The sequence below is a fragment of the Acipenser ruthenus genome, chromosome 25 (genome assembly GCF_902713425.1).
Source record: "Acipenser ruthenus chromosome 25, fAciRut3.2 maternal haplotype, whole genome shotgun sequence".
NCBI lineage: Eukaryota > Metazoa > Chordata > Actinopteri > Acipenseriformes > Acipenseridae > Acipenser > Acipenser ruthenus.
The window spans coordinates 12,544,884-12,689,062 of NC_081213.1; positions in this window are offsets into that span (position 1 = coordinate 12,544,884).

Sequence of the window (144,179 nt, forward strand, 5' to 3'; positions counted from 1 at the left end):
ATCCACACCAACACCAAACACACTCCCTCTCTGCATGTGAACCTCAACACCAAACACACTCCATCTCTACATGTGAACCTCACCAACACCAAACACACTCCCTCTGTGCATGTGAACCTCACCAACACCAAACACACTCCCTCTGTGCATGTGAACCTCACCAACACCAAACACACTCCCTCTGTGCATGTGAACCTCACCAACACCAAACACACTCCCTCTGTGCATGTGAACCCCACCAACGCCCAACACACTCTCTCTCTGCTTGTGATCCACTCCAACACCAAACACACTCCCTCTCTGCATGTGAACCTCACCAACACCAAACACACTCCCTCTCTGCATGTGAACCACACCAACACCAAACACACTCCCTCTCTGCTTGTGAACCACACCAACACCAAACACACTCCCTCTCTGCATGTGAACCTCACCAACACCAAACACACTCCCTCTCTGCATGTGAACCTTCACCAACACCAAACACACTCCCTCTCTCCATGTGAACCTCACCAACACCAAACACACTCCCTCTGTGCATGTGAACCTCAACACCAAACACACTCCCTCTGTGCACGTGATCCACACCAACACCAAACACACTCCCTCTCTGCATGTGAACCACACCAACACCAAACACACTCCCTCTCTGCATGTGAACCTTAACACCAAACAAACTCCATTTCTACATGTGAACCACACCAACGCCAAACACACTCCCTCTCTGCATGTGAACCTCACCAACACCAAACACACTCCCTCTCTGCATGTGAAACTCACCAACACCAAACACACTCCCTCTCTCCATGTGAACCTCACCAACACCAAACACACTCCCTCTGTGCATGTGAACCTCAACACCAAACACACTCCCTCTGTGCACGTGATCCACACCAATACCAAACACACTCCCTCTCTGCATGTGAACCCCACCCAACGCCCAACACACTCCCTCTCTGCATGTGAACCTCACCAAAACCAAACACACTCCCTCGCTGCATGTGAACCTCACCAACACCAAACATACTCCCTCTCTGCATGTGAACCTCACCAACACCAAACACACTCCCTCTCTCCATGTGAACCTCACCAACACGAAACACACTCCCTCTGTGCATGTGAACCTCAACACCAAACACACTCCCTCTGTGCATGTGAACCTCAACACCAAACACACTCCCTCTGTGCATGTGAACCTCACCAACACCAAACACACTCCCTCTGTGCATATGAACCTCACCAACACCAAACACACTCCCTCTGTGCATGTGAACCTCACCAACACCAAACACACTCCCTCTGTGCATGTGAACCTCACCAACACCAAACACACTCCCTCTGTGCATGTGAACCCCACCAACGCCCAACACACTCCCTCTCTGCTTGTGAACCACACCAACACCAAACACACTCCCTCTCTGCATGTGAACCTCACCAACACCAAACACACTCCCTCTCTGCATGTGAACCACACCAACACCAAACACACTCCCTCTCTGCTTGTGAACCACACCAACACCAAACACACTCCCTCTCTGCATGTGAACCTCAACAACACCAAACACACTCCCTCTCTGCATGTGAACCTTCACCAACACCAAACACACTCCCTCTCTCCATGTGAACCTCACCAACACCAAACACACTCCCTCTGTGCATGTGAACCTCAACACCAAACACACTCCCTCTGTGCACGTGATCCACACCAACACCAAACACACTCCCTCTCTGCATGTGAACCACACCAACACCAAACACACTCCCTCTCTGCATGTGAACCTTACCACCAAACAAACTCCATTTCTACATGTGAACCACACCAACGCCAAACACACTCCCTCTCTGCATGTGAACCTCACCAACACCAAACATACTCCCTCTCTGCATGTGAACCTCACCAACACCAAAAACACTCCCTCTCTGCATGTGAAACTCACCAACACCAAACACACTCCCTCTCTCCATGTGAACCTCACCAACACCAAACACACTCCCTCTGTGCATGTGAACCTCAACACCAAACACACTCCCTCTGTGCACGTGATCCACACCAACACCAAACACACTCCCTCTCTGCATGTGAACCCCACCCAACGCCCAACACACTCCCTCTCTGCATGTGAACCTCACCAACACCAAACACACTCCCTCTCTGCATGTGAACCACACCAACACCAAACACACTCCCTCTCTGCCCTTAACACCAAACAAACTCCATCTCTACAATGTGAACCACACCAACGCCAAACACACTCCCTCGCTGCATGTGAACCTCACCAACACCAAACATACTCCCTCTCTGCATGTGAACCTCACCAACACCAAACACACTCCCTCTCTCCATGTGAACCTCACCAACACCAAACACACTCCCTCTGTGCATGTGAACCTCAACACCAAACACACTCCCTCTGTGCATGTGAACCTCACCAACACCAAACACACTCCCTCTGTGCATGTGAACCTCACCAACACCAAACACACTCCCTCTGTGCATGTGAACCCCACCAACGCCCAACACACTCGGTCTCTGCTTGTGAACCACACCAACACCAAACACACTCCCTCTCTGCATGTGAACCTCACCAACACCAAACACACTCCCTCTCTGCATGTGAATCACACCAACACCAAACACACTCCCTCTCTGCTTGTGAAGCACACCAACACCAAACACACTCCCTCTCTGCATGTGAACCTCACCAACACCAAACACACTCCCTCTCTGCATGTGAACCTTCACCAACACCAAACACACTCCCTCTCTCCATGTGAACCTCACCAACACCAAACACACTCCCTCTCTGCATATAAACCCCACCCAACGCCCAACACACTCCCTCTCTGCATGTGAACCTCACCAACGACCAACACACCCTCTCTGCATGTGAACCTCACCAACACCAAACACACTCCCTCTCTGCATGTGAACCTCACCAACACCAAACACACTCCCTCTCTGCATGTGAACCACACCAACATCAAACACACTCCCTCTCTGCATGTGAACCTCACCAACACCAAACACACTCCATCTCTACATGTGAACCTCACCAACACCAAACACACTCCCTCTCGCATGTGAACCGCACCAACACCAAACACAATCCCTCTCTGCATGTGAACCGCACCAACACCAAACACACTCCCTCTCTGCATGTGAACCACACCAACACCAAACACACTCCCTCTCTGCATGTGAACCTCACCAACACCAAACACACTCCCTCTCTCCATGTGAACCTCACCAACACCAAACACACTCCCTCTCTCCATGTGAACCTCACCAACACCAAACACACTCCCTCTCTGCATGTGAACCTCACCAACACCAAACACACTCCCTCTCTGCATGTGAACCTCACCAACACCAAACACACTCCCTCGCATGTGAACCGCACCAACACCAAACACACTCCCTCTCTGCATGTGAACCTTCACCAACACCATACACACTCCCTCTCTCCATGTGAACCTCACCAACACCAAACACACTCCCTCTCTGCATGTGAACCTCACCAACACCAAACACACTCCCTCTCTGCATGTGAACCTCACCAACACCAAACACACTCCCTCTCTGCATGTGAACCTTCACCAACACCAAACACACTCCCTCTCTGCATGTGAACCTCACCAACACCAAACACACTCCCTCTCTGCATGTGAACCTCAACACCAAACACACTCCCTCTGTGCACGTGATCCACACCAACACCAAACACACTCCCTCTCTGCATGTGAACCACACCAACACCAAACACACTCCCTCTCTGCCCTTAACACCAAACAAACTCCATCTCTACAATGTGAACCACACCAACGCCAAACACACTCCCTCTCTGCATGTGAACCTCACCAACACCAAACATACTCCCTCTCTGCATGTGAACCTCACCAACACCAAACACACTCCCTCTCTCCATGTGAACCTCACCAACACCAAACACACTCCCTCTGTGCATGTGAACCTCAACACCAAACACACTCCCTCTGTGCATGTGAACCTTCACCAACACCAAACACACTCCCTCTCTCCATGTGAACCTCACCAACACCAAACACACTCCCTCTGTGCATGTGAACCTCAACACCAAACACACTCCCTCTGTGCACGTGATCCACACCAACACCAAACACACTCCCTCTCTGCATGTGAACCTCAACACCAAACACACTCCATCTCTACATGTGAACCTCACCAACACCAAACACACTCCCTCTGTGCATGTGAACCTCACCAACACCAAACACACTCCCTCTGTGCATGTGAACCTCACCAACACCAAAAACACTCCCTCTGTGCATGTGAACCTCACCAACACCAAACACACTCCCTCTGTGCATGTGAACCCCACCAACGCCCAACACACTCCCTCTCTGCTTGTGATCCACTCCAACACCAAACACACTCCCTCTCTGCATGTGAACCTCACCAACACCAAACACACTCCCTCTCTGCATGTGAACCACACCAACACCAAACACACTCCCTCTCTGCTTGTGAACCACACCAACACCAAACACACTCCCTCTCTGCATGTGAACCTCACCAACACCAAACACACTCCCTCTCTGCATGTGAACCTTCACCAACACCAAACACACTCCCTCTCTCCATGTGAACCTCACCAACACCAAACACACTCCCTCTGTGCATGTGAACCTCAACACCAAACACACTCCCTCTGTGCACGTGATCCACACCAACACCAAACACACTCCCTCTCTGCATGTGAACCACACCAACACCAAACACACTCCCTCTCTGCATGTGAACCTTAACACCAAACAAACTCCATTTCTACATGTGAACCACACCAACGCCAAACACACTCCCTCTCTGCATGTGAACCTCACCAACACCAAACACACTCCCTCTCTGCATGTGAAACTCACCAACACCAAACACACTCCCTCTCTCCATGTGAACCTCACCAACACCAAACACACTCCCTCTGTGCATGTGAACCTCAACACCAAACACACTCCCTCTGTGCACGTGATCCACACCAATACCAAACACACTCCCTCTCTGCATGTGAACCCCACCCAACGCCCAACACACTCCCTCTCTGCATGTGAACCTCACCAAAACCAAACACACTCCCTCGCTGCATGTGAACCTCACCAACACCAAACATACTCCCTCTCTGCATGTGAACCTCACCAACACCAAACACACTCCCTCTCTCCATGTGAACCTCACCAACACGAAACACACTCCCTCTGTGCATGTGAACCTCAACACCAAACACACTCCCTCTGTGCATGTGAACCTCAACACCAAACACACTCCCTCTGTGCATGTGAACCTCACCAACACCAAACACACTCCCTCTGTGCATATGAACCTCACCAACACCAAACACACTCCCTCTGTGCATGTGAACCTCACCAACACCAAACACACTCCCTCTGTGCATGTGAACCTCACCAACACCAAACACACTCCCTCTGTGCATGTGAACCCCACCAACGCCCAACACACTCCCTCTCTGCTTGTGAACCACACCAACACCAAACACACTCCCTCTCTGCATGTGAACCTCACCAACACCAAACACACTCCCTCTCTGCATGTGAACCACACCAACACCAAACACACTCCCTCTCTGCTTGTGAACCACACCAACACCAAACACACTCCCTCTCTGCATGTGAACCTCAACAACACCAAACACACTCCCTCTCTGCATGTGAACCTTCACCAACACCAAACACACTCCCTCTCTCCATGTGAACCTCACCAACACCAAACACACTCCCTCTGTGCATGTGAACCTGAACACCAAACACACTCCCTCTGTGCACGTGATCCACACCAACACCGAACACACTCCCTCTCTGCATGTGAACCACACCAACACCAAACACACTCCCTCTCTGCATGTGAACCTTAACACCAAACAAACTCCATTTCTACATGTGAACCACACCAACGCCAAACACACTCCCTCTCTGCATGTGAACCTCACCAACACCAAACATACTCCCTCTCTGCATGTGAACCTCACCAACACCAAACACACTCCCTCTCTGCATGTGAAACTCACCAACACCAAACACACTCCCTCTCTCCATGTGAACCTCACCAACACCAAACACACTCCCTCTGTGCATGTGAACCTCAACACCAAACACACTCCCTCTGTGCACGTGATCCACACCAACACCAAACACACTCCCTCTCTGCATGTGAACCCCACCCAACGCCCAACACACTCCCTCTCTGCATGTGAACCTCACCAACACCAAACACACTCCCTCGCTGCATGTGAACCTCACCAACACCAAACATACTCCCTCTCTGCATGTGAACCTCACCAACACCAAACACACTCCCTCTCTCCATGTGAACCTCACCAACACCAAACACACTCCCTCTGTGCATGTGAACCTCAACACCAAACACACTCCCTCTGTGCATGTGAACCTCACCAACACCAAACACACTCCCTCTGTGCATGTGAACCTCACCAACACCAAACACACTCCCTCTGTGCATGTGAACCCCACCAACGCCCAACACACTCGGTCTCTGCTTGTGAACCACACCAACACCAAACACACTCCCTCTCTGCATGTGAACCTCACCAACACCAAACACACTCCCTCTCTGCATGTGAACCACACCAACACCAAACACACTCCCTCTCTGCTTGTGAAGCACACCAACACCAAACACACTCCCTCTCTGCATGTGAACCTCACCAACACCAAACACACTCCCTCTCTGCATGTGAACCTTCACCAACACCAAACACACTCCCTCTCTCCATGTGAACCTCACCAACACCAAACACACTCCCTCTCTGCATATAAACCCCACCCAACGCCCAACACACTCCCTCTCTGCATGTGAACCTCACCAACGACCAACACACCCTCTCTGCATGTGAACCTCACCAACACCAAACACACTCCCTCTCTGCATGTGAACCTCACCAACACCAAACACACTCCCTCTCTGCATGTGAACCACACCAACATCAAACACACTCCCTCTCTGCATGTGAACCTCACCAACACCAAACACACTCCATCTCTACATGTGAACCTCACCAACACCAAACACACTCCCTCTCGCATGTGAACCGCACCAACACCAAACACAATCCCTCTCTGCATGTGAACCGCACCAACACCAAACACACTCCCTCTCTGCATGTGAACCACACCAACACCAAACACACTCCCTCTCTGCATGTGAACCTCACCAACACCAAACACACTCCCTCTCTCCATGTGAACCTCACCAACACCAAACATACTCCCTCTCTGCATGTGAACCTCACCAACACCAAACACACTCCCTCTCTGCATGTGAAACTCACCAACACCAAACACACTCCCTCTCTCCATGTGAACCTCACCAACACCAAACACACTCCCTCTGTGCATGTGAACCTCAACACCAAACACACTCCCTCTGTGCACGTGATCCACACCAACACCAAACACACTCCCTCTCTGCATGTGAACCCCACCCAACGCCCAACACACTCCCTCTCTGCATGTGAACCTCACCAACACCAAACACACTCCCTCGCTGCATGTGAACCTCACCAACACCAAACATACTCCCTCTCTGCATGTGAACCTCACCAACACCAAACACACTCCCTCTCTCCATGTGAACCTCACCAACACCAAACACACTCCCTCTGTGCATGTGAACCTCAACACCAAACACACTCCCTCTGTGCATGTGAACCTCACCAACACCAAACACACTCCCTCTGTGCATGTGAACCTCACCAACACCAAACACACTCCCTCTGTGCATGTGAACCCCACCAACGCCCAACACACTCGGTCTCTGCTTGTGAACCACACCAACACCAAACACACTCCCTCTCTGCATGTGAACCTCACCAACACCAAACACACTCCCTCTCTGCATGTGAACCACACCAACACCAAACACACTCCCTCTCTGCTTGTGAAGCACACCAACACCAAACACACTCCCTCTCTGCATGTGAACCTCACCAACACCAAACACACTCCCTCTCTGCATGTGAACCTTCACCAACACCAAACACACTCCCTCTCTCCATGTGAACCTCACCAACACCAAACACACTCCCTCTCTGCATATAAACCCCACCCAACGCCCAACACACTCCCTCTCTGCATGTGAACCTCACCAACGACCAACACACCCTCTCTGCATGTGAACCTCACCAACACCAAACACACTCCCTCTCTGCATGTGAACCTCACCAACACCAAACACACTCCCTCTCTGCATGTGAACCACACCAACATCAAACACACTCCCTCTCTGCATGTGAACCTCACCAACACCAAACACACTCCATCTCTACATGTGAACCTCACCAACACCAAACACACTCCCTCTCGCATGTGAACCGCACCAACACCAAACACAATCCCTCTCTGCATGTGAACCGCACCAACACCAAACACACTCCCTCTCTGCATGTGAACCACACCAACACCAAACACACTCCCTCTCTGCATGTGAACCTCACCAACACCAAACACACTCCCTCTCTCCATGTGAACCTCACCAACACCAAACACACTCCCTCTCTCCATGTGAACCTCACCAACACCAAACACACTCCCTCTCTGCATGTGAACCTCACCAACACCAAACACACTCCCTCTCTGCATGTGAACCTCACCAACACCAAACACACTCCCTCGCATGTGAACCGCACCAACACCAAACACACTCCCTCGCATGTGAACCGCACCAACACCAAACACACTCCCTCTCTGCTTGTGAACCACACCAACACCAAACACACTCCCTCTCTGCATGTGAACCTCACCAACACCAAACACACTCCCTCTCTGCATGTGAACCTTCACCAACACCAAACACACTCCCTCTCTCCATGTGAACCTCACCAACACCAAAGACACTCCCTCTGTGCATGTGAACCTCAACACCAAACACACTCCCTCTGTGCACGTGATCCACACCAACACCAAACACACTCCCTCTCTGCATGTGAACCACACCAACACCAAACACACTCCCTCTCTGCATGTGAACCTCACCAACACCAAACACACTCCCTCTCTGCATGTGAACCTCACCAACACCAAACACACTCCCTCTCTGCATGTGAACCTCACCAACACCAAACACACTCCCTCTCGCATGTGAACCTCACCAACACCAAACACACTCCCTCTCTGCATGTGACCCTCAACACCAAACACACTCCCTCTCTGCATGTGAACCTCACCAACACCAAACACACTCGCTCTCTGCATGTGAACCTCACCAACACCAAACACACTCCCTCTCTCCATGTGAACCTCACCAACACCAAACACACTCCCTCTGTGCATGTGAACCTCAACACCAAACACACTCCCTCTGTGCATGTGAACCTCACCAACACCAAACACACTCCTTCTGTGCATGTGAACCCCACCAACGCCCAACACACTCCCTCTCTGCATGTGAACCTCACCAACACCAAACACACTCCCTCTCTGCATGTGAACCTCACCAACACCAAACACACTCCCTCTCTGCATGTGAACCTCACCAACACCAAACACACTCCCTCTCTGCATGTGAACCTCAACACCAAACACACTCCATCTCTACATGTGAACCACACCAACGCCAAACACACTCCCTCTCTCCATGTGAACCTCACCAACACCAAACACACTCCCTCTGTGCATGTGAACCTCAACACCAAACACACTCCCTCTGTGCATGTGAACCTCACCAACACCAAACACACTCCCTCTGTGCATGTGAACCCCACCAACGCCCAACACACTCCCTCTGTGCATGTGAACACCAACATCAAACACACTCCCTCTCTGCATGTGAACCTCAACACCAAACACACTCCATCTCTACATGTGAATCACACCAACGCCAAACACACTCCCTCTCTGCATGTGAACCACACCAACACCAAACATACTACCTCTCTGCATTTGAACCCCACCAACGACCAACACACTCCCTCTGCATGTGAACCACACCAACGCCAAACACACTCCCTCTCTCCATGTGAACCTCACCAACACCAAACACACTCCCTCTCTGCATGTGAACCTCAACACCAAACACACTCCCTCTGTGCATGTGAACCTCACCAACACCAAACACACTCCCTCTGTGCATGTGAACCCCACCAACGCCCAACACACTCCCTCTGTGCATGTGAACACCAACACCAAACACACTCCCTCTGCGCATGTGAACCTCACCAACACCAAACACACTCCCTCTCTGCATGTTAACCTCACCAACACCAAACACCCTCTCTGCATGTGAACCTCACCAACACCAAACACACTCCCTCTCTGCATGTGAACCTCACCAATGCTAACCACACTCCCTCTCTGCATGTGAACCTCACCAACACCAAACACACTCGCTCTCTGCATGTGAACCTCACCAACACCAAACACACTCCCTCTCTCCATGTGAACCTCACCAACACCAAACACACTCCCTCTGTGCATGTGAACCTCAACACCAAACACACTCCCTCTGTGCATGTGACCCACACCAACACTAAACACACTCCCTCTCTGCATGTGAACCACACCAACACCAAACACTCCCTCTCTGCATGTGAACCTCACCAACACCAAACACTCCCTCTCTGCATGTGAACCTCACCAACACCAAACACACTCCCTCTCTGCATGTGAACCTCAACACCAAACACACTCCATCTCTACATGTGAACCACACCAACGCCAAACACACTCCCTCTCTGCATGTGAACCCCACCAACGGCCAACACACTCCCTCTCTGCATGTGAACCTCACCAACACCAAACACACTCCCTCTCTGCATTTGAACCCCACCAACGACCAACACACTCCCTCTCTGCATGTGAACCTCACCAACACCAAACACACTCCTTCTCTGCATGTGAACCTCACCAACACCAAACACACTCCCTCTCTGCATGTGAACCTCAACACCAAACACACTCCATCTCTACATGTGAACCACACTAACGCCCAACACACTCCCTCTCTGCATGTGAACCTCACCAACACCAACCACACTCCCTCTCTGCAGCATGTGAACCTCACCAACACCAAACATACTCCCTCTCTGCATGTGAACCTCACCAACACCAAACACACTCCCTCTCTCCATGTGAACCTCACCAACACCAAACACACTCCCTCTGTGCATGTGAACCTCAACACCAAACACACTCACTCTGTGCATGTGAACCTCACCAACACCAAACACACTCCCTCTGTGCATGTGAACCCCACCAACGCCCAACACACTCCCTCTGTGCATGTGAACACCAACATCAAACACACTCCCTCTCTGCATGTGAACCTCAACACCAAACACACTCCATCTCTACATGTGAATCACACCAACGCCAAACACACTCCCTCTCTGCATGTGAACCACACCAACACCAAACATACTACCTCTCTGCATTTGAACCCCACCAACGACCAACACACTCCCTCTCTGCATGTGAACCACACCAACGCCAAACACACTCCCTCTACGCATGTGAACCTCACCAACACCAAAACTCCCTCTCTGCATTTGAACCCCACCAACGACCAACACACTCCCTCTCTGCATGTGAACCTCACCAACACCAAACACACTCCCTCTGTGCATGTGAACCTCACCAATCCTAACCACACTCCCTCTGTGCATGTGAACCTCACCAACACCAAACACACTCCCTCTCTGCATGTGAACCTCACCAACACCAAACACACTCCCTCTCTGCATGTGAACATCACCAACACCAAACACACTACCTCTGCGCATGTGAACCTCACCAACAACAAACACACTCCGTCTCTGCATGTGAACCACACCAACACCAAACACACTCCCTCTCTGCATGTGAACCACACCAACACCAAATTCATTCCCTCTCTGCATGTGTACCTAATCAACACCAAACACACTCCCTCTCTGCATGTGAACCTCACCAACACCAAACACACTTCCTCTGCGCATGTGAACCTCACCAACACCAAACACACTCCCTCTCTGCATGTGAACCTCACCAACACCAAACACACTCCCTCTCTGCATGTGAACCTCACCAACACCAAACACACTCCCTCTCGCATGTGAACCTCACCAACACCAAACACACTCCCTCTCTGCATGTGAACCTCAACACCAAACACACTCCCTCTCTGCATGTGAACCTCACCAACACCAAACACACTCGCTCTCTGCATGTGAACCTCACCAACACCAAACACACTCCCTCTCTCCATGTGAACCTCACCAACACCAAACACACTCCCTCTGTGCATGTGAACCTCAACACCAAACACACTCCCTCTGTGCATGTGAACCTCACCAACACCAAACACACTCCTTCTGTGCATGTGAACCCCACCAACGCCCAACACACTCCCTCTCTGCATGTGAACCTCACCAACACCAAACACACTCCCTCTCTGCATGTGAACCTCACCAACACCAAACACACTCCCTCTGTGCATGTGAACCTCAACACCAAACACACTCACTCTGTGCATGTGAACCTCACCAACACCAAACACACTCCCTCTGTGCATGTGAACCCCACCAACGCCCAACACACTCCCTCTGTGCATGTGAACACCAACATCAAACACACTCCCTCTCTGCATGTGAACCTCAACACCAAACACACTCCATCTCTACATGTGAATCACACCAACGCCAAACACACTCCCTCTCTGCATGTGAACCACACCAACACCAAACATACTACCTCTCTGCATTTGAACCCCACCAACGACCAACACACTCCCTCTCTGCATGTGAACCACACCAACGCCAAACACACTCCCTCTACGCATGTGAACCTCACCAACACCAAAACTCCCTCTCTGCATTTGAACCCCACCAACGACCAACACACTCCCTCTCTGCATGTGAACCTCACCAACACCAAACACACTCCCTCTGTGCATGTGAACCTCACTAATCCTAACCACACTCCCTCTGTGCATGTGAACCTCACCAACACCAAACACACTCCCTCTCTGCATGTGAACCTCACCAACACCAAACACACTCCCTCTCTGCATGTGAACATCACCAACACCAAACACACTACCTCTGCGCATGTGAACCTCACCAACAACAAACACACTCCGTCTCTGCATGTGAACCACACCAACACCAAACACACTCCCTCTCTGCATGTGAACCACACCAACACCAAATTCATTCCCTCTCTGCATGTGTACCTAATCAACACCAAACACACTCCCTCTCTGCATGTGAACCTCACCAACACCAAACACACTTCCTCTGCGCATGTGAACCTCACCAACACCAAACACACTCCCTCTCTGCATGTGAACCTCACCAACACCAAACACACTCCCTCTCTGCATGTGAACCTCACCAACACCAAACACACTCCCTCTCGCATGTGAACCTCACCAACACCAAACACACTCCCTCTCTGCATGTGAACCTCAACACCAAACACACTCCCTCTCTGCATGTGAACCTCACCAACACCAAACACACTCGCTCTCTGCATGTGAACCTCACCAACACCAAACACACTCCCTCTCTCCATGTGAACCTCACCAACACCAAACACACTCCCTCTGTGCATGTGAACCTCAACACCAAACACACTCCCTCTGTGCATGTGAACCTCACCAACACCAAACACACTCCTTCTGTGCATGTGAACCCCAACAACGCCCAACACACTCCCTCTCTGCATGTGAACCTTACCAACACCAAACACACTCCCTCTCTGCATGTGAACCTCACCAACACCAAACACACTCCCTCTGTGCATGTGAACCTCAACACCAAACACACTCACTCTGTGCATGTGAACCTCACCAACACCAAACACACTCCCTCTGTGCATGTGAACCCCACCAACGCCCAACACACTCCCTCTGTGCATGTGAACACCAACATCAAACACACTCCCTCTCTGCATGTGAACCTCAACACCAAACACACTCCATCTCTACATGTGAATCACACCAACGCCAAACACACTCCCTCTCTGCATGTGAACCACACCAACACCAAACATACTACCTCTCTGCATTTGAACCCCACCAACGACCAACACACTCCCTCTCTGCATGTGAACCACACCAACGCCAAACACACTCCCTCTACGCATGTGAACCTCACCAACACCAAAACTCCCTCTCTGCATTTGAACCCCACCAACTACCTACACACTCCCTCTCTGCATGTGAACCTCACCAACACCAAACACACTCCCTCTGTGCATGTGAACCTCACCAATGCTAACAACACTCCCTCTGTGCATGTGAACCTCACCAACACCAAACACACTCCCTCTCTGCATGTGAACCTCACCAACACCAAACACACTCCCTCTCTGCATGTGAACATCACCAACACCAAACACACTACCTCTGCGCGTGTGAACCTCACCAACAACAAACACACTCCGTCTCTGCATGTGAACCACACCAACACCAAACACACTCCCTCTCTGCATGTGAACCACACCAACACCAAATTCACTCCCTCTCTGCATGTGTACCTAATCAACACCAAACACACTCCCTCTCTGCATGTGAACCTCACCAACACCAAACACACTTCCTCTGCACATGTGAACCTCACCAACACCAAACACACTCCCTCTCTGCATGTGAACCTCACCAACACCAAACACACTCCCTCTCTGCATGTGAACCTCACCAACACCAAACACACTCCCTCTCGCATGTGAACCTCACCAACACCAAACACACTCCCTCTCTGCATGTGAACCTCAACACCAAACACACTCCCTCTCTGCATGTGAACCTCACCAACACCAAACACACTCGCTCTCTGCATGTGAACCTCACCAACACCAAACACACTCCCTCTCTCCATGTGAACCTCACCAACACCAAACACACTCCCTCTGTGCATGTGAACCTCAACACCAAACACACTCCCTCTGTGCATGTGAACCTCACCAACACCAAACACACTCCTTCTGTGCATGTGAACCCCACCATCGCCCAACACACTCCCTCTCTGCATGTGAACCTCACCAACACCAAACACACTCCCTCTCTGCATGTGAACCTCACCAACACCAAACACACTCCCTCTCTGCATGTGAACCTCACCAACACCAAACCACTCCCTCTCTGCATGTGAACCTCAACACCAAACACACTCCATCTCTACATGTGAACCACACCAACGCCAAACAATCTCCCTCTCTGCATGTGAACCCCACCAACGCCCAACACACTCCCTCTCTGCATGTGAACCTCACCAACACCAAACACACTCCCTCTGTGCATGTGAACCCCACCAACACCAAACACACTCCCTCTCTCCATGTGAACCTCACCAACACCAAACACACTCCCTCTGTGCATGTGAACCCCACCAACGCCCAACACACTCCCTCTGTGCATGTGAACACCAACATCAAACACACTCCCTCTCTGCATGTGAACCTCAACACCAAACACACTCCATCTCTACATGTGAATCACACCAACGCCAAACACACTCCCTCTCTGCATGTGAACCACACCAACACCAAACATACTACCTCTCTGCATTTGAACCCCACCAACGACCAACACACTCCCTCTGCATGTGAACCACACCAACGCCAAACACACTCCCTCTGCGCATGTGAACCTCACCAACACCAAACAAACTCCCTCTCTGCATTTGAACCCCACCAACGACCAACACACTCCCTCTCTGCATGTGAACCTCACCAACACCAAACACACTCCCTCTGTGCATGTGAACCCCACCAACGCCCAACACACTCCCTCTGTGCATGTGAACACCAACACCAAACACACTCCCTCTGCGCATGTGAACCTCACCAACACCAAACACACTCCCTCTGCGCATGTTAACCTCACCAACACCAAACACCCTCTCTGCATGTGAACCTCACCAACACCAAACACACTCCCTCTCTGCATGTGAACCTCACCAATGCTAACCACACTCCCTCTGTGCATGTGAACCTCACCAACACCAAACACACTCCCTCTCTGCATGTGAACCTCACCAACACCAAACACACTCCCTCTCTGCATGTGAACATCACCAACACCAAACACACTACCTCTGCGCATGTGAACCTCACCAACACCAAACACACTCCGTCTCTGCATGTGAACCTCACCAACACCAAACACACTTCCTCTGCGCATGTGAACCTCACCAACACCAAACACACTCCCTCTCTGCATGTGAACCTCACCAACACCAAACACACTCCCTCTCTGCATGTGAACCTCACCAACACCAAACACACTCCCTCTCGCATGTGAACTGCACCAACACCAAACACACTCCCTCTCTGCATGTGAACCAAACCAACACTAAACACACTCCCTCTCTGCATGTGAACCTCACCAACACCAAACACACTCGCACTCTGCATGTGAACCTCACCAACACCAAACACACTCCCTCTCTCCATGTGAACCTCACCAACACCAAACACACTCCCTCTGTGCATGTGAACCTCAACACCAAACACACTCCCTCTGTGCATGTGAACCTCACCAACACCAAACACACTCCTTCTGTGCATGTGAACCCCACCAACTCCCAACACACTCCCTCTCTGCTTGTGATCCACTCCAACACCAAACACACTCCCTCTCTGCATGTGAACCTCACCAACACCAAACACACTCCCTCTCTGCATGTGAACCACACCAACACCAAACACACTCCCTCTCTGCTTGTGAACCACACCAACACCAAACACACTCCCTCTGTGCATGTGAACCTCACCAACACCAAACACACTCCCTCTCTGCATGTGAACCTTCACCAACACCAAACACACTCCCTCTCTCCATGTGAACCTCACCAACACCAAACACACTCCCTCTGTGCATGTGAACCTCAACACCAAACACACTCCCTCTGTGCACGTGATCCACACCAACACCAAACACACTCCCTCTCTGCATGTGAACCACACCAACACCAAACACACTCCCTCTCTGCATGTGAACCTTAACACCAAACAAACTCCATTTCTACATGTGAACCACACCAACGCCAAACACACTCCCTCTCTGCATGTGAACCTCACCAACACCAAACACACTCCCTCTCTGCATGTGAAACTCACCAACACCAAACACACTCCCTCTCTCCATGTGAACCTCACCAACACCAAACACACTCCCTCTGTGCATGTGAACCTCAACACCAAACACACTCCCTCTGTGCACGTGATCCACACCAATACCAAACACACTCCCTCTCTGCATGTGAACCCCACCCAACGCCCAACACACTCCCTCTCTGCATGTGAACCTCACCAAAACCAAACACACTCCCTCGCTGCATGTGAACCTCACCAACACCAAACATACTCCCTCTCTGCATGTGAACCTCACCAACACCAAACACACTCCCTCTCTCCATGTGAACCTCACCAACACGAAACACACTCCCTCTGTGCATGTGAACCTCAACACCAAACACACTCCCTCTGTGCATGTGAACCTCAACACCAAACACACTCCCTCTGTGCATGTGAACCTCACCAACACCAAACACACTCCCTCTCTGCATGTGAACCCCACCCAACGCCAAACACACTCCCTCTCTGCATGTGAACCTCACCAACACCAAACACACTCCCTCGCTGCATGTGAACCTCACCAACACCAAACATACTCCCTCTCTGCATGTGAACCTCACCAACACCAAACACACTCCCTCTCTCCATGTGAACCTCACCAACACCAAACACACTCCCTCTGTGCATGTGAACCTCAACACCAAACACACTCCCTCTGTGCATGTGAACCTCACCAACACCAAACACACTCCCTCTGTGCATGTGAACCTCACCAACACCAAACACACTCCCTCTGTGCATGTGAACCACACCAACACCAAACACACTCCCTCTCTGCATGTGAACCTCACCAACACCAAACACACTCCCTCTCTGCATGTGAACCTTCACCAACACCAAACACACTCCCTCTCCATGAACCTCACCAACACCAAACACACTCCCTCTGTGCATGTGAACCTCAACACCAAACACACTCCCTCTGTGCACGTGATCCACACCAACACCAAACACACTCCCTCTCTGCATGTGAACCACACCAACACCAAACACACTCCCCTCTGCATGTGAACCTTAACACCAAACAAACTCCATTTCTACATGTGAACCACACCAACGCCAAACACACTCCCTCTCTGCATGTGAACCTTACCAACACCAAACACACTCCCTCTCTGCATGTGAACCTCACCAACACCAAACATACTCCCTCTCTGCATGTGAACCTCACCAACACCAAACACACTCCCTCTCTGCATGTGAACCTCACCAACACCAAACACACTCCCTCTCTCCATGTGAACCTCACCAACACCAAACACACTCCCTCTGTGCATGTGAACCTCAACACCAAACACACTCCCTCTGTGCACGTGATCCACACCAACACCAAACACACTCCCTCTCTGCATGTGAACCCCACCCAACGAAAAACACACTCCCTCTCTGCATGTGAACCTCACCAACACCAAACACACTCCCTCGCTGCATGTGAACCTCACCAACACCAAACATACTCCCTCTCTGCATGTGAACCTCACCAACACCAAACACACTCCTTCTCTCCATGTGAACCTCACCAACACCAAACACACTCCCTCTGTGCATGTGAACCTCAACACCAAACACACTCCCTCTGTGCATGTGAACCTCACCAACACCAAACACACTCCCTCTGTGCATGTGAACCTCACCAACACCAAACACACTCCCTCTGTGCATGTGAACCCCACCAACGCCCAACACACTCCCTCTCTGCTTGTGAACCACACCAACACCAAACACACTCCCTCTCTGCATGTGAACCTCACCAACACCAAACACACTCCCTCTCTGCATGTGAACCACACCAACACCAAACACACTCCCTCTCTGCTTGTGAACCACACCAACACCAAACACACTCCCTCTCTGCATGTGAACCTCACCAACACCAAACACACTCCCTCTCTGCATGTGAACCTTCACCAACACCAAACACACTCCCTTTCTCCATGAACCTCACCAACACCAAACACACTCCCTCTGTGCATGTGAACCTCAACACCAAACACACTCCCTCTGTGCACGTGATCCACACCAACACCAAACACACTCCCTCTCTGCATGTGAACCACACCAACACCAAACACACTCCCCTCTGCATGTGAACCTTAACACCAAACAAACTCCATTTCTACATGTGAACCACACCAACGCCAAACACACTCCCTCTCTGCATGTGAACCTCACCAACACCAAACATACTCCCTCTCTGCATGTGAACCTCACCAACACCAAACACACTCCCTCTCTGCATGTGAACCTCACCAACACCAAACATACTCCCTCTCTGCATGTGAACCTCACCAACACCAAACATACTCCCTCTCTGCATGTGAACCTCACCAACACAAAACATTCCCCTCTGCATGTGAACCTCACCAACACCAAACACACTCCCTCTCTGCATGTGAACCTCAACACCAACCACACGCCCTCGCTGCATGTGAACCTCACCAACACCAAACACACTCCCTCTGCGCATGTTAACCTCACCAACACCAAACACCCTCTCTGCATGTGAACCTCACCAACACCAAACACACTCCCTCTCTGCATGTGAACCCCACCAATGCCAAACACACTCCCTCTGCGCATGTGAAACTCACCAACACCAAACACACTCCCTCTCTGCATGTGAACCCCACCAACACCAAACACACTCCCTCTGGCATGTGAACCTCACCAACGCCAAACACACTCCCTCTGTGCATGTGAACCTCACCAACACCAAATACACTCCCTCTGCGCATGTTAACCTCACCAACACCAAACACACTCCCTCTCTGCATGTGAACCTTCACCAACACCATACACACTCCCTCTCTCCATGTGAACCTCACCAACACCAAACACACTCCCTCTCTGCATGTGAACCTCACCAACACCAAACACACTCCCTCTCTGCATGTGAACCTCACCAACACCAAACACACTCCCTCTCTGCATGTGAACCTTCACCAACACCAAACACACTCCCTCTCTCCATGTGAACCTCACCAACACCAAACATACTCCCTCTCTGCATGTGAACCTCACCAACACCAAACACACTCCCTCTGTGCATGTGAACCTCACCAACACCAAACACACTCCCTCTGTGCATGTGAACCTCACCAACACCAAACACACTCCCTCTGTGCATGTGAACCCCACCAACGCCCAACACACTCCCTCTCTGCTTGTGAACCACACCAACACCAAACACACTCCCTCTCTGCATGTGAACCTCACCAACACCAAACACACTCCCTCTCTGCATGTGAACCACACCAACACCAAACACACTCCCTCTCTGCTTGTGAACCACACCAACACCAAACACACTCCCTCTCTGCATGTGAACCTCAACAACACCAAACACACTCCCTCTCTGCATGTGAACCTTCACCAACACCAAACACACTCCCTCTCTCCATGTGAACCTCACCAACACCAAACACACTCCCTCTGTGCATGTGAACCTCAACACCAAACACACTCCCTCTGTGCACGTGATCCACACCAACACCGAACACACTCCCTCTCTGCATGTGAACCACACCAACACCAAACACACTCCCTCTCTGCATGTGAACCTTAACACCAAACAAACTCCATTTCTACATGTGAACCACACCAACGCCAAACACACTCCCTCTCTGCATGTGAACCTCACCAACACCAAACATACTCCCTCTCTGCATGTGAACCTCACCAACACCAAACACACTCCCTCTCTGCATGTGAAACTCACCAACACCAAACACACTCCCTCTCTCCATGTGAACCTCACCAACACCAAACACACTCCCTCTGTGCATGTGAACCTCAACACCAAACACACTCCCTCTGTGCACGTGATCCACACCAACACCAAACACACTCCCTCTCTGCATGTGAACCCCACCCAACGCCCAACACACTCCCTCTCTGCATGTGAACCTCACCAACACCAAACACACTCCCTCGCTGCATGTGAACCTCACCAACACCAAACATACTCCCTCTCTGCATGTGAACCTCACCAACACCAAACACACTCCCTCTCTCCATGTGAACCTCACCAACACCAAACACACTCCCTCTGTGCATGTGAACCTCAACACCAAACACACTCCCTCTGTGCATGTGAACCTCACCAACACCAAACACACTCCCTCTGTGCATGTGAACCTCACCAACACCAAACACACTCCCTCTGTGCATGTGAACCCCACCAACGCCCAACACACTCGGTCTCTGCTTGTGAACCACACCAACACCAAACACACTCCCTCTCTGCATGTGAACCTCACCAACACCAAACACACTCCCTCTCTGCATGTGAACCACACCAACACCAAACACACTCCCTCTCTGCTTGTGAAGCACACCAACACCAAACACACTCCCTCTCTGCATGTGAACCTCACCAACACCAAACACACTCCCTCTCTGCATGTGAACCTTCACCAACACCAAACACACTCCCTCTCTCCATGTGAACCTCACCAACACCAAACACACTCCCTCTCTGCATATAAACCCCACCCAACGCCCAACACACTCCCTCTCTGCATGTGAACCTCACCAACGACCAACACACCCTCTCTGCATGTGAACCTCACCAACACCAAACACACTCCCTCTCTGCATGTGAACCTCACCAACACCAAACACACTCCCTCTCTGCATGTGAACCACACCAACATCAAACACACTCCCTCTCTGCATGTGAACCTCACCAACACCAAACACACTCCATCTCTACATGTGAACCTCACCAACACCAAACACACTCCCTCTCGCATGTGAACCGCACCAACACCAAACACAATCCCTCTCTGCATGTGAACCGCACCAACACCAAACACACTCCCTCTCTGCATGTGAACCTTCACCAACACCAAACACACTCCCTCTCTCCATGTGAACCTCACCAACACCAAAGACACTCCCTCTGTGCATGTGAACCTCAACACCAAACACACTCCCTCTGTGCACGTGATCCACACCAACACCAAACACACTCCCTCTCTGCATGTGAACCACACCAACACCAAACACACTCCCTCTCTGCATGTGAACCTCACCAACACCAAACACACTCCCTCTCTGCATGTGAACCTCACCAACACCAAACACACTCCCTCTCTGCATGTGAACCTCACCAACACCAAACACACTCCCTCTCGCATGTGAACCTCACCAACACCAAACACACTCCCTCTCTGCATGTGACCCTCAACACCAAACACACTCCCTCTCTGCATGTGAACCTCACCAACACCAAACACACTCGCTCTCTGCATGTGAACCTCACCAACACCAAACACACTCCCTCTCTCCATGTGAACCTCACCAACACCAAACACACTCCCTCTGTGCATGTGAACCTCAACACCAAACACACTCCCTCTGTGCATGTGAACCTCACCAACACCAAACACACTCCTTCTGTGCATGTGAACCCCACCAACGCCCAACACACTCCCTCTCTGCATGTGAACCTCACCAACACCAAACACACTCCCTCTCTGCATGTGAACCTCACCAACACCAAACACACTCCCTCTCTGCATGTGAACCTCACCAACACCAAACACACTCCCTCTCTGCATGTGAACCTCAACACCAAACACACTCCATCTCTACATGTGAACCACACCAACGCCAAACACACTCCCTCTCTCCATGTGAACCTCACCAACACCAAACACACTCCCTCTGTGCATGTGAACCTCAACACCAAACACACTCCCTCTGTGCATGTGAACCTCACCAACACCAAACACACTCCCTCTGTGCATGTGAACCCCACCAACGCCCAACACACTCCCTCTGTGCATGTGAACACCAACATCAAACACACTCCCTCTCTGCATGTGAACCTCAACACCAAACACACTCCATCTCTACATGTGAATCACACCAACGCCAAACACACTCCCTCTCTGCATGTGAACCACACCAACACCAAACATACTACCTCTCTGCATTTGAACCCCACCAACGACCAACACACTCCCTCTGCATGTGAACCACACCAACGCCAAACACACTCCCTCTCTCCATGTGAACCTCACCAACACCAAACACACTCCCTCTCTGCATGTGAACCTCAACACCAAACACACTCCCTCTGTGCATGTGAACCTCACCAACACCAAACACACTCCCTCTGTGCATGTGAACCCCACCAACGCCCAACACACTCCCTCTGTGCATGTGAACACCAACACCAAACACACTCCCTCTGCGCATGTGAACCTCACCAACACCAAACACACTCCCTCTCTGCATGTTAACCTCACCAACACCAAACACCCTCTCTGCATGTGAACCTCACCAACACCAAACACACTCCCTCTCTGCATGTGAACCTCACCAATGCTAACCACACTCCCTCTCTGCATGTGAACCTCACCAACACCAAACACACTCGCTCTCTGCATGTGAACCTCACCAACACCAAACACACTCCCTCTCTCCATGTGAACCTCACCAACACCAAACACACTCCCTCTGTGCATGTGAACCTCAACACCAAACACACTCCCTCTGTGCATGTGACCCACACCAACACTAAACACACTCCCTCTCTGCATGTGAACCACACCAACACCAAACACTCCCTCTCTGCATGTGAACCTCACCAACACCAAACACTCCCTCTCTGCATGTGAACCTCACCAACACCAAACACACTCCCTCTCTGCATGTGAACCTCAACACCAAACACACTCCATCTCTACATGTGAACCACACCAACGCCAAACACACTCCCTCTCTGCATGTGAACCCCACCAACGGCCAACACACTCCCTCTCTGCATGTGAACCTCACCAACACCAAACACACTCCCTCTCTGCATTTGAACCCCACCAACGACCAACACACTCCCTCTCTGCATGTGAACCTCACCAACACCAAACACACTCCTTCTCTGCATGTGAACCTCACCAACACCAAACACACTCCCTCTCTGCATGTGAACCTCAACACCAAACACACTCCATCTCTACATGTGAACCACACTAACGCCCAACACACTCCCTCTCTGCATGTGAACCTCACCAACACCAACCACACTCCCTCTCTGCAGCATGTGAACCTCACCAACACCAAACATACTCCCTCTCTGCATGTGAACCTCACCAACACCAAACACACTCCCTCTCTCCATGTGAACCTCACCAACACCAAACACACTCCCTCTGTGCATGTGAACCTCAACACCAAACACACTCACTCTGTGCATGTGAACCTCACCAACACCAAACACACTCCCTCTGTGCATGTGAACCCCACCAACGCCCAACACACTCCCTCTGTGCATGTGAACACCAACATCAAACACACTCCCTCTCTGCATGTGAACCTCAACACCAAACACACTCCATCTCTACATGTGAATCACACCAACGCCAAACACACTCCCTCTCTGCATGTGAACCACACCAACACCAAACATACTACCTCTCTGCATTTGAACCCCACCAACGACCAACACACTCCCTCTCTGCATGTGAACCACACCAACGCCAAACACACTCCCTCTACGCATGTGAACCTCACCAACACCAAAACTCCCTCTCTGCATTTGAACCCCACCAACGACCAACACACTCCCTCTCTGCATGTGAACCTCACCAACACCAAACACACTCCCTCTGTGCATGTGAACCTCACCAATCCTAACCACACTCCCTCTGTGCATGTGAACCTCACCAACACCAAACACACTCCCTCTCTGCATGTGAACCTCACCAACACCAAACACACTCCCTCTCTGCATGTGAACATCACCAACACCAAACACACTACCTCTGCGCATGTGAACCTCACCAACAACAAACACACTCCGTCTCTGCATGTGAACCACACCAACACCAAACACACTCCCTCTCTGCATGTGAACCACACCAACACCAAATTCATTCCCTCTCTGCATGTGTACCTAATCAACACCAAACACACTCCCTCTCTGCATGTGAACCTCACCAACACCAAACACACTTCCTCTGCGCATGTGAACCTCACCAACACCAAACACACTCCCTCTCTGCATGTGAACCTCACCAACACCAAACACACTCCCTCTCTGCATGTGAACCTCACCAACACCAAACACACTCCCTCTCGCATGTGAACCTCACCAACACCAAACACACTCCCTCTCTGCATGTGAACCTCAACACCAAACACACTCCCTCTCTGCATGTGAACCTCACCAACACCAAACACACTCGCTCTCTGCATGTGAACCTCACCAACACCAAACACACTCCCTCTCTCCATGTGAACCTCACCAACACCAAACACACTCCCTCTGTGCATGTGAACCTCAACACCAAACACACTCCCTCTGTGCATGTGAACCTCACCAACACCAAACACACTCCTTCTGTGCATGTGAACCCCACCAACGCCCAACACACTCCCTCTCTGCATGTGAACCTCACCAACACCAAACACACTCCCTCTCTGCATGTGAACCTCACCAACACCAAACACACTCCCTCTGTGCATGTGAACCTCAACACCAAACACACTCACTCTGTGCATGTGAACCTCACCAACACCAAACACACTCCCTCTGTGCATGTGAACCCCACCAACGCCCAACACACTCCCTCTGTGCATGTGAACACCAACATCAAACACACTCCCTCTCTGCATGTGAACCTCAACACCAAACACACTCCATCTCTACATGTGAATCACACCAACGCCAAACACACTCCCTCTCTGCATGTGAACCACACCAACACCAAACATACTACCTCTCTGCATTTGAACCCCACCAACGACCAACACACTCCCTCTCTGCATGTGAACCACACCAACGCCAAACACACTCCCTCTACGCATGTGAACCTCACCAACACCAAAACTCCCTCTCTGCATTTGAACCCCACCAACGACCAACACACTCCCTCTCTGCATGTGAACCTCACCAACACCAAACACACTCCCTCTGTGCATGTGAACCTCACCAATCCTAACCACACTCCCTCTGTGCATGTGAACCTCACCAACACCAAACACACTCCCTCTCTGCATGTGAACCTCACCAACACCAAACACACTCCCTCTCTGCATGTGAACATCACCAACACCAAACACACTACCTCTGCGCATGTGAACCTCACCAACAACAAACACACTCCGTCTCTGCATGTGAACCACACCAACACCAAACACACTCCCTCTCTGCATGTGAACCACACCAACACCAAATTCATTCCCTCTCTGCATGTGTACCTAATCAACACCAAACACACTCCCTCTCTGCATGTGAACCTCACCAACACCAAACACACTTCCTCTGCGCATGTGAACCTCACCAACACCAAACACACTCCCTCTCTGCATGTGAACCTCACCAACACCAAACACACTCCCTCTCTGCATGTGAACCTCACCAACACCAAACACACTCCCTCTCGCATGTGAACCTCACCAACACCAAACACACTCCCTCTCTGCATGTGAACCTCAACACCAAACACACTCCCTCTCTGCATGTGAACCTCACCAACACCAAACACACTCGCTCTCTGCATGTGAACCTCACCAACACCAAACACACTCCCTCTCTCCATGTGAACCTCACCAACACCAAACACACTCCCTCTGTGCATGTGAACCTCAACACCAAACACACTCACTCTGTGCATGTGAACCTCACCAACACCAAACACACTCCCTCTGTGCATGTGAACCCCACCAACGCCCAACACACTCCCTCTGTGCATGTGAACACCAACATCAAACACACTCCCTCTCTGCATGTGAACCTCAACACCAAACACACTCCATCTCTACATGTGAATCACACCAACGCCAAACACACTCCCTCTCTGCATGTGAACCACACCAACACCAAACATACTACCTCTCTGCATTTGAACCCCACCAACGACCAACACACTCCCTCTCTGCATGTGAACCACACCAACGCCAAACACACTCCCTCTACGCATGTGAACCTCACCAACACCAAAACTCCCTCTCTGCATTTGAACCCCACCAACTACCTACACACTCCCTCTCTGCATGTGAACCTCACCAACACCAAACACACTCCCTCTGTGCATGTGAACCTCACCAATGCTAACAACACTCCCTCTGTGCATGTGAACCTCACCAACACCAAACACACTCCCTCTCTGCATGTGAACCTCACCAACACCAAACACACTCCCTCTCTGCATGTGAACATCACCAACACCAAACACACTACCTCTGCGCGTGTGAACCTCACCAACAACAAACACACTCCGTCTCTGCATGTGAACCACACCAACACCAAACACACACCCTCTCTGCATGTGAACCACACCAACACCAAATTCACTCCCTCTCTGCATGTGAACCTAATCAACACCAAACACACTCCCTCTCTGCATGTGAACCTCACCAACACCAAACACACTTCCTCTGCGCATGTGAACCTCACCAACACCAAACACACTCCCTCTCTGCATGTGAACCTCACCAACACCAAACACACTCCCTCTCTGCATGTGAACCTCACCAACACCAAACACACTCCCTCTCGCATGTGAACCTCACCAACACCAAACACACTCCCTCTCTGCATGTGAACCTCAACACCAAACACACTCCCTCTCTGCATGTGAACCTCACCAACACCAAACACACTCGCTCTCTGCATGTGAACCTCACCAACACCAAACACACTCCCTCTCTCCATGTGAACCTCACCAACACCAAACACACTCCCTCTGTGCATGTGAACCTCAACACCAAACACACTCCCTCTGTGCATGTGAACCTCACCAACACCAAACACACTCCTTCTGTGCATGTGAACCCCACCATCGCCCAACACACTCCCTCTCTGCATGTGAACCTCACCAACACCAAACACACTCCCTCTCTGCATGTGAACCTCACCAACACCAAACACACTCCCTCTCTGCATGTGAACCTCACCAACACCAAACCACTCCCTCTCTGCATGTGAACCTCAACACCAAACACACTCCATCTCTACATGTGAACCACACCAACGCCAAACAATCTCCCTCTCTGCATGTGAACCCCACCAACGCCCAACACACTCCCTCTCTGCATGTGAACCTCACCAACACCAAACACACTCCCTCTGTGCATGTGAACCCCACCAACACCAAACACACTCCATCTCTACATGTGAACCACACCAACGCCAAACAATCTCCCTCTCTGCATGTGAACCCCACCAACGCCCAACACACTCCCTCTCTGCATGTGAACCTCACCAACACCAAACACACTCCCTCTGTGCATGTGAACCCCACCAACGCCCAACACACTCCCTCTGTGCATGTGAACACCAACATCAAACACACTCCCTCTCTGCATGTGAACCTCAACACCAAACACACTCCATCTCTACATGTGAATCACACCAACGCCAAACACACTCCCTCTCTGCATGTGAACCACACCAACACCAAACATACTACCTCTCTGCATTTGAACCCCACCAACGACCAACACACTCCCTCTGCATGTGAACCACACCAACGCCAAACACACTCCCTCTGCGCATGTGAACCTCACCAACACCAAACAAACTCCCTCTCTGCATTTGAACCCCACCAACGACCAACACACTCCCTCTCTGCATGTGAACCTCACCAACACCAAACACACTCCCTCTGTGCATGTGAACCCCACCAACGCCCAACACACTCCCTCTGTGCATGTGAACACCAACACCAAACACACTCCCTCTGCGCATGTGAACCTCACCAACACCAAACACCCTCTCTGCATGTGAACCTCACCAACACCAAACACACTCCCTCTCTGCATGTGAACCTCACCAATGCTAACCACACTCCCTCTGTGCATGTGAACCTCACCAACACCAAACACACTCCCTCTCTGCATGTGAACCTCACCAACACCAAACACACTCCCTCTCTGCATGTGAACATCACCAACACCAAACACACTACCTCTGCGCATGTGAACCTCACCAACACCAAACACACTCCGTCTCTGCATGTGAACCTCACCAACACCAAACACACTTCCTCTGCGCATGTGAACCTCACCAACACCAAACACACTCCCTCTCTGCATGTGAACCTCACCAACACCAAACACACTCCCTCTCTGCATGTGAACCTCACCAACACCAAACACACTCCCTCTCGCATGTGAACTGCACCAACACCAAACACACTCCCTCTCTGCATGTGAACCAAACCAACACTAAACACACTCCCTCTCTGCATGTGAACCTCACCAACACCAAACACACTCGCACTCTGCATGTGAACCTCACCAACACCAAACACACTCCCTCTCTCCATGTGAACCTCACCAACACCAAACACACTCCCTCTGTGCATGTGAACCTCAACACCAAACACACTCCCTCTGTGCATGTGAACCTCACCAACACCAAACACACTCCTTCTGTGCATGTGAACCCCACCAACGCCCAACACACTCCCTCTCTGCTTGTGATCCACTCCAACACCAAACACACTCCCTCTCTGCATGTGAACCTCACCAACACCAAACACACTCCCTCTCTGCATGTGAACCACACCAACACCAAACACACTCCCTCTCTGCTTGTGAACCACACCAACACCAAACACACTCCCTCTCTGCATGTGAACCTCACCAACACCAAACACACTCCCTCTCTGCATGTGAACCTTCACCAACACCAAACACACTCCCTCTCTCCATGTGAACCTCACCAACACCAAACACACTCCCTCTGTGCATGTGAACCTCAACACCAAACACACTCCCTCTGTGCACGTGATCCACACCAACACCAAACACACTCCCTCTCTGCATGTGAACCACACCAACACCAAACACACTCCCTCTCTGCATGTGAACCTTAACACCAAACAAACTCCATTTCTACATGTGAACCACACCAACGCCAAACACACTCCCTCTCTGCATGTGAACCTCACCAACACCAAACACACTCCCTCTCTGCATGTGAAACTCACCAACACCAAACACACTCCCTCTCTCCATGTGAACCTCACCAACACCAAACACACTCCCTCTGTGCATGTGAACCTCAACACCAAACACACTCCCTCTGTGCACGTGATCCACACCAATACCAAACACACTCCCTCTCTGCATGTGAACCCCACCCAACGCCCAACACACTCCCTCTCTGCATGTGAACCTCACCAAAACCAAACACACTCCCTCGCTGCATGTGAACCTCACCAACACCAAACATACTCCCTCTCTGCATGTGAACCTCACCAACACCAAACACACTCCCTCTCTCCATGTGAACCTCACCAACACGAAACACACTCCCTCTGTGCATGTGAACCTCAACACCAAACACACTCCCTCTGTGCATGTGAACCTCAACACCAAACACACTCCCTCTGTGCATGTGAACCTCACCAACACCAAACACACTCCCTCTCTGCATGTGAACCCCACCCAACGCCAAACACACTCCCTCTCTGCATGTGAACCTCACCAACACCAAACACACTCCCTCGCTGCATGTGAACCTCACCAACACCAAACATACTCCCTCTCTGCATGTGAACCTCACCAACACCAAACACACTCCCTCTCTCCATGTGAACCTCACCAACACCAAACACACTCCCTCTGTGCATGTGAACCTCAACACCAAACACACTCCCTCTGTGCATGTGAACCTCACCAACACCAAACACACTCCCTCTGTGCATGTGAACCTCACCAACACCAAACACACTCCCTCTGTGCATGTGAACCACACCAACACCAAACACACTCCCTCTCTGCTTGTGAACCACACCAACACCAAACACACTCCCTCTCTGCATGTGAACCTCACCAACACCAAACACACTCCCTCTCTGCATGTGAACCTTCACCAACACCAAACACACTCCCTCTCCATGAACCTCACCAACACCAAACACACTCCCTCTGTGCATGTGAACCTCAACACCAAACACACTCCCTCTGTGCACGTGATCCACACCAACACCAAACACACTCCCTCTCTGCATGTGAACCACACCAACACCAAACACACTCCCCTCTGCATGTGAACCTTAACACCAAACAAACTCCATTTCTACATGTGAACCACACCAACGCCAAACACACTCCCTCTCTGCATGTGAACCTTACCAACACCAAACACACTCCCTCTCTGCATGTGAACCTCACCAACACCAAACATACTCCCTCTCTGCATGTGAACCTCACCAACACCAAACACACTCCCTCTCTGCATGTGAACCTCACCAACACCAAACACACTCCCTCTCTCCATGTGAACCTCACCAACACCAAACACACTCCCTCTGTGCATGTGAACCTCAACACCAAACACACTCCCTCTGTGCACGTGATCCACACCAACACCAAACACACTCCCTCTCTGCATGTGAACCCCACCCAACGCCAAACACACTCCCTCTCTGCATGTGAACCTCACCAACACCAAACACACTCCCTCGCTGCATGTGAACCTCACCAACACCAAACATACTCCCTCTCTGCATGTGAACCTCACCAACACCAAACACACTCCTTCTCTCCATGTGAACCTCACCAACACCAAACACACTCCCTCTGTGCATGTGAACCTCAACACCAAACACACTCCCTCTGTGCATGTGAACCTCACCAACACCAAACACACTCCCTCTCTGCATGTGAACCTCACCAACACCAAACACACTCCCTCTGTGCATGTGAACCCCACCAACGCCCAACACACTCCCTCTCTGCTTGTGAACCACACCAACACCAAACACACTCCCTCTCTGCATGTGAACCTCACCAACACCAAACACACTCCCTCTCTGCATGTGAACCACACCAACACCAAACACACTCCCTCTCTGCTTGTGAACCACACCAACACCAAACACACTCCCTCTCTGCATGTGAACCTCACCAACACCAAACACACTCCCTCTCTGCATGTGAACCTTCACCAACACCAAACACACTCCCTTTCTCCATGAACCTCACCAACACCAAACACACTCCCTCTGTGCATGTGAACCTCAACACCAAACACACTCCCTCTGTGCACGTGATCCACACCAACACCAAACACACTCCCTCTCTGCATGTGAACCACACCAACACCAAACACACTCCCCTCTGCATGTGAACCTTAACACCAAACAAACTCCATTTCTACATGTGAACCACACCAACGCCAAACACACTCCCTCTCTGCATGTGAACCTCACCAACACCAAACATACTCCCTCTCTGCATGTGAACCTCACCAACACCAAACACACTCCCTCTCTGCATGTGAACCTCACCAACACCAAACATACTCCCTCTCTGCATGTGAACCTCACCAACACCAAACATACTCCCTCTCTGCATGTGAACCTCACCAACACAAAACATTCCCCTCTGCATGTGAACCTCACCAACACCAAACACACTCCCTCTCTGCATGTGAACCTCAACACCAACCACACGCCCTCGCTGCATGTGAACCTCACCAACACCAAACACACTCCCTCTGCGCATGTTAACCTCACCAACACCAAACACCCTCTCTGCATGTGAACCTCACCAACACCAAACACACTCCCTCTCTGCATGTGAACCCCACCAATGCCAAACACACTCCCTCTGCGCATGTGAAACTCACCAACACCAAACACACTCCCTCTCTGCATGTGAACCCCACCAACACCAAACACACTCCCTCTGGCATGTGAACCTCACCAACGCCAAACACACTCCCTCTGTGCATGTGAACCTCACCAACACCAAATACACTCCCTCTGCGCATGTTAACCTCACCAACACCAAACACACTCCCTCTCTGCATGTGAACCTTCACCAACACCATACACACTCCCTCTCTCCATGTGAACCTCACCAACACCAAACACACTCCCTCTCTGCATGTGAACCTCACCAACACCAAACACACTCCCTCTCTGCATGTGAACCTCACCAACACCAAACACACTCCCTCTCTGCATGTGAACCTTCACCAACACCAAACACACTCCCTCTCTCCATGTGAACCTCACCAACACCAAACACACTCCCTCTCTGCATGTGAACCTCAACACCAAACACACTCCCTCTGTGCACGTGATCCACACCAACACCAAACACACTCCCTCTCTGCATGTGAACCACACCAACACCAAACACACTCCCTCTCTGCCCTTAACACCAAACAAACTCCATCTCTACAATGTGAACCACACCAACGCCAAACACACTCCCTCTCTGCATGTGAACCTCACCAACACCAAACATACTCCCTCTCTGCATGTGAACCTCACCAACGCCAAACACACTCCCTCTCTGCATGTGAACCTCACCAACACCAAACACACTCCCTCTCTGCATGTGAACCTTCACCAACACCAAACACACTCCCTCTCTGCATGTGAACCTTCACCAACACCAAACACACTCCCTCTCTCCATGTGAACCTCACCAACACCAAACACACTCCCTCTGTGCATGTGAACCTCAACACCAAACACACTCCCTCTGTGCACGTGATCCACACCAACACCAAACACACTCCCTCTCTGCATGTGAACCTCAACACCAAACACACTCCATCTCTACATGTGAACCTCACCAACACCAAACACACTCCCTCTGTGCATGTGAACCTCACCAACACCAAACACACTCCCTCTGTGCATGTGAACCTCACCAACACCAAACACACTCCCTCTGTGCATGTGAACCTCACCAACACCAAACACACTCCCTCTGTGCATGTGAACCCCACCAACGCCCAACACACTCTCTCTCTGCGTGTGATCCACTCCAACAGCAAACACACTCCCTCTCTGCATGTGAACCTCACCAACACCAAACACACTCCCTCTCTGCATGTGAACCACACCAACACCAAACACACTCCCTCTCTGCTTGTGAACCACACCAACACCAAACACACTCCCTCTCTGCATGTGAACCTCACCAACACCAAACACACTCCCTCTCTGCATGTGAACCTTCACCAACACCAAACACACTCCCTCTCTCCATGTGAACCTCACCAACACCAAACACACTCCCTCTGTGCATGTGAACCTCAACACCAAACACACTCCCTCTGTGCACGTGATCCACACCAACACCAAACACACTCCCTCTCTGCATGTGAACCACACCAACACCAAACACACTCCCTCTCTGCATGTGAACCTTAACACCAAACAAACTCCATTTCTACATGTGAACCACACCAACGCCAAACACACTCCCTCTCTGCATGTGAACCTCACCAACACCAAACACACTCCCTCTCTGCATGTGAAACTCACCAACACCAAACACACTCCCTCTCTCCATGTGAACCTCACCAACACCAAACACACTCCCTCTGTGCATGTGAACCTCAACACCAAACACACTCCCTCTGTGCACGTGATCCACACCAATACCAAACACACTCCCTCTCTGCATGTGAACCCCACCCAACGCCCAACACACTCCCTCTCTGCATGTGAACCTCACCAAAACCAAACACACTCCCTCGCTGCATGTGAACCTCACCAACACCAAACATACTCCCTCTCTGCATGTGAACCTCACCAACACCAAACACACTCCCTCTCTCCATGTGAACCTCACCAACACGAAACACACTCCCTCTGTGCATGTGAACCTCAACACCAAACACACTCCCTCTGTGCATGTGAACCTCACCAACACCAAACACACTCCCTCTGTGCATATGAACCTCACCAACACCAAACACACTCCCTCTGTGCATGTGAAACTCACCAACACCAAACACACTCCCTCTGTGCATGTGAACCTCACCAACACCAAACACACTCCCTCTGTGCATGTGAACCCCACCAACGCCCAACACACTCCCTCTCTGCTTGTGAACCACACCAACACCAAACACACTCCCTCTCTGCATGTGAACCTCACCAACACCAAACACACTCCCTCTCTGCATGTGAACCACACCAACACCAAACACACTCCCTCTCTGCTTGTGAACCACACCAACACCAAACACACTCCCTCTCTGCATGTGAACCTCAACAACACCAAACACACTCCCTCTCTGCATGTGAACCTTCACCAACACCAAACACACTCCCTCTCTCCATGTGAACCTCACCAACACCAAACACACTCCCTCTGTGCATGTGAACCTCAACACCAAACACACTCCCTCTGTGCACGTGATCCACACCAACACCAAACACACTCCCTCTCTGCATGTGAACCACACCAACACCAAACACACTCCCTCTCTGCATGTGAACCTTACCACCAAACAAACTCCATTTCTACGTGTGAACCACACCAACGCCAAACACACTCCCTCTCTGCATGTGAACCTCACCAACACCAAACATACTCCCTCTCTGCATGTGAACCTCACCAACACCAAACACACTCCCTCTCTCCATGTGAACCTCACCAACACGAAACACACTCCCTCTGTGCATGTGAACCTCAACACCAAACACACTCCCTCTGTGCATGTGAACCTCACCAACACCAAACACACTCCCTCTGTGCATATGAACCTCACCAACACCAAACACACTCCCTCTGTGCATGTGAACCTCACCAACACCAAACACACTCCCTCTGTGCATGTGAACCTCACCAACACCAAACACACTCCCTCTGTGCATGTGAACCCCACCAACGCCCAACACACTCCCTCTCTGCTTGTGAACCACACCAACACCAAACACACTCCCTCTCTGCATGTGAACCTCACCAACACCAAACACACTCCCTCTCTGCATGTGAACCACACCAACACCAAACACACTCCCTCTCTGCTTGTGAACCACACCAACACCAAACACACTCCCTCTCTGCATGTGAACCTCAACAACACCAAACACACTCCCTCTCTGCATGTGAACCTTCACCAACACCAAACACACTCCCTCTCTCCATGTGAACCTCACCAACACCAAACACACTCCCTCTGTGCATGTGAACCTCAACACCAAACACACTCCCTCTGTGCACGTGATCCACACCAACACCAAACACACTCCCTCTCTGCATGTGAACCACACCAACACCAAACACACTCCCTCTCTGCATGTGAACCTTACCACCAAACAAACTCCATTTCTACATGTGAACCACACCAACGCCAAACACACTCCCTCTCTGCATGTGAACCTCACCAACACCAAACATACTCCCTCTCTGCATGTGAACCTCACCAACACCAAAAACACTCCCTCTCTGCATGTGAAACTCACCAACACCAAACACACTCCCTCTCTCCATGTGAACCTCACCAACACCAAACACACTCCCTCTGTGCATGTGAACCTCAACACCAAACACACTCCCTCTGTGCACGTGATCCACACCAACACCAAACACACTCCCTCTCTGCATGTGAACCCCACCCAACGCCCAACACACTCCCTCTCTGCATGTGAACCTCACCAACACCAAACACACTCCCTCTCTGCATGTGAACCACACCAACACCAAACACACTCCCTCTCTGCCCTTAACACCAAACAAACTCCATCTCTACAATGTGAACCACACCAACGCCAAACACACTCCCTCGCTGCATGTGAACCTCACCAACACCAAACATACTCCCTCTCTGCATGTGAACCTCACCAACACCAAACACACTCCCTCTATCCATGTGAACCTCACCAACACCAAACACACTCCCTCTGTGCATGTGAACCTCAACACCAAACACACTCCCTCTGTGCATGTGAACCTCACCAACACCAAACACACTCCCTCTGTGCATGTGAACCTCACCAACACCAAACACACTCCCTCTGTGCATGTGAACCCCACCAACGCCCAACACACTCGGTCTCTGCTTGTGAACCACACCAACACCAAACACACTCCCTCTCTGCATGTGAACCTCACCAACACCAAACACACTCCCTCTCTGCATGTGAACCACACCAACACCAAACACACTCCCTCTCTGCTTGTGAAGCACACCAACACCAAACACACTCCCTCTCTGCATGTGAACCTCACCAACACCAAACACACTCCCTCTCTGCATGTGAACCTTCACCAACACCAAACACACTCCCTCTCTCCATGTGAACCTCACCAACACCAAACACACTCCCTCTCTGCATATAAACCCCACCCAACGCCCAACACACTCCCTCATGTGAACCTCACCAACGACCAACACACCCTCTCTGCATGTGAACCTCACCAACACCAAACACACTCCCTCTCTGCATGTGAACCTCACCAACACCAAACACACTCCCTCTCTGCATGTGAACCACACCAACATCAAACACACTCCCTCTCTGCATGTGAACCTCACCAACACCAAACACACTCCATCTCTACATGTGAACCTCACCAACACCAAACACACTCCCTCTCGCATGTGAACCGCACCAACACCAAACACAATCCCTCTCTGCATGTGAACCGCACCAACACCAAACACACTCCCTCTCTGCATGTGAACCACACCAACACCAAACACACTCCCTCTCTCCATGTGAACCTCACCAACACCAAACACACTCCCTCTCTCCATGTGAACCTCACCAACACCAAACACACTCCCTCTCTCCATGTGAACCTCACCAACACCAAACACACTCCCTCTCTGCATGTGAACCTCACCAACACCAAACACACTCCCTCTCTGCATGTGAACCTCACCAACACCAAACACACTCCCTCGCATGTGAACCGCACCAACACCAAACACACTCCCTCTCTGCATGTGAACCTTCACCAACACCATACACACTCCCTCTCTCCATGTGAACCTCACCAACACCAAACACACTCCCTCTCTGCATGTGAACCTCACCAACACCAAACACACTCCCTCTCTGCATGTGAACCTCACCAACACCAAACACACTCCCTCTCTGCATGTGAACCTTCACCAACACCAAACACACTCCCTCTCTCCATGTGAACCTCACCAACACCAAACACACTCCCTCTCTGCATGTGAACCTCAACACCAAACACACTCCCTCTGTGCACGTGATCCACACCAACACCAAACACACTCCCTCTCTGCATGTGAACCACACCAACACCAAACACACTCCCTCTCTGCCCTTAACACCAAACAAACTCCATCTCTACAATGTGAACCACACCAACGCCAAACACACTCCCTCTCTGCATGTGAACCTCACCAACACCAAACATACTCCCTCTCTGCATGTGAACCTCACCAACACCAAACACACTCCCTCTCTCCATGTGAACCTCACCAACACCAAACACACTCCCTCTGTGCATGTGAACCTCAACACCAAACACACTCCCTCTGTGCATGTGAACCTTCACCAACACCAAACACACTCCCTCTCTCCATGTGAACCTCACCAACACCAAACACACTCCCTCTGTGCATGTGAACCTCAACACCAAACACACTCCCTCTGTGCACGTGATCCACACCAACACCAAACACACTCCCTCTCTGCATGTGAACCTCAACACCAAACACACTCCATCTCTACATGTGAACCTCACCAACACCAAACACACTCCCTCTGTGCATGTGAACCTCACCAACACCAAACACACTCCCTCTGTGCATGTGAACCTCACCAACACCAAACACACTCCCTCTGTGCATGTGAACCTCACCAACACCAAACACACTCCCTCTGTGCATGTGAACCCCACCAACGCCCAACACACTCCCTCTCTGCTTGTGATCCACTCCAACACCAAACACACTCCCTCTCTGCATGTGAACCTCACCAACACCAAACACACTCCCTCTCTGCATGTGAACCACACCAACACCAAACACACTCCCTCTCTTCTTGTGAACCACACCAACACCAAACACACTCCCTCTCTGCATGTGAACCTCACCAACACCAAACACACTCCCTCTCTGCATGTGAACCTTCACCAACACCAAACACACTCCCTCTCTCCATGTGAACCTCACCAACACCAAACACACTCCCTCTGTGCATGTGAACCTCAACACCAAACACACTCCCTCTGTGCACGTGATCCACACCAACACCAAACACACTCCCTCTCTGCATGTGAACCACACCAACACCAAACACACTCCCTCTCTGCATGTGAACCTTAACACCAAACAAACTCCATTTCTACATGTGAACCACACCAACGCCAAACACACTCCCTCTCTGCATGTGAACCTCACCAACACCAAACACACTCCCTCTCTGCATGTGAAACTCACCAACACCAAACACACTCCCTCTCTCCATGTGAACCTCACCAACACCAAACACACTCCCTCTGTGCATGTGAACCTCAACACCAAACACACTCCCTCTGTGCACGTGATCCACACCAATACCAAACACACTCCCTCTCTGCATGTGAACCCCACCCAACGCCCAACACACTCCCTCTCTGCATGTGAACCTCACCAAAACCAAACACACTCCCTCGCTGCATGTGAACCTCACCAACACCAAACATACTCCCTCTCTGCATGTGAACCTCACCAACACCAAACACACTCCCTCTCTCCATGTGAACCTCACCAACACGAAACACACTCCCTCTGTGCATGTGAACCTCAACACCAAACACACTCCCTCTGTGCATGTGAACCTCAACACCAAACACACTCCCTCTGTGCATGTGAACCTCACCAACACCAAACACACTCCCTCTGTGCATATGAACCTCACCAACACCAAACACACTCCCTCTGTGCATGTGAACCTCACCAACACCAAACACACTCCCTCTGTGCATGTGAACCTCACCAACACCAAACACACTCCCTCTGTGCATGTGAACCCCACCAACGCCCAACACACTCCCTCTCTGCTTGTGAACCACACCAACACCAAACACACTCCCTCTCTGCATGTGAACCTCACCAACACCAAACACACTCCCTCTCTGCATGTGAACCACACCAACACCAAACACACTCCCTCTCTGCTTGTGAACCACACCAACACCAAACACACTCCCTCTCTGCATGTGAACCTCAACAACACCAAACACACTCCCTCTCTGCATGTGAACCTTCACCAACACCAAACACACTCCCTCTCTCCATGTGAACCTCACCAACACCAAACACACTCCCTCTGTGCATGTGAACCTCAACACCAAACACACTCCCTCTGTGCACGTGATCCACACCAACACCGAACACACTCCCTCTCTGCATGTGAACCACACCAACACCAAACACACTCCCTCTCTGCATGTGAACCTTAACACCAAACAAACTCCATTTCTACATGTGAACCACACCAACGCCAAACACACTCCCTCTCTGCATGTGAACCTCACCAACACCAAACATACTCCCTCTCTGCATGTGAACCTCACCAACACCAAACACACTCCCTCTCTGCATGTGAAACTCACCAACACCAAACACACTCCCTCTCTCCATGTGAACCTCACCAACACCAAACACACTCCCTCTGTGCATGTGAACCTCAACACCAAACACACTCCCTCTGTGCACGTGATCCACACCAACACCAAACACACTCCCTCTCTGCATGTGAACCCCACCCAACGCCCAACACACTCCCTCTCTGCATGTGAACCTCACCAAAACCAAACACACTCCCTCGCTGCATGTGAACCTCACCAACACCAAACATACTCCCTCTCTGCATGTGAACCTCACCAACACCAAACACACTCCCTCTCTCCATGTGAACCTCACCAACACGAAACACACTCCCTCTGTGCATGTGAACCTCAACACCAAACACACTCCCTCTGTGCATGTGAACCTCAACACCAAACACACTCCCTCTGTGCATGTGAACCTCACCAACACCAAACACACTCCCTCTGTGCATATGAACCTCACCAACACCAAACACACTCCCTCTGTGCATGTGAACCTCACCAACACCAAACACACTCCCTCTGTGCATGTGAACCTCACCAACACCAAACACACTCCCTCTGTGCATGTGAACCCCACCAACGCCCAACACACTCCCTCTCTGCTTGTGAACCACACCAACACCAAACACACTCCCTCTCTGCATGTGAACCTCACCAACACCAAACACACTCCCTCTCTGCATGTGAACCACACCAACACCAAACACACTCCCTCTCTGCTTGTGAACCACACCAACACCAAACACACTCCCTCTCTGCATGTGAACCTCAACAACACCAAACACACTCCCTCTCTGCATGTGAACCTTCACCAACACCAAACACACTCCCTCTCTCCATGTGAACCTCACCAACACCAAACACACTCCCTCTGTGCATGTGAACCTCAACACCAAACACACTCCCTCTGTGCACGTGATCCACACCAACACCGAACACACTCCCTCTCTGCATGTGAACCACACCAACACCAAACACACTCCCTCTCTGCATGTGAACCTTAACACCAAACAAACTCCATTTCTACATGTGAACCACACCAACGCCAAACACACTCCCTCTCTGCATGTGAACCTCACCAACACCAAACATACTCCCTCTCTGCATGTGAACCTCACCAACACCAAACACACTCCCTCTCTGCATGTGAAACTCACCAACACCAAACACACTCCCTCTCTCCATGTGAACCTCACCAACACCAAACACACTCCCTCTGTGCATGTGAACCTCAACACCAAACACACTCCCTCTGTGCACGTGATCCACACCAACACCAAACACACTCCCTCTCTGCATGTGAACCCCACCCAACGCCCAACACACTCCCTCTCTGCATGTGAACCTCACCAACACCAAACACACTCCCTCGCTGCATGTGAACCTCACCAACACCAAACATACTCCCTCTCTGCATGTGAACCTCACCAACACCAAACACACTCCCTCTCTCCATGTGAACCTCACCAACACCAAACACACTCCCTCTGTGCATGTGAACCTCAACACCAAACACACTCCCTCTGTGCATGTGAACCTCACCAACACCAAACACACTCCCTCTGTGCATGTGAACCTCACCAACACCAAACACACTCCCTCTGTGCATGTGAACCCCACCAACGCCCAACACACTCGGTCTCTGCTTGTGAACCACACCAACACCAAACACACTCCCTCTCTGCATGTGAACCTCACCAACACCAAACACACTCCCTCTCTGCATGTGAACCACACCAACACCAAACACACTCCCTCTCTGCTTGTGAAGCACACCAACACCAAACACACTCCCTCTCTGCATGTGAACCTCACCAACACCAAACACACTCCCTCTCTGCATGTGAACCTTCACCAACACCAAACACACTCCCTCTCTCCATGTGAACCTCACCAACACCAAACACACTCCCTCTCTGCATATAAACCCCACCCAACGCCCAACACACTCCCTCTCTGCATGTGAACCTCACCAACGACCAACACACCCTCTCTGCATGTGAACCTCACCAACACCAAACACACTCCCTCTCTGCATGTGAACCTCACCAACACCAAACACACTCCCTCTCTGCATGTGAACCACACCAACATCAAACACACTCCCTCTCTGCATGTGAACCTCACCAACACCAAACACACTCCATCTCTACATGTGAACCTCACCAACACCAAACACACTCCCTCTCGCATGTGAACCGCACCAACACCAAACACAATCCCTCTCTGCATGTGAACCGCACCAACACCAAACACACTCCCTCTCTGCATGTGAACCACACCAACACCAAACACACTCCCTCTCTGCATGTGAACCTCACCAACACCAAACACACTCCCTCTCTCCATGTGAACCTCACCAACACCAAACACACTCCCTCTCTCCATGTGAACCTCACCAACACCAAATACACTCCCTCTCTGCATGTGAACCTCACCAACACCAAACACACTCCCTCTCTGCATGTGAACCTCACCAACACCAAACACACTCCCTCGCATGTGAACCGCACCAACACCAAACACACTCCCTCGCATGTGAACCGCACCAACACCAAACACACTCCCTCTCTGCTTGTGAACCACACCAACACCAAACACACTCCCTCTCTGCATGTGAACCTCACCAACACCAAACACACTCCCTCTCTGCATGTGAACCTTCACCAACACCAAACACACTCCCTCTCTCCATGTGAACCTCACCAACACCAAAGACACTCCCTCTGTGCATGTGAACCTCAACACCAAACACACTCCCTCTGTGCACGTGATCCACACCAACACCAAACACACTCCCTCTCTGCATGTGAACCACACCAACACCAAACACACTCCCTCTCTGCATGTGAACCTCACCAACACCAAACACACTCCCTCTCTGCATGTGAACCTCACCAACACCAAACACACTCCCTCTCTGCATGTGAACCTCACCAACACCAAACACACTCCCTCTCGCATGTGAACCTCACCAACACCAAACACACTCCCTCTCTGCATGTGACCCTCAACACCAAACACACTCCCTCTCTGCATGTGAACCTCACCAACACCAAACACACTCGCTCTCTGCATGTGAACCTCACCAACACCAAACACACTCCCTCTCTCCATGTGAACCTCACCAACACCAAACACACTCCCTCTGTGCATGTGAACCTCAACACCAAACACACTCCCTCTGTGCATGTGAACCTCACCAACACCAAACACACTCCTTCTGTGCATGTGAACCCCACCAACGCCCAACACACTCCCTCTCTGCATGTGAACCTCACCAACACCAAACACACTCCCTCTCTGCATGTGAACCTCACCAACACCAAACACACTCCCTCTCTGCATGTGAACCTCACCAACACCAAACACACTCCCTCTCTGCATGTGAACCTCAACACCAAACACACTCCATCTCTACATGTGAACCACACCAACGCCAAACACACTCCCTCTCTACATGTGAACCTCACCAACACCAAACACACTCCCTCTGTGCATGTGAACCTCAACACCAAACACACTCCCTCTGTGCATGTGAACCTCACCAACACCAAACACACTCCCTCTGTGCATGTGAACCCCACCAACGCCCAACACACTCCCTCTGTGCATGTGAACACCAACATCAAACACACTCCCTCTCTGCATGTGAACCTCAACACCAAACACACTCCATCTCTACATGTGAATCACACCAACGCCAAACACACTCCCTCTCTGCATGTGAACCACACCAACACCAAACATACTACCTCTCTGCATTTGAACCCCACCAACGACCAACACACTCCCTCTGCATGTGAACCACACCAACGCCAAACACACTCCCTCTCTCCATGTGAACCTCACCAACACCAAACACACTCCCTCTCTGCATGTGAACCTCAACACCAAACACACTCCCTCTGTGCATGTGAACCTCACCAACACCAAACACACTCCCTCTGTGCATGTGAACCCCACCAACGCCCAACACACTCCCTCTGTGCATGTGAACACCAACACCAAACACACTCCCTCTGCGCATGTGAACCTCACCAACACCAAACACACTCCCTCTCTGCATGTTAACCTCACCAACACCAAACACCCTCTCTCCATGTGAACCTCACCAACACCAAACACACTCCCTCTCTGCATGTGAACCTCACCAATGCTAACCACACTCCCTCTCTGCATGTGAACCTCACCAACACCAAACACACTCGCTCTCTGCATGTGAACCTCACCAACACCAAACACACTCCCTCTCTCCATGTGAACCTCACCAACACCAAACACACTCCCTCTGTGCATGTGAACCTCAACACCAAACACACTCCCTCTGTGCATGTGACCCACACCAACACTAAACACACTCCCTCTCTGCATGTGAACCACACCAACACCAAACACTCCCTCTCTGCATGTGAACCTCACCAACACCAAACACTCCCTCTCTGCATGTGAACCTCACCAACACCAAACACACTCCCTCTCTGCATGTGAACCTCAACACCAAACACACTCCATCTCTACATGTGAACCACACCAACGCCAAACACACTCCCTCTCTGCATGTGAACCCCACCAACGGCCAACACACTCCCTCTCTGCATGTGAACCTCACCAACACCAAACACACTCCCTCTCTGCATTTGAACCCCACCAACGACCAACACACTCCCTCTCTGCATGTGAACCTCACCAACACCAAACACACTCCTTCTCTGCATGTGAACCTCACCAACACCAAACACACTCCCTCTCTGCATGTGAACCTCAACACCAAACACACTCCATCTCTACATGTGAACCACACTAACGCCCAACACACTCCCTCTCTGCATGTGAACCTCACCAACACCAACCACACTCCCTCTCTGCAGCATGTGAACCTCACCAACACCAAACACACTCCCTCTCTCCATGTGAACCTCACCAACACCAAACACACTCCCTCTGTGCATGTGAACCTCAACACCAAACACACTCACTCTGTGCATGTGAACCTCACCAACACCAAACACACTCCCTCTGTGCATGTGAACCCCACCAACGCCCAACACACTCCCTCTGTGCATGTGAACACCAACATCAAACACACTCCCTCTCTGCATGTGAACCTCAACACCAAACACACTCCATCTCTACATGTGAATCACACCAACGCCAAACACACTCCCTCTCTGCATGTGAACCACACCAACACCAAACATACTACCTCTCTGCATTTGAACCCCACCAACGACCAACACACTCCCTCTCTGCATGTGAACCACACCAACGCCAAACACACTCCCTCTACGCATGTGAACCTCACCAACACCAAAACTCCCTCTCTGCATTTGAACCCCACCAACGACCAACACACTCCCTCTCTGCATGTGAACCTCACCAACACCAAACACACTCCCTCTGTGCATGTGAACCTCACCAATCCTAACCACACTCCCTCTGTGCATGTGAACCTCACCAACACCAAACACACTCCCTCTCTGCATGTGAACCTCACCAACACCAAACACAATCCCTCTCTGCATGTGAACCGCACCAACACCAAACACACTCCCTCTCTGCATGTGAACCACACCAACACCAAACACACTCCCTCTCTGCATGTGAACCTCACCAACACCAAACACACTCCCTCTCTCCATGTGAACCTCACCAACACCAAACACACTCCCTCTCTCCATGTGAACCTCACCAACACCAAACACACTCCCTCTCTGCATGTGAACCTCACCAACACCAAACACACTCCCTCTCTGCATGTGAACCTCACCAACACCAAACACACTCCCTCGCATGTGAACCGCACCAACACCAAACACACTCCCTCGCATGTGAACCGCACCAACACCAAACACACTCCCTCTCTGCTTGTGAACCACACCAACACCAAACACACTCCCTCTCTGCATGTGAACCTCACCAACACCAAACACACTCCCTCTCTGCATGTGAACCTTCACCAACACCAAACACACTCCCTCTCTCCATGTGAACCTCACCAACACCAAAGACACTCCCTCTGTGCATGTGAACCTCAACACCAAACACACTCCCTCTGTGCACGTGATCCACACCAACACCAAACACACTCCCTCTCTGCATGTGAACCACACCAACACCAAACACACTCCCTCTCTGCATGTGAACCTCACCAACACCAAACACACTCCCTCTCTGCATGTGAACCTCACCAACACCAAACACACTCCCTCTCTGCATGTGAACCTCACCAACACCAAACACACTCCCTCTCGCATGTGAACCTCACCAACACCAAACACACTCCCTCTCTGCATGTGACCCTCAACACCAAACACACTCCCTCTCTGCATGTGAACCTCACCAACACCAAACACACTCGCTCTCTGCATGTGAACCTCACCAACACCAAACACACTCCCTCTCTCCATGTGAACCTCACCAACACCAAACACACTCCCTCTGTGCATGTGAACCTCAACACCAAACACACTCCCTCTGTGCATGTGAACCTCACCAACACCAAACACACTCCTTCTGTGCATGTGAACCCCACCAACGCCCAACACACTCCCTCTCTGCATGTGAACCTCACCAACACCAAACACACTCCCTCTCTGCATGTGAACCTCACCAACACCAAACACACTCCCTCTCTGCATGTGAACCTCACCAACACCAAACACACTCCCTCTCTGCATGTGAACCTCAACACCAAACACACTCCATCTCTACATGTGAACCACACCAACGCCAAACACACTCCCTCTCTACATGTGAACCTCACCAACACCAAACACACTCCCTCTGTGCATGTGAACCTCAACACCAAACACACTCCCTCTGTGCATGTGAACCTCACCAACACCAAACACACTCCCTCTGTGCATGTGAACCCCACCAACGCCCAACACACTCCCTCTGTGCATGTGAACACCAACATCAAACACACTCCCTCTCTGCATGTGAACCTCAACACCAAACACACTCCATCTCTACATGTGAATCACACCAACGCCAAACACACTCCCTCTCTGCATGTGAACCACACCAACACCAAACATACTACCTCTCTGCATTTGAACCCCACCAACGACCAACACACTCCCTCTGCATGTGAACCACACCAACGCCAAACACACTCCCTCTCTCCATGTGAACCTCACCAACACCAAACACACTCCCTCTCTGCATGTGAACCTCAACACCAAACACACTCCCTCTGTGCATGTGAACCTCACCAACACCAAACACACTCCCTCTGTGCATGTGAACCCCACCAACGCCCAACACACTCCCTCTGTGCATGTGAACACCAACACCAAACACACTCCCTCTGCGCATGTGAACCTCACCAACACCAAACACACTCCCTCTCTGCATGTTAACCTCACCAACACCAAACACCCTCTCTCCATGTGAACCTCACCAACACCAAACACACTCCCTCTCTGCATGTGAACCTCACCAATGCTAACCACACTCCCTCTCTGCATGTGAACCTCACCAACACCAAACACACTCGCTCTCTGCATGTGAACCTCACCAACACCAAACACACTCCCTCTCTCCATGTGAACCTCACCAACACCAAACACACTCCCTCTGTGCATGTGAACCTCAACACCAAACACACTCCCTCTGTGCATGTGACCCACACCAACACTAAACACACTCCCTCTCTGCATGTGAACCACACCAACACCAAACACTCCCTCTCTGCATGTGAACCTCACCAACACCAAACACTCCCTCTCTGCATGTGAACCTCACCAACACCAAACACACTCCCTCTCTGCATGTGAACCTCAACACCAAACACACTCCATCTCTACATGTGAACCACACCAACGCCAAACACACTCCCTCTCTGCATGTGAACCCCACCAACGGCCAACACACTCCCTCTCTGCATGTGAACCTCACCAACACCAAACACACTCCCTCTCTGCATTTGAACCCCACCAACGACCAACACACTCCCTCTCTGCATGTGAACCTCACCAACACCAAACACACTCCTTCTCTGCATGTGAACCTCACCAACACCAAACACACTCCCTCTCTGCATGTGAACCTCAACACCAAACACACTCCATCTCTACATGTGAACCACACTAACGCCCAACACACTCCCTCTCTGCATGTGAACCTCACCAACACCAACCACACTCCCTCTCTGCAGCATGTGAACCTCACCAACACCAAACATACTCCCTCTCTGCATGTGAACCTCACCAACACCAAACACACTCCCTCTCTCCATGTGAACCTCACCAACACCAAACACACTCCCTCTGTGCATGTGAACCTCAACACCAAACACACTCACTCTGTGCATGTGAACCTCACCAACACCAAACACACTCCCTCTGTGCATGTGAACCCCACCAACGCCCAACACACTCCCTCTGTGCATGTGAACACCAACATCAAACACACTCCCTCTCTGCATGTGAACCTCAACACCAAACACACTCCATCTCTACATGTGAATCACACCAACGCCAAACACACTCCCTCTCTGCATGTGAACCACACCAACACCAAACATACTACCTCTCTGCATTTGAACCCCACCAACGACCAACACACTCCCTCTCTGCATGTGAACCACACCAACGCCAAACACACTCCCTCTACGCATGTGAACCTCACCAACACCAAAACTCCCTCTCTGCATTTGAACCCCACCAACGACCAACACACTCCCTCTCTGCATGTGAACCTCACCAACACCAAACACACTCCCTCTGTGCATGTGAACCTCACCAATCCTAACCACACTCCCTCTGTGCATGTGAACCTCACCAACACCAAACACACTCCCTCTCTGCATGTGAACCTCACCAACACCAAACACACTCCCTCTCTGCATGTGAACATCACCAACACCAAACACACTACCTCTGCGCATGTGAACCTCACCAACAACAAACACACTCCGTCTCTGCATGTGAACCACACCAACACCAAACACACTCCCTCTCTGCATGTGAACCACACCAACACCAAATTCATTCCCTCTCTGCATGTGTACCTAATCAACACCAAACACACTCCCTCTCTGCATGTGAACCCCACCAACGGCCAACACACTCCCTCTCTGCATGTGAACCTCACCAACACCAAACACACTCCCTCTCTGCATTTGAACCCCACCAACGACCAACACACTCCCTCTCTGCATGTGAACCTCACCAACACCAAACACACTCCTTCTCTGCATGTGAACCTCACCAACACCAAACACACTCCCTCTCTGCATGTGAACCTCAACACCAAACACACTCCATCTCTACATGTGAACCACACTAACGCCCAACACACTCCCTCTCTGCATGTGAACCTCACCAACACCAACCACACTCCCTCTCTGCAGCATGTGAACCTCACCAACACCAAACATACTCCCTCTCTGCATGTGAACCTCACCAACACCAAACACACTCCCTCTCTCCATGTGAACCTCACCAACACCAAACACACTCCCTCTGTGCATGTGAACCTCAACACCAAACACACTCACTCTGTGCATGTGAACCTCACCAACACCAAACACACTCCCTCTGTGCATGTGAACCCCACCAACGCCCAACACACTCCCTCTGTGCATGTGAACACCAACATCAAACACACTCCCTCTCTGCATGTGAACCTCAACACCAAACACACTCCATCTCTACATGTGAATCACACCAACGCCAAACACACTCCCTCTCTGCATGTGAACCACACCAACACCAAACATACTACCTCTCTGCATTTGAACCCCACCAACGACCAACACACTCCCTCTCTGCATGTGAACCACACCAACGCCAAACACACTCCCTCTACGCATGTGAACCTCACCAACACCAAAACTCCCTCTCTGCATTTGAACCCCACCAACGACCAACACACTCCCTCTCTGCATGTGAACCTCACCAACACCAAACACACTCCCTCTGTGCATGTGAACCTCACCAATCCTAACCACACTCCCTCTGTGCATGTGAACCTCACCAACACCAAACACACTCCCTCTCTGCATGTGAACCTCACCAACACCAAACACACTCCCTCTCTGCATGTGAACATCACCAACACCAAACACACTACCTCTGCGCATGTGAACCTCACCAACAACAAACACACTCCGTCTCTGCATGTGAACCACACCAACACCAAACACACTCCCTCTCTGCATGTGAACCTCACCAACACCAAATTCATTCCCTCTCTGCATGTGTACCTAATCAACACCAAACACACTCCCTCTCTGCATGTGAACCTCACCAACACCAAACACACTTCCTCTGCGCATGTGAACCTCACCAACACCAAACACACTCCCTCTCTGCATGTGAACCTCACCAACACCAAACACACTCCCTCTCTGCATGTGAACCTCACCAACACCAAACACACTCCCTCTCGCATGTGAACCTCACCAACACCAAACACACTCCCTCTCTGCATGTGAACCTCAACACCAAACACACTCCCTCTCTGCATGTGAACCACACCAACACCAAACACACTCGCTCTCTGCATGTGAACCTCACCAACACCAAACACACTCCCTCTCTCCATGTGAACCTCACCAACACCAAACACACTCCCTCTGTGCATGTGAACCTCAACACCAAACACACTCCCTCTGTGCATGTGAACCTCACCAACACCAAACACACTCCTTCTGTGCATGTGAACCCCACCAACGCCCAACACACTCCCTCTCTGCATGTGAACCTCACCAACACCAAACACACTCCCTCTCTGCATGTGAACCTCACCAACACCAAACACACTCCCTCTGTGCATGTGAACCTCAACACCAAACACACTCACTCTGTGCATGTGAACCTCACCAACACCAAACACACTCCCTCTGTGCATGTGAACCCCACCAACGCCCAACACACTCCCTCTGTGCATGTGAACACCAACATCAAACACACTCCCTCTCTGCATGTGAACCTCAACACCAAACACACTCCATCTCTACATGTGAATCACACCAACGCCAAACACACTCCCTCTCTGCATGTGAACCACACCAACACCAAACATACTACCTCTCTGCATTTGAACCCCACCAACGACCAACACACTCCCTCTCTGCATGTGAACCACACCAACGCCAAACACACTCCCTCTACGCATGTGAACCTCACCAACACCAAAACTCCCTCTCTGCATTTGAACCCCACCAACGACCAACACACTCCCTCTCTGCATGTGAACCTCACCAACACCAAACACACTCCCTCTGTGCATGTGAACCTCACCAATCCTAACCACACTCCCTCTGTGCATGTGAACCTCACCAACACCAAACACACTCCCTCTCTGCATGTGAACCTCACCAACACCAAACACACTCCCTCTCTGCATGTGAACATCACCAACACCAAACACACTACCTCTGCGCATGTGAACCTCACCAACAACAAACACACTCCGTCTCTGCATGTGAACCACACCAACACCAAACACACTCCCTCTCTGCATGTGAACCACACCAACACCAAATTCATTCCCTCTCTGCATGTGTACCTAATCAACACCAAACACACTCCCTCTCTGCATGTGAACCTCACCAACACCAAACACACTTCCTCTGCGCATGTGAACCTCACCAACACCAAACACACTCCCTCTCTGCATGTGAACCTCACCAACACCAAACACACTCCCTCTCTGCATGTGAACCTCACCAACACCAAACACACTCCCTCTCGCATGTGAACCTCACCAACACCAAACACACTCCCTCTCTGCATGTGAACCTCAACACCAAACACACTCCCTCTCTGCATGTGAACCTCACCAACACCAAACACACTCGCTCTCTGCATGTGAACCTCACCAACACCAAACACACTCCCTCTCTCCATGTGAACCTCACCAACACCAAACACACTCCCTCTGTGCATGTGAACCTCAACACCAAACACACTCCCTCTGTGCATGTGAACCTCACCAACACCAAACACACTCCTTCTGTGCATGTGAACCCCAACAACGCCCAACACACTCCCTCTCTGCATGTGAACCTCACCAACACCAAACACACTCCCTCTCTGCATGTGAACCTCACCAACACCAAACACACTCCCTCTGTGCATGTGAACCTCAACACCAAACACACTCACTCTGTGCATGTGAACCTCACCAACACCAAACACACTCCCTCTGTGCATGTGAACCCCACCAACGCCCAACACACTCCCTCTGTGCATGTGAACACCAACATCAAACACACTCCCTCTCTGCATGTGAACCTCAACACCAAACACACTCCATCTCTACATGTGAATCACACCAACGCCAAACACACTCCCTCTCTGCATGTGAACCACACCAACACCAAACATACTACCTCTCTGCATTTGAACCCCACCAACGACCAACACACTCCCTCTCTGCATGTGAACCACACCAACGCCAAACACACTCCCTCTACGCATGTGAACCTCACCAACACCAAAACTCCCTCTCTGCATTTGAACCCCACCAACTACCTACACACTCCCTCTCTGCATGTGAACCTCACCAACACCAAACACACTCCCTCTGTGCATGTGAACCTCACCAATGCTAACAACACTCCCTCTGTGCATGTGAACCTCACCAACACCAAACACACTCCCTCTCTGCATGTGAACCTCACCAACACCAAACACACTCCCTCTCTGCATGTGAACATCACCAACACCAAACACACTACCTCTGCGCGTGTGAACCTCACCAACAACAAACACACTCCGTCTCTGCATGTGAACCACACCAACACCAAACACACTCCCTCTCTGCATGTGAACCACACCAACACCAAATTCACTCCCTCTCTGCATGTGTACCTAATCAACACCAAACACACTCCCTCTCTGCATGTGAACCTCACCAACACCAAACACACTTCCTCTGCGCATGTGAACCTCACCAACACCAAACACACTCCCTCTCTGCATGTGAACCTCACCAACACCAAACACACTCCCTCTCTGCATGTGAACCTCACCAACACCAAACACACTCCCTCTCGCATGTGAACCTCACCAACACCAAACACACTCCCTCTCTGCATGTGAACCTCAACACCAAACACACTCCCTCTCTGCATGTGAACCTCACCAACACCAAACACACTCGCTCTCTGCATGTGAACCTCACCAACACCAAACACACTCCCTCTCTCCATGTGAACCTCACCAACACCAAACACACTCCCTCTGTGCATGTGAACCTCAACACCAAACACACTCCCTCTGTGCATGTGAACCTCACCAACACCAAACACACTCCTTCTGTGCATGTGAACCCCACCATCGCCCAACACACTCCCTCTCTGCATGTGAACCTCACCAACACCAAACACACTCCCTCTCTGCATGTGAACCTCACCAACACCAAACACACTCCCTCTCTGCATGTGAACCTCACCAACACCAAACCACTCCCTCTCTGCATGTGAACCTCAACACCAAACACACTCCATCTCTACATGTGAACCACACCAACGCCAAACAATCTCCCTCTCTGCATGTGAACCCCACCAACGCCCAACACACTCCCTCTCTGCATGTGAACCTCACCAACACCAAACACACTCCCTCTGTGCATGTGAACCCCACCAACACCAAACACACTCCCTCTCTCCATGTGAACCTCACCAACACCAAACACACTCCCTCTGTGCATGTGAACCCCACCAACGCCCAACACACTCCCTCTGTGCATGTGAACACCAACATCAAACACACTCCCTCTCTGCATGTGAACCTCAACACCAAACACACTCCATCTCTACATGTGAATCACACCAACGCCAAACACACTCCCTCTCTGCATGTGAACCACACCAACACCAAACATACTACCTCTCTGCATTTGAACCCCACCAACGACCAACACACTCCCTCTGCATGTGAACCACACCAACGCCAAACACACTCCCTCTGCGCATGTGAACCTCACCAACACCAAACAAACTCCCTCTCTGCATTTGAACCCCACCAACGACCAACACACTCCCTCTCTGCATGTGAACCTCACCAACACCAAACACACTCCCTCTGTGCATGTGAACCCCACCAACGCCCAACACACTCCCTCTGTGCATGTGAACACCAACACCAAACACACTCCCTCTGCGCATGTGAACCTCACCAACACCAAACACACTCCCTCTGCGCATGTTAACCTCACCAACACCAAACACCCTCTCTGCATGTGAACCTCACCAACACCAAACACACTCCCTCTCTGCATGTGAACCTCACCAATGCTAACCACACTCCCTCTGTGCATGTGAACCTCACCAACACCAAACACACTCCCTCTCTGCATGTGAACCTCACCAACACCAAACACACTCCCTCTCTGCATGTGAACATCACCAACACCAAACACACTACCTCTGCGCATGTGAACCTCACCAACACCAAACACACTCCGTCTCTGCATGTGAACCTCACCAACACCAAACACACTTCCTCTGCGCATGTGAACCTCACCAACACCAAACACACTCCCTCTCTGCATGTGAACCTCACCAACACCAAACACACTCCCTCTCTGCATGTGAACCTCACCAACACCAAACACACTCCCTCTCGCATGTGAACTGCACCAACACCAAACACACTCCCTCTCTGCATGTGAACCAAACCAACACTAAACACACTCCCTCTCTGCATGTGAACCTCACCAACACCAAACACACTCGCACTCTGCATGTGAACCTCACCAACACCAAACACACTCCCTCTCTCCATGTGAACCTCACCAACACCAAACACACTCCCTCTGTGCATGTGAACCTCAACACCAAACACACTCCCTCTGTGCATGTGAACCTCACCAACACCAAACACACTCCTTCTGTGCATGTGAACCCCACCAACGCCCAACACACTCCCTCTCTGCATGTGAACCTCACCAACACCAAACACACTCCCTCTCTGCATGTGAACCTCACCAACACCAAACACACTCCCTCTCTGCATGTGAACCTCACCAACACCAAACCACTCCCTCTCTGCATGTGAACCTCAACACCAAACACACTCCATCTCTACATGTGAACCACACCAACGCCAAACACACTCCCTCTCTGCATGTGAACCCCACCAACGCCCAACACACTCCCTCTCTGCATGTGAACCTCACCAACACCAAACACACTCCCTCTCTGCAGCATGTGAACCTCACCAACACCAAACATACTCCCTCTCTGCATGTGAACCTCACCAACACCAAACACACTCCCTCTCTCCATGTGAACCTCACCAACACCAAACACACTCCCTCTGTGCATGTGAACCTCAACACCAAACACACTCCCTCTGTGCATGTGAACCCCACCAACACCAAACACACTCCCTCTGTGCATGTGAACCCCACCAACGCCCAACACACTCCCTCTGTGCATGTGAACACCAACATCAAACACACTCCCTCTCTGCATGTGAACCTCAACACCAAACACACTCCATCTCTACATGTGAATCACACCAACGCCAAACACACTCCCTCTCTGCATGTGAACCACACCAACACCAAACATACTACCTCTCTGCATTTGAACCCCACCAACGACCAACACACTCCCTCTGCATGTGAACCACACCAACGCCAAACACACTCCCTCTGCGCATGTGAACCTCACCAACACCAAACAAACTCCCTCTCTGCATCTGAACCCCACCAACGACCAACACACTCCCTCTCTGCATGTGAACCTCACCAACACCAAACACACTCCCTCTGTGCATGTGAACACCAACACCAAACACACTCCCTCTGCGCATGTGAACCTCACCAACACCAAACACACTCCCTCTGCGCATGTTAACCTCACCAACACCAAACACCCTCTCTGCATGTGAACCTCACTGTGACGGGGTACTGCCCCGTCTTTATGATCAATGTTGGGACTGGCAGGGAGGGGGTTAAAATTCCTCCCTGCCAGAAAAACATGTGAGAATGTGGCTGGAGCCCTAATTGACTAATCAGTAATTATTGAATAATTGGGCTCCAGCCACAGGGAATAAAAGCCAGGGGAGAGGCCCTGGCTAAGAGAGAGTTGGAGAGAGAGTTGAAGGAGAGTTCTGGAAGGAGAAGAAGAGTGTTTTGTTTGTGCTGTGTTTTTCTGTTCCAGTGAAGGCAACGCCCAGCCTGGAAACTTTATTTTGTAAGTTTTTGTTTTGTGTTTGTATTTTGTGTTTGAAACCGTTTTGTTTGGCCCTTGTGCCTATTTATTTTGTATTTTTGTTTATTAAAAAACTTTATTTTTGAACTTTACACTGTCTCTGAGTCTCAAACCTCGGTCCATCCTGTCACAGTTGGTGTCAGAAACGGGAGAGCGCCACCTGGAGGCTCAGAGCAGTTATTTTTTTTTTTTGATAAATGGGGAAGAAGAGCAGACAGCGGCAAAGGCAGGAGAAGCAGCAGCCGAAGAAATGTAGGCTGCTGCAACAACAGCCACCCCAGCTGGAGGACCCAGCCAGTCTTTTCCCCTGGTGCTCCTGGTGCGGGAAGGAGGATCATCAATGGAGGTCCTGTCCAGATGGGCTACCAGCTGACTGGTGTGGGTACTGTGAGGTGGATGGCCACAACTGGGCAGGATGCCCCCACAATCGGGACCAGGAGCAGCTGCAAACCCCGTCCTCGGCAGCCACCCCACCACTTCCTACATCACCGCCTTCACCACCATCCCAGGAAATATGGGACTGGTTGATGCACCCTGAGGCAGACCTCTCCCACGACCTCCCCATAGTTGTCAACACGCTGTGGCGTCGAGATGGGGGGAGGTGGGAAAAGTGGGAGGAACAGCATCACCCGGCGTCCTTCGCAGAGCTGGCCCTGATGGTCATTAATTACCTGGCGGTAGATATGGGAGACGCCCCAATCATTCCAATAAAGAAGGTGGAGCCGTCGTCCCGAGAGCCAGAGAGGGGTGAGCCATCGTCCCGAGAGCCAGAGAGGGGTGAGCCGCTGTCCCGAGAGCCAGAGAGGGGTGAGCCGCTGTCCCGAGAGCCAGAAGGGGAGGAGCCGCTGTCCCGAGAGCCAGAAGGGGAGGAGCCGCTGTCCCCAGAGCCAGAAGGGGAGGAGCCGCTGTCCCGAGAGCCAGGAGGGGAGGAGCCGCTGTCCCGAGAGCCAGAAGGGGAGGAGCCGCTGTCCCGAGAGCCAGAAGGGGAGGAGCCGCTGTCCCGAGAGCCAGAAGGGGAGGAGCCGCTGTCCCGAGAGCCAGAAGGGGAGGAGCCGCTGTCCCGAGAGCCAGAAGGGGAGGAGCCGCTGTCCCGAGAGCCAGAAGGGATGGAGCCGCTGTCCCGAGAGCCAGAAGGGATGGAGCAGTCGTCCCGAGAGCCAGAGAGGGGTGAGCTGCCGTCCCGAGAGCCAGAAGGGGAGGAGCTGCCGTCCCGAGAGCCAGAAGGGGAGGAGCTGCCGTCCCGAGAGCCAGAAGGGGAGGAGCTGCCGTCCCGAGAGCCAGAAGGGGAGGAGCTGCCGTCCCGAGAGCCAGAATGGGGGCCGCTGCCGTCGCCCAGAGAGGGGGAGCCGCTGCCGTCGCCCAGAGAGGGGGAGCCCGAATGTCCACAGCCCGAGAGGGAGGAGCCCGAACGTCCACAGCCCGAGAGGGAGGAGCCCGAACGTCCACAGCCCGAGAGGGAGGAGCCCGAACGTCCACAGCCCGAGAGGGAGGAGCCCGAACGTCCACAGCCCGAGGGGGAGGAGCCCGAGCGGGAGGAGTCGGTGCGTCCACGGCCCGAGCGGGAGGAGTCGGTGCGTCCACGGCCCGAGCGGGAGGAGTCGGTGCGTCCACGGCCCGAGAAGGGGAAGCCCACAGGCCTAGGGCTGAAGGGACCTGTAGAGGGAGACGAGCTGCTGTTCCCGCCTCCGCCAGCAGAGGGAGACGAGCTGCTGTTCCCGCCTCCGCCAGCAGAGGGAGACGAGCTGCTGTTCCCGCCTCCGCCAGCAGAGGGAGACGAGCTGCTGTTCCCGCCTCCGCCAGCAGAGGGAGACGAGCTGCTGTTCCCGCCTCCGCCAGCAGAGGGAGACGAGCTGCTGTTCCCGCCTCCGCCAGCAGAGGGAGACGAGCTGCTGTTCCCGCCTCCGCCAGCAGAGGGAGACGAGCTGCTGTTCCCGCCTCCGCCAGCAGAGGGAGACGAGCTGCTGTTCCCGCCTCCGCCAGCAGAGGGAGACGAGTTGCTGTTCCCGCCTCCGCCAGCAGAGGGAGACGAGTTGCTGTTTCCGCCTCCGCCACTAGAGGGAGAGGGGCCGCCGTTCCCGCCTCCGCCAGCAGAGGGAGCCGGGCCGCCGTTCCCGCCTCCGCCAGCAGAGGGAGCCGGGCCGCCGTTCCCGCCTCCGCCACCAGAGGGAGCCGGGCCGCCGTTCCCGTCTCCGCCACCAGAGGGAGCCGGGCCGCCGTTCCCGTCTCCGCCACCAGAGGGAGCCGGGCCGCCGTTCCCGTCTCCGCCACCAGAGGGAGCCGGGCCGCCGTTCCCGCCACCAGAGGGAGCCGGGCCGCCGTTCCCGTCTCCACCTCCCGAGGGTCCGCTGCTGCTGCCGTCGCCTCCCGAGGGTCCGCTGCTGCTGCCGTCGCCTCCCGAGGGTCCGCTGCTGCTGCCGTCGCCTCCCGAGGGTCCGCTGCTGCTGCCGTCGCCTGGGGTTGCCAGGGATCCTGCTTCGCCTGGGGTCGCTACACTATGGCCGGAGCCCCACGGAGGGGAGTTGCTGGCCATGAAGAGGGGGAGGGAGGTCAGGAGACCAGCTCCCCCAGCTGCACTTTCGCGGCAAGATAGTGTGTGGCCGGAGCCCCGGAAGAGGGAGCTGCTGGCCACGAAGAATTGGGTGGTGCCAGACGTCCCACCATGGCCACCCCCATGGACACTGTTCTTCCCCCTCTTCCGGGACTGAGACTGAGGGGGGAGGTGGCCATTTAGGCCATGTTGTGCTTGGCACAAGGGGGGGGATATGTGACGGGGTACTGCCCCGTCTTTATGATCAATGTTGGGACTGGCAGGGAGGGGGTTAAAATTCCTCCCTGCCAGAAAAACATGTGAGAATGTGGCTGGAGCCCTAATTGACTAATCAGTAATTATTGAATAATTGGGCTCCAGCCACAGGGAATAAAAGCCAGGGGAGAGGCCCTGGCTAAGAGAGAGTTGGAGAGAGAGTTGAAGGAGAGTTCTGGAAGGAGAAGAAGAGTGTTTTGTTTGTGCTGTGTTTTTCTGTTCCAGTGAAGGCAACGCCCAGCCTGGAAACTTTATTTTGTAAGTTTTTGTTTTGTGTTTGTATTTTGTGTTTGAAACCGTTTTGTTTGGCCCTTGTGCCTATTTATTTTGTATTTTTGTTTATTAAAAAACTTTATTTTTGAACTTTACACTGTCTCTGAGTCTCAAACCTCGGTCCATCCTGTCACACTCACCAACACCAAACACACTCCCTCTCTGCATGTGAACCTCACCAATGCTAACCACACTCCCTCTGTGCATGTGAACCTCACCAACACCAAACACACTCCCTCTCTGCATGTGAACCTCACCAACACCAAACACACTCCCTCTCTGCATGTGAACATCACCAACACCAAACACACTACCTCTGCGCATGTGAACCTCACCAACACCAAACACACTCCGTCTCTGCATGTGAACCACACCAACACCAAATTCACTCCCTCTCTGCATGTGTACCTAATCAACACCAAACACACTCCCTCTCTGCATGTGAACCTCACCAACACCAAACACACTTCCTCTGCGCATGTGAACCTCACCAACACCAAACACACTCCCTCTCTGCATGTGAACCTCACCAACACCAAACACACTCCCTCTCTGCATGTGAACCTCACCAACACCAAACACACTCCCTCTCGCATGTGAACCGCACCAACACCAAACACACTCCCTCTCTGCATGTGAACCACACCAACACTAAACACACTCCCTCTCTGCATGTGAACCTCACCAACACCAAACACACTCGCTCTCTGCATGTGAACCTCACCAACACCAAACACACTCCCTCTCTCCATGTGAACCTCACCAACACCAAACACACTCCCTCTGTGCATGTGAACCTCAACACCAAACACACTCCCTCTGTGCATGTGATCCACACCAACACCAAACACACTCCCTCTCTACATGTGAACCACACCAACGCCAAACACACTCCCTCTCTGCATGTGAACCCCACCAACGCCCAACACACTCCCTCTCTGCATGTGAACCTCACCAACACCAAACACACTCCCTCTCTGCATGTGAACCTCACCAACACCAAACATACTCCCTCTCTGCATGTGAACCTCACCAACACCAAACACACTCCCTCTCTCCATGTGAACCTCACCAACACCAAACACACTCCCTCTCTCCATGTGAACCTCACCAACACCAAACACACTCCCTCTGTGCATGTGAACCTCAACACCAAACACACTCCCTCTGTGCATGTGATCCACACCAACGCCAAACACACTCCCTCTCTGCATGTGAACCCCACCAACGCCCAACACACTCCCTCTCTGCATGTGAACCTCACCAACACCAAACACACTCCCTCTCTGCATGTGAACCTCACCAACACCAAACATACTCCCTCTCTGCATCTGAACCTCACCAACACCAAACACACTCCCTCTCTCCATGTGAACCTCACCAACACCAAACAGACTCCCTCTGTGCATGTGAACCTCACCAACACCAAACACACTCCCTCTCTGCATGTGAACCTCACCAACGCCAAACATACTCCCTCTGCGCATGTGAACCTCACCAACACCAAACACACTCCCTCTCTGCATGTGAACCTCAACACCAAACACACTCCATCTCTACATGTGAACCACACCAAAGCCAAACACACTCCCTCTCTGCATGTGAACCACACCAACACCAAACACACTCCCTCTGTGCATGTGAACCTGACCAACACCAAACACACTCCCTCTCTGCATTTGAACCCCACCAACGACCAACACACTCCCTCTCTGCATGTGAACCTCACCAACACCAAACACACTCCCTCTCTGCATGTGAACCTCACCAACACAAACACACTCCCTCTGTGCATGTGAACCACACCAACATCAAACACACTCCCTCTCTGCATGTGAACCTCACCAACACCAAAAACACTCCCTCTCTGCATGTGAACCTCAACACCAAACACACTCCCTCTGTGCATGTGAACCACACCAACACCAAACACACTCCCTCTGCGCATGTGAACATCACCAACACCAAACACACTACCTCTGCGCATGTGAACCTCACCAACACCAAATTCACTCCCTCTCTACATGTGAACCTCACCAACACCAAACACACTCCCTCTGCGCATGTGAATCTCACCAACACCCAGTCCCTGACCACATTCCGGCGCCTCCTTAAGACTCACCTCTTCAAAGAGCACCTGTAGAACTCCTCTGTTTGTATCCTGGGACACTATCACCCTTCATGTAAATGTGCTTTATTTTGCTCTTATCAGCCCCTATTTTACTGCATTTTAATCCTGTACTTCAGAATACTGTAATCTGCCAAGTGTTTAACCTGTAGTACTTTGTATTTAATCACATCCTGATGTAACTATCACTATTTAATCATATCCTGATGTAACTATCACTATTACCTGCTGTATTATTGAATTGTGGTTTGTCAAACTTGTACTTTACTTGAACAAAAGTTATTGTATTTCTTGCTCTATTGTATTACTTGTATTGTAACGCTTGAAATGTTTTTGCTTACGATTGTAAGTCGCCCTGGATAAGGGCGTCTGCTAAGAAATAAATAATAATAATAATAACACCAAACACACTCCCTCTCTGCATGTGAACCTCACCAACTCCAAACACACTCCCTCTGTGCATGTGAACCTCACCAACACCAAACACACTCCCTCTCTGCATGTGAACCTCACCAACGCCAAACATACTCCCTCTGCGCATGTGAACCTCACCAACACAAAACATTCCCCTCTGCATGTGAACCTCACCAACACCAAACACACTCCCTCTGTGCATGTGAACCTCACCAACACCAAACACTCCTTCTCTGCATGTGAACCTCACCAACACCAAACACACTCCCTCTCTGCATGTGAACCTCAACACCAAACACACTCCATCTCTACATGTGAACCACACCAACGCCAAACACACTCCCTCTCTGCATGTGAACCCCACCAACGCCCAACACACTCCCTCTCTGCATGTGAACCTCACCAACACCAAACACACTCCCTCTCTGCATTTGAACCCCACCAACGACCAACACACTCCCTCTCTGCATGTGAACCTCACCAACACCAAACACACTCCTTCTCTGCATGTGAACCTCACCAACACCAAACACACTCCCTCTCTGCATGTGAACCTCAACACCAAACACACTCCATCTCTACATGTGAACCACACCAAAGCCAAACACACTCCCTCTCTGCATGTGAACCACACCAACGCCCAACACACTCCCTCTCTGCATGTGAACCTCACCAACACCAACCACACTCCCTCTCTGCAGCATGTGAACCTCACCAACACCAAACATACTCCCTCTCTGCATGTGAACCTCACCAACACCAAACACACTCCCTCTCTCCATGTGAACCTCACCAACACCAAACACACTCCCTCTGTGCATGTGAACCTCAACACCAAACACACTCACTCTGTGCATGTGAACCTCACCAACACCAAACACACTCCCTCTGTGCATGTGAACCCCACCAACGCCCAACACACTCCCTCTGTGCATGTGAACACCAACATCAAACACACTCCCTCTCTGCATGTGAACCTCAACACCAAACACACTCCATCTCTACATGTGAATCACACCAACGCCAAACACACTCCCTCTCTGCATGTGAACCACACCAACACCAAACATACTACCTCTCTGCATTTGAACCCCACCAACGACCAACACACTCCCTCTCTGCATGTGAACCACACCAACGCCAAACACACTCCCTCTATGCATGTGAACCTCACCAACACCAAAACTCCCTCTCTGCATTTGAACCCCACCAACGACCAACACACTCCCTCTCTGCATGTGAACCTCACCAACACCAAACACACTCCCTCTGTGCATGTGAACCTCACCAATGCTAACCACACTCCCTCTGTGCATGTGAACCTCACCAACACCAAACACACTCCCTCTCTGCATGTGAACCTCACCAACACCAAACACACTCCCTCTCTGCATGTGAACATCACCAACACCAAACACACTACCTCTGCGCATGTGAACCTCACCAACAACAAACACACTCCGTCTCTGCATGTGAACCACACCAACACCAAACACACTCCCTCTCTGCATGTGAACCACACCAACACCAAATTCACTCCCTCTCTGCATGTGTACCTAATCAACACCAAACACACTCCCTCTCTGCATGTGAACCTCACCAACACCAAACACACTTCCTCTGCGCATGTGAACCTCACCAACACCAAACACACTCCCTCTCTGCATGTGAACCTCACCAACACCAAACACACTCCCTCTCTGCATGTGAACCTCACCAACACCAAACACACTCCCTCTCGCATGTGAACCTCACCAACACCAAACACACTCCCTCTCTGCATGTGAACCTCAACACCAAACACACTCCCTCTATGCATGTGAACCTCACCAACACCAAACACACTCGCTCTCTGCATGTGAACCTCACCAACACCAAACACACTCCCTCTCTCCATGTGAACCTCACCAACACCAAACACACTCCCTCTGTGCATGTGAACCTCAACACCAAACACACTCCCTCTGTGCATGTGAACCTCACCAACTCCAAACACACTCCTTCTGTGCATGTGAACCCCACCAACGCCCAACACACTCCCTCTCTGCATGTGAACCTCACCAACACCAAACACACTCCCTCTCTGCATGTGAACCTCACCAACACCAAACACACTCCCTCTCTCCATGTGAACCTCACCAACACCAAACACACTCCCTCTGTGCATGTGAACCTCAACACCAAACACACTCCCTCTGTGCATGTGAACCCCACCAACACCAAACACACTCCCTCTGTGCATGTGAACCCCACCAACGCCCAACACACTCCCTCTGTGCATGTGAACACCAACATCAAACACACTCCCTCTCTGCATGTGAACCTCAACATCAAACACACTCCATCTCTACATGTGAATCACACCAACGCCAAACACACTCCCTCTCTGCATGTGAACCACACCAACACCAAACTTACTGCCTCTCTGCATTTGAACCCCACCAACGACCAACACACTCCCTCTGCATGTGAACCACACCAACGCCAAACACACTCTCTCTGCGCATGTGAACCTCACCAACACCAAACAAACTCCCTCTCTGCATTTGAACCCCACCAACGACCAACACACTCCCTCTCTGCATGTGAACCTCACCAACACCAAACACACTCCCTCTGTGCATGTGAACCCCACCAACGCCCAACACACTCCCTCTGTGTATGTGAACCTCACCAACACCAAACACACTCCCTCTGCGCATGTTAACCTCACCAACACCAAACACCCTCTCTGCATGTGAACCTCACCAACACCAAACACACTCCCTCTCTGCATGTGAACCTCACCAATGCTAACCACACTCCCTCTGTGCATGTGAACCTCACCAACACCAAACACACTCCCTCTCTGCATGTGAACCTCACCAACACCAAACACACTCCCTCTCTGCATGTGAACATCACCAACACCAAACACACTACCTCTGCGCATGTGAACCTCACCAACACCAAACACACTCCGTCTCTGCATGTGAACCACACCAACACCAAACACACTCCCTCTCTGCATGTGAACCACACCAACACCAAATTCACTCCCTCTCTGCATGTGTACCTAATCAACACCAAACACACTCCCTCTCTGCATGTGAACCTCACCAACACCAAACACACTTCCTCTGCGCATGTGAACCTCACCAACACCAAACACACTCCCTCTCTGCATGTGAACCTCACCAACACCAAACACACTCCCTCTCTGCATGTGAACCTCACCAACACCAAACACACTCCCTCTCGCATGTGAACCGCACCAACACCAAACACACTCCCTCTCTGCATGTGAACCTCACCAACACCAAACACACTCCCTCTGTGCATTTGAACCTCAACACCAAACACACTCCCTCTCTGCATGTGAACCACACCAACACCAAACACTCCCTCTCTGCATGTGAACCTCACCAACACCAAACACTCCCTCTCTGCATGTGAACCTCACCAACACCAAACACACTCCCTCTCTGCATGTGAACCTCAACACCAAACACACTCCATCTCTACATGTGAACCACACCAACGCCAAACACACTCCCTCTCTGCATGTGAACCTCACCAACACCAAACACACTCCCTCTCTGCATGTGAACCTCACCAACACCAAACATACTCCCTCTCTGCATGTGAACCTCACCAACACCAAACACACTCCCTCTCTCCATGTGAACCTCACCAACACCAAACAGACTCCCTCTGTGCATGTGAACCCCACCAACGCCCAACACACTCAATCTGTGCATGTGAACCACACCAACATCAAACACACTCCCTCTCTCGCATGTGAACCGCACCAACACCAAACACACTCCCTCTCTGCATGTGAACCACACCAACACTAAACACACTCCCTCTCTGCATGTGAACCTCACCAACACCAAACACACTCGCTCTCTGCATGTGAACCTCACCAACACCAAACACACTCCCTCTCTCCATGTCAACCTCACCAACACCAAACACACTCCCTCTGTGCATGTGAACCTCAACACCAAACACACTCCCTCTCTGCATGTGAACCACACCAACACCAAACACTCCCTCTCTGCATGTGAACCTCACCAACACCAAACACTCCCTCTCTGCATGTGAACCTCACCAACACCAAACACACTCCCTCTCTGCATGTGAACCTCAACACCAAACACACTCCATCTCTACATGTGAACCACACCAACACCAAACACACTCCCTCTCTGCATGTGAACCTCACCAACACCAAACACACTCCCTCTCTGCATGTGAACCTCACCAACACCAAACATACTCCCTCTCTGCATGTGAACCTCACCAACACCAAACACACTCCCTCTCTCCATGTGAACCTCACCAACACCAAACAGACTCCCTCTGTGCATGTGAACCCCACCAACGCCCAACACACTCCCTCTGTGCATGTGAACCACACCAACATCAAACACACTCCCTCTCTGCATGTGAACCTCACCAACACCAAACACACTCCCTCTCTGCATGTGAACCTCAACACCAAACACACTCCATCTCTACATGTGAACCACACCAAAGCCAAACACACTCCCTCTCTGCATGTGAACCACACCAACACCAAACACACTCCCTCTGTGCATGTGAACCTCACCAACACCAAACACACTCCCTCTCTGCATTTGAACCCCACCAACGACCAACACACTCCCTCTATGCATGTGAACCTCACCAACACAAACACACTCCCTCTGTGCATGTGAACCACACCAACATCAAACACACTCCCTCTCTGCATGTGAACCTCACCAACACCAAACATACTCCCTCTCTGCATGTGAACCTCAACACCAAACACACTCCCTCTGTGCATGTGAACCACACCAACACCAAATACACTCCCTCTGCGCATGTGAACATCACCAACACCAAACACACTACCTCTGCGCATGTGAACCTCACCAACACCAAATTCACTCCCTCTCTACATGTGAACCTCACCAACACCAAACACACTCCCTCTGTGCATTTGAACCTCAACACCAAACACACTCCCTCTCTGCATGTGAACCACACCAACACCAAACACTCCCTCTCTGCATGTGAACCTCACCAACACCAAACACTCCCTCTCTGCATGTGAACCTCACCAACACCAAACACACTCCCTCTCTGCATGTGAACCTCAACACCAAACACACTCCATCTCTACATGTGAACCACACCAACGCCAAACACACTCCCTCTCTGCATGTGAACCTCACCAACACCAAACACACTCCCTCTCTGCATGTGAACCTCACCAACACCAAACATACTCCCTCTCTGCATGTGAACCTCACCAACACCAAACACACTCCCTCTCTCCATGTGAACCTCACCAACACCAAACAGACTCCCTCTGTGCATGTGAACCCCACCAACGCCCAACACACTCAATCTGTGCATGTGAACCACACCAACATCAAACACACTCCCTCTCTCGCATGTGAACCGCACCAACACCAAACACACTCCCTCTCTGCATGTGAACCACACCAACACTAAACACACTCCCTCTCTGCATGTGAACCTCACCAACACCAAACACACTCGCTCTCTGCATGTGAACCTCACCAACACCAAACACACTCCCTCTCTCCATGTCAACCTCACCAACACCAAACACACTCCCTCTGTGCATGTGAACCTCAACACCAAACACACTCCCTCTCTGCATGTGAACCACACCAACACCAAACACTCCCTCTCTGCATGTGAACCTCACCAACACCAAACACTCCCTCTCTGCATGTGAACCTCACCAACACCAAACACACTCCCTCTCTGCATGTGAACCTCAACACCAAACACACTCCATCTCTACATGTGAACCACACCAACGCCAAACACACTCCCTCTCTGCATGTGAACCTCACCAACACCAAACACACTCCCTCTCTGCATGTGAACCTCACCAACACCAAACATACTCCCTCTCTGCATGTGAACCTCACCAACACCAAACACACTCCCTCTCTCCATGTGAACCTCACCAACACCAAACAGACTCCCTCTGTGCATGTGAACCCCACCAACGCCCAACACACTCCCTCTGTGCATGTGAACCACACCAACATCAAACACACTCCCTCTCTGCATGTGAACCTCACCAACACCAAACACACTCCCTCTCTGCATGTGAACCTCAACACCAAACACACTCCATCTCTACATGTGAACCACACCAAAGCCAAACACACTCCCTCTCTGCATGTGAACCACACCAACACCAAACACACTCCCTCTGTGCATGTGAACCTCACCAACACCAAACACACTCCCTCTCTGCATTTGAACCCCACCAACGACCAACACACTCCCTCTATGCATGTGAACCTCACCAACACAAACACACTCCCTCTGTGCATGTGAACCACACCAACATCAAACACACTCCCTCTCTGCATGTGAACCTCACCAACACCAAACATACTCCCTCTCTGCATGTGAACCTCAACACCAAACACACTCCCTCTGTGCATGTGAACCACACCAACACCAAATACACTCCCTCTGCGCATGTGAACATCACCAACACCAAACACACTACCTCTGCGCATGTGAACCTCACCAACACCAAATTCACTCCCTCTCTACATGTGAACCTCACCAACACCAAACACACTCCCTCTGCGCATGTGAATCTCACCAACACCCAGTCCCTGACCACATTCCGGCGCCTCCTTAAGACTCACCTCTTCAAAGAGCACCTGTAGAACTCCTCTGTGTATCCTGGGACACTATCACCCTTCATGTAAATGTGCTTTATTTTGCTCGTATCAGCCCCTATTTTACTGCATTTTAATCCTGTACTTCAGAATACTGTAATCTGCCAAGTGTTTAATCTGTAGTACTTTGTATTTACTCACATCCTGATGTAACTATCACTATTTAATCATATCCTGATGTAACTATCACTATTACCTGCTGTATTATTGAATTGTGGTTTGTCAAACTTGTACTTTACTTGAACAAAAGTTATTGTATTTCTTGCTCTATTGTATTACTTGTATTGTAACGCTTGAAATGTTTTTGCTTACGATTGTAAGTCGCCCTGCATAAGGGCGTCTGCTAAGAAATAAATAATAATAATAATAACACCAAACACACTCCCTCTCTGCATGTGAACCTCACCAACTCCAAACACACTCCCTCTGTGCATGTTAACCTCACCAACACCAAACACACTCCCTCTCTGCATGTGAACCTCACCAACGCCAAACATACTCCCTCTGCGCATGTGAACCTCACCAACACAAAACATTCCCCTATGCATGTGAACCTCACCAACACCAAACACACTCCCTCTGTGAATGTGAACCTCACCAACACCAAACACACTCCCTCTCTGCATGTGAACCTCAACACCAACCACACGCCCTCTCTGCATGTGAACCTCACCAACACCAAACACACTCCCTCTGCGCAGTTTAACCTCACCAACACCAAACACCCTCTCTGCATGTGAACCTCACCAACACCAAACACACTCCCTCTCTGCATGTGAACCTCACCAACACCAAACACACTCCCTCTCTGCATGTGAACCCCACCAATGCCAAACACACTCCCTCTGCGCATGTGAAACTCACCAACACCAAACACACTCCCTCTCTGCATGTGAACCCCACCAACACCAAACACACTTCCTCTGGCATGTGAACCTCACCAACGCCAAACACACTCCCTCTGTGCATGTGAACCTCACCAACACCAAACACACACTCCCTCTGCGCATGTTAACCTCACCAACACCAAACACACTCCCTCTCTGCATGTGAACCTCACCAACACCAAACACACTCCCTCTCTGCATGTGAACCTCACCAACACCAAACACACTCCCACTCTCCATGTGAACCTCACCAACACCAAACACACTCCCTCTGTGCATGTGAACCTCAACACCAAACACTCTCCCTCTGTGCACGTGATCCACACCAACACCAAACACACTTCCTCTCTGCATGTGAACCACACCAACACCAAACACTCCCTCTCTGCATGTGAACCTCACCAACACCAAACACACTCCCTCTCTGCATGTGAACCTCACCAACACCAAACACACTCCCTCTCTGCATGTGAACCCCACCAATGCCAAACACACTCCCTCTGCGCATGTGAAACTCACCAACACCAAACACACTCTCTCTCTGCATGTGAACCACACCTACACCAAACACACTCCCTCTGCGCATGTGAACCTCACCAACACCAAACACACTCCCTCTCTGCATTTGAACCCCACCAACGACCAACACACTCCCTCTCTGCATGTGAACCTCACCAACACCAAACACACTCCCTCTCTGCATGTGAACCTCACCAACACCAAACACACTCCCTCTCTCCATGTGAACCTCACCAACACCCAACACACTCCCTCTGTGCACGTGATCCACACCAACACCAAACACACTCCCTCTCTGCATGTGAACCACACCAACACCAAACACTCCCTCTCTGCATGTGAACCTCACCAACACCAAACATACTCCCTCTCTGCATGTGAACCTCACCAACACCAATCACACTCCCTCTCTGCATGTGAACCCCACCAACACCCAACACACTCCCTCTCTGCATGTGAACCCCACCAACGCCCAACACACTCCCTCTCTGCATGTGAACCTCACCAACACCAAACACACTCCCTCTCTGCATGCGAACCTCACCAACACCAAACATACTCCCTCTCTGCATGTGAACCTCACCAACACCAAACACAGTCGCTCCATGTGAACCTCACCAAAACCAAACACACTCCCTCTGTGCATGTGAACCTCAACACCAAACACACTCCCTCTGTGCATGTGAACCTCACCATCACCAAACACACTCCCTCTGTGCATGTGAACCCCACCAACGCCCAACTCACTCCCACTGAGCATGTGAACCACACCAACATCAAACACACTCCCTCTCGCATGTGAACCTCACCAACACCAAACACACTCCCTCTCTGCATGTGAACCTCAACACCAAACACACTCCATCTCTACATGTGAACCACACCAACGCCAAACACACTCTCTCTCTGCATGTGAACCACACCAACACCAAACACACTCCCTCTGCGCATGTGAACCTCACCAACACCAAACACACTCCCTCTGTGCATTTGAACCCCACCAACGACCAACACACTCCTTCTATGCATGTGAACCTCACCAACACCAAACACACTCCCTCTCTGCATGTGAACCTCAACACCAAACACACTCCATCTCTACATGTGAACCACACCAACGCCAAACACACTCTCTCTCTGCATGTGAACCACACCAACACCAAACACACTCCCTCTGCGCATGTGAACCTCACCAACACCAAACACACTCCCTCTGTGCATTTGAACCCCACCAACGACCAACACACTCCTTCTATGCATGTGAACCTCACCAACACCAAACACACTCCCTCTGTGCATTTGAACCCCACCAACGACCAACACACTCCCTCTCTGCATGTGAACCACACCAACACCAAACACACTCCCTCTCTGCATGTGAACCTCACCAACACCAAACACACTCCCTCTCTGCATGTGAACCTCACCAACACCAAACATACTCCATCTCTACATTTGAACTACACCAACACCAAACACAGTCCCTCCATGTGAACCTCACCAACACCAAACACACTCCCTCTGTGCATGTGAACCCCACCAACGCCCAACTCACTCCCTCTGAGCATGTGAACCACACCAACATCAAACACACTCCCTCTCTGCATGTGATGAACCTCACCAACACCAAACACACTCCCTCTCTGCATGTGAACCTCAACACCAAACACACTCCATCTCTACATGTGAACCACACCAACGCCAAACACACTCTCTCTCTGCATGTGAACCACACCAACACCAAACACACTCCCTCTGCGCATGTGAACCTCACCAACACCAAACACACTCCCTCTGTGCATTTGAACCCCACCAACGACCAACACACTCCTTCTATGCATGTGAACCTCACCAACACCAAACACACTCCCTCTGTGCATTTGAACCCCACCAACGACCAACACACTCCCTCTCTGCATGTGAACCACACCAACACCAAACACACTCCCTCTCTGCATCTGAACCTCACCAACACCAAACACACTCCCTCTCTGCATGTGAACCTCACCAACACCAAACATACTCCATCTCTACATGTGAACTACACCAACACCAAACACAGTCCCTCCATGTGAACCTCACCAACACCAAACACACTCCCTCTGTGCATGTGAACCCCACCAACGCCCAACTCACTCCCTCTGAGCATGTGAACCACACCAACATCAAACACACTCCCTCTCTGCATGTGATGAACCTCACCAACACCAAACACACTCCCTCTCTGCATGTGAACCTCAACACCAAACACACTCCATCTCTACATGTGAACCACACCAACGCCAAACAAACTCTCTCTCTGCATGTGAACCACACCAACACCAAACACACTCCCTCTCTGCATTTGAACCCCACCAACTACCAACACACTCCCTCTCTGCATGTGAACCTCACCAACACCAAACACACTCCCCTCTGCATGTGAACCTCACCAACACCAAACACACTCCCTCTGTGCATGTGAACCACACCAACATCAAACACACTCCCTCTCTGCATGTGAACCTCACCAACACCAAACACACTCCCTCTCTGCATGTGAACCTCAACACCAAACACACTCCATCTCTACATGTGAACCCCACCAACGCCCAACTCACTCCCTCTGAGCATGTGAACCACACCAACATCAAACACACTCCCTCTCTGCATGTGATGAACCTCACCAACACCAAACACACTCCCTCTCTGCATGTGAACCTCAACACCAAACACACTCCATCTCTACATGTGAACCACACCAACGCCAAACACACTCTCTCTCTGCATGTGAACCACACCAACACCAAACACACTCCCTCTGCGCATGTGAACCTCACCAACACCAAACACACTCCCTCTGTGCATTTGAACCCCACCAACGACCAACACACTCCTTCTATGCATGTGAACCTCACCAACACCAAACACACTCCCTCTGTGCATTTGAACCCCACCAACGACCAACACACTCCCTCTCTGCATGTGAACCACACCAACACCAAACACACTCCCTCTCTGCATGTGAACCTCACCAACACCAAACACACTCCCTCTCTGCATGTGAACCTCACCAACACCAAACATACTCCATCTCTACATGTGAACTACACCAACACCAAACACAGTCCCTCCATGTGAACCTCACCAACACCAAACACACTCCCTCTGTGCATGTGAACCCCACCAACGCCCAACTCACTCCCTCTGAGCATGTGAACCACACCAACATCAAACACACTCCCTCTCTGCATGTGATGAACCTCACCAACACCAAACACACTCCCTCTCTGCATGTGAACCTCAACACCAAACACACTCCATCTCTACATGTGAACCACACCAACGCCAAACAAACTCTCTCTCTGCATGTGAACCACACCAACACCAAACACACTCCCTCTCTGCATTTGAACCCCACCAACTACCAACACACTCCCTCTCTGCATGTGAACCTCACCAACACCAAACACACTCCCCTCTGCATGTGAACCTCACCAACACCAAACACACTCCCTCTGTGCATGTGAACCACACCAACATCAAACACACTCCCTCTCTGCATGTGAACCTCACCAACACCAAACACACTCCCTCTCTGCATGTGAACCTCAACACCAAACACACTCCATCTCTACATGTGAACCACACCAACGCCAAACACACTCCCTCTCTGCATGTGAACCACACCAACTCCAAACCACTCCCTCTGCGCATGTGAAAATCACCAACACCAAACACACTACCTCTGCGCATGTGAACCTCACCAACACCAAACACACTCCCTCCATGTGAACCTCACCAACACCAAACACACTCCATCTCTACATGTGAACCACACCAACGCCAAACACACTCTCTCTCTGCATGTGAACCTCACCAACACCAAACACACTCCCTCTGTGCATGTGAACCACACCAACATCAAACACACTCCCTCTCTGCATGTGAACCTCACCAACACCAAACACACTCCCTCTCTGCATGTGAACCTCAACACCAAACACACTCCCTCTCTGCATGTGAACCTCACCAATACCAAACACACTCGCTCTCTGCATGTGAACCTCACCAACACCAAACACACTCCCTCTCTCCATGTGAACCTCACCAACACCAAACACACTCCCTCTGTGCATGTGAACCTCAACACCAACCACACTCCCTCTGTGCATGTGAACCTCACCAACACCAAACACACTCCCTCTGTGCATGTGAACCACACCAACATCAAACACACTCCCTCTCTGCATGTGAACCTCACCAACACCAAACACACTCCCTCTCTGCATGTGAACCTCACCAACACCAAACACACTCCCTCTCTGCATGTGAACCGCACCAACACCAAACACACTCGCTCTCTGCATGTGAACCTCACCAACACCAAACACACTCCCTCTCTGCATGTGAACCTCAACACCAAACACACTCCCTCTCTGCATGTGAACCTCACCAACACCAAACACACTCCCTCTCTCCATGTGAACCTCACCAACACCAAACACACTCCCTCTGTGCATGTGAACCTCAACACCAACCACACTCCCTCTGTGCATGTGAACCTCACCAACACCAAACACACTCCCTCTGTGCATGTGAACCACACCAACATCAAACACACTCCCTCTCTGCATGTGAACCTCACCAACACCAAACACACTCCCTCTCTGCATGTGAACCTCACCAACACCAAACACACTCCCTCTCTGCATGTGAACCGCACCAACACCAAACACACTCGCTCTCTGCATGTGAACCTCACCAACACCAAACACACTCGCTCTCTGCATGTGAACCTCACCAACACCAAACACACTCCCTCTCTCCATGTGAACCTCACCAACACCAAACACACTCCCTCTGTGCATGTGAACCTCACCAACGCCAAACACACTCTCTCTCTGCATGTGAACCACACCAACACCAAACACACTCCCTCTCTGCATTTGAACCCCACCAACGACCAACACACTCCCTCTCTGCATGTGAACCTCAGCAACACCAAACACACTCCCTCTCTGCATGTGAACCTCACCAACACCAAACACACTCCCTCTGTGCATGTGAACCACACCAACATCAAACACACTCCCTCTCTGCATGTGAACCTCACCAACACCAAACACACTCCCTCTCTGCATGTGAACCTCAACACCAAACACACTCCATCTCTACATGTGAACCACACCAACGCCAAACACACTCCCTCTCTGCATGTGAACCACACCAACTCCAAACCACTCCCTCTGCGCATGTGAAAATCACCAACACCAAACACACTACCTCTGCGCATGTGAACCTCACCAACACCAAACACACTCCCTCGTGAACCTCACCAACACCAAACACACTCCCTCTCTGCATTTGAACCCCACCAACGACCAACACACTCCCTCTCTGCATGTGAACCACACCAACACCAAACACACTCCCTCTGCGCATGTGAACCACACCAACATCAAACATACTCCCTCTCTGCATGTGAACCTCACCAACACCAAACACACTCCCTCTCTGCATGTGAACCTCACCAACACCAAACACACTCCCTCTCTGCATGTGAACTTCAACACCAAACACACTCCATCTCTACATGTGAACCACACAAACGCCAAACACACTCTCTCTCTGCATGTGAACCTCACCAACACCAAACACACTCCCTCTGTGCATGTGAACCACACCAACATCAAACACACTCCCTCTCTGCATGTGAACCTCACCAACACCAAACACACTCTCTCTCTGCATGTGAACCTCAACACCAAACACACTCCCTCTCTGCATGTGAACCTCACCAACACCAAACACACTCGCTCTCTGCATGTGAACCTCACCAACACCAAACACACTCCCTCTCTCCATGTGAACCTCACCAACACCAAACACACTCCCTCTGTGCATGTGAACCTCAACACCAACCACACTCCCTCTGTGCATGTGAACCTCACCAACACGAAACACACTCCCTCTGTGCATGTGAACCCCACCAACGCCCAACACACTCCCTCTCTGCATGTGAACCTCACCAACACCAAACACACTCCCTCTCTGCATGTGAACCACACCAACACCAAACACACTCCATCTCTACATGTGAACCTCACCAACACCAAACACACTCCCTCTCTGCATGTGAACCTCAACACCAACCACACTCCCTCTGTGCATGTGAACCTCACCAACACGAAACACACTCCCTCTGTGCATGTGAACCCCACCAACGCCCAACACACTCCCTCTCTGCATGTGAACCTCACCAACACCAAACACACTCCCTCTCTGCATGTGAACCACACCAACATCAAACACACTCCATCTCTACATGTGAACAACACCAACGCCAAACACACTCTCTCTCTGCATGTGAACCACACCAACACCAAACACACTCCCTCTGCGCATGTGAACCTCACCAACACCAAACACACTCCCTCTCTGCATTTGAACCCCACCAACGACCAACACACTCCCTCTCTGCATGTGAACCTCACCAACACCAAACACACTCCCTCTCTGCATGTGAACCTCACCAACACCAAACACACTCCCTCTCTGCATGTGAACCTCACCAACACCAAACATACTCCATCTCTACATGTGAACTACACCAACACCAAACACAGTCCCTCCATGTGAACCTCACCAACACCAAACACACTCCCTCTGTGCATGTGAACCCCACCAACGCCCAACTCACTCCCTCTGAGCATGTGAACCACACCAACATCAAACACACTCCCTCTCTGCATGTGATGAACCTCACCAACACCAAACACACTCCCTCTCTGCATGTGAACCTCAACACCAAACACACTCCATCTCTACATGTGAACCACACCAACGCCAAACACACTCTCTCTCTGCATGTGAACCACACCAACACCAAACACACTCCCTCTGCGCATGTGAACCTCACCAACACCAAACACACTCCCTCTGTGCATTTGAACCCCACCAACGACCAACACACTCCTTCTATGCATGTGAACCTCACCAACACCAAACACACTCCCTCTGTGCATTTGAACCCCACCAACGACCAACACACTCCCTCTCTGCATGTGAACCACACCAACACCAAACACACTCCCTCTCTGCATGTGAACCTCACCAACACCAAACACACTCCCTCTCTGCATGTGAACCTCACCAACACCAAACATACTCCATCTCTACATGTGAACTACACCAACACCAAACACAGTCCCTCCATGTGAACCTCACCAACACCAAACACACTCCCTCTGTGCATGTGAACCCCACCAACGCCCAACTCACTCCCTCTGAGCATGTGAACCACACCAACATCAAACACACTCCCTCTCTGCATGTGATGAACCTCACCAACACCAAACACACTCCCTCTCTGCATGTGAACCTCAACACCAAACACACTCCATCTCTACATGTGAACCACACCAACGCCAAACAAACTCTCTCTCTGCATGTGAACCACACCAACACCAAACACACTCCCTCTCTGCATTTGAACCCCACCAACTACCAACACACTCCCTCTCTGCATGTGAACCTCACCAACACCAAACACACTCCCCTCTGCATGTGAACCTCACCAACACCAAACACACTCCCTCTGTGCATGTGAACCACACCAACATCAAACACACTCCCTCTCTGCATGTGAACCTCACCAACACCAAACACACTCCCTCTCTGCATGTGAACCTCAACACCAAACACACTCCATCTCTACATGTGAACCACACCAACGCCAAACACACTCCCTCTCTGCATGTGAACCACACCAACTCCAAACCACTCCCTCTGCGCATGTGAAAATCACCAACACCAAACACACTACCTCTGCGCATGTGAACCTCACCAACACCAAACACACTCCCTCCATGTGAACCTCACCAACACCAAACACACTCCATCTCTACATGTGAACCACACCAACGCCAAACACACTCTCTCTCTGCATGTGAACCTCACCAACACCAAACACACTCCCTCTGTGCATGTGAACCACACCAACATCAAACACACTCCCTCTCTGCATGTGAACCTCACCAACACCAAACACACTCCCTCTCTGCATGTGAACCTCAACACCAAACACACTCCCTCTCTGCATGTGAACCTCACCAATACCAAACACACTCGCTCTCTGCATGTGAACCTCACCAACACCAAACACACTCCCTCTCTCCATGTGAACCTCACCAACACCAAACACACTCCCTCTGTGCATGTGAACCTCAACACCAACCACACTCCCTCTGTGCATGTGAACCTCACCAACACCAAACACACTCCCTCTGTGCATGTGAACCACACCAACATCAAACACACTCCCTCTCTGCATGTGAACCTCACCAACACCAAACACACTCCCTCTCTGCATGTGAACCTCACCAACACCAAACACACTCCCTCTCTGCATGTGAACCGCACCAACACCAAACACACTCGCTCTCTGCATGTGAACCTCACCAACACCAAACATACTCCCTCTCTGCATGTGAACCTCACCAACACCAATCACACTCCCTCTCTGCATGTGAACCCCACCAACACCCAACACACTCCCTCTCTGCATGTGAACCCCACCAACGCCCAACACACTCCCTCTCTGCATGTGAACCTCACCAACACCAAACACACTCCCTCTCTGCATGCGAACCTCACCAACACCAAACATACTCCCTCTCTGCATGTGAACCTCACCAACACCAAACACAGTCGCTCCATGTGAACCTCACCAAAACCAAACACACTCCCTCTGTGCATGTGAACCTCAACACCAAACACACTCCCTCTGTGCATGTGAACCTCACCATCACCAAACACACTCCCTCTGTGCATGTGAACCCCACCAACGCCCAACTCACTCCCACTGAGCATGTGAACCACACCAACATCAAACACACTCCCTCTCGCATGTGAACCTCACCAACACCAAACACACTCCCTCTCTGCATGTGAACCTCAACACCAAACACACTCCATCTCTACATGTGAACCACACCAACGCCAAACACACTCTCTCTCTGCATGTGAACCACACCAACACCAAACACACTCCCTCTGCGCATGTGAACCTCACCAACACCAAACACACTCCCTCTGTGCATTTGAACCCCACCAACGACCAACACACTCCTTCTATGCATGTGAACCTCACCAACACCAAACACACTCCCTCTCTGCATGTGAACCTCAACACCAAACACACTCCATCTCTACATGTGAACCACACCAACGCCAAACACACTCTCTCTCTGCATGTGAACCACACCAACACCAAACACACTCCCTCTGCGCATGTGAACCTCACCAACACCAAACACACTCCCTCTGTGCATTTGAACCCCACCAACGACCAACACACTCCTTCTATGCATGTGAACCTCACCAACACCAAACACACTCCCTCTGTGCATTTGAACCCCACCAACGACCAACACACTCCCTCTCTGCATGTGAACCACACCAACACCAAACACACTCCCTCTCTGCATGTGAACCTCACCAACACCAAACACACTCCCTCTCTGCATGTGAACCTCACCAACACCAAACATACTCCATCTCTACATGTGAACTACACCAACACCAAACACAGTCCCTCCATGTGAACCTCACCAACACCAAACACACTCCCTCTGTGCATGTGAACCCCACCAACGCCCAACTCACTCCCTCTGAGCATGTGAACCACACCAACATCAAACACACTCCCTCTCTGCATGTGATGAACCTCACCAACACCAAACACACTCCCTCTCTGCATGTGAACCTCAACACCAAACACACTCCATCTCTACATGTGAACCACACCAACGCCAAACACACTCTCTCTCTGCATGTGAACCACACCAACACCAAACACACTCCCTCTGCGCATGTGAACCTCACCAACACCAAACACACTCCCTCTGTGCATTTGAACCCCACCAACGACCAACACACTCCTTCTATGCATGTGAAACTCACCAACACCAAACACACTCCCTCTGTGCATTTGAACCCCACCAACGACCAACACACTCCCTCTCTGCATGTGAACCACACCAACACCAAACACACTCCCTCTCTGCATGTGAACCTCACCAACACCAAACACACTCCCTCTCTGCATGTGAACCTCACCAACACCAAACATACTCCATCTCTACATGTGAACTACACCAACACCAAACACAGTCCCTCCATGTGAACCTCACCAACACCAAACACACTCCCTCTGTGCATGTGAACCCCACCAACGCCCAACTCACTCCCTCTGAGCATGTGAACCACACCAACATCAAACACACTCCCTCTCTGCATGTGATGAACCTCACCAACACCAAACACACTCCCTCTCTGCATGTGAACCTCAACACCAAACACACTCCATCTCTACATGTGAACCACACCAACGCCAAACAAACTCTCTCTCTGCATGTGAACCACACCAACACCAAACACACTCCCTCTCTGCATTTGAACCCCACCAACTACCAACACACTCCCTCTCTGCATGTGAACCTCACCAACACCAAACACACTCCCCTCTGCATGTGAACCTCACCAACACCAAACACACTCCCTCTGTGCATGTGAACCACACCAACATCAAACACACTCCCTCTCTGCATGTGAACCTCACCAACACCAAACACACTCCCTCTCTGCATGTGAACCTCAACACCAAACACACTCCATCTCTACATGTGAACCACACCAACGCCAAACACACTCCCTCTCTGCATGTGAACCACACCAACTCCAAACCACTCCCTCTGCGCATGTGAAAATCACCAACACCAAACACACTACCTCTGCGCATGTGAACCTCACCAACACCAAACACACTCCCTCCATGTGAACCTCACCAACACCAAACACACTCCATCTCTACATGTGAACCACACCAACGCCAAACACACTCTCTCTCTGCATGTGAACCTCACCAACACCAAACACACTCCCTCTGTGCATGTGAACCACACCAACATCAAACACACTCCCTCTCTGCATGTGAACCTCACCAACACCAAACACACTCCCTCTCTGCATGTGAACCTCAACACCAAACACACTCCCTCTCTGCATGTGAACCTCACCAATACCAAACACACTCGCTCTCTGCATGTGAACCTCACCAACACCAAACACACTCCCTCTCTCCATGTGAACCTCACCAACACCAAACACACTCCCTCTGTGCATGTGAACCTCAACACCAACCACACTCCCTCTGTGCATGTGAACCTCACCAACACCAAACACACTCCCTCTGTGCATGTGAACCACACCAACATCAAACACACTCCCTCTCTGCATGTGAACCTCACCAACACCAAACACACTCCCTCTCTGCATGTGAACCTCACCAACACCAAACACACTCCCTCTCTGCATGTGAACCGCACCAACACCAAACACACTCGCTCTCTGCATGTGAACCTCACCAACACCAAACACACTCGCTCTCTGCATGTGAACCTCACCAACACCAAACACACTCCCTCTCTCCATGTGAACCTCACCAACACCAAACACACTCCCTCTGTGCATGTGAACCTCACCAACGCCAAACACACTCTCTCTCTGCATGTGAACCACACCAACACCAAACACACTCCCTCTCTGCATTTGAACCCCACCAACGACCAACACACTCCCTCTCTGCATGTGAACCTCAGCAACACCAAACACACTCCCTCTCTGCATGTGAACCTCACCAACACCAAACACACTCCCTCTGTGCATGTGAACCACACCAACATCAAACACACTCCCTCTCTGCATGTGAACCTCACCAACACCAAACACACTCCCTCTCTGCATGTGAACCTCAACACCAAACACACTCCATCTCTACATGTGAACCACACCAACGCCAAACACACTCCCTCTCTGCATGTGAACCACACCAACTCCAAACCACTCCCTCTGCGCATGTGAAAATCACCAACACCAAACACACTACCTCTGCGCATGTGAACCTCACCAACACCAAACACACTCCCTCGTGAACCTCACCAACACCAAACACACTCCCTCTCTGCATTTGAACCCCACCAACGACCAACACACTCCCTCTCTGCATGTGAACCACACCAACACCAAACACACTCCCTCTGCGCATGTGAACCACACCAACATCAAACATACTCCCTCTCTGCATGTGAACCTCACCAACACCAAACACACTCCCTCTCTGCATGTGAACCTCACCAACACCAAACACACTCCCTCTCTGCATGTGAACTTCAACACCAAACACACTCCATCTCTACATGTGAACCACACAAACGCCAAACACACTCTCTCTCTGCATGTGAACCTCACCAACACCAAACACACTCCCTCTGTGCATGTGAACCACACCAACATCAAACACACTCCCTCTCTGCATGTGAACCTCACCAACACCAAACACACTCTCTCTCTGCATGTGAACCTCAACACCAAACACACTCCCTCTCTGCATGTGAACCTCACCAACACCAAACACACTCGCTCTCTGCATGTGAACCTCACCAACACCAAACACACTCCCTCTCTCCATGTGAACCTCACCAACACCAAACACACTCCCTCTGTGCATGTGAACCTCAACACCAACCACACTCCCTCTGTGCATGTGAACCTCACCAACACGAAACACACTCCCTCTGTGCATGTGAACCCCACCAACGCCCAACACACTCCCTCTCTGCATGTGAACCTCACCAACACCAAACACACTCCCTCTCTGCATGTGAACCACACCAACACCAAACACACTCCATCTCTACATGTGAACCTCACCAACACCAAACACACTCCCTCTCTGCATGTGAACCTCAACACCAACCACACTCCCTCTGTGCATGTGAACCTCACCAACACGAAACACACTCCCTCTGTGCATGTGAACCCCACCAACGCCCAACACACTCCCTCTCTGCATGTGAACCTCACCAACACCAAACACACTCCCTCTCTGCATGTGAACCACACCAACATCAAACACACTCCATCTCTACATGTGAACAACACCAACGCCAAACACACTCTCTCTCTGCATGTGAACCACACCAACACCAAACACACTCCCTCTGCGCATGTGAACCTCACCAACACCAAACACACTCCCTCTCTGCATTTGAACCCCACCAACGACCAACACACTCCCTCTCTGCATGTGAACCTCACCAACACCAAACACACTCCCTCTCTGCATGTGAACCTCACCAACACCAAACACACTCCCTCTCTGCATGTGAACCTCACCAACACCAAACATACTCCATCTCTACATGTGAACCTGTGGCAGTCTGGCTCGCAGTGGTGATGTGGATGACGTCACGGACCAGGAAGTAACTCAAACCAAAACAGTGGATGGGCGGTTGAAGCTGAGTGCTGGTGCACTCAGCGTATTTAATAAACAAAACAAAAACAAAAGATTTAACAAAACACCAAACAAAAGGGCACGAGGGCCGAACGAATAAACAAACAAGTAAGTTTCGTGCTGGATACTCCAGCACGTTTTAGCAATTGTTTTCTTCCTCTCTCTCTCCCGTTCTCCACTCTCGAACACTCCACACCCCGAGTGCATAGTGCTGCTGGTTTATATACTCTGGCCGAGGGATTTAACTAGTTGGTAATTATCTTATTATCCCCCGGCCAGAGTCTGCACGTGTTTGGTAAGGATGCATGACTGTCAGCTAGTTAAATAATCAGTAGCTGATCAGCCATGCATCCTCACGGGGTTTTTAAATATAATAACAAAAGACGCGGCGCTTTTACCCGCGCCGCAAACAAAAATACAAATAATAATAAATAGGGGCGGGACACTCCGCCACACATGCCCCCCCTTGTGCGCAGCACACATGGCCTTTTCGGCCACCTCCCCCCTTAGTCCCCAAAGTCCCGGTCAGCAGTCCCGGCGCAGGAACAGGGGCAGCAACGGGCCAAAGGTGGCGGCCACGGTGGGATGTCCTCCTCCCACCCAAACAGCCGTAGTGTTCCAATGGCCCGCGCACCGGCCAGCTCCTCTGGCCAAAAAATTTTTGGGGGTGGTCTCCAGACCTGCCCCCCCTTCTTCATGGCCGACAGCTCCCCTCCGTGGGGCTCTGGCCACCCTTTCTCCTGCAGCGAAATTGCTGCGGGGGAAGCTGGTCTCCTGACCTCCCCCCCCTTCTTCATGGCTGACAGCTGCCCTTCACGGGGCTCCAGCCACAGTATTTCCTGCCGCGAAAGTGCGGCTGGGGGAGCTGGTCTCCTGACCTCCCCCCCCTTTTCCATGGCTGGCAGCTCCCCTTCGTGGGGCTCTGACCACATGATCTCCGGCCGCGAAAGTGCGGCTGGGGGAGCTGGTCTCCTGACCTCCCCCCCTTTCTTCATGGCCGGCAGCTCCCCTCCGTGGGGCTCCGACCACAGTGTAGTGACCCCAGGCGAAGCAGGATCCCTGGCGACCCCAGGCAAAGCAGGATCCCTGGCGACCCCAGGCGAAGCAGGATCCCTGGCGACCCCAGGCGAAGCAGGATCCCTGGCGACCCCAGGCGAAGCAGGATCCCTGGCGACCCCAGGCGATGTGGAACAGGCAGCCCCAGGCGATGCGAGGCAGGCATCCCTGGGTGGTGCGAGGCAGGGCAGGAGCAGTCCTTCCCATGACGGTGGATGTGGAACCAGCAGGTATTCACCCTCTGCTGGTGGAGGTGGGAGGGGAAAGCAGTCCTCCCACAGCGGCTGAGACGGAACCAGCAGGTATTCACCCTCTGCTGGTGGAGCTGGGAGTGGCAAGCAGTCCTCCCACGGCGGCTGAGGCGGAACCAGCAGGTATTCATCCTCTGCTGGTGGAGGTGGGAGGGGCAAGCAGTCCTCCCACGACGGTTGAGGCAGAACCAGCAGGCATTCATCCTCTGCTGGTGGAGGTGGGAGGGGCAAGCAGTCCTCCCACGACGGTGGAGGCGGAACCAGCAGGCATTCACCCTCTGCTGGTGGAGGTGGGAGGGGCAAGCAGTCCTCCCACGACGGTGGATGTGAAACCAGCAGGCATTCACCCTCTGCTGGTGGAGGTGGCGGAGGCAGAGGCAGCTCTTGCTGCTCTGCTCCTGGTGATGGTGGAGACAGAAGCAGCTCCTGCTGCCCTGCTCCTGGTGGTGGTGGAGACAGAGGCAGCTCCTGCTGCTCTGCTCCTGGTGGTGGTGGAGGCAGAGGCGATGGGGCGGATGCTGGCCACTCAGAGGGAGGCTGTGGCGGTGCTGGCTCCCTCTGCTGTGGCGGCTGGGCTGGTGTGTGCCGTGCTCCCTTCAGCAGCATAAATAGAGGCTGCTGGGGAACACCAGCATCCTGCCCTTCTCCCCCCCAGAAAAATTCAGGGGGTTGAGCCTGTAACTCCTCCCCTTCTGGCTCTTGGGACTGCAGCTTGGGTCCTAAGGCTGTGGAAGCGCAGACTTCCACCTCTTGGGCTATGGACGCACCGACTCCCCCCTCTTTGGGCTGTGGACGCACCGACTCCTCCCTCTTGGGCTGTGGACGCACCGACTCCTCCCTCTTGGGCTGTGGACGCACCGACTCCCCCCTCTTGGGCGTAGGACGTTCGGGCTCCTCCCACTCGGGCGTAGGACGTTCGGGCTCCTCCCACTCGGGCGTAGGACGTTCGGGCTCCTCCCACTCGGGCGTAGGACGTTCGGGCTCCTCCCACTCGGGCGTAGGACGTTCGGGCTCCTCCCCAGGCTGTGGAGGCGAAACCAGCAGGCATTCTCCCTCTGCTGGTGGAGACAGTAGCGATGGCTCCTCTCCCTCTGATGCTGGAGACGGTAGCGATGGCTCCTCTCCCTCTGATGCTGGAGATGGCAGCGATGGCTCCTCTCCCTCTGATGCTGGAGACGGTAGCGATGGCTCCTCTCCCTCTGATGCTGGAGACGGCAGCGATGGCTCCTCTCCCTCTGATGCTGGAGACGGCAGCGATGGCTCCTCTCCCTCTGGCGCTGGAGACGGCAGCGATGGCTCCTCTCCCTCTGGCGCTGGAGACGGCAGCGATGGCTCCTCTCCCTCTGGCGCTGGAGACGGCAGCGATGGCTCCTCTCCCTCTGGCGCTGGAGACGGCAGCGATGGCTCCTCTCCCTCTGGCGCTGGAGACGGCAGCGATGGCTCCTCTCCCTCTGGCGCTGGAGACGGCAGCGATGGCTCCTCTCCCTCTGGCGCTGGAGACGGCAGCGATGGCTCCTCTCCCTCTGGCGCTGGAGACGGCAGCGATGGCTCCTCTCCCTCTGATGCTGGAGATGGCAGCAGCAGAGTCTCTCCCATATCCGCAGCCAGGTAGTTGAACACCATGGCTGCGATGTCTGGGAGGGAAGCTGGGTGGTGTTGCTGTTCCCAGGCCTCCCAGCGCTCCCCATCTCTTGCCCACAGGAGGTTGATCACTGCAGGGAGGGCTTCCTCATAATCCCTCCCCGGCTCCACCAGCCAGTCCCAGACTCCCTCAGAGGAGAGTGCATTCGTCCTCTTTGGAGGATGCAGGTCCTCCCTCACTGGACGCTCTGGCTCCTCTTTCTCCTGCCATGGAGGGGGTTGGTCTGGTGCCACGTGCCCAACCTCACCAACCGCGAAGCACCACTCCTCACCCTTCAGGCAGGTGAGGCAGATATCCAGTGTGGCAAGGTAAGGCTGATGTTGCTGCGCCTCCTGCTGCTGTTGTTGCTGCTGCTGCTGCTTTCTCCTCCGGCTACTTTTCCCCATTTTTAATTTGAAAAAAAAACACGAACAAACAAAAAAAAAACGCACTTTTCAATCCTGGTCCGGCTGTTGGAGGCGTTGTTTATCCCACCGCTGCCACCATATGTGGCAGTCTGGCTCGCAGTGGTGATGTGGATGACGTCACGGACCAGGAAGTAACTCAAACCAAAACAGTGGATGGGCGGTTGAAGCTGAGTGCTGGTGCACTCAGCGTATTTAATAAACAAAACAAAAACAAAAGATTTAACAAAACACCAAACAAAAGGGCACGAGGGCCGAACGAATAAACAAACAAGTAAGTTTCGTGCTGGATACTCCAGCACGTTTTAGCAATTGTTTTCTTCCTCTCTCTCTCCCGTTCTCCACTCTCGAACACTCCACACCCCGAGTGCATAGTGCTGCTGGTTTATATACTCTGGCCGAGGGATTTAACTAGTTGGTAATTATCTTATTATCCCCCGGCCAGAGTCTGCACGTGTTTGGTAAGGATGCATGACTGTCAGCTAGTTAAATAATCAGTAGCTGATCAGCCATGCATCCTCACGGGGTTTTTAAATATAATAACAAAAGACGCGGCGCTTTTACCCGCGCCGCAAACAAAAATACAAATAATAATAAATAGGGGCGGGACACTCCGCCACAGAACCTCACCAACACCAAACACAGTCCCTCCATGTGAACCTCACCAACACCAAACACACTCCCTCTGTGCATGTGAACCCCACCAACGCCCAACTCACTCCCTCTGAGCATGTGAACCACACCAACATCAAACACACTCCCTCTCTGCATGTGATGAACCTCACCAACACCAAACACACTCCCTCTCTGCATGTGAACCTCAACACCAAACACACTCCATCTCTACATGTGAACCACACCAACGCCAAACACACTCTCTCTCTGCATGTGAACCACACCAACACCAAACACACTCCCTCTGCGCATGTGAACCTCACCAACACCAAACACACTCCCTCTGTGCATTTGAACCCCACCAACGACCAACACACTCCTTCTATGCATGTGAACCTCACCAACACCAAACACACTCCCTCTGTGCATTTGAACCCCACCAACGACCAACACACTCCCTCTCTGCATGTGAACCACACCAACACCAAACACACTCCCTCTCTGCATGTGAACCTCACCAACACCAAACACACTCCCTCTCTGCATGTGAACCTCACCAACACCAAACATACTCCATCTCTACATGTGAACTACACCAACACCAAACACAGTCCCTCCATGTGAACCTCACCAACACCAAACACACTCCCTCTGTGCATGTGAACCCCACCAACGCCCAACTCACTCCCTCTGAGCATGTGAACCACACCAACATCAAACACACTCCCTCTCTGCATGTGATGAACCTCACCAACACCAAACACACTCCCTCTCTGCATGTGAACCTCAACACCAAACACACTCCATCTCTACATGTGAACCACACCAACGCCAAACAAACTCTCTCTCTGCATGTGAACCACACCAACACCAAACACACTCCCTCTCTGCATTTGAACCCCACCAACTACCAACACACTCCCTCTCTGCATGTGAACCTCACCAACACCAAACACACTCCCCTCTGCATGTGAACCTCACCAACACCAAACACACTCCCTCTGTGCATGTGAACCACACCAACATCAAACACACTCCCTCTCTGCATGTGAACCTCACCAACACCAAACACACTCCCTCTCTGCATGTGAACCTCAACACCAAACACACTCCATCTCTACATGTGAACCACACCAACGCCAAACACACTCCCTCTCTGCATGTGAACCACACCAACTCCAAACCACTCCCTCTGCGCATGTGAAAATCACCAACACCAAACACACTACCTCTGCGCATGTGAACCTCACCAACACCAAACACACTCCCTCCATGTGAACCTCACCAACACCAAACACACTCCATCTCTACATGTGAACCACACCAACGCCAAACACACTCTCTCTCTGCATGTGAACCTCACCAACACCAAACACACTCCCTCTGTGCATGTGAACCACACCAACATCAAACACACTCCCTCTCTGCATGTGAACCTCACCAACACCAAACACACTCCCTCTCTGCATGTGAACCTCAACACCAAACACACTCCCTCTCTGCATGTGAACCTCACCAATACCAAACACACTCGCTCTCTGCATGTGAACCTCACCAACACCAAACACACTCCCTCTCTCCATGTGAACCTCACCAACACCAAACACACTCCCTCTGTGCATGTGAACCTCAACACCAACCACACTCCCTCTGTGCATGTGAACCTCACCAACACCAAACACACTCCCTCTGTGCATGTGAACCACACCAACATCAAACACACTCCCTCTCTGCATGTGAACCTCACCAACACCAAACACACTCCCTCTCTGCATGTGAACCTCACCAACACCAAACACACTCCCTCTCTGCATGTGAACCGCACCAACACCAAACACACTCGCTCTCTGCATGTGAACCTCACCAACACCAAACACACTCGCTCTCTGCATGTGAACCTCACCAACACCAAACACACTCCCTCTCTCCATGTGAACCTCACCAACACCAAACACACTCCCTCTGTGCATGTGAACCTCACCAACGCCAAACACACTCTCTCTCTGCATGTGAACCACACCAACACCAAACACACTCCCTCTCTGCATTTGAACCCCACCAACGACCAACACACTCCCTCTCTGCATGTGAACCTCAGCAACACCAAACACACTCCCTCTCTGCATGTGAACCTCACCAACACCAAACACACTCCCTCTGTGCATGTGAACCACACCAACATCAAACACACTCCCTCTCTGCATGTGAACCTCACCAACACCAAACACACTCCCTCTCTGCATGTGAACCTCAACACCAAACACACTCCATCTCTACATGTGAACCACACCAACGCCAAACACACTCCCTCTCTGCATGTGAACCACACCAACTCCAAACCACTCCCTCTGCGCATGTGAAAATCACCAACACCAAACACACTACCTCTGCGCATGTGAACCTCACCAACACCAAACACACTCCCTCCATGTGAACCTCACCAACACCAAACACACTCCATCTCTACATGTGAACCACACCAATGCCAAACACACTCTCTCTCTGCATGTGAACCTCACCAACACCAAACACACTCCCTCTGTGCATGTGAACCACACCAACATCAAACACACTCCCTCTCTGCATGTGAACCTCACCAACACCAAACACACTCCCTCTCTGCATGTGAACCTCAACACCAAACACACTCCCTCTCTGCATGTGAACCTCACCAATACCAAACACACTCGCTCTCTGCATGTGAACCTCACCAACACCAAACACACTCCCTCTCTCCATGTGAACCTCACCAACACCAAACACACTCCCTCTGTGCATGTGAACCTCAACACCAACCACACTCCCTCTGTGCATGTGAACCTCACCAACACCAAACACACTCCCTCTGTGCATGTGAACCACACCAACATCAAACACACTCCCTCTCTGCATGTGAACCTCACCAACACCAAACACACTCCCTCTCTGCATGTGAACCTCACCAACACCAAACACACTCCCTCTCTGCATGTGAACCGCACCAACACCAAACACACTCGCTCTCTGCATGTGAACCTCACCAACACCAAACACACTCGCTCTCTGCATGTGAACCTCACCAACACCAAACACACTCCCTCTCTCCATGTGAACCTCACCAACACCAAACACACTCCCTCTGTGCATGTGAACCTCACCAACGCCAAACACACTCTCTCTCTGCATGTGAACCACACCAACACCAAACACACTCCCTCTCTGCATTTGAACCCCACCAACGACCAACACACTCCCTCTCTGCATGTGAACCTCAGCAACACCAAACACACTCCCTCTCTGCATGTGAACCTCACCAACACCAAACACACTCCCTCTGTGCATGTGAACCACACCAACATCAAACACACTCCCTCTCTGCATGTGAACCTCACCAACACCAAACACACTCCCTCTCTGCATGTGAACCTCAACACCAAACACACTCCATCTCTACATGTGAACCACACCAACGCCAAACACACTCCCTCTCTGCATGTGAACCACACCAACTCCAAACCACTCCCTCTGCGCATGTGAAAATCACCAACACCAAACACACTACCTCTGCGCATGTGAACCTCACCAACACCAAACACACTCCCTCGTGAACCTCACCAACACCAAACACACTCCCTCTCTGCATTTGAACCCCACCAACGACCAACACACTCCCTCTCTGCATGTGAACCACACCAACACCAAACACACTCCCTCTGCGCATGTGAACCACACCAACATCAAACATACTCCCTCTCTGCATGTGAACCTCACCAACACCAAACACACTCCCTCTCTGCATGTGAACCTCACCAACACCAAACACACTCCCTCTCTGCATGTGAACTTCAACACCAAACACACTCCATCTCTACATGTGAACCACACAAACGCCAAACACACTCTCTCTCTGCATGTGAACCTCACCAACACCAAACACACTCCCTCTGTGCATGTGAACCACACCAACATCAAACACACTCCCTCTCTGCATGTGAACCTCACCAACACCAAACACACTCTCTCTCTGCATGTGAACCTCAACACCAAACACACTCCCTCTCTGCATGTGAACCTCACCAACACCAAACACACTCGCTCTCTGCATGTGAACCTCACCAACACCAAACACACTCCCTCTCTCCATGTGAACCTCACCAACACCAAACACACTCCCTCTGTGCATGTGAACCTCAACACCAACCACACTCCCTCTGTGCATGTGAACCTCACCAACACGAAACACACTCCCTCTGTGCATGTGAACCCCACCAACGCCCAACACACTCCCTCTCTGCATGTGAACCTCACCAACACCAAACACACTCCCTCTCTGCATGTGAACCACACCAACACCAAACACACTCCATCTCTACATGTGAACCTCACCAACACCAAACACACTCCCTCTCTGCATGTGAACCTCAACACCAACCACACTCCCTCTGTGCATGTGAACCTCACCAACACGAAACACACTCCCTCTGTGCATGTGAACCCCACCAACGCCCAACACACTCCCTCTCTGCATGTGAACCTCACCAACACCAAACACACTCCCTCTCTGCATGTGAACCACACCAACATCAAACACACTCCATCTCTACATGTGAACAACACCAACGCCAAACACACTCTCTCTCTCTGCATGTGAACCACACCAACACCAAACACACTCCCTCTGCGCATGTGAACCTCACCAACACCAAACACACTCCCTCTCTGCATTTGAACCCCACCAACGACCAACACACTCCCTCTCTGCATGTGAACCTCACCAACACCAAACACACTCCCTCTCTGCATGTGAACCTCACCAACACCAAACACACTCCCTCTCTGCATGTGAACCTCAACAACAAACACACTCCATCTCTACATGTGAACCACACCAACGCCAAACACACTCCCTCTCTGCATGTGAACCACACCAACTCCAAACCACTCCTTCTGCGCATGTGAACATCACCAACACCAAACACACTACCTCTGCGCATGTGAACCTCACCAACACCAAACACACTCCCTCGTGAACCTAACCAACACCAAACACACTCCCTCTCTGCATTTGAACCCCACCAACGACCAACACACTCCCTCTCTGCATGTGAACCACACCAACACCAAACACACTCCCTCTCTGCATGTGAACCTCACCAACACCAAACATACTCCCTCTCTGCATGTGAACCTCACCAACACCAAACACACTCCCTCTCTGCATGTGAACCTCACCAACACCAAACATACTCCCTCTCTGCATGTGAACCTCACCAACACCAAACACAGTCCCTCTCTGCATGTGAACCCCACCAACGCCCAACACACTCCCTCTCTGCATGTGAACCTCACCAACACCAAACACACTCCCTCTCTGCATGTGAACCTCACCAACACCAAACATACTCCCTCTCTGCATGTGAACCTCAACAACACCAAACACAGTCCCTCCATGTGAACCTCACCAACACCAAACACACTCCCTCTGTGCATGTGAACCTCAACACCAAACACACTCCCTCTGTGCATGTGAACCTCACCATCACCAAACACACTCCCTCTGTGCATGTGAACCCCACCAACGTCCAACTCACTCCCTCTGAGCATGTGAACCACACCAACATCAAACACACTCTCTCTCTGCATGTGAACCTCACCAACACCAAACACACTCCCTCTCTGCATGTGAGCCTCACCAACACCAAACACACTCCCTCTCTCCATGTGAACCTCACCAACATCAAACACACTCCCTCTGTGCATGTGAACCTCAACACCAACCACACTCCCTCTGTGCATGTGAACCTCACCAACACGAAACACACTCCCTCTGTGCATGTGAACCCCACCAACGTCCAACCCACTCCCTCTGAGCATGTGAACCACACCAACATCAAACACACTCCCTCTCTGCATGTGAACCTCACCAACACCAAACACACTCCCTCTCTGCATGTGAACCTCACCAACACCAAACATACTCCATCTCTACATGTGAACCACACCAACACCAAACACAGTCCCTCCATGTGAACCTCACCACCAAACACACTCCCTCTGTGCATGTGAACCTCAACACCAAACACACTCCCTCTGTGCATGTGAACCTCACCATCACCAAACACACTCCCTCTCTGCATGTGAACCCCACCAACGCCCAACTCACTCCCTCTGAGCATGTGAACCACACCAACATCAAACACACTCCCTCTCTGCATGTGAACCTCAACACCAAACACACTCCCTCCGTGCATGTGAACCTCACCATCACCAAACACACTCCCTCTGTGCATATGAACCTCACCAACACCAAACACACTCCCTCTCTGCATGTGAACCTCACCAACACCAAACACACTCCATCTCTCCATGTGAACCTTACCAACACCAAACACACTCCCTCTGTGCATGTGAACCTCAACATCAAACACACTCCCTCTGTGCATGTGAACCTCACCAACACCAAACACACTCAATCTGTGCATGTGAACCCCACCAACGCCCAACACACTCCCTCTCTGCATGTGAACCACACCATCACCAAACACATTACCTCTGTGCATGTGAACCCCACCAACGCCCAACACACTCCCTCTGTGCATGTGAACCTCACCAACACCAAACACACTCCCTCTGCGCATGTGAACCCCACCAACACCAAACACACTCCCTCTCTGCATGTGAACCTCACCAACACCAAACACACTACCTCTGCGCATGTGAACCTCACCAAAATCAAATTCACTCCCTCTCTGCATGTGAACCTCACCAACGCCAAACACACTCCCTCTCTGCATGTGAACCTCACCAACTCCAAACACACTCCCTCTGTGCATGTGAACCTCACCAACACCAAACACACTCACTCTCTGCATGTGAACCTCACCAACATCAAACACACTCCCTATCTGCATGTGAACCTCACCAACGCCAAACACACTCCCTCTGCGCATGTGAACCCCACCAACACCAAACACACTCCCTCTCTGCATGTGAACCTCACCAACACCAAACACACTACCTCTGCGCATGTGAACCTCACCAAAATCAAACACACTCCCTCTCTGCATGTGAACCTCACCAACACCAAACACACTCCCTCTCTGCATGTGAACCTCACCAACACCAAACACACTCTCTCTGCCCATGTGAACCTCACCAACACCAAACACACTACCTCTGCGCATGTGAACCTCACCAAAATCAAACACACTCCCTCTCTGCAGTGAACCCCACCAACACCAAACACACTCCCTCTCTGCATGTGAACCTCACCAACACCAAACACACTCCCTCTCTCCATGTGAACCTCACCAACACCAAACACACTCCCTCTGTGCATGTGAACCTCAACACCAACCACACTCCCTCTGTGCATGTGAACCTCACCAACACCAAACACACTCCCTCTGTGCATGTGAACCACACCAACATCAAACACACTCCCTCTCTGCATGTGAACCTCACCAACACCAAACACACTCCCTCTCTGCATGTGAACCTCACCAACACCAAACACACTCCCTCTCTGCATGTGAACCGCACCAACACCAAACACACTCGCTCTCTGCATGTGAACCTCACCAACACCAAACACACTCGCTCTCTGCATGTGAACCTCACCAACACCAAACACACTCCCTCTCTCCATGTGAACCTCACCAACACCAAACACACTCCCTCTGTGCATGTGAACCTCACCAACGCCAAACACACTCTCTCTCTGCATGTGAACCACATCAACACCAAACACACTCCCTCTCTGCATTTGAACCCCACCAACGACCAACACACTCCCTCTCTGCATGTGAACCTCAGCAACACCAAACACACTCCCTCTCTGCATGTGAACCTCACCAACACCAAACACACTCCCTCTGTGCATGTGAACCACACCAACATCAAACACACTCCCTCTCTGCATGTGAACCTCACCAACACCAAACACACTCCCTCTCTGCATGTGAACCTCAACACCAAACACACTCCATCTCTACATGTGAACCACACCAACGCCAAACACACTCCCTCTCTGCATGTGAACCACACCAACTCCAAACCACTCCCTCTGCGCATGTGAAAATCACCAACACCAAACACACTACCTCTGCGCATGTGAACCTCACCAACACCAAACACACTCCCTCGTGAACCTCACCAACACCAAACACACTCCCTCTCTGCATTTGAACCCCACCAACGACCAACATACTCCCTCTCTGCATGTGAACCTCACCAACACCAAACACACTCCCTCTCTGCATGTGAACCTCACCAACACCAAACACACTCCCTCTCTGCATGTGAACTTCAACACCAAACACACTCCATCTCTACATGTGAACCACACAAACGCCAAACACACTCGCTCTCTGCATGTGAACCTCACCAACACCAAACACACTCCCTCTCTCCATGTGAACCTCACCAACACCAAACACACTCCCTCTGTGCATGTGAACCTCAACACCAACCACACTCCCTCTGTGCATGTGAACCTCACCAACACGAAACACACTCCCTCTGTGCATGTGAACCCCACCAACGCCCAACACACTCCCTCTCTGCATGTGAACCTCACCAACACCAAACACACTCCCTCTCTGCATGTGAACCACACCAACACCAAACACACTCCATCTCTACATGTGAACCTCACCAACACCAAACACACTCCCTCTCTGCATGTGAACCTCAACACCAACCACACTCCCTCTGTGCATGTGAACCTCACCAACACGAAACACACTCCCTCTGTGCATGTGAACCCCACCAACGCCCAACACACTCCCTCTCTGCATGTGAACCTCACCAACACCAAACACACTCCCTCTCTGCATGTGAACCACACCAACATCAAACACACTCCATCTCTACATGTGAACCACACCAACGCCAAACACACTCTCTCTATGCATGTGAACCACACCAACACCAAACACACTCCCTCTGCGCATGTGAACCTCACCAACACCAAACACACTCCCTCTCTGCATTTGAACCCCACCAACGACCAACACAGTCCCTCTCTGCATGTGAACCTCACCAACACCAAACACACTCCCTCTCTGCATGTGAACCTCACCAACACCAAACACACTCCCTCTCTGCATGTGAACCTCAACACCAAACACACTCCATCTCTACATGTGAACCACACCAACGCCAAACACACTCCCTCTCTGCATGTGAACCACACCAACTCCAAACCACTCCTTCTGCGCATGTGAACATCACCAACACCAAACACACTACCTCTGCGCATGTGAACCTCACCAACACCAAACACACTCCCTCTCTGCATTTGAACCCCACCAACGACCAACACACTCCCTCTCTGCATGTGAACCACACCAACACCAAACACACTCCCTCTCTGCATGTGAACCTCACCAACACCAAACATACTCCCTCTCTGCATGTGAACCTCACCAACACCAAACACACTCCCTCTCTGCATGTGAACCTCACCAACACCAAACATACTCCCTCTCTGCATGTGAACCTCACCAACACCAAACACAGTCCCTCTCTGCATGTGAACCCCACCAACGCCCAACACACTCCCTCTCTGCATGTGAACCTCACCAACACCAAACACACTCCCTCTCTGCATGTGAACCTCACCAACACCAAACATACTCCCTCTCTGCATGTGAACCTCACCAACACCAAACACACTCCCTCTGTGCATGTGAACCTCAACACCAAACACACTCCCTCTGTGCATGTGAACCTCACCATCACCAAACACACTCCCTCTGTGCATGTGAACCCCACCAACGTCCAACTCACTCCCTCTGAGCATGTGAACCACACCAACATCAAACACACTCTCTCTCTGCATGTGAACCTCACCAACACCAAACACACTCCCTCTCTGCATGTGAACCTCACCAACACCAAACACACTCCCTCTCTCCATGTGAACCTCACCAACACCAAACACACTCCCTCTGTGCATGTGAACCTCAACACCAACCACACTCCCTCTGTGCATGTGAACCTCACCAACACGAAACACACTCCCTCTGTGCATGTGAACCCCACCAACGTCCAACTCACTCCCTCTGAGCATGTGAACCACACCAACATCAAACACACTCCCTCTCTGCATGTGAACCTCACCAACACCAAACACACTCCCTCTCTGCATGTGAACCTCACCAACACCAAACATACTCCATCTCTACATGTGAACCACACCAACACCAAACACAGTCCCTCCATGTGAACCTCACCACCAAACACACTCCCTCTGTGCATGTGAACCTCAACACCAAACACACTCCCTCTGTGCATGTGAACCTCACCATCACCAAACACACTCCCTCTGTGCATGTGAACCCCACCAACGCCCAACTCACTCCCTCTGAGCATGTGAACCACACCAACATCAAACACACTCCCTCTCTGCATGTGAACCTCAACACCAAACACACTCCCTCTGTGCATGTGAACCTCACCATCACCAAACACACTCCCTCTGTGCATATGAACCTCACCAACACCAAACACACTCCCTCTCTGCATGTGAACCTCACCAACACCAAACACACTCCATCTCTCCATGTGAACCTTACCAACACCAAACACACTCCCTCTGTGCATGTGAACCTCAACATCAAACACACTCCCTCTGTGCATGTGAACCTCACCAACACCAAACACACTCAATCTGTGCATGTGAACCCCACCAACGCCCAACACACTCCCTCTCTGCATGTGAACCACACCATCACCAAACACATTACCTCTGTGCATGTGAACCCCACCAACGCCCAACAAACTCCCTCTGTGCATGTGAACCTCACCAACACCAAACACACTCCCTCTGCGCATGTGAACCCCACCAACACCAAACACACTCCCTCTCTGCATGTGAACCTCACCAACACCAAACACACTACCTCTGCGCATGTGAACCTCACCAAAATCAAATTCACTCCCTCTCTGCATGTGAACCTCACCAACGCCAAACACACTCCCTCTCTGCATGTGAACCTCACCAACTCCAAACACACTCCCTCTGTGCATGTGAACCTCACCAACACCAAACACACTCACTCTCTGCATGTGAACCTCACCAACATCAAACACACTCCCTATCTGCATGTGAACCTCACCAACGCCAAACACACTCCCTCTGCGCATGTGAACCCCACCAACACCAAACACACTCCCTCTCTGCATGTGAACCTCACCAACACCAAACACACTACCTCTGCGCATGTGAACCTCACCAAAATCAAACACACTCCCTCTCTGCATGTGAACCTCACCAACACCAAACACACTCCCTCTCTGCATGTGAACCTCACCAACACCAAACACACTCTCTCTGCCCATGTGAACCTCACCAACACCAAACACACTACCTCTGCGCATGTGAACCTCACCAAAATCAAACACACTCCCTCTCTGCAGTGAACCCCACCAACACCAAACACACTCCCTCTCTGCATGTGAACCTCACCAACACCAAATTCACTCCCTCTCTGCATGTGAACCTCACCAACACCAAATTCACTCCCTCTCTGCATGTGAACCTAATCAACACCAAACACACTCCCTCTCTGCATGTGAAACTCACCAACACCAAACACATTTCCTCTGCGCATGTGAACCTCACCAACACCAAACACACTCCCTCTCTGCATGTGAACCACACCAACGCCCAACACACTCCCTCTCTGCATGTGAACCTCACCAACACCAACCACACTCCCTCTCTGCAGCATGTGAACCTCACCAACACCAAACATACTCCCTCTCTGCATGTGAACCTCACCAACACCAAACACACTCCCTCTCTCCATGTGAACCTCACCAACACCAAACACACTACCTCTGCGCATGTGAACCTCACCAAAATCAAACACACTCCCTCTCTGCATGTGAACCTCACCAACACCAAACACACTCCCTCTCTGCATGTGAACCTCACCAACACCAAACACACTCTCTCTGCCCATGTGAACCTCACCAACACCAAACACACTACCTCTGCGCATGTGAACCTCACCAAAATCAAACACACTCCCTCTCTGCAGTGAACCCCACCAACACCAAACACACTCCCTCTCTGCATGTGAACCTCACCAACACCAAATTCACTCCCTCTCTGCATGTGAACCTCACCAACACCAAATTCACTCCCTCTCTGCATGTGAACCTAATCAACACCAAACACACTCCCTCTCTGCATGTGAAACTCACCAACACCAAACACATTTCCTCTGCGCATGTGAACCTCACCAACACCAAACACACTCCCTCTCTGCATGTGAACCACACCAACGCCCAACACACTCCCTCTCTGCATGTGAACCTCACCAACACCAACCACACTCCCTCTCTGCAGCATGTGAACCTCACCAACACCAAACATACTCCCTCTCTGCATGTGAACCTCACCAACACCAAACACACTCCCTCTCTCCATGTGAACCTCACCAACACCAAACACACTCCCTCTGTGCATGTGAACCTCAACACCAAACACACTCCCTCTGTGCATGTGAACCTCACCAACACCAAACACACTCCCTCTGTGCATGTGAACCCCACCAACGCCCAACACACTCCCTCTGTGCATGTGAACACCAACATCAAACACACTCCCTCTCTGCATGTGAACCTCAACACCAAACACACTCCATCTCTACATGTGAATCACACCAACGCCAAACACACTCCCTCTCTGCATGTGCTCCTCACCAACACCAAAACTCCCTCTCTGCATTTGAACCCCACCAACGACCAACACACTCCCTCTCTGCATGTGAACCTCACCAACACCAAACACACTCCCTCTGTGCATGTGAACCCCACCAACGCCCAACACACTCCCTCTGTGCATGTGAACACCAACACCAAACACACTCCCTCTCTGCATGTGAACCTCACCAACACCAAACACACTCCCTCTACGCATGTTAACCTCACCAACACCAAACACCCTCTCTGCATGTGAACCTCACCAACACCAAACACACTCCCTCTCTGCATGTGAACCTCACCAATGCTAACCACACTCCCTCTGTGCATGTGAACCTCACCAACACCAAACACACTCCCTCTCTGCATGTGAACCTCACCAACACCAAACACACTCCCTCTCTGCATGTGAACATCACCAACACCAAACACACTACCTCTGCGCATGTGAACCTCACCAACACCAAACACACTCCGTCTCTGCATGTGAACCACACCAACACCAAACACACTCGCTCTCTGCATGTGAACCCCACCAACACCAAATTCACTCCCTCTCTGCATGTGTACCTAATCAACACCAAACACACTCCCTCTCTGCATGTGAACCTCACCAACACCAAACACACTTCCTCTGCGCATGTGAACCTCACCAACACCAAACACACTCCCTCGCATGTGAACCTCACCAACACCAAACACACTCCCTCTCTGCATGTGAACCTCACCAACACCAAACACACTCCCTCTCGCATGTGAACCTCACCAACACCAAACACACTCCCTCTCTGCATGTGACCCTCAACACCAAACACACTCCCTCTCTGCATGTGAACCTCACCAACACCAAACACACTCCCTCTCTGCATGTGAACCTCACCAACACCAAACACACTCCCTCTCTGCATGTGAACCTCACCAACACCAAACACACTCCCTCTCGCATGTGAACCTCACCAACACCAAACACACTCCCTCTCTGCATGTGACCCTGTCACAAAGACGGCCGGAGTGGGTGGTGTCAGACCAGAAGCAGGAAGTAAATAAACAGAGAGATGTGGTTTGTTTAAGCTGAGCGCGTGATCACGCTCAGTATTTAATAATTAACAGCACAGAAAATAAAAGGTTGGAACACAAAAAACACTGGACACGGCACTTTACGCCAAAATAAACACACAGACAAAACGACTGACACTTAACAAACGGTGCACGGAGACAAACAAACACGGTGAGAACAAACACTATTATATTTACTATCTTCACTTTACGTTTACTCCTCTCTCTCTCACCCGTTCTCCTCTTCCGAACACCCAACCACCACTGAGTGAAAATGTGCAATCCCGTGCCTAAATACAAATATACCTTTCTAAATACACGTGAAACACAGACCCGTTTATATCCCGTGTACCAATGACTATACACCAACATTAACATACGCACGCATACATACATACACAGAACACACAAATGCACACAGGGGCGGGGCACTTTGCCACATATACCCCCCCTTGTGCGCAGCACACATGGCCTCAACGGCCACCTCCCCCCTTAAAAATCCAGCAGTCCAGGACAAAGTCTCGGGCTGGGAAGGGAGGCTCCAGTGGGCCCATGGCTGGCCATGCTGTCAGCACCCCTGCCGGTAGTGGCACGGCTGACAGCCTGTTGGTCCTGTCCTGCAGCGAAAAAGCTGCGGGGGCAGGTGGTCCCCCGACCTCCCCCTTCTTCGTAGCCGGCAGCTCCCTCCTGTGGGGCTCCGGCCACAAGAACTCCTGCAGCGAAACTGCTGCTGGGGAAAGTGGTCTCCAGACCTCGTCCCCCTTCGTGGCCGGCAGCTCCCCTTTCTGGGGCTCCGGCCACCGTACTCCCTGCGGAGGTACGGGCAGCAGAGGCAGCTCCTGCTCCTCTGCTCCGGGCGGTGGCGGAGGCAGAGGCAGCTCCAGCTCCTCTGCTCCTGGCGGTGGTGGTGGCGGAGGCAGAGGCAGCTCCTGCTCCTCTGCTCCTTGCGGTGGTGGTGGCGGAGGCAGAGGCAGCTCCTGCTCCTCTGCTCCTGGAGGTGGTGGAGGCAGAGGCAGCTCCTGCTCCTCTGCTCCTGGAGGTGGTGGAGGTAGAGGCAGCTCCAGCTCCTCTGCTCCTGGTGGTGGTGGAGGCAGAGGCAGCTCCAGCTCCTCTGCTCCTGGCGGTGGTGGAACCAGCAGGTATTCACCCTCTGCTGGTGGAGGTGGGAGGGGCCAGCAGTCCTCCCACTGCGGTGGAGGTGGAACCAGCAGGTATTCACCCTCTGCTGGTGGAGGTGGCGGAGGTAGAGGCGATGGGGCTGATGCTGGCCACTCAGAGGGAGGCTGTGGCGGTGCTGGCTCCCTCTGCTGTGGCGGCTGGGCATGTGCGCGCCGTGCTGCCTTCAGCAGCATAGCTAGAGGCTGCTGGGGGACACCAGCATCCTGCCCTTCTCCCCCCCAAAAATTTTCAGGGGGTTGAGCCTGTAACCCCTCCCCTTCTGGCTCTTGGGACGGCACCAGCAGGTATTCACCCTCTGCTGGTGGAGGTGGGACCAGCAGGCATTCTCCCTCTGCTGGCAGCTTGGGTCCTAGGGCTGTGGACGCACCGACTTCCCTCTCTTCGGGCTGTGGACGCACCGACTCCTCCCTTTTGGGCTGTGGACGCCCCGACTCCTCCCTGTTGGGCTGTGGACGCCCCGACTCCTCCCTGTTGGGCTGTGGACGCCCCGACTCCTCCCTGTTGGGCTGTGGACGCCCCGACTCCTCCCTGTTGGGCTGTGGACGCCCCGACTCCTCCCTGTTGGGCTGTGGACGCCCCGACTCCTCCCTGTTGGGCTGTGGACGCACCGACTCCTCCCTGTTGGGCTGTGGACGCACCGACTCCTCCCTTTTGGGCTGTGGACGTTCGGGCTCCCCCCACTCAGGCGTAGGACGTTCGGGCTCCTCCCACTCAGGCGTAGGACGTTCGGGCTCCTCCCACTCAGGCGTAGGACGTTCGGGCTCCTCCCACTCAGGCGTAGGACGTTCGGGCTCCTCCCACTCAGGCGTAGGACATTCGGGCTCCTTCCGCTTGGGGTCCTCCCATTTGGGCTGTGGATGCTCAGGCTCCTCCCATTTGGGCTGTGGAGGCAAAACCAGCAGGCATTCACCCTCTGCTGGTGGAGATGGGGACAGCAGGTACTCACCCTCTGCTGGTGGAGATGGGGACAGCAGGTACTCACCCTCTGCTGGTGGTCCTGCTACCTGGGCTGCTGTTCCATTTATGGTTGCCTCCAGGTAGCTGAGGACAAACTCCACACCTTCCTCCAAGGTGTTTGGGGTGTGTTCCTCCTGATATGCCTCCCATCTCTCACAGTCCATCATCCACAGAGCCCGGACGACCATGGGCAGAGACTGGGCCTCCAGCCCAGCATTCTCCAGGAACCAGCCCCGCAGTTTGATGGCGTCTTCTGCCATTGCCTCTTTTTTTTTTTTTTTTTTTTTTTTTTTTTCTAAACAAAACCCCTCCTGGTCTGACGCTTGGAGGCGCGGTTATCCCACTGCTGACACCACGTGTCACAAAGACGGCCGGAGTGGGTGGTGTCAGACCAGAAGCAGGAAGTAAATAAACAGAGAGATGTGGTTTGTTTAAGCTGAGCGCGTGATCACGCTCAGTATTTAATAATTAACAGCACAGAAAATAAAAGGTTGGAACACAAAAAACACTGGACACGGCACTTTACGCCAAAATAAACACACAGACAAAACGACTGACACTTAACAAACGGTGCACGGAGACAAACAAACACGGTGAGAACAAACACTATTATATTTACTATCTTCACTTTACGTTTACTCCTCTCTCTCTCACCCGTTCTCCTCTTCCGAACACCCAACCACCACTGAGTGAAAATGTGCAATCCCGTGCCTAAATACAAATATACCTTTCTAAATACACGTGAAACACAGACCCGTTTATATCCCGTGTACCAATGACTATACACCAACATTAACATACGCACGCATACATACATACACAGAACACACAAATGCACACAGGGGCGGGGCACTTTGCCACAGACCCTCAACACCAAACACACTCCCTCTCTGCATGTGAACCTCACCAACACCAAACACACTCGCTCTCTGCATGTGAACCTCACCAACACCAAACACACTCCCTCTCTCCATGTGAACCTCACCAACACCAAACACACTCCCTCTGTGCATGTGAACCTCAACACCAAACACACTCCCTCTGTGCATGTGAACCTCACCAACACCAAACACACTCCTTCTGTGCATGTGAACCCCACCAACGCCCAACACACTCAATCTCTGCATGTGAACCTCACCAACACCAAACACACTCCCTCTCTGCATGTGAACCTCACCAACACCAAACACACTCCCTCTCTGCATGTGAACCTCACCAACACCAAACACACTCCCTCTCTGCATGTGAACCTCAACACCAAACACACTCCATCTCTACATGTGAACCACACCAACGCCAAACACACTCCCTCTCTGCATGTGAACCCCACCAACGCCCAACACACTCCCTCTCTGCATGTGAACCTCACCAACACCAAACACACTCCCTCTCTGCAGCATGTGAACCTCACCAACACCAAACATACTCCCTCTCTACATGTGAACCTCACCAACACCAAACACACTCCCTCTCTCCATGTGAACCTCACCAACACCAAACACACTCCCACTGTGCATGTGAACCTCAACACCAAACACACTCCCTCTGTGCATGTGAACCTCACCAACACCAAACACACTCCCTCTGTGCATGTGAACCCCACCAACGCCCAACACACTCCCTCTGTGCATGTGAACACCAACATCAAACACACTCCCTCTCTGCATGTGAACCTCAACACCAAACACACTCCATCTCTACATGTGAATCACACCAACGCCAAACACACTCCCTCTCTGCATGTGAACCACACCAACACCAAACATACTACCTCTCTGCATTTGAACCCCACCAACGACCAACACACTCCCTCTGCATGTGAACCACACCAACGCCAAACACACTCCCTCTCTCCATGTGAACCTCACCAACACCAAACACACTCCCTCTCTGCATGTGAACCTCAACACCAAACACACTCCCTCTCTGCATGTGAACCTCACCAACGCCAAACACACTCCCTCTCTGCATGTGAACCTCACCAACTCCAAACACACTCCCTCTGTGCATGTGAACCTCACCAACACCAAACACACTCACTCTCTGCATGTGAACCTCACCAACATCAAACACACTCCCTATCTGCATGTGAACCTCACCAACGCCAAACACACTCCCTCTGCGCATGTGAACCCCACCAACACCAAACACACTCCCTCTCTGCATGTGAACCTCACCAACACCAAACACACTACCTCTGCGCATGTGAACCTCACCAAAATCAAACACACTCCCTCTCTGCATGTGAACCTCACCAACACCAAACACACTCCCTCTCTGCATGTGAACCTCACCAACACCAAACACACTCTCTCTGCCCATGTGAACCTCACCAACACCAAACACACTACCTCTGCGCATGTGAACCTCACCAAAATCAAACACACTCCCTCTCTGCAGTGAACCCCACCAACACCAAACACACTCCCTCTCTGCATGTGAACCTCACCAACACCAAATTCACTCCCTCTCTGCATGTGAACCTCACCAACACCAAATTCACTCCCTCTCTGCATGTGAACCTAATCAACACCAAACACACTCCCTCTCTGCATGTGAAACTCACCAACACCAAACACATTTCCTCTGCGCATGTGAACCTCACCAACACCAAACACACTCCCTCTCTGCATGTGAACCACACCAACGCCCAACACACTCCCTCTCTGCATGTGAACCTCACCAACACCAACCACACTCCCTCTCTGCAGCATGTGAACCTCACCAACACCAAACATACTCCCTCTCTGCATGTGAACCTCACCAACACCAAACACACTCCCTCTCTCCATGTGAACCTCACCAACACCAAACACACTCCCTCTGTGCATGTGAACCTCAACACCAAACACACTCCCTCTGTGCATGTGAACCTCACCAACACCAAACACACTCCCTCTGTGCATGTGAACCCCACCAACGCCCAACACACTCCCTCTGTGCATGTGAACACCAACATCAAACACACTCCCTCTCTGCATGTGAACCTCAACACCAAACACACTCCATCTCTACATGTGAATCACACCAACGCCAAACACACTCCCTCTCTGCATGTGATCCTCACCAACACCAAAACTCCCTCTCTGCATTTGAACCCCACCAACGACCAACACACTCCCTCTCTGCATGTGAACCTCACCAACACCAAACACACTCCCTCTGTGCATGTGAACCCCACCAACGCCCAACACACTCCCTCTGTGCATGTGAGCACCAACACCAAACACACTCCCTCTCTGCATGTGAACCTCACCAACACCAAACACACTCCCTCTACGCATGTTAACCTCACCAACACCAAACACCCTCTCTGCATGTGAACCTCACCAACACCAAACACACTCCCTCTCTGCATGTGAACCTCACCAATGCTAACCACACTCCCTCTGTGCATGTGAACCTCACCAACACCAAACACACTCCCTCTCTGCATGTGAACCTCACCAACACCAAACACACTCCCTCTCTGCATGTGAACATCACCAACACCAAACACACTACCTCTGCGCATGTGAACCTCACCAACACCAAACACACTCCGTCTCTGCATGTGAACCACACCAACACCAAACACACTCGCTCTCTGCATGTGAACCCCACCAACACCAAATTCACTCCCTCTCTGCATGTGTACCTAATCAACACCAAACACACTCCCTCTCTGCATGTGAACCTCACCAACACCAAACACACTTCCTCTGCGCATGTGAACCTCACCAACACCAAACACACTCCCTCGCATGTGAACCTCACCAACACCAAACACACTCCCTCTCTGCATGTGAACCTCACCAACACCAAACACACTCCCTCTCGCATGTGAACCTCACCAACACCAAACACACTCCCTCTCTGCATGTGACCCTCAACACCAAACACACTCCCTCTCTGCATGTGAACCTCACCAACACCAAACACACTCCCTCTCTGCATGTGAACCTCACCAACACCAAACACACTCCCTCTCTGCATGTGAACCTCACCAACACCAAACACACTCCCTCTCGCATGTGAACCTCACCAACACCAAACACACTCCCTCTCTGCATGTGACCCTCAACACCAAACACACTCCCTCTCTGCATGTGAACCTCACCAACACCAAACACACTCGCTCTCTGCATGTGAACCTCACCAACACCAAACACACTCCCTCTCTCCATGTGAACCTCACCAACACCAAACACACTCCCTCTGTGCATGTGAACCTCAACACCAAACACACTCCCTCTGTGCATGTGAACCTCACCAACACCAAACACACTCCTTCTGTGCATGTGAACCCCACCAACGCCCAACACACTCAATCTCTGCATGTGAACCTCACCAACACCAAACACACTCCCTCTCTGCATGTGAACCTCACCAACACCAAACACACTCCCTCTCTGCATGTGAACCTCACCAACACCAAACACACTCCCTCTCTGCATGTGAACCTCAACACCAAACACACTCCATCTCTACATGTGAACCACACCAACGCCAAACACACTCCCTCTCTGCATGTGAACCCCACCAACGCCCAACACACTCCCTCTCTGCATGTGAACCTCACCAACACCAAACACACTCCCTCTCTGCAGCATGTGAACCTCACCAACACCAAACATACTCCCTCTCTACATGTGAACCTCACCAACACCAAACACACTCCCTCTCTCCATGTGAACCTCACCAACACCAAACACACTCCCACTGTGCATGTGAACCTCAACACCAAACACACTCCCTCTGTGCATGTGAACCTCACCAACACCAAACACACTCCCTCTGTGCATGTGAACCCCACCAACGCCCAACACACTCCCTCTGTGCATGTGAACACCAACATCAAACACACTCCCTCTCTGCATGTGAACCTCAACACCAAACACACTCCATCTCTACATGTGAATCACACCAACGCCAAACACACTCCCTCTCTGCATGTGAACCACACCAACACCAAACATACTACCTCTCTGCATTTGAACCCCACCAACGACCAACACACTCCCTCTGCATGTGAACCACACCAACGCCAAACACACTCCCTCTCTCCATGTGAACCTCACCAACACCAAACACACTCCCTCTCTGCATGTGAACCTCAACACCAAACACACTCCCTCTGTGCATGTGAACCTCACCAACACCAAACACACTCCCTCTGTGCATGTGAACCCCACCAACGCCCAACACACTCCCTCTCTGCATGTGAACACCAACACCAAACACACTCCCTCTGCGCATGTGAACCTCACCAACACCAAACACACTCCCTCTACGCATGTTAACCTCACCAACACCAAACACCCTCTCTGCATGTGAACCTCACCAACACCAAACACACTCCCTCTCTGCATGTGAACCTCACCAATGCTAACCACACTCCCTCTCTGCATGTGAACCTCACCAACACCAAACGCACTCGCTCTCTGCATGTGAACCTCACCAACACCAAACACACTCCCTCTCTCCATGTGAACCTCACCAACACCAAACACACTCCCTCTGTGCATGTGAACCTCAACACCAAACACACTCCCTCTGTGCATGTGATCCACACCAACACCAAACACACTCCCTCTCTGCATGTGAACCACACCAACACCAAACACTCCCTCTCTGCATGTGAAACTCACCAACACCAAACACTCCCTCTCTGCATGTGAACCTCACCAACACCAAACACACTCCCTCTCTGCATGTGAACCTCAACACCAAACACACTCCATCTCTACATGTGAACCACACCAACGCCAAACACACTCCCTCTCTGCATGTGAACCCCACCAACGCCCAACACACTCCCTCTCTGCATGTGAACCTCACCAACACCAAACACACTCCCTCTCTGCATTTGAACCCCACCAACGACCAACACACTCCCTCTCTGCATGTGAACCTCACCAACACCAAACACACTCCTTCTCTGCATGTGAACCTCACCAACACCAAACACACTCCCTCTCTGCATGTGAACCTCAACACCAAACACACTCCATCTCTACATGTGAACCACACCAACGCCAAACACACTCCCTCTCTGCATGTGAACCACACCAACGCCCAACACACTCCCTCTCTGCATGTGAACCTCACCAACACCAACCACACTCCCTCTCTGCAGCATGTGAACCTCACCAAGACCAAGCACACTCCCTCTCTGCATGTGAACCTCACCAACACCAAACACACTCCCTCTCTCCATGTGAACCTCACCAACACCAAACACACTCCCTCTGTGCATGTGAACCTCAACACCAAACACACTCACTCTGTGCATGTGAACCTCACCAACACCAAACACACTCCCTCTGTGCATGTGAACCCCACCAACGCCCAACACACTCCCTCTGTGCATGTGAACACCAACATCAAACACACTCCCTCTCTGCATGTGAACCTCAACACCAAACACACTCCATCTCTACATGTGAATCACACCAACATCAAACACACTCCATCTCTACATGTGAACCACACCAACGCCAAACACACTCTCTCTCTGCATGTGAACCACACCAACACCAAACACACTCCCTCTGCGCATGTGAACCTCACCAACACCAAACACACTCCCTCTCTGCATTTGAACCCCACCAACGACCAACACACTCCCTCTCTGCATGTGAACCTCACCAACACCAAACACACTCCCTCTCTGCATGTGAACCTCACCAACACCAAACACACTCCCTCTCTGCATGTGAACCTCAACACCAAACACACTCCATCTCTACATGTGAACCACACCAACGCCAAACACACTCCCTCTCTGCATGTGAACCACACCAACTCCAAACCACTCCTTCTGCGCATGTGAACATCACCAACACCAAACACACTACCTCTGCGCATGTGAACCTCACCAACACCAAACACACTCCCTCTCTGCATTTGAACCCCACCAACGACCAACACACTCCCTCTCTGCATGTGAACCACACCAACACCAAACACACTCCCTCTCTGCATGTGAACCTCACCAACACCAAACATACTCCCTCTCTGCATGTGAACCTCACCAACACCAAACACACTCCCTCTCTGCATGTGAACCTCACCAACACCAAACATACTCCCTCTCTGCATGTGAACCTCACCAACACCAAACACAGTCCCTCTCTGCATGTGAACCCCACCAACGCCCAACACACTCCCTCTCTGCATGTGAACCTCACCAACACCAAACACACTCCCTCTCTGCATGTGAACCTCACCAACACCAAACATACTCCCTCTCTGCATGTGAACCTCACCAACACCAAACACAGTCCCTCCATGTGAACCTCACCAACACCAAACACACTCCCTCTGTGCATGTGAACCTCAACACCAAACACACTCCCTCTGTGCATGTGAACCTCACCATCACCAAACACACTCCCTCTGTGCATGTGAACCCCACCAACGTCCAACTCACTCCCTCTGAGCATGTGAACCACACCAACATCAAACACACTCTCTCTCTGCATGTGAACCTCACTAACACCAAACACACTCCCTCTCTGCATGTGAACCTCACCAACACCAAACACACTCCCTCTCTCCATGTGAACCTCACCAACACCAAACACACTCCCTCTGTGCATGTGAACCTCAACACCAACCACACTCCCTCTGTGCATGTGAACCTCACCAACACGAAATACACTCCCTCTGTGCATGTGAACCCCACCAACGTCCAACTCACTCCCTCTGAGCATGTGAACCACACCAACATCAAACACACTCCATCTCTGCATGTGAACCTCACCAACACCAAACACACTCCCTCTCTGCATGTGAACCTCACCAACACCAAACATACTCCATCTCTACATGTGAACCACACCAACACCAAACACAGTCCCTCCATGTGAACCTCACCACCAAACACACTCCCTCTGTGCATGTGAACCTCAACACCAAACACACTCCCTCTGTGCATGTGAACCTCACCATCACCAAACACACTCCCTCTGTGCATGTGAACCCCACCAACGCCCAACTCACTCCCTCTGAGCATGTGAACCACACCAACATCAAACACACTCCCTCTCTGCATGTGAACCTCAACACCAAACACACTCCCTCTGTGCATGTGAACCTCACCATCACCAAACACACTCCCTCTGTGCATATGAACCTCACCAACACCAAACACACTCCCTCTCTGCATGTGAACCTCACCAACACCAAACACACTCCATCTCTCCATGTGAACCTTACCAACAGCAAACACACTCCCTCTGTGCATGTGAACCTCAACATCAAACACACTCCCTCTGTGCATGTGAACCTCACCAACACCAAACACACTCAATCTGTGCATGTGAACCCCACCAACGCCCAACACACTCCCTCTCTGCATGTGAACCACACCATCACCAAACACATTACCTCTGTGCATGTGAACCCCACCAACGCCCAACACACTCCCTCTGTGCATGTGAACCTCACCAACACCAAACACACTCCCTCTGCGCATGTGAACCCCACCAACACCAAACACACTCCCTCTCTGCATGTGAACCTCACCAACACCAAACACACTACCTCTGCGCATGTGAACCTCACCAAAATCAAATTCACTCCCTCTCTGCATGTGAACCTCACCAACGCCAAACACACTCCCTCTCTGCATGTGAACCTCACCAACTCCAAACACACTCCCTCTGTGCATGTGAACCTCACCAACACCAAACACACTCACTCTCTGCATGTGAACCTCACCAACATCAAACACACTCCCTATCTGCATGTGAACCTCACCAACGCCAAACACACTCCCTCTGCGCATGTGAACCCCACCAACACCAAACACACTCCCTCTCTGCATGTGAACCTCACCAACACCAAACACACTACCTCTGCGCATGTGAACCTCACCAAAATCAAACACACTCCCTCTCTGCATGTGAACCTCACCAACACCAAACACACTCCCTCTCTGCATGTGAACCTCACCAACACCAAACACACTCTCTCTGCCCATGTGAACCTCACCAACACCAAACACACTACCTCTGCGCATGTGAACCTCACCAAAATCAAACACACTCCCTCTCTGCAGTGAACCCCACCAACACCAAACACACTCCCTCTCTGCATGTGAACCTCACCAACACCAAATTCACTCCCTCTCTGCATGTGAACCTCACCAACACCAAATTCACTCCCTCTCTGCATGTGAACCTAATCAACACCAAACACACTCCCTCTCTGCATGTGAACCTCACCAACACCAAACACATTTCCTCTGCGCATGTGAACCTCACCAACACCAAACACACTCCCTCTCTGCATGTGAACCACACCAACGCCCAACACACTCCCTCTCTGCATGTGAACCTCACCAACACCAACCACACTCCCTCTCTGCAGCATGTGAACCTCACCAACACCAAACATACTCCCTCTCTGCATGTGAACCTCACCAACACCAAACACACTCCCTCTCTGCATGTGAACCTCACCAACACCAAACACACTCCCTCTGTGCATGTGAACCTCAACACCAAACACACTCCATCTCTACATGTGAACCACACCAACGCCAAACACACTCCCTCTCTGCATGTGAACTCCACCAACGCCCAACACACTCCCTCTCTGCATGTGAACCTCACCAACACCAAACACACTCCCTCTCTGCAGCATGTGAACCTCACCAACACCAAACATACTCCCTCTCTACATGTGAACCTCACCAACACCAAACACACTCCCTCTCTCCATGTGAACCTCACCAACACCAAACACACTCCCACTGTGCATGTGAACCTCAACACCAAACACACTCCCTCTGTGCATGTGAACCTCACCAACACCAAACACACTCCCTCTGTGCATGTGAACCCCACCAACGCCCAACACACTCCCTCTGTGCATGTGAACACCAACATCAAACACACTCCCTCTCTGCATGTGAACCTCAACACCAAACACACTCCATCTCTACATGTGAATCACACCAACGCCAAACACACTCCCTCTCTGCATGTGAACCACACCAACACCAAACATACTACCTCTCTGCATTTGAACCCCACCAACGACCAACACACTCCCTCTGCATGTGAACCACACCAACGCCAAACACACTCCCTCTCTCCATGTGAACCTCACCAACACCAAACACACTCCCTCTCTGCATGTGAACCTCAACACCAAACACACTCCCTCTGTGCATGTGAACCTCACCAACACCAAACACACTCCCTCTGTGCATGTGAACCCCACCAACGCCCAACACACTCCCTCTCTGCATGTGAACACCAACACCAAACACACTCCCTCTGCGCATGTGAACCTCACCAACACCAAACACACTCCCTCTACGCATGTTAACCTCACCAACACCAAACACCCTCTCTGCATGTGAACCTCACCAACACCAAACACACTCCCTCTCTGCATGTGAACCTCACCAATGCTAACCACACTCCCTCTCTGCATGTGAACCTCACCAACACCAAACGCACTCGCTCTCTGCATGTGAACCTCACCAACACCAAACACACTCCCTCTCTCCATGTGAACCTCACCAACACCAAACACACTCCCTCTGTGCATGTGAACCTCAACACCAAACACACTCCCTCTGTGCATGTGATCCACACCAACACCAAACACACTCCCTCTCTGCATGTGAACCACACCAACACCAAACACTCCCTCTCTGCATGTGAACCTCACCAACACCAAACACTCCCTCTCTGCATGTGAACCTCACCAACACCAAACACACTCCCTCTCTGCATGTGAACCTCAACACCAAACACACTCCATCTCTACATGTGAACCACACCAACGCCAAACACACTCCCTCTCTGCATGTGAACCCCACCAACGCCCAACACACTCCCTCTCTGCATGTGAACCTCACCAACACCAAACACACTCCCTCTCTGCATTTGAACCCCACCAACGACCAACACACTCCCTCTCTGCATGTGAACCTCACCAACACCAAACACACTCCTTCTCTGCATGTGAACCTCACCAACACCAAACACACTCCCTCTCTGCATGTGAACCTCAACACCAAACACACTCCATCTCTACATGTGAACCACACCAACGCCAAACACACTCCCTCTCTGCATGTGAACCACACCAACGCCCAACACACTCCCTCTCTGCATGTGAACCTCACCAACACCAACCACATTCCCTCTCTGCAGCATGTGAACCTCACCAAGACCAAACACACTCCCTCTCTGCATGTGAACCTCACCAACACCAAACACACTCCCTCTCTCCATGTGAACCTCACCAACACCAAACACACTCCCTCTGTGCATGTGAACCTCAACACCAAACACACTCACTCTGTGCATGTGAACCTCACCAACACCAAACACACTCCCTCTGTGCATGTGAACCCCACCAACGCCCAACACACTCCCTCTGTGCATGTGAACACCAACATCAAACACACTCCCTCTCTGCATGTGAACCTCAACACCAAACACACTCCATCTCTACATGTGAATCACACCAACGCCAAACACACTCCCTCTCTGCATGTGAACCACACCAACACCAAACATACTACCTCTCTGCATTTGAACCCCACCAACGACCAACACACTCCCTCTCTGCATGTGAACCACACCAACGCCAAACACACTCCCTCTGTGCATGTGAACCTCACCAATGCTAACCACACTCCCTCTGTGCATGTGAACCTCACCAACACCAAACACACTCCGTCTCTGCATGTGAACCTCACCAACACCAAACACACTCCCTCTCTGCATGTGAACATCACCAACACCAAACACACTACCTCTGCGCATGTGAACCTCACCAACAACAAACACACTCCGTCTCTGCATGTGAACCACACCAACACCAAACACACTCCCTCTCTGCATGTGAACCACACCAACACCAAATTCACTCCCTCTCTGCATGTGTACCTAATCAACACCAAACACACTCCCTCTCTGCATGTGAACCTCACCAACACCAAATTCACTCCCTCTCTGCATGTGAACCTAATCAACACCAAACACACTCCCTCTCTGCATGTGAACCTCACCAACACCAAACACATTTCCTCTGCGCATGTGAACCTCACCAACACCAAACACACTCCCTCTCTGCATGTGAACCACACCAACGCCCAACACACTCCCTCTCTGCATGTGAACCTCACCAACACCAACCACACTCCCTCTCTGCAGCATGTGAACCTCACCAACACCAAACATACTCCCTCTCTGCATGTGAACCTCACCAACACCAAACACACTCCCTCTCTGCATGTGAACCTCACCAACACCAAACACACTCCCTCTGTGCATGTGAACCTCAACACCAAACACACTCCATCTCTACATGTGAACCACACCAACGCCAAACACACTCCCTCTCTGCATGTGAACCCCACCAACGCCCAACACACTCCCTCTCTGCATGTGAACCTCACCAACACCAAACACACTCCCTCTCTGCAGCATGTGAACCTCACCAACACCAAACATACTCCCTCTCTACATGTGAACCTCACCAACACCAAACACACTCCCTCTCTCCATGTGAACCTCACCAACACCAAACACACTCCCACTGTGCATGTGAACCTCAACACCAAACACACTCCCTCTGTGCATGTGAACCTCACCAACACCAAACACACTCCCTCTGTGCATGTGAACCCCACCAACGCCCAACACACTCCCTCTGTGCATGTGAACACCAACATCAAACACACTCCCTCTCTGCATGTGAACCTCAACACCAAACACACTCCATCTCTACATGTGAATCACACCAACGCCAAACACACTCCCTCTCTGCATGTGAACCACACCAACACCAAACATACTACCTCTCTGCATTTGAACCCCACCAACGACCAACACACTCCCTCTGCATGTGAACCACACCAACGCCAAACACACTCCCTCTCTCCATGTGAACCTCACCAACACCAAACACACTCCCTCTCTGCATGTGAACCTCAACACCAAACACACTCCCTCTGTGCATGTGAACCTCACCAACACCAAACACACTCCCTCTGTGCATGTGAACCCCACCAACGCCCAACACACTCCCTCTCTGCATGTGAACACCAACACCAAACACACTCCCTCTGCGCATGTGAACCTCACCAACACCAAACACACTCCCTCTACGCATGTTAACCTCACCAACACCAAACACCCTCTCTGCATGTGAACCTCACCAACACCAAACACACTCCCTCTCTGCATGTGAACCTCACCAATGCTAACCACACTCCCTCTCTGCATGTGAACCTCACCAACACCAAACGCACTCGCTCTCTGCATGTGAACCTCACCAACACCAAACACACTCCCTCTCTCCATGTGAACCTCACCAACACCAAACACACTCCCTCTGTGCATGTGAACCTCAACACCAAACACACTCCCTCTGTGCATGTGATCCACACCAACACCAAACACACTCCCTCTCTGCATGTGAACCACACCAACACCAAACACTCCCTCTCTGCATGTGAACCTCACCAACACCAAACACTCCCTCTCTGCATGTGAACCTCACCAACACCAAACACACTCCCTCTCTGCATGTGAACCTCAACACCAAACACACTCCATCTCTACATGTGAACCACACCAACGCCAAACACACTCCCTCTCTGCATGTGAACCCCACCAACGCCCAACACACTCCCTCTCTGCATGTGAACCTCACCAACACCAAACACACTCCCTCTCTGCATTTGAACCCCACCAACGACCAACACACTCCCTCTCTGCATGTGAACCTCACCAACACCAAACACACTCCTTCTCTGCATGTGAACCTCACCAACACCAAACACACTCCCTCTCTGCATGTGAACCTCAACACCAAACACACTCCATCTCTACATGTGAACCACACCAACGCCAAACACACTCCCTCTCTGCATGTGAACCACACCAACGCCCAACACACTCCCTCTCTGCATGTGAACCTCACCAACACCAACCACACTCCCTCTCTGCAGCATGTGAACCTCACCAAGACCAAACACACTCCCTCTCTGCATGTGAACCTCACCAACACCAAACACACTCCCTCTCTCCATGTGAACCTCACCAACACCAAACACACTCCCTCTGTGCATGTGAACCTCAACACCAAACACACTCACTCTGTGCATGTGAACCTCACCAACACCAAACACACTCCCTCTGTGCATGTGAACCCCACCAACGCCCAACACACTCCCTCTGTGCATGTGAACACCAACATCAAACACACTCCCTCTCTGCATGTGAACCTCAACACCAAACACACTCCATCTCTACATGTGAATCACACCAACGCCAAACACACTCCCTCTCTGCATGTGAACCACACCAACACCAAACATACTACCTCTCTGCATTTGAACCCCACCAACGACCAACACACTCCCTCTCTGCATGTGAACCACACCAACGCCAAACACACTCCCTCTGTGCATGTGAACCTCACCAATGCTAACCACACTCCCTCTGTGCATGTGAACCTCACCAACACCAAACACACTCCGTCTCTGCATGTGAACCTCACCAACACCAAACACACTCCCTCTCTGCATGTGAACATCACCAACACCAAACACACTACCTCTGCGCATGTGAACCTCACCAACAACAAACACACTCCGTCTCTGCATGTGAACCACACCAACACCAAACACACTCCCTCTCTGCATGTGAACCACACCAACACCAAATTCACTCCCTCTCTGCATGTGTACCTAATCAACACCAAACACACTCCCTCTCTGCATGTGAACCTCACCAACACCAAACACACTTCCTCTGCGCATGTGAACCTCACCAACACCAAACACACTCCCTCTCTGCATGTGAACCTCACCAACACCAAACACACTCCCTCTCTGCATGTGAACCTCACCAACACCAAACACACTCCCTCTCGCATGTGAACCTCACCAACACCAAACACACTCCCTCTCTGCATGTGAACCTCAACACCAAACACACTCCCTCTCTGCATGTGAACCTCACCAACACCAAACACACTCGCTCTCTGCATGTGAACCTCACCAACACCAAACACACTCCCTCTCTCCATGTGAACCTCACCAACACCAAACACACTCCCTCTGTGCATGTGAACCTCAACACCAAACACACTCCCTCTGTGCATGTGAACCTCACCAACACCAAACACACTCCTTCTGTGCATGTGAACCCAACCAACGCCCAACACACTCCCTCTCTGCATGTGAACCTCACCAACACCAAACACACTCCCTCTCTGCATGTGAACCTCACCAACACCAAACACACTCCCTCTCTGCATGTGAACCTCACCAACACCAAACCACTCCCTCTCTGCATGTGAACCTCAACACCAAACACACTCCATCTCTACATGTGAACCACACCAACGCCAAACAATCTCCCTCTCTGCATGTGAACCCCACCAACGCCCAACACACTCCCTCTCTGCATGTGAACCTCACCAACACCAAACACACTCCCTCTCTGCAGCATTTGAACCTCACCAACACCAAACATACTCCCTCTCTGCATGTGAACCTCACCAACACCAAACACACTCCCTCCCTCCATGTGAACCTCACCAACACCAAACACACTCCCTCTGTGCATGTGAACCCCACCAACGCCCAACACACTCCATCTGTGCATGTGAACACCAACATCAAACACACTCCCTCTCTGCATGTGAACCTCAACACCAAACACACTCCATCTCTACATGTGAATCACACCAACGCCAAACACACTCCCTCTCTGCATGTGAACCACACCAACACCAAACATACTACCTCTCTGCATTTGAACCCCACCAACGACCAACACACTCCCTGTGCATGTGAACCACACCAACGCCAAACACACTCCCTCTGCGCATGTGAACCTCACCAACACCAAACAAACTCCCTCTCTGCATTTGAACCCCACCAACGACCCACACACTCCCTCTCTGCATGTGAACCTCACCAACACCAAACACACTCCCTCTGTGCATGTGAACCCCACCAACGCCCAACACACTCCCTCTGTGCATGTGAACACCAACACCAAACACACTCCCTCTGCGCATGTGAACTTCACCAACACCAAACACACTCCCTCTGCGCATGTTAACCTCACCAACACCAAACACCCTCTCTGCATGTGAACCTCACCAACACCAAACACACTCCCTCTCTGCATGTGAACCTCACCAATGCTAACCACACTCCCTCTGTGCATGTGAACCTCACCAACACCAAACACACTCCCTCTCTGCATGTGAACCTCACCAACACCAAACACACTCCCTCTCTGCATGTGAACATCACCAACACCAAACACACTACCTCTGCGCATGTGAACCTCACCAACACCAAACACACTCCGTCTCTGCATGTGAACCACACCAACACCAAACACACTCCCTCTCTGCATGTGAACCACACCAACACCATATTCACTCCCTCTCTGCATGTGTACCTAATCAACACCAAACACACTCCCTCTCTGCATGTGAACCTCACCAACACCAAACACACTTCCTCTGCGCATGTGAACCTCACCAACACCAAACACACTCCCTCTCTGCATGTGAACCTCACCAACACCAAACACACTCCCTCTCTGCATGTGAACCTCACCAACACCAAACACACTCCCTCTCGCATGTGAACCGCACCAACACCAAACACACTCCCTCTCTGCATGTGAACCAAACCAACACTAAACACACTCCCTCTCTGCATGTGAACCTCACCAACACCAAACACACTCGCTCTCTGCATGTGAACCTCACCAACACCAAACACACTCCCTCTCTCCATGTGAACCTCACCAACACCAAACACACTCCCTCTGTGCATGTGAACCTCAACACCAAACACACTCCCTCTGTGCATGTGAACCTCACCAACACCAAACACACTCCTTCGTGCATGTGAACCCCACCAACGCCCAACACACTCCCTCTCTGCATGTGAACCTCACCAACACCAGACACACTCCCTCTCTGCATGTGAACCTCACCAACACCAAACACACTCCCTCTCTGCATGTGAACCTCACCAACACCAAACCACTCCCTCTCTGCATGTGAACCTCAACACCAAACACACTCCATCTCTACATGTGAACCACACCAACGCCAAACACACTCCCTCTCTGCATGTGAACCCCACCAACGCCCAACACACTCCCTCTCTGCATGTGAACCTCACCAACACCAAACACACTCCCTCTCTGCAGCATGTGAACCTCACCAACACCAAACATACTCCCTCTCTGCATGTGAACCTCACCAACACCAAACACACTCCCTCTCTCCATGTGAACCTCACCAACACCAAACACACTCCCTCTGTGCATGTGAACCTCAACACCAAACACACTCCCTCTGTGCATGTGAACCCCACCAACACCAAACACACTCCCTCTGTGCATGTGAACCCCACCAACGCCCAACACACTCCCTCTGTGCATGTGAACACCAACATCAAACACACTCCCTCTCTGCATGTGAACCTCAACACCAAACACACTCCATCTCTACATGTGAATCACACCAACGCCAAACACACTCCCTCTCTGCATGTGAACCACACCAACACCAAACATACTACCTCTCTGCATTTGAACCCCACCAACGACCAACACACTCCCTCTGCATGTGAACCACACCAACGCCAAACACACTCCCTCTGCGCATGTGAACCTCACCAACACCAAACAAACTCCCTCTCTGCATTTGAACCCCACCAACGACCAACACACTCCCTCTCTGCATGTGAACCTCACCAACACCAAACACACTCCCTCTGTGCATGTGAACCCCACCAACGCCCAACACACTCCCTCTGTGCATGTGAACACCAACACCAAACACACTCCCTCTGCGCATGTGAACCTCACCAACACCAAACACACTCCCTCTGCGCATGTTAACCTCACCAACACCAAACACCCTCTCTGCATGTGAACCTCACCAACACCAAACACACTCCCTCTCTGCATGTGAACCTCACCAATGCTAACCACACTCCCTCTGTGCATGTGAACCTCACCAACACCAAACACACTCCCTCTCTGCATGTGAACCTCACCAACACCAAACACACTCCCTCTCTGCATGTGAACATCACCAACACCAAACACACTACCTCTGCGCATGTGAACCTCACCAACACCAAACACACTCCGTCTCTGCATGTGAACCACACCAACACCAAACACACTCCCTCTCTGCATGTGAACCACACCAACACCAAATTCACTCCCTCTCTGCATGTGTACCTAATCAACACCAAACACACTCCCTCTCTGCATGTGAACCTCACAAACACCAAACACACTTCCTCTGCGCATGTGAACCTCACCAACACCAAACACACTCCCTCTCTGCATGTGAACCTCACCAACACCAAACACACTCCCTCTCTGCATGTGAACCTCACCAACACCAAACACACTCCCTCTCGCATGTGAACCGCACCAACACCAAACACACTCCCTCTCTGCATGTGAACCACACCAACACTAAACACACTCCCTCTCTGCATGTGAACCTCACCAACACCAAACACACTCGCTCTCTGCATGTGAACCTCACCAACACCAAACACACTCCCTCTCTCCATGTGAACCTCACCAACACCAAACACACTCCCTCTGTGCATGTGAACCTCAACACCAAACACACTCCCTCTGTGCATGTGATCCACACCAACACCAAACACACTCCCTCTCTGCATGTGAACCACACCAACACCAAACACTCCCTCTCTGCATGTGAACCTCACCAACACCAAACACTCCCTCTCTGCATGTGAACCTCACCAACACCAAACACACTCCCTCTCTGCATGTGACCTCAACACCAAACACACTCCATCTCTACATGTGAACCACACCAACGCCAAACACACTCCCTCTCTGCATGTGAACCCCACCAATGCCCAACACACTCCCTCTCTGCATGTGAACCTCACCAACACCAAACACACTCCCTCTCTGCATGTGAACCTCACCAACACCAAACATACTCCCTCTCTGCATGTGAACCTCACCAACACCAAACACACTCCCTCTCTCCATGTGAACCTCACCAACACCAAACAGACTCCCTCCGTGCATGTGAACCTCACCAACACCAAACACACTCCCTCTCTGCATGTGAACCACACCAACACCAAATTCACTCCCTCTCTGCATGTGTACCTAATCAACACCAAACACACTCCCTCTCTGCATGTGAACCTCACCAACACCAAACACACTTCCTCTGCGCATGTGAACCTCACCAACACCAAACACACTCCCTCTCTGCATGTGAACCTCACCAACACCAAACACACTCCCTCTCACATGTGAACCGCACCAACACCAAACACACTCCCTCTCTGCATGTGAACCACACCAACACTAAACACACTCCCTCTCTGCATGTGAACCTCACCAACACCAAACACACTCGCTCTCTGCATGTGAACCTCACCAACACCAAACACACTCCCTCTCTCCATGTGAACCTCACCATCACCAAACACACTCCTTCTGTGCATGTGAACCTCAACACCAAACACACTCCCTCTCTGCATGTGAACCACACCAACACCAAACACTCCCTCTCTGCATGTGAACCTCACCAACACCAAACACTCCCTCTCTGCATGTGAACCTCACCAACACCAAACACACTCCCTCTCTGCATGTGAACCTCACCAACACCAAACACACTCCCTCTCTGCATGTGAACCTCACCAACACCAAACCACTCCCTCTCTGCATGTGAACCTCAACACCAAACACACTCCATCTCTACATGTGAACCACACCAACGCCAAACACACTCCCTCTCTGCATGTGAACCCCACCAACGCCCAACACACTCCCTCTCTGCATGTGAACCTCACCAACACCAAACACACTCCCTCTCTGCAGCATGTGAACCTCACCAACACCAAACATACTCCCTCTCTGCATGTGAACCTCACCAACACCAAACACACTCCCTCTCTCCATGTGAACCTCACCAACACCAAACACACTCCCTCTGTGCATGTGAACCTCAACACCAAACACACTCCCTCTGTGCATGTGAACCCCACCAACACCAAACACACTCCCTCTGTGCATGTGAACCCCACCAACGCCCAACACACTCCCTCTGTGCATGTGAACACCAACATCAAACACACTCCCTCTCTGCATGTGAACCTCAACACCAAACACACTCCATCTCTACATGTGAATCACACCAACGCCAAACACACTCCCTCTCTGCATGTGAACCACACCAACACCAAACATACTACCTCTCTGCATTTGAACCCCACCAACGACCAACACACTCCCTCTGCATGTGAACCACACCAACGCCAAACACACTCCCTCTGCGCATGTGAACCTCACCAACACCAAACAAACTCCCTCTCTGCATTTGAACCCCACCAACGACCAACACACTCCCTCTCTGCATGTGAACCTCACCAACACCAAACACACTCCCTCTGTGCATGTGAACCCCACCAACGCCCAACACACTCCCTCTGTGCATGTGAACACCAACACCAAACACACTCCCTCTGCGCATGTGAACCTCACCAACACCAAACACACTCCCTCTGCGCATGTTAACCTCACCAACACCAAACACCCTCTCTGCATGTGAACCTCACCAACACCAAACACACTCCCTCTCTGCATGTGAACCTCACCAATGCTAACCACACTCCCTCTGTGCATGTGAACCTCACCAACACCAAACACACTCCCTCTCTGCATGTGAACCTCACCAACACCAAACACACTCCCTCTCTGCATGTGAACATCACCAACACCAAACACACTACCTCTGCGCATGTGAACCTCACCAACACCAAACACACTCCGTCTCTGCATGTGAACCACACCCACACCAAACACACTCCCTCTCTGCATGTGAACCACACCAACACCAAATTCACTCCCTCTCTGCATGTGTACCTAATCAACACCAAACACACTCCCTCTCTGCATGTGAACCTCACAAACACCAAACACACTTCCTCTGCGCATGTGAACCTCACCAACACCAAACACACTCCCTCTCTGCATGTGAACCTCACCAACACCAAACACACTCCCTCTCTGCATGTGAACCTCACCAACACCAAACACACTCCCTCTCGCATGTGAACCGCACCAACACCAAACACACTCCCTCTCTGCATGTGAACCACACCAACACTAAACACACTCCCTCTCTGCATGTGAACCTCACCAACACCAAACACACTCGCTCTCTGCATGTGAACCTCACCAACACCAAACACACTCCCTCTCTCCATGTGAACCTCACCAACACCAAACACACTCCCTCTGTGCATGTGAACCTCAACACCAAACACACTCCCTCTGTGCATGTGATCCACACCAACACCAAACACACTCCCTCTCTGCATGTGAACCACACCAACACCAAACACTCCCTCTCTGCATGTGAACCTCACCAACACCAAACACTCCCTCTCTGCATGTGAACCTCACCAACACCAAACACACTCCCTCTCTGCATGTGACCTCAACACCAAACACACTCCATCTCTACATGTGAACCACACCAACGCCAAACACACTCCCTCTCTGCATGTGAACCCCACCAATGCCCAACACACTCCCTCTCTGCATGTGAACCTCACCAACACCAAACACACTCCCTCTCTGCATGTGAACCTCACCAACACCAAACATACTCCCTCTCTGCATGTGAACCTCACCAACACCAAACACACTCCCTCTCTCCATGTGAACCTCACCAACACCAAACAGACTCCCTCCGTGCATGTGAACCTCACCAACACCAAACACACTCCCTCTCTGCATGTGAACCACACCAACACCAAATTCACTCCCTCTCTGCATGTGTACCTAATCAACACCAAACACACTCCCTCTCTGCATGTGAACCTCACCAACACCAAACACACTTCCTCTGCGCATGTGAACCTCACCAACACCAAACACACTCCCTCTCTGCATGTGAACCTCACCAACACCAAACACACTCCCTCTCACATGTGAACCGCACCAACACCAAACACACTCCCTCTCTGCATGTGAACCACACCAACACTAAACACACTCCCTCTCTGCATGTGAACCTCACCAACACCAAACACACTCGCTCTCTGCATGTGAACCTCACCAACACCAAACACACTCCCTCTCTCCATGTGAACCTCACCATCACCAAACACACTCCTTCTGTGCATGTGAACCTCAACACCAAACACACTCCCTCTCTGCATGTGAACCACACCAACACCAAACACTCCCTCTCTGCATGTGAACCTCACCAACACCAAACACTCCCTCTCTGCATGTGAACCTCACCAACACCAAACACACTCCCTCTCTGCATGTGAACCTCAACACCAAACACACTCCATCTCTACATGTGAACCACACCAACGCCAAACACACTCCCTCTCTGCATGTGAACCTCACCAACACCAAACACACTCCCTCTCTGCATGTGAACCTCACCAACACCAAACATACTCCCTCTCTGCATGTGAACCTCACCAACACCAAACACACTCCCTCTCTCCATGTGAACCTCACCAACACCAAACAGACTCCCTCTGTGCATGTGAACCCCACCAACGCCCAACACACTCCCTTGTGCATGTGAACCACACCAACACCAAACACACTCTCTCTCTGCATGTGAACCTCACCAACACCAAACACACTCCCTCTCTGCATGTGAACCTCAACACCAAACACACTCCATCTCTACATGTGAACCACACCAAAGCCAAACACACTCCCTCTCTGCATGTGAACCACACCAACACCAAACACACTCCCTCTGTGCATGTGAACCTCACCAACACCAAACACACTCCCTCTCTGCATTTGAACCTCACCAACACCAAACACACTCCCTCTCTGCATGTGAACCTCACCAACACAAACACACTCCCTCTGTGCATGTGAACCACACCAACATCAAACACACTCCCTCTCTGCATGTGAACCTCACCAACACCAAACACACTCCCTCTCTGCATGTGAACCTCAACACCAAACACACTCCCTCTGTGCATGTGAACCACACCAACACCAAACACACTCCCTCTGCGCATGTGAACATCACCAACACCAAACACACTACCTCTGCGCATGTGAACCTCACCAACACCAAATTCACTCCCTCTCTACATGTGAACCTCACCAACACCAAACACACTCCCTCTGCGCATGTGAATCTCACCAACACTCAGTCCCTGACCACATTCCGGCGCCTCCTTAAGACTCACCTCTTCAAAGAGCACCTGTAGAACTCCTCTGTTTGTATCCTGAGACACTATCACCCTTCATGTAAATGTGCTTTATTTTGCTCTTATCAGCCCCTATTTTACTGCATTTTAATCCTGTACTTCAGAATACTGTAATCTGCCAAGTGTTTAACCTGTAGTACCTTGTATTTAATCACATCCTGATGTAACTATCACTATTTAATCATATCCTGATGTAACTATCACTATTACCTGCTGTATTATTGAATTGTGGTTTGTCAAACTTGTACTTTACTTGAACAAAAGTTATTGTATTTCTTGCTCTATTGTATTACTTGTATTGTAACGCTTGAAATGTTTTTGCTTACGATTGTAAGTCGCCCTGGATAAGGGCGTCTGCTAAGAAATAAATAATAATAATAATAACACCAAACACACTCCCTCTCTGCATGTGAACCTCACCAACTCCAAACACACTCCCTCTGTGCATGTGAACCTCACCAACACCAAACACACTCCCTCTCTGCATGTGAACCTCACCAACGCCAAACATACTCCCTCTGCGCATGTGAACCTCACCAACACAAAACATTCCCCTCTGCATGTGAACCTCACCAACACCAAACACACTCCCTCTGTGCATGTGAACCTCACCAACACCAAACACTCCCTCTCTGCATGTGAACCTCACCAACACCAAACACACTCCCTCTCTGCATGTGAACCTCAACACCAAACACACTCCATCTCTACATGTGAACCACACCAACGCCAAACACACTCCCTCTCTGCATGTGAACCCCACCAACGCCCAACACACTCCCTCTCTGCATGTGAACCTCACCAACACCAAACACACTCCCTCTCTGCATTTGAACCCCACCAACGACCAACACACTCCCTCTCTGCATGTGAACCTCACCAACACCAAACACACTCCTTCTCTGCATGTGAACCTCACCAACACCAAACACACTCCCTCTCTGCATGTGAACCTCAACACCAAACACACTCCATCTCTACATGTGAACCACACCAACGCCACACACACTCCCTCTCTGCATGTGAACCACACCAACGCCCAACACACTCCCTCTCTGCATGTGAACCTCACCAACACCAACCACACTCCCTCTCTGCAGCATGTGAACCTCACCAACACCAAACATACTCCCTCTGTGCATGTGAACCTCACCAACACCAAACACACTCCCTCTGTGCATGTGAACCTCACCAACACCAAACACACTCCCTCTGTGCATGTGAACCTCAACACCAAACACACTCACTCTGTGCATGTGAACCTCACCAACACCAAACACACTCCCTCTGTGCATGTGAACCCCACCAACGCCCAACACACTCCCTCTGTGCATGTGAACACCAACATCAAACACACTCCCTCTCTGCATGTGAACCTCAACACCAAACACACTCCATCTCTACATGTGAATCACACCAACGCCAAACACACTCCCTCTCTGCATGTGAACCACACCAACACCAAACATACACCTCTTTGCATTTGAACCCCACCAACGACCAACACACTCCCTCTCTGCATGTGAACCACACCAACGCCAAACACACTCCCTCTACGCATGTGAACCTCACCAACACCAAAACTCCCTCTCTGCACTTGAACCCCACCAACGACCAACACACTCCCTCTCTGCATGTGAACCTCACCAACACCAAACACACTCCCTCTCTCCATGTGAACCTCACCATCACCAAACACACTCCTTCTGTGCATGTGAACCTCAACACCAAACACACTCCCTCTCTGCATGTGAACCACACCAACACCAAACACTCCCTCTCTGCATGTGAACCTCACCAACACCAAACACTCCCTCTCTGCATGTGAACCTCACCAACACCAAACACACTCCCTCTCTGCATGTGAACCTCAACACCAAACACACTCCATCTCTACATGTGAACCACACCAACGCCAAACACACTCCCTCTCTGCATGTGAACCTCACCAACACCAAACACACTCCCTCTCTGCATGTGAACCTCACCAACACCAAACATACTCCCTCTCTGCATGTGAACCTCACCAACACCAAACACACTCCCTCTCTCCATGTGAACCTCACCAACACCAAACAGACTCCCTCTGTGCATGTGAACCCCACCAACGCCCAACACACTCCCTTGTGCATGTGAACCACACCAACACCAAACACACTCTCTCTCTGCATGTGAACGTCACCAACACCAAACACACTCCCTCTCTGCATGTGAACCTCAACACCAAACACACTCCATCTCTACATGTGAACCACACCAAAGCCAAACACACTCCCTCTCTGCATGTGAACCACACCAACACCAAACACACTCCCTCTGTGCATGTGAACCTCACCAACACCAAACACACTCCCTCTCTGCATGTGAACCTCACCAACACCAAACATACTCCCTCTCTGCATGTGAACCTCACCAACACCAAACACACTCCCTCTCTGCATGTGAACCTCAACACCAAACACACTCCATCTCTACATGTGAACCACACCAACGCCAAACACACTCCCTCTCTGCATGTGAACCTCACCAACACCAAACACACTCCCTCTCTGCATGTGAACCTCACCTACACCAAACATACTCCCTCTCTGCATGTGAACCTCACCAACACCAAACACACTCCCTCTCTCCATGTGAACCTCACCAACACCAAACAGACTCCCTCTGTGCATGTGAACCCCACCAACGCCCAACACACTCCCTTGTGCATGTGAACCACACCAACACCAAACACACTCTCTCTCTGCATGTGAACCTCACCAACACCAAACACACTCCCTCTCTGCATGTGAACCTCAACACCAAACACACTCCATCTCTACATGTGAACCACACCAAAGCCAAACACACTCCCTCTCTGCATGTGAACCACACCAACACCAAACACACTCCCTCTGTGCATGTGAACCTCACCAACACCAAACACACTCCCTCTCTGCATTTGAACCTCACCAACACCAAACACACTCCCTCTCTGCATGTGAACCTCACCAACACAAACACACTCCCTCTGTGCATGTGAACCACACCAACATCAAACACACTCCCTCTCTGCATGTGAACCTCACCAACACCAAACACACTACCTCTCTGCATGTGAACCTCAACACCAAACACACTCCCTCTGTGCATGTGAACCACACCAACACCAAACACACTCCCTCTGCGCATGTGAACATCACCAACACCAAACACACTACCTCTGCGCATGTGAACCTCACCAACACCAAATTCACTCCCTCTCTACATGTGAACCTCACCAACACCAAACACACTCCCTCTGCGCATGTGAATCTCACCAACACTCAGTCCCTGACCACATTCCGGCGCCTCCTTAAGACTCACCTCTTCAAAGAGCACCTGTAGAACTCCTCTGTTTGTATCCTGAGACACTATCACCCTTCATGTAAATGTGCTTTATTTTGCTCTTATCAGCCCCTATTTTACTGCATTTTAATCCTGTACTTCAGAATACGGTAATCTGCCAAGTGTTTAACCTGTAGTACCTTGTATTTAATCACATCCTGATGTAACTATCACTATTTAATCATATCCTGATGTAACTATCACTATTACCTGCTGTATTATTGAATTGTGGTTTGTCAAACTTGTACTTTACTTGAACAAAAGTTATTGTATTTCTTGCTCTATTGTATTACTTGTATTGTAACGCTTGAAATGTTTTTGCTTACGATTGTAAGTCGCCCTGGATAAGGGCGTCTGCTAAGAAATAAATAATAATAATAATAACACCAAACACACTCCCTCTCTGCATGTGAACCTCACCAACTCCAAACACACTCCCTCTGTGCATGTGAACCTCACCAACACCAAACACACTCCCTCTCTGCATGTGAACCTCACCAACGCCAAACATACTCCCTCTGCGCATGTGAACCTCACCAACACAAAACATTCCCCTCTGCATGTGAACCTCACCAACACCAAACACACTCCCTCTGTGCATGTGAACCTCACCAACACCAAACACTCCCTCTCTGCATGTGAACCTCACCAACACCAAACACACTCCCTCTCTGCATGTGAACCTCAACACCAAACACACTCCATCTCTACATGTGAACCACACCAACGCCAAACACACTCCCTCTCTGCATGTGAACCCCACCAACGCCCAACACACTCCCTCTCTGCATGTGAACCTCACCAACACCAAACACACTCCCTCTCTGCATTTGAACCCCACCAACGACCAACACACTCCCTCTCTGCATGTGAACCTCACCAACACCAAACACACTCCTTCTCTGCATGTGAACCTCACCAACACCAAACACACTCCCTCTCTGCATGTGAACCTCAACACCAAACACACTCCATCTCTACATGTGAACCACACCAACGCCACACACACTCCCTCTCTGCATGTGAACCACACCAACGCCCAACACACTCCCTCTCTGCATGTGAACCTCACCAACACCAACCACACTCCCTCTCTGCAGCATGTGAACCTCACCAACACCAAACATACTCCCTCTGTGCATGTGAACCTCACCAACACCAAACACACTCCCTCTGTGCATGTGAACCTCACCAACACCAAACACACTCCCTCTGTGCATGTGAACCTCAACACCAAACACACTCACTCTGTGCATGTGAACCTCACCAACACCAAACACACTCCCTCTGTGCATGTGAACCCCACCAACGCCCAACACACTCCCTCTGTGCATGTGAACACCAACATCAAACACACTCCCTCTCTGCATGTGAACCTCAACACCAAACACACTCCATCTCTACATGTGAATCACACCAACGCCAAACACACTCCCTCTCTGCATGTGAACCACACCAACACCAAACATACACCTCTTTGCATTTGAACCCCACCAACGACCAACACACTCCCTCTCTGCATGTGAACCACACCAACGCCAAACACACTCCCTCTACGCATGTGAACCTCACCAACACCAAAACTCCCTCTCTGCACTTGAACCCCACCAACGACCAACACACTCCCTCTCTGCATGTGAACCTCACCAACACCAAACACACTCCCTCTCTCCATGTGAACCTCACCATCACCAAACACACTCCTTCTGTGCATGTGAACCTCAACACCAAACACACTCCCTCTCTGCATGTGAACCACACCAACACCAAACACTCCCTCTCTGCATGTGAACCTCACCAACACCAAACACTCCCTCTCTGCATGTGAACCTCACCAACACCAAACACACTCCCTCTCTGCATGTGAACCTCAACACCAAACACACTCCATCTCTACATGTGAACCACACCAACGCCAAACACACTCCCTCTCTGCATGTGAACCTCACCAACACCAAACACACTCCCTCTCTGCATGTGAACCTCACCAACACCAAACATACTCCCTCTCTGCATGTGAACCTCACCAACACCAAACACACTCCCTCTCTCCATGTGAACCTCACCAACACCAAACAGACTCCCTCTGTGCATGTGAACCCCACCAACGCCCAACACACTCCCTTGTGCATGTGAACCACACCAACACCAAACACACTCTCTCTCTGCATGTGAACCTCACCAACACCAAACACACTCCCTCTCTGCATGTGAACCTCAACACCAAACACACTCCATCTCTACATGTGAACCACACCAAAGCCAAACACACTCCCTCTCTGCATGTGAACCACACCAACACCAAACACACTCCCTCTGTGCATGTGAACCTCACCAACACCAAACACACTCCCTCTCTGCATTTGAACCTCACCAACACCAAACACACTCCCTCTCTGCATGTGAACCTCACCAACACAAACACACTCCCTCTGTGCATGTGAACCACACCAACATCAAACACACTCCCTCTCTGCATGTGAACCTCACCAACACCAAACACACTCCCTCTCTGCATGTGAACCTCAACACCAAACACACTCCCTCTGTGCATGTGAACCACACCAACACCAAACACACTCCCTCTGCGCATGTGAACATCACCAACACCAAACACACTACCTCTGCGCATGTGAACCTCACCAACACCAAATTCACTCCCTCTCTACATGTGAACCTCACCAACACCAAACACACTCCCTCTGCGCATGTGAATCTCACCAACACTCAGTCCCTGACCACATTCCGGCGCCTCCTTAAGACTCACCTCTTCAAAGAGCACCTGTAGAACTCCTCTGTTTGTATCCTGAGACACTATCACCCTTCATGTAAATGTGCTTTATTTTGCTCTTATCAGCCCCTATTTTACTGCATTTTAATCCTGTACTTCAGAATACTGTAATCTGCCAAGTGTTTAACCTGTAGTACCTTGTATTTAATCACATCCTGATGTAACTATCACTATTTAATCATATCCTGATGTAACTATCACTATTACCTGCTGTATTATTGAATTGTGGTTTGTCAAACTTGTACTTTACTTGAACAAAAGTTATTGTATTTCTTGCTCTATTGTATTACTTGTATTGTAACGCTTGAAATGTTTTTGCTTACGATTGTAAGTCGCCCTGGATAAGGGCGTCTGCTAAGAAATAAATAATAATAATAATAACACCAAACACACTCCCTCTCTGCATGTGAACCTCACCAACTCCAAACACACTCCCTCTGTGCATGTGAACCTCACCAACACCAAACACACTCCCTCTCTGCATGTGAACCTCACCAACGCCAAACATACTCCCTCTGCGCATGTGAACCTCACCAACACAAAACATTCCCCTCTGCATGTGAACCTCACCAACACCAAACACACTCCCTCTGTGCATGTGAACCTCACCAACACCAAACACTCCCTCTCTGCATGTGAACCTCACCAACACCAAACACACTCCCTCTCTGCATGTGAACCTCAACACGAAACACACTCCATCTCTACATGTGAACCACACCAACGCCAAACACACTCCCTCTCTGCATGTGAACCCCACCAACGCCCAACACACTCCCTCTCTGCATGTGAACCTCACCAACACCAAACACACTCCCTCTCTGCATTTGAACCCCACCAACGACCAACACACTCCCTCTCTGCATGTGAACCTCACCAACACCAAACACACTCCTTCTCTGCATGTGAACCTCACCAACACCAAACACACTCCCTCTCTGCATGTGAACCTCAACACCAAACACACTCCATCTCTACATGTGAACCACACCAACGCCACACACACTCCCTCTCTGCATGTGAACCACACCAACGCCCAACACACTCCCTCTCTGCATGTGAACCTCACCAACACCAACCACACTCCCTCTCTGCAGCATGTGAACCTCACCAACACCAAACATACTCCCTCTGTGCATGTGAACCTCACCAACACCAAACACACTCCCTCTGTGCATGTGAACCTCACCAACACCAAACACACTCCCTCTGTGCATGTGAACCTCAACACCAAACACACTCCCTCTGTGCATGTGAACCTCACCAACACCAAACACACTCCCTCTGTGCATGTGAACCCCACCAACGCCCAACACACTCCCTCTGTGCATGTGAACACCAACATCAAACACACTCCCTCTCTGCATGTGAACCTCAACACCAAACACACTCCATCTCTACATGTGAATCACACCAACGCCAAACACACTCCCTCTCTGCATGTGAACCACACCAACACCAAACATACACCTCTTTGCATTTGAACCCCACCAACGACCAACACACTCCCTCTCTGCATGTGAACCACACCAACGCCAAACACACTCCCTCTACGCATGTGAACCTCACCAACACCAAAACTCCCTCTCTGCACTTGAACCCCACCAACGACCAACACACTCCCTCTCTGCATGTGAACCTCACCAACACCAAACACACTCCCTCTGTGCATGTGAACCTCACCAATGCTAACCACACTCCCTCTGTGCATGTGAACCTCACCAACACCAAACACACTCCCTCTCTGCATGTGAACCTCACCAACACCAAACACACTCCCTCTCTGCATGTGAACATCACCAACACCAAACACACTACCTCTGCGCATGTGAACCTCACAAACAACAAACACACTCCGTCTCTGCATGTGAACCACACCAACACCAAACACACTCCCTCTCTGCATGTGAACCACACCAACACCAAATTCACTCCCTCTCTGCATGTGTACCTAATCAACACCAAACACACTCCCTCTCTGCATGTGAACCTCACCAACACCAAACACACTTCCTCTGCGCATGTGAACCTAACCAACACCAAACACACTCCCTCTCTGCATGTGAACCTCACCAACACCAACCATACTCCCTCTCTGCATGTGAACCTCACCAACACCAAACACACTCCCTCTCTCCATGTGAACCTCACCAACACCAAACATACTCCCTCTGTGCATGTGAACCCCACCAACGCCCAACACACTCCCTCTGTGCATGTGAACCACACCAACATCAAACACACTCCCTCTCTGCATGTGAACCTCACCAACACCAAACACACTCCCTCTCTGCATGTGAACCTCAACACCAAACACACTCCATCTCTACATGTGAACCACACCAAAGCCAAACACACTCCCTCTCTGCATGTGAACCACACCAACACCAAACACACTCCCTCTGTGCATGTGAACCTCACCAACACCAAACACACTCCCTCTCTGCATTTGAACCCCACCAACGACCAACACACTCCCTCTCTGCATGTGAACCTTACCAACACCAAACACACTCCCTCTGTGCATGTGAACCTCACCAACACCAAACACACTCCCTCTCTGCATTTGAACCCCACCAACGACCAACACACTCCCTCTCTGCATGTGAACCACACCAACACCAAATTCACTCCCTCTCTGCATGTGTACCTAATCAACACCAAACACACTCCCTCTCTGCATGTGAACCTCACCAACACCAAACACACTTCCTCTGCGCATGTGAACCTAACCAACACCAAACACACTCCCTCTCTGCATGTGAACCTCACCAACACCAAACACACTCCCTCTCTGCATGTGAACCTCACCAACACCAAACATACTCCCTCTCTGCATGTGAACCTCACCAACACCAAACACACTCCCTCTCTCCATGTGAACCTCACCAACACCAAACAGACTCCCTCTGTGCATGTGAACCCCACCAACGCCCAACACACTCCCTCTGTGCATGTGAACCACACCAACATCAAACACACTCCCTCTCTGCATGTGAACCTCACCAACACCAAACACACTCCCTCTCTGCATGTGAACCTCAACACCAAACACACTCCATCTCTACATGTGAACCACACTAAAGCCAAACACACTCCCTCTCTGCATGTGAACCCCACCAACATCAAACACACTCCCTCTCTGCATGTGAACCTCACCAACACCAAACACACTCCCTCTCTGCATGTGAACCACACCAACGCCAAACACACTCCCTCTCTGCATGTGAACCCCACCAATGCCCAACACACTCCCTCTCTGCATGTGAACCTCACCAACACCAAACACACTCCCTCTCTGCATGTGAACCTCACCAACACCAAACATACTCCCTCTCTGCATGTGAACCTCACCAACACCAAACACACTCCCTCTCTCCATGTGAACCTCACCAACACCAAACAGACTCCCTCTGTGCATGTGAACCTCACCAACACCAAACACACTCCCTCTCTGCATGTGAACCACACCAACACCAAATTCACTCCCTCTCTGAATGTGTACCTAATCAACACCAAACACACTCCCTCTCTGCATGTGAACCTCACCAACACCAAACACACTTCCTCTGCGCATGTGAACCTCACCAACACCAAACACACTCCCTCTCTGCATGTGAACCTCACCAACACCAAACACACTCCCTCTCACATGTGAACCGCACCAACACCAAACACACTCCCTCTCTGCATGTGAACCACACCAACACTAAACACACTCCCTCTCTGCATGTGAACCTCACCAACACCAAACACACTCCCTCTCTGCATTTGAACCCCACCAACGACCAACACACTCCCTCTCTGCATGTGAACCTTACCAACACCAAACACACTCCCTCTCTGCATGTGAACCTCACCAACACAAACACACTCCCTCTGTGCATGTGAACCACACCAACATCAAACACACTCCCTCTCTGCATGTGAACCACACCAACACCAAATTCACTCCCTCTCTGCATGTGTACCTAATCAACACCAAACACACTCCCTCTCTGCATGTGAACCTCACCAACACCAAACACACTTCCTCTGCGCATGTGAACCTAACCAACACCAAACACACTCCCTCTCTGCATGTGAACCTCACCAACACCAAACACACTCCCTCTCTGCATGTGAACCTCACCAACACCAAACATACTCCCTCTCTGCATGTGAACCTCACCAACACCAAACACACTCCCTCTCTCCATGTGAACCTCACCAACACCAAACAGACTCCCTCTGTGCATGTGAACCCCACCAACGCCCAACACACTCCCTCTGTGCATGTGAACCACACCAACATCAAACACACTCCCTCTCTGCATGTGAACCTCACCAACACCAAACACACTCCCTCTCTGCATGTGAACCTCAACACCAAACACACTCCATCTCTACATGTGAACCACACTAAAGCCAAACACACTCCCTCTCTGCATGTGAACCCCACCAACATCAAACACACTCCCTCTCTGCATGTGAACCTCACCAACACCAAACACACTCCCTCTCTGCATGTGAACCACACCAACGCCAAACACACTCCCTCTCTGCATGTGAACCCCACCAATGCCCAACACACTCCCTCTCTGCATGTGAACCTCACCAACACCAAACACACTCCCTCTCTGCATGTGAACCTCACCAACACCAAACATACTCCCTCTCTGCATGTGAACCTCACCAACACCAAACACACTCCCTCTCTCCATGTGAACCTCACCAACACCAAACAGACTCCCTCTGTGCATGTGAACCTCACCAACACCAAACACACTCCCTCTCTGCATGTGAACCACACCAACACCAAATTCACTCCCTCTCTGAATGTGTACCTAATCAACACCAAACACACTCCCTCTCTGCATGTGAACCTCACCAACACCAAACACACTTCCTCTGCGCATGTGAACCTCACCAACACCAAACACACTCCCTCTCTGCATGTGAACCTCACCAACACCAAACACACTCCCTCTCACATGTGAACCGCACCAACACCAAACACACTCCCTCTCTGCATGTGAACCACACCAACACTAAACACACTCCCTCTCTGCATGTGAACCTCACCAACACCAAACACACTCGCTCTCTGCATGTGAACCTCACCAACACCAAACACACTCCCTCTCTCCATGTGAACCTCACCAACACCAAACACACTCCCTCTGTGCATGTGAACCTCAACACCAAACACACTCCCTCTCTGCATGTGAACCACACCAACACCAAACACTCCCTCGCTGCATGTGAACCTCACCAACACCAAACACTCCCTCTCTGCATGTGAACCTCACCAACACCAAACACACTCCCTCTCTGCATGTGAACCTCAACACCAAACACACTCCATCTCTACATGTGAACCACACCAACGCCAAACACACTCCCTCTCTGCATGTGAACCTCACCAACACCAAACACACTCCCTCTCTGGATGTGAACCTCACCAACACCAAACATACTCCCTCTCTGCATGTGAACCTCACCAACACCAAACACACTCCCTCTCTCCATGTGAACCTCACCAACACCAAACAGACTCCCTCTGTGCATGTGAACCCCACCAACGCCCAACACACTCCCTTGTGCATGTGAACCACACCAACATCAAACACACTCTCTCTCTGCATGTGAACCTCACCAACACCAAACACACTCCCTCTCTGCATGTGAACCTCAACACCAAACACACTCCATCTCTACATGTGAACCACACCAAAGCCAAACACACTCCCTCTCTGCATGTGAACCACACCAACACCAAACACACTCCCTCTGTGCATGTGAACCTCACCAACACCAAACACACTCCCTCTCTGCATTTGAACCTCACCAACACCAAACACACTCCCTCTCTGCATGTGAACCTCACCAACACAAACACACTCCCTCTGTGCATGTGAACCACACCAACATCAAACACACTCCCTCTCTGCATGTGAACCTCACCAACACCAAACACACTCCCTCTCTGCATGTGAACCTCAACACCAAACACACTCCCTCTGTGCATGTGAACCACACCAACACCAAACACACTCCCTCTCTGCATGTGAACATCACCAACACCAAACACACTACCTCTGCGCATGTGAACCTCACCAACACCAAATTCACTCCCTCTCTACATGTGAACCTCACCAACACCAAACACACTCCCTCTGCGCATGTGAATCTCACCAACACCCAGTCCCTGACCACATTCCGGCGCCTCCTTAAGACTCACCTCTTCAAAGAGCACCTGTAGAACTCCTCTGTTTGTATCCTGAGACACTATCACCCTTCATGTAAATGTGCTTTATTTTGCTCTTATCAGCCCCTATTTTACTGCATTTTAATCCTGTACTTCAGAATACTGTAATCTGCCAAGTGTTTAACCTGTAGTACTTTGTATTTAATCACATCCTGATGTAACTATCACTATTTAATCATATCCTGATGTAACTATCACTATTACCTGCTGTATTATTGAATTGTGGTTTGTCAAACTTGTACTTTACTTGAACAAAAGTTATTGTATTTCTTGCTCTATTGTATTACTTGTATTGTAACGCTTGAAATGTTTTTGCTTACGATTGTAAGTCGCCCTGGATAAGGGCGTCTGCTAAGAAATAAATAATAATAATAATAACACCAAACACACTCCCTCTCTGCATGTGAACCTCACCAACTCCAAACACACTCCCTCTGTGCATGTGAACCTCACCAACACCAAACACACTCCCTCTCTGCATGTGAACCTCACCAACGCCAAACATACTCCCTCTGCGCATGTGAACCTCACCAACACAAAACATTCCCCTCTGCATGTGAACCTCACCAACACCAAACACACTCCCTCTGTGCATGTGAACCTCACCAACACCAAACACTCCCTCTCTGCATGTGAACCTCACCAACACCAAACACACTCCCTCTCTGCATGTGAACCTCAACACCAAACACACTCCATCTCTACATGTGAACCACACCAACGCCAAACACACTCCCTCTCTGCATGTGAACCCCACCAACGCCCAACACACTCCCTCTCTGCATGTGAACCTCACCAACACCAAACACACTCCCTCTCTGCATTTGAACCCCACCAACGACCAACACACTCCCTCTCTGCATGTGAACCTCACCAACACCAAACACACTCCTTCTCTGCATGTGAACCTCACCAACACCAAACACACTCCCTCTCTGCATGTGAACCTCAACACCAAACACACTCCATCTCTACATGTGAACCACACCAACGCCACACACACTCCCTCTCTGCATGTGAACCACACCAACGCCCAACACACTCCCTCTCTGCATGTGAACCTCACCAACACCAACCACACTCCCTCTCTGCAGCATGTGAACCTCACCAACACCAAACATACTCCCTCTGTGCATGTGAACCTCACCAACACCAAACACACTCCCTCTGTGCATGTGAACCTCACCAACACCAAACACACTCCCTCTGTGCATGTGAACCTCAACACCAAACACACTCACTCTGTGCATGTGAACCTCACCAACACCAAACACACTCCCTCTGTGCATGTGAACCCCACCAACGCCCAACACACTCCCTCTGTGCATGTGAACACCAACATCAAACACACTCCCTCTCTGCATGTGAACCTCAACACCAAACACACTCCATCTCTACATGTGAATCACACCAACGCCAAACACACTCCCTCTCTGCATGTGAACCACACCAACACCAAACATACACCTCTCTGCATTTGAACCCCACCAACGACCAACACACTCCCTCTCTGCATGTGAACCACACCAACGCCAAACACACTCCCTCTACTCATGTGAACCTCACCAACACCAAAACTCCCTCTCTGCATTTGAACCCCACCAACGACCAACACACTCCCTCTCTGCATGTGAACCTCACCAACACCAAACACACTCCCTCTGTGCATGTGAACCTCACCAATGCTAACCACAATCCCTCTGTGCATGTGAACCTCACCAACACCAAACACACTCCCTCTCTGCATGTGAACCTCACCAACACCAAACACACTCCCTCTCTGCATGTGAACATCACCAACACCAAACACACTACCTCTGCGCATGTGAACCTCACAAACAACAAACACACTCCGTCTCTGCATGTGAACCACACCAACACCAAACACACTCCCTCTCTGCATGTGAACCACACCAACACCAAATTCACTCCCTCTCTGCATGTGTACCTAATCAACACCAAACACACTCCCTCTCTGCATGTGAACCTCACCAACACCAAACACACTTCCTCTGCGCATGTGAACCTAACCAACACCAAACACACTCCCTCTCTGCATGTGACCTCACAAACACCAAACACACTCCCTCTCTGCATGTGAACCTCACCAACACCAAACATACTCCCTCTCTGCATGTGAACCTCACCAACACCAAACACACTCCCTCTCTCCATGTGAACCTCACCAACACCAAACAGACTCCCTCTGTGCATGTGAACCCCACCAACGCCCAACACACTCCCTCTGTGCATGTGAACCACACCAACATCAAACACACTCCCTCTCTGCATGTGAACCTCACCAACACCAAACACACTCCCTCTCTGCATGTGAACCTCAACACCAAACACACTCCATCTCTACATGTGAACCTCACCAACACCAAACACACTCCTTCTCTGCATGTGAACCTCACCAACACCAAACACACTCCCTCTCTGCATGTGAACCTCAACACCAAACACACTCCATCTCTACATGTGAACCACACCAACGCCAAACACACTCCCTCTCTGCATGTGAACCACACCAACGCCCAACACACTCCCTCTCTGCATGTGAACCTCACCAACACCAACCACACTCCCTCTCTGCAGCATGTGAACCTCACCAACACCAAACATACTCCCTCTCTGCATGTGAACCTCACCAACACCAAACACACTCCCTCTCTCCATGTGAACCTCACCAACACCAAACACACTCCCTCTGTGCATGTGAACCTCAACACCAAACACACTCACTCTGTGCATGTGAACCTCACCAACACCAAACACACTCCCTCTGTGCATGTGAACCCCACCAACGCCCAACACACTCCCTCTGTGCATGTGAACACCAACATCAAACACACTCCCTCTCTGCATGTGAACCTCAACACCAAACACACTCCATCTCTACATGTGAATCACACCAACGCCAAACACACTCCCTCTCTGCATGTGAACCACACCAACACCAAACATACACCTCTCTGCATTTGAACCCCACCAACGACCAACACACTCCCTCTCTGCATGTGAACCACACCAACGCCAAACACACTCCCTCTACTCATGTGAACCTCACCAACACCAAAACTCCCTCTCTGCATTTGAACCCCACCAACGACCAACACACTCCCTCTCTGCATGTGAACCTCACCAACACCAAACACACTCCCTCTGTGCATGTGAACCTCACCAATGCTAACCACAATCCCTCTGTGCATGTGAACCTCACCAACACCAAACACACTCCCTCTCTGCATGTGAACCTCACCAACACCAAACACACTCCCTCTCTGCATGTGAACATCACCAACACCAAACACACTACCTCTGCGCATGTGAACCTCACAAACAACAAACACACTCCGTCTCTGCATGTGAACCACACCAACACCAAACACACTCCCTCTCTGCATGTGAACCACACCAACACCAAATTCACTCCCTCTCTGCATGTGTACCTAATCAACACCAAACACACTCCCTCTCTGCATGTGAACCTCACCAACACCAAACACACTTCCTCTGCGCATGTGAACCTAACCAACACCAAACACACTCCCTCTCTGCATGTGACCTCACAAACACCAAACACACTCCCTCTCTGCATGTGAACCTCACCAACACCAAACATACTCCCTCTCTGCATGTGAACCTCACCAACACCAAACACACTCCCTCTCTCCATGTGAACCTCACCAACACCAAACAGACTCCCTCTGTGCATGTGAACCCCACCAACGCCCAACACACTCCCTCTGTGCATGTGAACCACACCAACATCAAACACACTCCCTCTCTGCATGTGAACCTCACCAACACCAAACACACTCCCTCTCTGCATGTGAACCTCAACACCAAACACACTCCATCTCTACATGTGAACCTCACCAACACCAAACACACTCCTTCTCTGCATGTGAACCTCACCAACACCAAACACACTCCCTCTCTGCATGTGAACCTCAACACCAAACACACTCCATCTCTACATGTGAACCACACCAACGCCAAACACACTCCCTCTCTGCATGTGAACCACACCAACGCCCAACACACTCCCTCTCTGCATGTGAACCTCACCAACACCAACCACACTCCCTCTCTGCAGCATGTGAACCTCACCAACACCAAACATACTCCCTCTCTGCATGTGAACCTCACCAACACCAAACACACTCCCTCTCTCCATGTGAACCTCACCAACACCAAACACACTCCCTCTGTGCATGTGAACCTCAACACCAAACACACTCACTCTGTGCATGTGAACCTCACCAACACCAAACACACTCCCTCTGTGCATGTGAACCCCACCAACGCCCAACACACTCCCTCTGTGCATGTGAACACCAACATCAAACACACTCCCTCTCTGCATGTGAACCTCAACACCAAACACACTCCATCTCTACATGTGAATCACACCAACGCCAAACACACTCCCTCTCTGCATGTGAACCACACCAACACAAAACATACTACCTCTCTGCATTTGAACCCCACCAACGACCAAAACACTCCCTCTCTGCATGTGAACCTCACCAACACCAAACACACTCCCTCTCTGCATGTGAACATCACCAACACCAAACACACTACCTCTGCGCATGTGAACCTCACCAACAACAAACACACTCCGTCTCTGCATGTGAACCACACCAACACCAAACACACTCCCTCTCTGCATGTGAACCACACCAACACCAAACACAATCCCTCTCTGCATGTGAACCTCACCAACACCAAACACACTCCCTCTCTGCATGTGAACCTCACCAACACCAAACACACTCCCTCTCGCATGTGAACCTCACCAACACCAAACACACTCCCTCTCTGCATGTGAACCTCAACACCAAACACACTCCCTCTCTGCATGTGAACCTCACCAACACCAAACACACTCGCTCTCTGCATGTGAACCTCACCAACACCAAACATACTCCCTCTCTGCATGTGAACC